The sequence below is a fragment of the Humulus lupulus genome, chromosome 7 (assembly GCF_963169125.1).
Source record: "Humulus lupulus chromosome 7, drHumLupu1.1, whole genome shotgun sequence".
NCBI lineage: Eukaryota > Viridiplantae > Streptophyta > Magnoliopsida > Rosales > Cannabaceae > Humulus > Humulus lupulus.
Genome location: NC_084799.1, coordinates 86,778,530 through 86,922,708, shown reverse-complemented (window position 1 = coordinate 86,922,708; position 144,179 = coordinate 86,778,530). Strand labels below are relative to the sequence as shown.

The window sequence follows — 144,179 nt, the reverse complement described above, 5'->3', positions numbered from 1 at the left end:
GATTAGTGGTGTAATTAGAATTGTAAGCTAAATGACCAAAATTTCCTTGAGGTTAAGCAAATTTGCAAAATGGTCTTTCGACCCTTTAAGTTAAACAAAATGGCTAAGTGTTATTATTCTCTTGGTAATTCACGTTCACCCTTTCTCACCTCTTCAAGTTTCCTTCTTCAAAATCGTTCAAGACTAAAACACTTAGGCCAAGGAATAAGCCCTTAAGATTTTTAAGGATTTTAGGGAGGAGTTGAGTAGCAAGGAAGGAGTTAGAGCTGCCAAGGTCACTTTTAGCACAAGGATTCAGAATTAAAGCTTAAGCAGGGTAAAATTCTTCATTTTCTTTGAGGTGTTCATGATAAAATTTGGCATTTTTTTGTTGGATTTCGAAATTTGGGCATTTGAGGCTATTAGGGTGTGTATATTGATGATCGAAACTACTTGGATTATTGAATTGAGATTAAATCCATGATTTTTTTACTGGAATTTTCGGATTGGGAGCAAAAGTTTGAGTTTCAAACTCACAGTTTCAAATTGTGATTTTAGGTGATAATTGGAAGCTTTTATAGTGTCTTAATATTGTTTATATGTTGTATTAATTGTATTGAGGTTGAATTTTGTGTAAAACAACTAAAAATTTATTTTGGGTCGAGGAATTAAAGTCTGAAATTCGCAGGGGATGATTTGGGGAAGAACACAAAAATCTGGGCTGCGATTTGAGTTTCTAGGGATCTAGCACGGCTCTGCTAGTGTCCCAGAAGCTTGGGAATTTTTTGCATTAACATGACTGTGCCAGGTGCCCAGAAAACATGTTTTATTTTTTATTTTTGGGAATTAGGCTCAGGGTTTCGATGATCTATTTTGGGGGCCCACTTGGGAGCTCCGGGGAAGATTCCATTACCGTGTTGACTGGAATTGGAGGTCCCGAGAGCTAGGGTTTAATTTTGGAGACTGTAATTGAACTTAGTTCCTAATGAATGCATCATTAATGTTATGACTAGGATTTGTGAGGAGCTCGAGGAAAGGATTGAACTCGAGGTCTTTTAGTCTTCAGCACAGACTCGAGGTAAGAAAACTGGCACATGCACCTAGAGTAGGACATCGATCTTGATATTTGAACGCGATTATAACTGTGCATTGAATCTGTTAGGGTTATGTACCCTTGTTTTATAATTGTAATTGTCGCATTTGATTGATTTATAGTTGTCTGTGATTGGTTGGCATGGGTCGTATTCGGCGATAATCATGCAGAATGTAGGTCGTGATGGCAGGGCCACTATAAGAGTGTTGTAAACAACCACTCGACATAAGCCGGGTAAATTGTTTATATGCTTAAATGAGTATGTTTATTATCTTTGAAACATGCTATTTACTGTCTATGTTTAACTGAATATCTATTATGTCTTGTTGAGTTTTCTTGTTGGACCTTGGCTCATGGGTGCTCTGTAGTGCAGGTAAGGGCAAAGGGAGAGTGGACCAGCCATGAGTTGGAGGGCTCTAGAGTGGCGCGTGCATATTCGGCCTGCTCGACCATCAGGGTCGGGACATTTGAGGGACATTAAAGAGTCCATTTTATTTCCTAGGTCGATGATTTTTTGAACATTAATGTAAATTATATTTTGGTTTAAACTCTTTTGGGATCCCTTGTAAATGTTTAAAGTTTTAATGAAAAGTTTAGTCCTTTTGACCAAAAAATTTCAATACCCAAACCTTTAGTAAATTTAATTACATTTTTTAGTCCAAATGACTCGCTTAATGAGTTAAGCACTACTTTAAACACAAAATGTAACGGTCCTAGATTAGTAGGGAGTTACATGATGGTTTACTAGTTCGAGGACAAGCTTTTAAGAAGAAGAACAAAGGCCAGAATAATTCAAGTAAGGGGAAAACAAATTCAAAGTTCAAAAGAAGATGCTTTATCTGTAACAAAACTTCACATCTGAAGAAAGACTATCCTATAATGAAAGATTACAATCACAAGAAGAGTGGAGATGCAGATGTAGTTTCTGAAGATGATGACAGTGATGGTTATAACAGTGCTAGTGTATTGGTTGTAACAAAAGTGTGTTCAAATTATGGATGGGTTATTGATTCAGGATTTTCTTTTCACATATGTCCTGATAAAAATCAATTCTCTGAATATCAAGCAATTAATGGAGGTACTGTGAAACTCAAAGACAATAGAGCATGTCCAATAATCGGAATAGGCATTGTCAAGTTGAAATTAGAATATGGGAATGCTACTGAGTTGAAGCAAGTTCGACATGTTCCTGAATTAAAAAGAAATTTGATTTCTGTTTCTATGCTTGATCAGGATGGCTGTCTAGTTAAGGTGGAGAATGGTCAACTAAAGCCTATCAAAGGATCAATGATAATAAAAAAAAGGAGAAACATTGAATGGAATTTATGTTTAACAAGGAGGCACTTCTAAGCATCAGGTGAATATGGTATCCAAGAATGAAGAACACTCTACCATGGCTTGGCATAGAAGACTCGAGCATATTAGTATTATGGGTCTAAAAATTCTCAGTGATAAATGGGCATTTGGCAAAGATTAGATACAAGACTTGGTTTTCTATGAACAATGTATTCTTGGAAAATCAACCAGAGTTAAATTTGGTGTTGGATTGCACAAGACCAAAGGCATTCTAGACTATTTGCACTCGGATTTATGGGGGCCATCAAGAACATTGTGTGGTACTTTTTATCCTTCATAAATGATTTTTGTAGACATGTATGGGTACATTCTAATGAATAAAAATGATGCATTCAGTAAGTTCAAAGAGGTAAAATTCATGCTTGAAAAATAAACTGGTAGAAAGATTTAAAAGCTTAGAACAAATAACGGGTGGTCGCAGCTAATGATTCTTGGTGGCCGCGGCCATAGGCCTTTTTCTGATCGCGTGCTTTTTCTTCGTAATCTTCAACTTTAAGCTTAAACCTCAAGTGTAGGGACTTCTAAAACACTTCAAACTCGTCTCAAACTTCATTTTCTCGAGTCTTATCGTTGCACATCAATTCACAACCACAAAAATTCATCAGATTCATCAATAATACCTTATAAAATATTTTATGACTTAAAAATAAAGACTCGTAAAACAAAACTAAGAACACCTAAAAACACTAGAAATCAGCATTATCTAAATGCGAAAGGATAACAAATATAATATCCAAAATGCCCTTATCTAATTCCCCCACACTTAGACTTTGCTAGTCCCTTATCAAAATAACTAATAAAAACTAAACAAATAAAAATATAAGCAATGGTTTTGTCAAAAGCATTAGTTGTCTCAAAAATTGATCAAACAAATATGTCATAAGAAAAATTCAAATTCCACATTCCTCATAATTTCAACTCAATGCCTAGTCACCACTTAAACTCGATCTATTTCTGATTATGCACAATTAAACCTACCAAAACACAAACATTCGAATCAATTTATACATGCCAAAGTTTGTTTTAAAGTCTCATATATAATAATATTTTCATGAAAAATATCCACTCCATAAAAATTAACCAATTGTTCTCCACTAATGTAAGCATACATAATCAAGAATTAAAAGGTCTTTAAAATCTTGTAATGTAAGGCTAGGGTTGAAGGTAGATGAAAAAGGAATATTTAAGCTTAAATCACACCATAGCCCTTTTTTTTTCTATTCTCTAGATCTTCCCACAAATTTCCCATACAATTCAAGAAAATATATAATCTTTCCATTTTTTCTTTCCACATTGATCTTACTATTTCCCCCACACTTATATTTTTGCAAAACTTCTTTTTTTTTTAATATTTCTCAATGCAGATTTTTTTTCTATTTTTTTTTCTTTTCAATTCAACTCATTGGAAGAAATAGTAGATCATATACTTTCAAATTATAATCCAATAAACAAATACAACTTCCCCTTCTTACAATCCATAACCCAACCCACCAATTCAAACAATCATATAAAATTATGGTGTAATTGGTCACAAAAAGAGATCAAATTTTCAAGCTACAAAGGTTTAGATATTGGCTTATAAAAGAAAAATATTAGTCATTATGGCTCAAAAATGGGAAACTAGGATATTCAATTTCATAAGTAAGCTTGAAAGGCCCAAACTATCCAAAGAACATGTCTTAATCATCTTTCTAATCATCTCTACTTAGGATTTCGCCTCAAATAATTAATCAACGATTTCTAGAGTGATCGAGACTATATATATAGATAATAGCATGAATAAATATCTCCAAACAATAGTGAAAAAGTAAATATAATTGTACACACATTGTGTTTAAAAATCAAAGATCAAGCTTAAATGACAACCAACACACGAGTTAAGTACACGATTCATGCATAATTCATCAATTTCCTAGAAGTAGTCTCATCTCAATCAGAAGTTTTATCATTGACAGACAACTTTCTGCACAACCATGCTTATGACAACCTAAAACAAACTAAAAATGAAAAAAAAAAAACATAAAATGACATAAAAACAACGCAGCATAATAAAAATAAAAATAAAGCAATTTTGTTTCAGTTTTTCCCTTGCCCCACACTTAAATAGTACATTGTCCTCAATGAAAAATAAAAAGAAAAGATAAAGAAAAGGAAAAGGAAAAACACCCTCAACTGAAGTAATTTCTCATTCATCGGGCATATCTGCCTAATCATCTTCAGCTTCCTCCTTGTTCTCATCATCTTGCATCATGGGAATATGTGGTGTATACGACTAAAACCACTGTGGTGTAGGTGGATAGTTCGCCATCTCCATACCAAGGTGCATGGCATTCATCCTGAAACAGACATCCTGGTACCTGGCCCACTCAATTATGCGCTGCTGGTGTGCTTGGAATTCAGTACGGTGAGCATGCAACTCTTGTGAGGTATTGTATAGAGATTCCTCCACAAGTGTCATACGATCCACCAATGTCATATTTTTGGTTGATGGCGGTGGCCTAGCCTGAGTTCGAGAAGATGAGCTTTCCCCAGCAGTATCAGTGACCTTGAAGCGAGTGATGGATGATCTATTCAGTACATGCATAGGCTGCAGCAACGATTCAGAAGGATCCCATGTCACACCAGCTTAAGCACACATGGCGGTAATGAGATGGGGATGATAAAACTCCTTAGACACATGTCTGAAGTTGTTCTGAATGGATGACTTGATTATGCGCCCCACATCAATTATTTTACCCTTCAAGATGGCATATAGAAGTATGGCAGTATCCACATTCACATCACAGACATGTTTAGTTGGAAAGAACTTCGCATTGATAACATGCTTTTTCAATAACTCCCATTGCCTCTCACTATAACTTAATAGGATGACCTATTTCAATTAAGATCCATTGAGTGTTCGATTTGCACAGAAATTGGATAATCCCATCAAAGTCGGGATTATCCACTATTTGGCTATACTCATCATTTTCTATGCTAGGAAGCCCATAAAACTGATTTATTGTTGCACTTTAAAAATTCACATTGACCCCTCTCACTCTAGCCATAGACGTGACTTAAGAAATTTCATTGGCATAAAACTCTCGTACTATAGGGATCACTCCAGCATCGGGTTGAGAACAAAATTTCTTCCAATTTCTTTTCTCAATATGCTCCAGAATGGATGGGTACCCATGACGAACTTCCATATTAAACCCCCTCTCTTTAATCATTGTTTTCTGCTTTACTACCGCATCTTGATAGCGTTTAAATGCCTCCTCGGAAATAAATTTTTTGGCATCAAATTGAACCCCAGATAAGGAAGCACCTTTGGTATTCTTTCTAAATCTCTTTGGTGTCATTCTTCACTTCAAAACTCAGTAACAATCTTACTTTAAAAAACAATCAAGCGCTAAGAAATCAATTCAAGATACCCCAAAAATATCAACCCAAACTCCTCTTACTACACCAACTAAGTATCCACTATGTAATTAAATACATCTTCTTCAAAAATATTCAACCAATTCCCCAAAAAAACTCAATCACTTTTCACTTCAACCTCTTATCAAACACTTGGTAGGCATAAGCTAAACCAAGAGTTGAAGATTTTTTTCTAGTAATCCAATCTCCCCTAAATTCATATTATCACCAATACAACAACATCAACATTAAATCCAAGCCAATAATCACAATAGATAAGCAATTCATCCACCAAAAATCATAAAATCCAAAATGCCCCAATTTTTGCTCTTCAAAACCCACAAATCAAACAATAAAGAGAAACAACTTACTTGTAATTTATAATAGAGAGTCTTGGAAGCTTGATTGTGCCACCTTGAAACTAATTGGAGAACCTCAATCGTCAAATTAAAAATTATGGGGTTTAAGGTTTTGAAAGGGGAAATGTTACAATTTCAAGCTCCAATAAATTTATATTATTAATTAAATCTCGTTAATATAATAACCTTAATTTTATGGCCACTAGTCTCTGACTCCCAGGCTACGGCTAATGATTCTTGGTGGCTATGGCCACATGCCTTTTTCTGCTCACGTGCTTTTTCTGCATAATCTTCAACTTTAAGCTCGAACCTCGGGTGTAGGGACTTCTAAAACACTTCAAACTCGTCCCAAACTTCATTTTCTCGAGTCCTATCGTTGCACATAAATTTTTAACCACAAAAATACATAAATTCATCAATAATACCTTATAAAATATTTTATGGCTTAAAAATCAAAGAATCGTATAACAAAGCTAAGAACACCTAAAAACACTAGAAATTAACATTATCTAAATGCAAAAGGATAACAAATAGAATATTCAAAATGCCCTTATCAACGAGTTTGAGCTTTGTGCAGATGAGTTTAACCATTTTTGCAGGCAAGCTAGTATACGAAGACACCTTACTGTGCCAAGGACTCCTCATCAAAATGGACTAGCTGAAAGGATGAACAAGACTATACTCGAGAGGGTCAGGTGTATGCTAATATATTCTGGCTTGCCTAAGACTTATTGGGCAGAAGTTGTATTTATAGTTGTTAGGAATTGAGCACTTGAAAGCATATGTGTTGGACAATATTTTATGAAATAAATAATTAAGATGAATTTTTGCATATATTGATTGTTTATTATTATTATTTGAATATTAGAAAATTCTCAAATTTGTTATTGTGGCTACAATCTTGTATTGGTACAAGATGATTAAGATTGTAGGGAACGAATTTAAATAGTTCATAGTAAAACAAAGTTACATGGAATCTTTTGATTAAATATTGTAAGTACGGTTCTCTAGTATAATGAATACATGTAATCTAGATCCGGATTACTGATGTAGTAAGACATTTTAGTGAAGGTAATTTATATAATGTGGTTATACAAGAACTGGAGTCGATATGTTATTAATACTTAACTGAATACGGTTTTATTTTATAAGTATTAATTAAACATATCAATAAGATTATCATATACAAATTGATCTTAATCCTGAAGTTATTATGAACTCATGTTTATTCCATTTGAGTCATTTGATTCACTTGTTATGGTTTGTCAAAATGATCAAGATGAAACTTTTTTTTTTGGGACTCATTGATGTAAATGGCTAAGGCATAATATACAAATATGGAATCTATACCTTTCCGAGAGGAATTGAATAATGGTTCTCTTAAGGGTTAGCTTTTGGAACTAAAAGGTTATTGAGCTCAAATTCATAAATCAGTTTATGAATTAACCTTCACTAGTAAAGTTGATGGTACTTAAGAAAACAAGAAATAATGAAAGAGGTAAAGTAGTGATCTTATCCCTGTTTTAATTATGAATCATTAATAGAGGGTTGAATTGTATGTAATGATTAAATTGACTGATGTTTTTTATCTTTAAGAAGTACTCTGTAAATAAATATCTATAATTGCAAGAGTACGGTCTCATATTTCTAGTGGAATAATTTTAAGATTAATAAATTAAGGTTATTATATTAACGAGATTTAATTAATAATCTAAATTTATTGGAGCTTGAAATTATAAGTCCATAGGTCCCCGAGATGGCTCTATCAACACTATTCAAGATAAGAGTCGAAACTAGAAATAATTAGGTGAAATTGCATATTTGGAAGAAATTTGTTCTTCAAAGGAAAATATGTAATTGAGATTTTAATTTATTTATTTATTACTTTTCAAAAATAACTAAATAATTAATTAAAAAATTTTAAAATAATTATTTAAATATAATTGTAATTTTTGAAATATATATTTAAATAATTAGAATAATTAATTTTGAATTAATTAGTTTTATTTATTTAGGAAATGTGAAAAGATAAATGAGATAATTCAAATTGGATTCGAATTAGTTTAAAATTTATTCAATAATTAAAATATTTATGTGATAAGATTAGTTATCAGATTTTAGATATTTTTATAATTTTTTAATAAATAATTATTGGATAATAAATAAATAAAAGTGGTTAAGACACATGCCCTAAAAAAGCATGTGCCACAACTGTGATTGGCGCACAACTGCGTATTGACTCAGTCTTGGATATTTCTTTTATTTATTTAATATTTAATAAATTTTTTTATAATTTGAATTTTAAATTTTAAATTTATTATTCATTTATAAAACTATATGGTAGAAAAGAGTTTCTAGAGACTTCACGTTTTTACATAGAGAGAAAAAGACATCGTATTATTTTTGCTAAACCTAAAAATCATCTCAGACCTGAAAATTCCAAGATCTCATGTATTGAGAATATCTTGAGAATCACTAAAATTCCCACCATTACTCTACGTGTCCACTCACGTCTTGAGGTGTAGAGATACATCTTGGAATATCTTGTTCTGAGTATTTTGGAGGCTGCTTAGGATTGGATGTTCGTAGGAGATACGAAAAGATAGCGAGGAATCTTGATAGTTCTTCAACTAGTAAAATTCCTTGTCTTTTCTATGTCATTGATTAATGTACGCATGTTAATGGATCCGGTTATTTAAATATTATTTAAATATATTTTTTTGAAATCCCTGGGTCCACCACCCCGTGCATTCTGCTGCGCACATGGTAAACCAGTTACCAACAACAACTTGCTACCTCATCAATATGTGTCCTTCATCAGCCATTGACTTCAAAAATCCTATAGAAGTATGGTCTGGACATACAAAAAACTATGGAAACTTGAGGATTTTTGTTTGAGTCGCAAATGCTCACATTAAGCAAGATAAACTTGAGCATAGAGCGAGAAATTTTATCTTCATTGGGTATCCAAAAGGTGTTAAAGGTTACAAAATGTGGAGCATAGTTACAAGAAATCATCAAAAATTATTTATTAGCCGAGATGTTATCTATGAAGAAGGTAACTTGTACAAAGACACAATTAAGTCTCAAGCTAATAAGTCAAGTTGTGAAGCTGATAGTAAGCTACACTTTGAGGTGGAGATACCAAGCAGTGAGAAGCAAAGGAATATAGTTGAAACAAAAGGAATTTTGGATGAGGAACAAGAATCAATTGATGCTTTAGAAAGTGATGATTCAGAACACGAAGAGGACACTCAAGATTATCAACGTGTATGGGATAGAAAGAGATGAGCAATTAGGCCACCAAATCAATTTGACTTTGCAGATGTGGTACATTATGCAATGTATGTTGCAGAAGTAAGTGATGATGAACTAAATTCTTATGAGGAGGCCATGAGTTCAAGTGATAAACTAGAGTGGGAAAAGGCTATAAAAGAAGAAATGGAGTCTCTAAACAAGAATGAGACTTGGATCTTAGTATAAAAGGGTGCTAGAAAGAAAATGGTTGGTAGCAAATCCTTTTACAAGAATAAAGAGGGAATTCCTAGTATAGAAAAGGCTCAGTACAAGGCAATATTAGTGGCTAGGGGGTTCACTCAAAGAAAGGGTATAGACTACAATGAGATATTCTCACTGGTAGTTAAACACACCTCTATTAGAATGCTACTGAGTTTAGTTGCAACTGAAGATTTAGAGCTTGAACAACTAGATGTTAAGATCGCTTTTCTACATGGGGATTTGGAAGAACAAATTCTTATGAGGCAACCAAAGGGATTTGAGGTGAAAGGAAAATAAGAACATGTTTGTCTATCGAAAAGGTCGTTATATGACCTAAATCAATCACCACGTCAATGGTACAAATGATTTGATAATTTTGTTACCAAATCTAGTTTCAAAAGAAGTTCATATGACAGCTGTGTTTATGTTAGAAATGCAAAAGCATTAGTTTACATATTATTATATGCAGATGACATGCTTATTGCAAGCAAACATATAGGAGAAATAGACAAAGTCAAGATGCTACTGAACAGAGAGTTTGAAATGAAAGATCTTGGACCATCCAAGAGAATTTTGGGGATTGAAATCACTCGTGACAGAAGAAATAGAAGGCTCAAGTTGTCTCAAAGTGGAAACATCACCAAGATATTGGACAATTTTGGATTTGTTGATATAAAGTTAGTTAGTACTCCTATATTTCAGCAATTTAAACTCTATGGTAATCAATCTCCTCTCACAAAAAAAGACAGTAGCAAAATGGAGGAAATATCATATACAAGTATGGTTTGAAGTACAATGTACATTATGGTATGCACACGACCTGATTTGTGTCATGGGGTAAGTGTTGTAAGTAGATTTATGGGAAATCCGGGCATGGACCATTGGAAGGGAGTCACGTGGATTATAAGGTATCTAAAAGGAACTATAAATATAGGATTGGTGTATGGCTCTATGACAAACAGAAGTGGATTTGTTGGTTTTGTAGACTCTGACTATGCAGGGGATATTAACTCAAGAAGATCTCAATCAAGGTATATATTTCAGCTAAATGGTTGCACAATAAGTTGGAAAGCAAATCTTCAATCAATTGTTGCATTATCTACAACAAAAGCTTAATATATTGCATGTACAGAGGTAGTAAAAGAAGCTTTATGGATGAAAGGTATAACAAGAGAACTCGGGTTGGATCAAAAGTCCATTACTATTTACTGTGATGGCCAAAGTGATCTACATCTCAGCAAGAATCAAGTATTTCATGAGTGTACCTAACATATAGATGTAATACTTCATTTTATCATAGATGTGATCTCATAAAGAAAAGTGAAGCTCAATAAGGTTTTGACTGAAGATAATCCAGCTGATATGCTAACTAAAGCCTTGCCAACAGCAAAGTTTAAACATTATTTAAAATTGTTATCAATCACTAAAGAATGAAGCATAATGATCAGGATTCTTCTTTCTTAGTAGCTAGCTAATTTGATATGCTCATTATCAATCAAGGTGGCGAATTGTGATGTATATTGCCTGTTAATGACCACTTAATGTACATATTACTATTTTTACACCAATCGGTTAGGACAACTGAGATTGGTATGCCTATTCAGTTTAGTTAGTTATTAGACCAAGTCTAACAGCCTATCTATATAAAGGCATTAGACTCATTTGTAAACTAACTTGATGTAACATAGTTCTATTCATTAATAAAACTGAGAGAATTAGTTTCCCCAGTGGAGTAGATTAGGATCACATAGATCCTAGTTGAACCACGTAAACACTATGTACTTGAGTGTGTGTGTGTGTCCGATTGTGAGAATAGCGTATGTTCTTGGGTGTTCTTGAAGTTGATTAATGGTGTGTGAGATCTGAATAGTTTGCATAGCATAAACTTTCAGCTTGATGAAAATGCAATTTACTTTCAGAAAAAAAAAATTCAAGCATAATAGTTTCATTACTCTCGACAACCTTGCAACACAAGGTTCACCACTTCATTTTCAACACATAGGGAAGCCAAATCCAAACCAAAATTAGGCTTCCCCAATTCATTAACCTATCGTAAAACTACAACATCATAATTACCTAGAAAAATTCCTTCGCAAAGCCTTTCTGAAGTAACTCCCAAGTTTCTCCCAAAAGCTTTTCAAAATGTCCATGATCTCTGGAAAAAAAAAAGGCCAATTGTTGCATTGTCCTCTTCCATATGTAGAATCTTTATATCCCATCCAAAGGCCTTTTCACATATTCTACCAAAGATAGTTTTAAGAAACTTTCTATTACATCTTCTTTTGGCAATAACTTTTTCCACAGTGGATGTGTTGATGAATTTGGTTAACGTATCCTCGTTCATCTCCCACTCTTCTTCCCCTTCAACATTCAAGCTCTCTATATCAATCAATTTATTGATGAATCATGGCTATGTAGGGGAGACTTTAATGAGATTTTGGATGTTAAAGAGAAAAAGAAGATAGGAAAAAAAAATTAGAGGCAATATGAATAAATTGTTGGTATTAAAATATCAAATCAAAGTGCAGCGAAAGGTTTTAAAAAAAATTATATACTTTACAAATACCTTGTCAAGATCATATATATATATATATTATATAAATTAAATCAAATACAAAAGTAGATGAAATGCCTCTTGAAGCCTATCAAGAATCTTTGCTATCTTTTAATTTCAAAAATGAACTTCCAATCCATGTAATGTAACTTTGAGATCCACAACACGATCTTCCAAGTCTAACCTCAAACACCCTCAGATGTGTGTGGGCACACAGAATATTATGAATAATTTTTTGTCTCTAGATGTACTCAAAACATGAGATCTACAGATGGGGAAAAGAACTTTTTGAGAGAGAATTTGAGAGAACAAGCTTTACCACTTTTTCTTAATTGTAAAAAGATTTTTGTTTAATTATCCTATAACATTATCTATATATAGTCTAGGTCAATCAACATATTTTTTATTTAACAATTAAATAAATAAAAGAGGCAACTGAATATGACAACTTGAAACTAATTATAAGTGAGTCATCAAGTGGGTCCCACCCACCTAGGGGTGCGTGCTAGTCACAGTGACTGATGTGACATTGTATATCTACATGATATTTTTCTTTTATTTATTTTATTTAATAAGATAAAGATTTATGTATTTAAAAATAATATATTATTTCAAATTCCACACAAATATCAGTTAATTCAAAATTAATTTTATCTTGTAAATATTAATTTAATTATTATATTATAATAAATTAATTTACTCTCTCCCAACATATTAATTAATTTAAAATCAATTAATATTATTTTTAACTAACATAAAGTTTTCAAATAAAACATACTAGTTAAATTAATTAATTAATAACTAATTATCTAATAATTATATATTTACCTTGAAAAAATTAATTCTCTTGCAAAGAAGTCATTTCTATTTTATAATTAACACTCACACCCTAGACTGTGTATTATAGAGGTGACTCGGGGATCATGGACCTATAATTCTAAGCTCCCATAAAACAGATTATTAATTACACGCTTTTAATTCAATAATCTTATTTATTAATTACATTATTCCTCCACTATTAGGGGTGTTCATAATTTTTTGCAACTAGCCCAACTCGATTAATCCGCCCAATACAACCCAAAAAACTCAATCATCTTTTTAACCCACCCAATTATTACATTGGGCGGGTTAGAAAGCGATGCCAACCCACCAAATGTAACTCAACCTGCCCAATTAAGCTTTTTTATATAATTTAATTTTTAGTTTTTAATAGATATATAATTTATATTTATAAATAAGTTGGTGAGGATTTTAGAGAGTATTATCATTGAAATTTAGATGTTTAAATTTCAATTCAGATAGTACTTTAGAAAATTGCTCAAATAGATAAATACATAATAGGTTGAATTTTGTCTTCAATTAATTTATGATATTATTTTTTTATAATAAATCTAAACTATTTTATGGAAGAAATATATCTTTTCTTTTTAAATTTATTTCCAAGTCTTTTAATTACTCTTTGATATCTTAAAGGATATATTTGTAGTAAATTTGAACATTGAATTAGAAATTTAGATTTTTTTTTAAGTAAAAAAAAACTAGGCGAGTTAAATGGGTTAACCCGGCCAGACTACCTTAAACATTGGACGGGTTTAATATTATTTTTTGGTTAATTGGACGGGTTAGGTTTTGCATTTACCAACTCCATTTTAAGATTGGACAGGTAAAAAATCCCTCAAAACTGATTAACCCGACCAACGAACACCCGTATCCACAATAATTATAGAACTACACTCTTATTAATCATAGAATTACATGTTTAGAATAATCTTATGTAGTCCATCGATATAGTCACTGCATGTAGTTTTGTTCTCCAATTATTGGTTCGTAAATTCAAAATTATCACTTTACCCTTCTGATTACCTCTTGATCTATAAGTACCATTATTCCACTAGTGAACGGATAATTTATAATTCTATTATAAATTTGAGAACAATAACCATTCAGTTCCAGAATTAACACTTAAGGGAACTAATATTCAATCCGTTGGGAAAGCTTGGATTATAAGTCTTGTAAGATCATGTTCACAGCCATTCATGTCATTGAATCTTCAAAACAAAACTCATTAGCCTTGTTTTCCATAAAAACTTGCGTCATGATGTAGCACAGACAATCGTCACGTGGCAACCAAGAGAAGATGACAACAGTGTAGACTCTAGTCTACCATCGACCAGGTCACAAGAATTAACTAGAGTTTACCACACAATGACTGATTAGAACATGATCAAGAGCTTCATTCAATGCAAGGTTGGTCGGCCCGATGGCACACTTGACCAAACTGATTGAATGATTCGTCAAGAATACAAAGTACAACCAGCTCAAGCAGATATTTATTATATATTTATCATTTGAAATGTAGTATTATTGATTATTTTATTATTTCATTATTACTTGTCATGCAAGTCATGTAAGGCCCCGACCCATTTTGTAAGATCTCTAAGCCTATAAATATAGGGCTTAGTGTATAATGATTTTCTAAGCTGATATTTTGCACATTTTTATACACAGAACCTTATATTCTCTCAGACTTACAAAACTCAGTTGACTCTAGTTTATTTGATCATGAGTTTAAGACTTTCTACAATAACAAAAATTGTCTAACTGAATGTAGGCCATTACCAATACTTAGGACCGAACCACTATAAATTTTTGTGTCGTTTACTATTTCAGTTCAATTCTCTATTTTCTATATCGTTTATTTGACTCAGTGTCGTTGGCAAAATCTGTGGTCAACAAGCCTGTTTTCCAAATAAACCTTAACGAGTGAATCAAAAGATTCGATTGACATGAATAAGAGTTCATGACTACTCAGGATTTAGACTGATCTACGTATGATCATTATATTGATATGAATTAAATCTTTATGGCAAACGACAAGTTTATAAATAAATAAATTCATATCGGCCCAGTCATATATAATGCAATTATATAAATAACATTCATTAAGATGTCTATCCACATCAATAGTCCGGATCTAGATCACATGCATTCTCAAAAATACTTAGCTAACCATACTAGTGACCATTCATTAATGATTGCATACTTTAATATGTTGTTGACTATTTTATTCATTACTAATGATCTTACTCCCCTTGTACTAATACAAGATCATACTTTCATTAATGAATATGGAATTTTATGATATTTAAATATAATTTATTTACTAATAATGCAAGCATCAATTAAAAGAAAAAAAGTACTTTTATTAAATTCCATAAATAAAATGTCTTTATACATGCTTTTAGAGCATCAACCCTAATATAAAAATTCAAAAAGCCTTGGATAATTGTAATGTAATTGATCTTACAAAGGGAGAGGAAATTTTCACATGGTTGGGAACAATGAAGAGTTCATTTTGAAATTTTTGAATCAATGCTTTGGTAATGATGAATGGTTGAACTCTTTCTCAGGTACTATAGTTAACTACTTGGAGTGGTGGTATGCAAATCATTGGGATTTTGTGGCGGATCTTGAGGGCAAACTAAATCAATCTTCTAAGAATAAATAAAAAAATTCAAAAATAAAGATTCCACTTTGAAGATTGACTGTGAATGGGTATTGGGTTGTGTAGGAGCTTTGTATCTTTGATTGGAACCTTAAAAACAAAATTAAAAATTTTGAAACTCTCATCTAAAGGAATGGAATGTGGAGAAAAGGAAAGACATGTATAAAAAATTGAGTAGACTACAAAAATGGGTGGATGATCTTTCAAAGAGGGTGATAAGTGATAATTGGCCTTTGTTGAAAAAAAAGAAGAAAAACAAATCAATGCATTTATGGATAAAAATGAAATGTATTAAAGATACTAAGGTAGAGCTCTTTTTATGACATGTGGGGACAAGAACACTAACTTTATCATAAAGTGTCTACAAGAAAAAAGAAAAAACAAATTGTATAAAAGGGCTTATGGATGAAGATGGAAAATGGTGCCAAGATGATAAGGATGTGGAGACAATCGCTCAAAAATATTTTTGGAATTATTCTCCTTAGCATTTTTTTTTTTCAAAGGGAGACTATTCAGAATGTGGTAAGCAAAATAAAACCAAAAGTGTCAAAGTGGCTAAATTTGTTCTTGTTAGGAGATTTTACTAAAGAAGATGTAAAGTTGCAGTTTTCAAGATGAATCTCCTAAAATATCTAGGCAAGGACGGGCTCTTAACTCTCTTCTTCCAAAAGATTTGGACCAATACAAGTGAGAATATTTAATAGGTTTAAGAGAATAAATAAATTAGATAATTATGGCATTGCATTCTCATTGAATATTGACACATATATATATATAGGTTACAAGAAAATGAGAAACTCTAATTCTACATTAATAAGGAAAACTATTTAAATTAGAAATGCCTTAAGATAATTATAATATCTAAAGATATTAAATTAAAAATAAACTTAAAATAATATATGAAGATATTTTATATCATTTAATCCTTATTATCTTTATCATGCCCTCGCAATATGGATGGCCAAGAGGAGAGTCCAATCTTGATTCTAAGAGATGAAATTGTTGACACGGAAGTGGTTTTGTGAGAGCATCAGCTAATTGATTAGTGGAAGACGCATGGACCACTTGAAGCATGTTTTTCTAAACTTGTTCACGAATAAAATGATAATCTAAAGCAACATGTTTCATGCGAGAATGGAAAACATGATTTGCGCACAAATGTGTGGCACCAACATTGTCACAGTAGAACACAAGTTGTTGAGGAATAAAATTACCAAGTTCAGTATGAAAAGATTATATCCATCTGATTTCAGCAGCAGTAGCAACCACCGAGCGTTACTCAGCTTCTATAGAGGAACGGGCTACAGTATGTTGCTTCTTTGAGCTCCAAAAAATAGGATTACAACCAAGATAAATAAAATATGGGATTGTAGAAGTAAAATCACCATTGTTACGTGCCCAATCAGCATCAGAGAAAGCATGAAGAGCCAAGGAGGAACTTTGATGAAGCACAATACCATGTTCAAGTCCCACGTAGATAATGTAGAAGATGCTTGAGAGCATTCCAGTGGTCACGTGTTGGTTCATGGATAAATTGAGATAATTTATTTAGTGTATAAGCAATATTTGGACGTGTCAATGAAAGATACTGAAGACTACTGACAATAGCTTTATACTCAGTTTTATCAAATAATGTCGTGCCAGAGTGTAAAGTATTAGACTAGTGGCAAGAGGCGTAGCAACAGGTTTTGAATCTGACATGCAGGCTCAAGCAAGCAAGTCGATGATATAATGATGTTGACAAAGAAACAAACCTTGAGAGTGGGGAGTAACTTCAACCCCGAGAAAATATGTTAAGGATCCAAGATCCTTAAGGGAGAATCTTTGAGCATGTAGTTCAATAAATTTTTGTATATTCATATCATCATCACCTGTTACAATGTTATCATCAACATAAACAATGAGATAGATCATTATACCACTATTGTTGAAAAAAATAGATGTGTCTGCATGGAAGTTAATGAAGTCAGATGTGACAAGAAATTGGCGCAAGTCATGATACCAGGCTCCAGGGACTTGTTTGAGACCGTAGATAGCCTTGCGGAGTTTGCAAACATGTGTAGGATGGTCATGATCAATAAAACCTTGCAGTTGTGACGTTACGACATCTTTAGTGAGAGTGTCATGAAAGAAAATGTTATTAACATCAAGTTGTCAAAGAGACCAACCACGACTGACGGCAATGCTAAAAACAAAATGAATAGTGGTTGGCTTGATCACTGGGCTAAATGTATCATAATAATCAACTCCAAGATGCTAGTAAAATCCTTTAACAAGTAAACGAGCCTTATACCTATCAACAGATCCATCAGGTTAGTACTTAATACGAAAAATCCATATGCAACCAACCAACTTTTGTTTGGGATCAGAAAGAACAGTTCCCAAGTGCCATTACGAATAAGAGCATCAAACTCAACAGACATATTAGAGCGTCCCACATCAAATAGATATGAGGATGTGAAGCAACATATAAGACATGGGTTACCCTACTCATCACCAATTGGTTTTGAGATGGAACCCCATGTGTCTTATCGAAACCCCCACTCTACACTTATGTAACCATTCTTCCCCTACAATCTAACTTTTGTTGGGATTATGGCTTATCAGCACAATTAGAATATTGTAATTTAGGATAATTAATCACAATATATTAGTATACATAATGGAAGAATAAAACACGAATTATATAAAAAGAAATAGGTGAGATTTCTTGTGAAAAACCCTAGTTACATAAAATCATAAAGTTATGATTTAATGTAATAAATTTAATGGAGATGATCATGAAAACTTGACATAATAGAAATTTTTGTCAAAAAAACTCTATTCCTAGCCTCCGATAAGAGATTCCTAGAGCTACTACAATGGTGGAATGAGTCTTGGGATTAACAAGCCTTGGTCTTCAAACAAGTCAAGCTTTCTTGATGAAGATCTTGGAAAAAACTAGTAATCTTTGTGAGTTAGAGAGAGAATGTGTTTTACAAAAAGAGAGAGTGGAGAGTGATCAGTTCACCAAAGTCACAAATGAACCCCTTAAATAGTGTAGGAACCGTTATTAGTGTTAACCAGTTAGATTAGAGCATTTTAAACTAAGTTTTGGAGCCAAATCACGTAACTGTACGGGTCCATACAGACGACTCATGTGATGCGTCACCTAGAAGGCAATGCATCGCCCTCATGCAGGCTATGTGTTACATGTCTGGGTTGTTGTAAGTCAGGCGATGCAACGCTTGTTGCACTGACTTTTGACCCCGTACATTGGCCCAAAACACTTCCAAATGCCACCAAACTTTGTGGGTACTTTTATATACTCCAATGAAACACTTTAGACCCAAAAAGATAATTTTAAAAAGTCTACAACAAAAGTCAACCTACTCATGTTGACTTTAGTTAAATCTTTATAATTTCGCACCTCTTTGTGCATAGCTAATTTCACTATGTATTTAACCAATCATAGCAATTTTCATCCATATATCACGGCTTACATGGTATCAGAGCCAAATAGCTCTAACGAGCGCCTATCCAAAACAATAATGAGCCAAAAAGAGCTGCTAGAGATCTAGTTCAAGATTAGTCCTCGAAAAGAGTCGTCATCTTGAGAGGGCATATTAGAGTGTCCCACATGAATAGATGTGAGGATATGAACCAACATATAATACCATGAGTTACTCCACTCATCACCACCTGATTTTGAGATAGAACCTCATGTGTCTTATCAAAACCCCCAATTATATACATATGTAATCATTTCCTTTCCAACTCTCTAAATCTTCCCCTAAAATCTAACTTTCATCTCCTACCAAATCTTACAATAATATCTCTGTTTGATTAAAAATTCTTAACAAAAATGCTCCCATTAGCAATTTAAACTAAACTTTAATTGCCGTCATTTTCAATATAAGCAAATTATCTTGAATTGAAGAATTTAAACCTATCCGTTTATGCAATGTGGTTTACAAAATCGTGTCTAAATGTCTAGCTGACAGATTAAGAAACTTGTTGGATGTTGTGAAACCCAAAATACTTTTGTGGGGGGAAGAATTATCCACGATGATGATATCATTAAATTTGTGAGGGTGCATTGCATGAAAAATAAAATAGATTTGGGAATAGATCAAAGGTGGCTTTGAAACTTGATATATCTAAGGCATGATAGAGTATAGTAGTTCTTTGTTGAGGAAGCTATGATTATATTGGGATATATTCCTAGATGGGTTAAAAAGACCATGAATTGCATCACTGTGGTTTCTTTCTTGGTTTTAACTAATGAAGTCCCTTATAGGAAGTTTACTCCTCAAAGGCTTAGAAAGTGTGATCCTTGTCCCTTTTTTTGTTCTTATTCTATGATTCCACTTTATCTTGTTTGATTAATGATGCAGAAGATAGAGGAAAGATTCACTGTCTTCGTTTTGGAAGGAGCAGTGTTTAGGTATTTCTCCTCTTTTTTTGCTGATAAATGCTTAATTAAAATATATTCTTGATATTTATGAAAAAACCTCTGAATAAACCATCAGCTTTTTTAAATATAAAATGTGTTTTGGCCATGCGATTGATGAGGAGAAAAAGAAAGATTGTGGTGATAGTTTTGGGGTTAAAATGGTTGTTCATTATGAGAAGTATTTAGGATAGTCTATCTTTGTAAGTCAAAAGAAAAAGAAAGGCATTTAAGCTATTTAGAGGAGTGTGGAACAGACTTAGAAGTTGGAAAAGATCTTTATTTTTTCTTATATATATATGGTAAATATATTTTCTTTTTATCAAGGCAATCATCCAAGTTATGACTAGTTATACTAGTTATACTATCTTTGGCGAGGTTTGTTGATAAAAAAAAAAGCCATCTGTGTGCTTATAAAATACTTTGTAGACCAAAAGAGGAAGGATGGTCGGGCTTTAGAGTGAGCTCTTTAATAAAGCGCTCTTAGGGAAGCAAGTTTGGGATTTGTTGAGAAGGCCAAATTCTCTTGTTAGTAAGGGAATGAAGGAGAGTTGTTATTCGAATTTCAATATTTTAGAGCAAAAAAGTGCTCCTATGGTTCCTTCGTTTGGCTAAATCTTTTATTTTGACAGCTACTACCGAATATTTATTACTAGTTGCATTTAAGTACAAATTATTTTTAAAATAATTTTTTTGTTATAAATTAAAGGAAAATTTGCAGCAAAAAATAGTATACAGTGTAAAAGTTGCACATAAATCATTAAGTAGTTTTTTGCAACAAAAATCAGTAAGTAATCTAAAAGATTGCACTTAAGTCACTAAGTAGTTTTTTTTACAACAAAAGTCAGTAAGTAGTCTGAAATGTTGCACTTAAGTCATTAAGTAGTTTGTTTGTTTTAAAAGTCATATTTTACACTAATTTTATCTTAATTTTAATTAATTAATAAAAATCTAAAAAAACAAAATTTCTAACTTTGAAAAATTATTTGAAATTTGTTTCAAAATAATTTAAAAGTTTTAACATGAAAATTTTATTTAATTTCAATTAAACTAACTTTTAATTCAATTTAAGTTGTATAATTTTATAAAACTTGATTTAAGAAAAATTAAATAATTTTTTCATGTCAGAAATTTTAAATTATCTTTTATTTGGAAAATAGCTTTTTAATCATTTTTCAATATTAGAAATATATATTTTTACGTTTTGATTAATTAATTAAAATCAAGACAAAATTAGTGTAAAATGTGGCTTTTGCAACCCAAAAATTATTTAATGATTTAAGTGCAATATGTGTGACTACTTACTAATTTTTGCGGGATAAGTTAAAAAATACCCAGTTTTAGAATTAGTTAACTAAAAATAGTTACTAATAACATTTAGTTGAATATTACCCACTTTTTTAAGCACATTTCTCATATTACCCTTAAAACACTACTAGAAGTCTAATGTAAAAATCTCAATATTTGCCTCTGTCGTGTCATTTACTTCCCCCTTTAAATAATATTCTACTGTCAGCTCTACTGGACCACCACTCCTCCGCCTTTGTTATCAGCACTGCGCCTCCCCACGGCATCACCACCATCGTTCCTTTCTGCCACTGCCACCATTATCATGGTGAGTTTATCTTCATTTTGAAACAAAATGCATTTTTTTCCTACTTCCCAATCTTTTTTTCAAGTATATATATTTGTTAGGATCATATATATATATATATATATATATAAATGAATATAACAATTTATATGTTCTTGCTGTATGAATTTTAACGTAGAAGAGTTTAGAGTTATGTGAAAAAGAGAATCATGTATTTTGGGTATAATGGGTAGAGTCATTAATATTTTGGGTATTAATCTAAGAGTTTTAAAATGAGGGTAAAAATTAAAGAGGTTAACTTAAATTGGGTACTAGGTGTAATTTTCCGTCAAAAAACATACTTAATAACTTCAGTGCAACATTTTTGGATTTCTTACTGATTTTTTACGCAGAAAAACTACTTTGTAATTTATGTGCAACTTTTTAGACTACTTATTAATTTTTGCTACAAATTTCCCTTAAGTAGTGTATACATCTTAAAAAAAACAGTGGAAATAATATTTGTGGCAGTTATACTAAATTTCTACTAATAGTTGTACTTAAATATAAATTCAATTTGTTTTCCTAAAATTCCATTATTATTATTATTATTATATATTAAAATTAGAAAAACTATGTAAGGAATATTTGTGGCAGTAATCTTAATCTCTATTAATAGTTACCTTAAATTTAAATTCAATTTTTTTATTCTCATATTTCTTTTTTTTTTAGATTTTTATAATTAGCTACTAAAATACCTAAGTTGATACCACTGAAGCACTTAAATACTTTATTAGTCTAAATTAATTAATTTTTATTTATTATTTAAAAATTTATAAAAATCTCATAAAAACTAAATACAAAAATTCATACATACCATAAAAAATATTTAATCAAAATACACATTCAATAATCCAAATACACAAGTTCATACGTACCATAATATAAAATAATCCAAATAAACATTATTTTTCAACCCAGATTCAATAATCCTAATAAACATATTCATCAACCCATAATTTTTAATATATGTGATAAAAAAACATACACACAACAATCTCAAACCCAGATATAATTCAAACCCAAAAATTTGTAGGAGTTTTCAAACTTAGATCTCAACATTACCATCACCAACTCTACCATTGTTGTTGAAGCTTGTTGCCCAAATGTCACCGTCGAAGCTTGCTCAGATCAGGCAAATGTCCCAGTCAAATATCCCATTGAACCTCAACCCCGACACTTCAACCTCGACGTCGAATCTCATACGTCTGCTTGAACCCTGACCCTTCAACCATAACCCGGAACCCAAACCCTTTAGCCCTGATGTCCCTGTCAGCTATTCGCCTCCACCTTGTCGTCATTTTTAGGGGTGCACATCGATCAGGTTTTTGGGTTCAGGTGCTTCGGGTTCGGGTTTATCGGGTTTCGGGTAGGAAAAACACTTACTGGACCCGTCCGGAATAGGGTCGGATTTTGGTCGGGTTTGGGTTATTGGATCGGGTTGTTCAGTTTCGCATCGGGTCGAGTTGTGACAGGACATGGTATTGAGCTTGGGTCTTGTTCTTTTTTAAAAATATATATATGTAGTATTGATAAGTACCGAATTTTTCTATGTTTAATTCATTATTCTTCTATGATTATGCACTTGATTATTTATTTATATATGTTTAATTATTTTATTTGTGTTTTTATGATTTTCAAGACATTTGGATGAAAAATAATGAATTTGAGATGTTTTACAAGCAATGGTTAAATTCGGAATTACAAGTCTGAAACTTCACACTTGATTTTGATAATTTTTCAATACTCTTTTGGAAATATTTTACTAAATAAAAGTTTTAGATCTTTTTCTTAGCTTTCCATAGCTTTTTGAATCGTCAAATTCTGAGTTATATCAAGGAAGTTGTGGTTAAAATACTTTCAGTCGCTACAGCAAAAGAAAATCGAAAAACAGGAAAATTTCTACGGCCGCAGCTAGCCTTATTATAGGTCGTAGCCTCGGGGACAGAACGTAGTGCCCGCGGCCAGCAATGTCCCAAGCCGCGGTCGGAGCCTGATTTTCTGGAAAATACATGTTCCAGTGGCCACGGCCGCCAAGAAACATTAGTCACGGCCTGCGATAGCATTTTTCTTAAAATTTCAATTTTAAATGTAACTTTTAGTGGACTATAAAAGGGATTATGGTTAACTTTGGATACAACTTTGGATTGCAAATTTTAGAGGCTAGAGCAGCAGAAGAGGAGAAAAGACATCAGTAATAACATTCTTCAATCTATTTTTTCTTTCTTCTCAAAACTCTTTTATTTTCATTGAATATTTATGTTTATGAATATGAATGTGATTATGGAGTAGTTTTCTTTATAGTTGAGGGTTATTTCAAAACCCTAGACATGAGATCTTGAATGCATTGATGAATTTTATTCCTTTGATTCCCTTATATTAAATTGCTTCTATTTTTCTATTTGAATGTTATGAATCTTGTAAAATCTTGTTTAGATGGCCACTAATTAGGGTTTTGCATTGTTCTACTATCATCTTAGGATTTCTATTCACCTAATAGTTTAGGATTCTAAGTAGAGTGATAAATTGCAATTAGAGTATTGTGACGAGTATTTTGATTGTGATGAAAAATAAAACTTAGGTTAAATAAATTGCATGCTCAATGAATTTGTTGCCTAGATTAACCTGTTTCCATAGAGTGTAATATTTTTACTATGTTAAATAGATGGCATGTTTAATGGATTTATTGCTATGTAAAAATGGTTAATTAAGAGCGCTTAGGTTTAATTAAGTATAATAGGGAAACTGGGATAAATGACTGCTTAAGTGTTATCTGCGGGGTTAATAGTTTAATTGGGAATAAAGAATATTATTCATCATTATTGATAGATTGATTGTCGAAGGTGGAGAGTAATTCTTGACTATTTCTTTAATATCGTTATATCCTTAGTTATTCAATCTTTGATATTTATTTCATTTTATGTTTTCAGTTGTTAAAACTAAAATCCCTTTCTGATTTCAATTTAGTTCTTATTTTGAAAAATAATTGGATCATAGTTCTCGTTGGTTCGACACTTATTTACTGCTATATTGAAGTAGCTGGTGTAAGTGAATAAAAAAATATAATTAAATTTGATACGACATACGACACCCATCAAGTATAATATATAGATCTAAAATTTAAAATATAACTAAAAAAATAACTTATCTTTCTCTTCTCTGTAGTTGTGCACTATGCTGCCGTCTGTGCCACCGAGGGGGACCACGACACCGACGAGGAGGAGGTGGGAGAGAGTGATTGTGTCTGTGTGTGAGGGAGGGAGAGTGGGTGTGTCTCGGTCTCGGAGAAGAGAAGGAGAAGGAGTTGTGGTAGCGGTGGCTGGTGGTCATGGTCTGGTCGGGGATGGGTGTGTCTCGATCTCGGCACGACGACGCCAATGAGGGAGAGAGAGGGAGGGGTATAGATAGCAGCCGGTTAGGGTTAGGGATTTAGGGTTATGTTTTTTTTTTATTATTGTTTTCTAATCTAAAAATTGGAAAAGAAAAAAAACTTTTGGGACCCGAACCCGAAGCGCATGCATTTGCTCACCAGAACCCGTCCTAATAATGTGTTCAGGTTGAGCTCGATCCGACCCGAACACACGAATTTTGTCAATTTTTCAAGTGCGTGTCAAGCGAGTTCTTTGGGTGGGCCTGTTTTCAGGTCCAGATGTGCACCCCTAGTCCTTTGTAGAGCAAAAAGAATAAGAATATGATGAGCAAAGAGAGAACAAAATTTGAATTTTTTTTTATTTTTTTATTTTTGTTGAGGAAATTAGCTTTAGTTTTAATTATTTATTTTAATATTTGAAATTTTAAATATTTTTTAAAAAATTATTTAAAAAATTTGAAACAATTAGACCAATAATAAGTTATCACGTAAGTGCCTTCGCCATACTTAACAGCTAGATTCCAATAGATAAAACAAAATATTGGCATAATGAAATTAGAAATTTTAAACGTCAATATTTTTTTAAAAATTAACAAAAATTTGGCATTATTGTCACAAAGAACAAAGAATTGGTACCTATGTACAATCATTAGCAAAGATTTGTCATGCTTGCCATAAATATTCTTTTTATTTAATTATTTATTTTATTAAGAAAAATTCGAATATATAATTTTTATTTTTTAGTAAACAAGATGCATACTTTTATTTTATTTTAATTATTTTTTAATAAAGTAGTGTACAATTGTATAATTATAGGGCATAAATATAACTGAAATTTTAAATTCAAATATGATTATCTTCAAAAGTAAAAAGTAAGATTATATTTAAGAGGTATTTTAGGGGAACATTTTAAAGAACTATACTATATTCATACCAATAGTGAAAATAAATAACTTTGTAATTTTGTTATTTACTCGAGGATCAAATGTTGTTATTTGCAAAATTTCAGAATATACTAGTGATGTAGCTCCGCTGTCTATATTTGTCTTATTGTAAGGAATTACTTGTTTTTTCTTTCTGCAAATTAATCCCAATGTCGCTTTATTGTTATCTTTAACACACCAAATTCTCCTTTCATCCCATTTATACAAAAACCTCTCACTTAATGTATAAGTTCACGTTTTACTTGGAACCTTTTTCCTATTCTGAAATATCCCAATTAATACAAGCCGGAGCATTAAATACAAGAAAAATAGAATACGAGAACAAAATGAAGATACCCTTAAAATGCAATCACCCATAACAAAAATCAGATAAAACGACAAAAGTAACGAAAATAAAAATAAAAACTGTGCTTCTGGAACTATTGTTAGGGCCTTCTGCTTGTCTTGATGGGTCTACTCTTTGTTTTCTTGTTCTTGTCCACCCTTTCTTTTTTCGGTTTTAAAACGCGGGTGTGTGCTAACAGTTTGATTGGCGAGTATTCAAGTAGAAAATATTCAGATCAATTACCTGTTTTTACGCGCTGACAGGCTTCAACGCATTCTTTGCACCAAAGAACCAATTTGTAACATTATAGTAGCATTGTCAACTAACTTGTCAAGAAAACTAAATAGGGATTAACCTGTCAAACTATAAAATGAGTCTGACAATGAAAAATCCACCAAAATATAAGGTCAACAATACCATAATATTTTTCAAAATGATTGTAAGAAGTTTGTGTTGCTGAATGAAGAATTATTACAGCACAATATCTAAAAGCTGAGCTAAAACATAGATAAACAATCTACTAATAATAGTTCATTAATGGGATAATTAGAACTACCTTTTTTCTGATGTTTTTGAGGTTGATTTATCTTTAGAGCCCACTAAAGAAGGGATTCAAACCGGTGCAAGCCATGGTTATCATAACAGAAGTGTTCCCCGCACGGGATAATATAATTTCTTTTTTAGCACCAACATTGTTTCATGTTACATTTGCTTTCCAATTATGAAACTGCCGCAATGACCCTTTCAACAAATGTACAATGCAAGTTAAAGCTACAACAATCATTTAGACACTAGCAATACTAGTAAGGCATTCACATTCATTATGATACGGGGTAATGTTGTCTAATAGGTTGAATTGAATAAATGTCACAGTACCAAAATAGCAAGAAGGCAGAGCTAAGAGATGTATAGATAATAAATCTTTCTCTTCATAATAAGGATTTTTTCTTAAAAACAACTTCTGACATCAGGGCCAGTGGACTATTCCCCTGACAATATGATTAAATTCATTAACGACTCTGAAGCCCCAAAAAATTTAAGTTTATCACCACACAACGTACAACGGATAGGAAGGGTATCCTCATACTACTACAAAGCAAATAATTATGGAGACGACTCTCTGGAAAGTGCCAAAATGACTTGGTAACGAACCATCATAAGCAACACTTTTAGCTACAACACTTTCTATCAAAACTAAAAACAAAATAAAAAGAGATAGAAAAAATGCAAGACTCCACATCCGCTGTATGTGATAACCCAACAACAGCCATTGGGGATAAACGACTCACCAAAAATAGTAACCCCCTGGCTTTAATCCTTTGTGGCAGATGTTTGTCGTATAGTAAGTCCCCATGCTATAGCTTTGGTCCAGCCATTCTTGAGATTCGACCCACTCTGTAATACAAATCAGACAGTGTCATCAAACATTTGATCAACAATACACAGCACAACCACCTGTGAGATGGCTTGATTAAAAACAAAGTAAAAAAAACTAATCAAATTTGAGGACAAAATCATAAAAAATCCAGAAGAAACTACCCTAGTAAAAACAATTCCGAAAGATGATGTCTATAAACTAACTACCTTCAGCTGAAGTTGAAGCCACCAGAAGGAACAGCAGGAACCTCACTCCCTCCAAAGTTGAATCCAGATTGAGATGAGTCACCAGGTGGCATTGTGTCATCCTCCTCCTCGAGCCAATACGTTTCGAGGATCTTTACTGCCTTCTCATATATCTCGGTATTGTCGTGACTTTGTAGATTCTCAATTTTCTCCAATCCTTCAGCATCATCAATCAGCTGAGCATAAAGATTAACACCTCCAGTATTACCCAAATTCTTTTCGGCTTCTCCAACCTTCAAAATGTTTTCAAGCCCTTCCAAACACACTGTGACAATCCTAGGATCAGGGCAGATTAGAAGATCACACAATGGTTTGATACACCCTTGATTTACTAGGAATCTGCAAAAAACAAGAACAATCAGATCAGCACCTCTGAACATAAAATAATCTACAATACAACATTCAAAAAAGAAAAAATCAACGTACTTTATTTGGTCATGAGAACCACCAGACGTAGCATTTGAGATGGCCCAGGCAGCCTCTTTTTTAATATCAAATTCAGCATTTTGAAGCAGATTAACAAGGGGAGCAATTATACCAGCCTCAACTACACACTGTCATATTCAAATCATACAATACGATCACTCATTAGAACGAGGTCTCACATCACCAGACTGTAGTGTGAAGAGAAGAAAAGAAAAACATCTTTACAAATCAGCAGCTTTACCTGAATCTGATCCTTGTTTCCAGCTGTGATGTTTGAGATAGTCCAGCAGGCTTCTTTCTTGATACTCTTCTTATAATTGTTTGTCAATAAAGTCAGCAAACACGGAAGAGCTTGATGATTAATGATGACCTGAACAACGGGAACAGCTACTTAGCTCAAGATGCAAAGAAAACCCCACAGATCAAAACCTATTGAGAACCAAAAGTCCATAGAGATGCATAACAGGCCAGCATAGCAAAATCATCATGCAAAATCGGACAAAGCAAATAATTACACAAGCTCAAGAAACATTGATACCTGAGTTTGCAAATCATCTCCAGTGACTATATTCCCAACAGTGCGAAGAGCAGGAATGAGCACAGATGGTGATGGGTGACTGTATAATATAATAATAGTTCAGTGCACAAAATAAATATTACAAAAACAAAAAACTCTCAAGGAAAACCTCCAATCAATAACAAACAAAATTAAAAAAATCAGGCATCAAGACTCACAGTAAAAGTTCAACAAGTCGGGGGCACACCCCGGCTTCAATAACTGCTTGAATTTTATCATTTGTCCCATCAGAAAGGTAAGAAAGTGCCCAACAAGCATCTGTCAAAACTTCCTCATCATTTGAATGGATAAGGCGGGCAAGAGCTGGAAGAGCAGGCTTAACCTGTGAGAATGGTCAATCCCTTTAGAATTTATAATTTAAATCAACTGAAAGAATATACAACAAAAACTAAAGTAATGTACCAAGAACACAACACAAATGTTAAAAACCAAAAGGAAGTTAATAAAATTTTAGAATTATTACATAGAGCATATGAAAATCCAACCTGATCAAACGGAGGTTGTGGCTTGCCCCTACAAAAATTTGAAAGAGTCCATGTCGCATTTCTAAGCATAGAGAGCTTAGCATGCTCATTTAACTGTGCCAACAAAGGAAGCAGGGCCCCATTACCAAGTACCAGATCACGACATCTTGGGGAATCACCAGCAACATTTCCCAAGGCCCAAACAGCCTACAAATGAGAAAGGGGGAAGCATGTCAGTCATTACTACCACAATATTACCATATCATTATATTAACTTAACAGTGCAATCACCATCTAAAATACTAGAAAAACCAGCCACATTATTCTCTTTTCTACTTATGTCTGAGAATACTTTAGTCATCATCGAGATTTAGCAAAAAGAACCAAGACATGCCATTCCACATTTGTGAACAAAAGCAATGTAAAAGAAAATTACAAACATTATTCACAATAAGCATAAGTTACAGAAAAAGAAAACAAGAAGCTTCTAAACTACATGCTTAAATTCCATACCTGTTCACGGACGTCATCACTTGGAGAGCCAAGAAGTTTTACAAATATAGGGACAGCTCCATGATCAATTACAACCTTTGTGTTCTCAGAAGTCCCAGAAGCAATATTTGTGAGAGCCCAAGCTGCTTCAAACTGCAGGAAATCACAATTAATAAAAATGGACGCATTAAACAGGTATATAATATTCAGTACAAGAAAGTGCAAACCTGTAGCTGCGGAAAGTCCTCCCTCATCAGAAATTCAACAAAACGAGGAACAACACCAGATTGTATGACTTCCTCGATTGGAGGACTTCGCTCTGTAGTCATAAAAAAAAAATATACATATCACATATTAATAAAGCAATAGGGATCATTAAAAATTAATGCACAGCAGAGATAAAATTCCCCACCAATAGAAAGAAGCTTCCTAAACTGAGTAGTGGACTCAAGCTGCAGATTCCCATCATCTGAGTCTGACCAAACACCCGCTACCATGGAAGGTAGATGTTCTAGCTGCATTTAAGAAATCAAATAAAAAAAATAAGAATAATAAAAATTTCAACCAGTCCTACGATTGAGCTCTCACAAACTGATATCTAGAACTACTGAAGTCAATCCAATAAAAATGTAAAAAAATAATGGTAATAGTATTTCTATGCGTGACAAGTAGTCAAACAAGGTCTCCGACCAATAAATTTCAAGCTGAAACATTGTAACAAAACTTGAAATTGATCAAAAAGAGTTGGCAACAACTTGTGTGCAAAAATCGCAGTTATAAATTCAATTAAACCCATCTTCAAAACCCTAATAGATCAATATCAAGACTAAGTGAGTCAGCTCAGAATGTGAAAGGGGGAATCCCAAATCTTCACAATCCCTCTTAAAACAAATTCAACATAAGCCAAGCAATCAGAGTCTTTCTCACAAACAAAAAAAATCAAGTTTATCGCCAAACTCTGCTAAAATCGATGAGATGAGCATAAAAAACCAATACAGCCATAGTCATCAGATTACTGAACTGAACTGCAATGCTAATGCAAAACATTTCATAAATGAAAACGATTAAAAAAAGACCTTCTTCTCGACAGCTAACGTTGGAATGGAAGTCTGCAATTGCTGAGGCTGAAGTCCCTCACGGCGCTTCTTCTGAAGGCTCTCTTCTCTGCGATTCTTCCTGATCTCCACCATGTTGTCCTCACGGCGCCTTCGACCCTCCTCGGCGTCGACGGCGACCTTATATCGGTTCCGGCGGACCTCAGTCCTCGCGCTCGGCCTCAACGACATGATGAAAGTAGTGGAATTCGAAACCCTAGAGAGAGAAAGTGAAGGTTTTGGGGAGAAAACAAAGAGAGAGACTGAAAAGAGGGTTTGATCTTCGAAGTTTTAAAGAGAGAGAAAGGCGAAGAGAACAGAGTGATTATATAGCGCAGTGTGGGAGTGGGGATGGGATGGTCGGTAACTGGGCTTGGATCGGTTCGAATTTACGAAATTGCCACTCGGTTTGAATTTGAAGATGAGGGAAAAAGCGAGTTTGATTGGTGGGTAAAACACTCCAAATTGAAAAGGCTTAACGAGGCTTGGAACGACGCCGTATTAAGTGGTTTTAAATCAGTGCTTAACAGCTTTCTTTTCTTTAAATTTTTTCTTAAAAACTAATTATATTCTTAATACGACGTCGTAGCCCGTAGATCCCAAACGGCTAGATGGATGCCTACAGTTGGAAAGTACAGCGGTGGTGCGGTGTTCAGCTACCACTGCAGTGATACCTTTTTTAGAATTAGAAATACACAACTTATTAATTATTAGAATAAATAGTATTTTTGCCCCCGAACTATGACATCTGTATGAAAGTGCCCCCGAATGATTCACGATGTTTTAAATTCCCCCAAACTTTTAACGTTAGTAATTTATGGGCATTCCGTTAGTTTTTTTACAATTTATGATGATGTGTCATAACACATAAGATAGGCTACATGATATGGCAATATATGGGCTGACGTGGTAATATAGAGGATTATTTGGCATTACACGTCATTACTGCCATTGAAACTAACAACGAATGAAGGCAGTAAGACTAAGGGTTTTCGTGGATCGATCTGATTAGTTTGGGGGCAATTTTAGGGCTTTTTTTTGTGAAACGTAGTTACAAGAGTGAAGAAAACCGAACCCGAAAGAGTAATCTGAAGCCGAAGGATTGAATCTAAAGTTGAAGGATTGATCTGAAGCCTCTGTCGACGGTGATGGGGAAGAAGAAAACCAGAGCATTAAGAAAAAAGAAAGGACACCCAAAGGAGTGTAGGAATGAGAACGAGATTCCCTTTTACGGTGAGTATTTAATATTTACTTTTTATTCTCTTTGATTTTGATTTTGTATTGAGTCAGTCCAAAAAACTCCCTTTTGATTTTGTATTGGGGTGTGCGTGGGGTCTGTTGTGTATTGGAGCATTAAGAAAAAAACTCCCAAAAAATGAGGTTTTTTTGGTTGTACAAAATGGGTTTGGTCAAAGGAATCTTAGATAGTGTTTTTGGAGTTTTCCATAGTGGTTTGTTAGGTTGATTGGGGTGTGTGGGGTGCGTGGGGTCTGTTGTGTATTGGTGCGTGTGTGTGTTTGATGCTTGATAACAAGTACTAAAAGCAGGTAGCATATTTTGGGACCACCCAAACTTTAGTTATTCAGTAATTGTCACATTAAATGTTTTTTTTTATCTAAAATTGTCACATTAAATGTTGTTGTATTTTGCAGACTCAAATTCAGGAATCTTCACTCTAAAGGTGTGTCACAGTGGACAACTCAAGCATGTAGGTAACATTCCAACCTATCTTGGTGGGGTTACTAATTTAATACATTTCCAAGATGTGGATAACATGAGCATGTTTGAGCTATATGGGATTGCTAGAGATTTAGGTTTCACAAATCCAGAGGAGATTGCTTTTTATTTTAAGTGGGAAGGTAGTGTGTTAATGGAATGTGTAACTAGTGATGTAGTTTTACTTGAGAAGATTGGGGATTGTGTAAAGAGATGCAATGTTGTGGAATGTTTTTTTTGTCAACAAGAAGTGACTGAAACTCAAGCTTCAATAGTAACTGGTGTGAATGAGGATGTTGAAATTGATTTAGGTGCTTAAAATGATGCTAGAAATGGGGTGAATGATGATGTTGAAACTATTTTAGGTGCTGAAAATGATGGAGATGTTGTAACAAATTTAGGTGAGGAAATAACAACACAATCTGGTGGGGTTATATTGAATGAATATGCATGTGGGAGTGTTGATGCTCAAAATCTCATCAAGGGAAAACACGCGGTTTACAAGGTGTGGGTGCTAAGATGTCATGGCCTCGCACGGCCCCGCTCGGATGCCTAGGCCATGCCACCCAAGTGGCCTCGCGAGACGCCTAGGCCATGCCACCCAAGTGGCCTCGCGAGACGCCTAGGCCATGCCACCCAAGTGGCCTCGCGAGACGCCTAGGCCGCGCCACCCAAAGGGCCTCGCGAGATGCCTAGGCCACCCCTCCCAAGTGGCCTCGCGAGATGCCTAGGCCGCACCTCCCAAGTGGCCTCGCGAGATGCCTAGGCCGCACCTCCCAAGTGGCCTCGCGAGACGCCTAGGCCGCACCTCCCAAGTGGCCTCGCGAGACGCCTAGGCCGCGCCTCCCAAGTGGCCTCGCGAGATGCCTAGGCCGCGCCACCCAAGTGGCCTCGCGAGACGCCTAGGCCGCGCCTCCCAAGTGGCCTCGCGAGATGCCTAGGCCGCGCCACCCAAGTGGCCTCGCGAGACGCCTAGGCCGCGCCACCCAAAGGGCCTCGCGAGATGCCTAGGCCGCACCTCCCAAGTGGCCTCGCGAGATGCCTAGGCCGCACCTCCCAAGTGGCCTCGCGAGACGCCTAGGCCGCACCTCCCAAGTGGCCTCGCGAGACGCCTAGGCCGCGCCTCCCAAGTGGCCTCGCGAGATGCCTAGGCCGCGCCACCCAAGTGGCCTCGCGAGACGCCTAGGCCGCGCCTCCCAAGTGGCCTCGCGAGATGCCTAGGCCGCGCCACCCAAGTGGCCTCGCGAGACGCCTAGGCCGCGCCTCCCAAGTGGCCTCGCGAGATGCCTAGGCCGCGCCACCCAAGTGGCCTCGCGAGACGCCTAGGCCGCGCCTCCCAAGTGGCCTCGCGAGATGCCTAGGCCGCGCCACCCAAGTGGCCTCGCGAGACGCCTAGGCCGCGCCTCCCAAGTGGCCTCGCGAGATGCCTAGGCCGCGCCACCCAAGTGGCCTCGCGAGACGCCTAGGCCGCGCCACCCAAAGGGCCTCGCGAGATGCCTAGGCCACGCCACCCAAGTGGCCTCGCGAGACGCCTAGGCCGCGCCACCCAAGTGGCCTCGCGAGACGCCTAGGCCGCGCCACCCAAGTGGCCTCGCGAGACGCCTAGCCGCGCCTCCCAAAGGGCCTCGCGAGATGCCTAGGCCACACCTCGTCCATGGCCTCGCCCATGGCCTCGCCCACGGCCTCGCCCATGGCCCCGCCCACGGCCTCGCCCATGGCCCCGCCCACGGCCTCGCCCATGGCCCCGCCCAGGGCCTCGCCCACGGCCTCGCCCACGGCCTCGCCCACGGCCTCGCCCACGGCCTCGCACGGCCCCGCTCGGATGCCTAGGCCACGCCACCCAAGTGGCCTCGCGAGACGCCTAGGCCGCGCCACCCAAAGGGCCTCGCGAGATGCCTAGGCCACGCCACCCAAGTGGCCTCGCGAGACGCCTAGGCCGCACCACCCAAAGGGCCTCGCGAGATGCCTAGGCCACACCTCCCAAGTGGCCTCGCGAGATGCCTAGGCCGCACCTCCCAAGTGGCCTCGCGAGATGCCTAGGCCGCACCTCCTAAGTGGCCTCGCGAGATGCCTAGGCCGCACCTCCTAAGTGGCCTCGCGAGATGCCTAGGCCACACCTCGTCCATGGCCTCGCCCACGGCCTCGCCCAGGGCCTCGTCCACGGCCTCGCCCACGGCCTCGCCCACGGCCTCGCCCACGGCCTCGCCCACGGCCTCGCCCATGGCCTCGCCTCGCCCATGGCCTCGCCCACGGCCTCGCCCACGGCCTCGCCCACGGCCTCGCCCACGGCCTCGCCCACGGCCTCGCCCATGGCCTCGCCCACGGCCTCGCCCACGGCCTCGTCCACGGCCTCGCACATGGCCTCGCCCACGGCCTCGCACACGGCCTCGCCCACGGCCTCGCCCACGGCCTCGCCCACGGTTCCGTGCCCATGGCCTTGGAGGTGAGAATACTCACAAGGGGCAAGGTACATGCATGAATATGGAATGTGCCTACAAACCTAAAGAAGTCAGAGTACGGATATAGTACCCCTACCAGACAAGTAGTGGGAATGCCAGGAGTGGGTATGCAAGGATAGGAGTTATGGTCCGTACGTCTACGGCCATAGGTCAGAGCCGACACCACTACCTCCTGCGCCACTACGCCTGCCACCACGCATCAAACATGGATACAGACAAGTAGTGGAGACATCCTCCTGTCACCTGCTCATGTACGGGGTGTACGACCACAACCTCTGGAGCCACTCCCCTGACACAGTACGCATGTACCACTTGGTGCCCTGGACCACTATGTACCTAAGGCCATTAGAGCCTACTATAAAATGAACTCTAAAACCACCTGAAAGGGGGTTGAAAATTTGACTGTAGCAGAGGTTTGAGTGTGAATGAAAGACTGAATTCTCCATTACTGTTCTATCATTGTTCTTGAGTTATTGTTCAAGTTTTTACAGTTTTCCGATCAGTGATCTTGATTTGATAATTTTTCCAACTTAACTTCGTTGACGAGTTCTCACCGTCAACAGTTTGGCGCCGTCTGTGGGAACGTTAATTTCAAGCTACTGTTCCACCATTGTTTCTGGCAAGAAGAAGATGCCAAGACGCTCAAAGCGGCTGAGGGAGCCACGAGAGGTAGAGGTTCACCTGAGCGGAGCCCAACTGAAGGCCTCCAAGAAGGACGCTCCTCCACCAAGAGACGTGGAGCCCCCGGAAGACCCTGAGGTTCACGGAGGCGATAGGGTGGCCTCATCACCAGCCGTTCCACCTGGAGGAAGTCCTCCAAGAGCACCACCGGTAAACGCCGACGAGTTCCCTCCTCCAAAACCGCCGCAGGCACCGAACTCTGGCTGGCAAGACCCGGGCCCTTCTGCCCGTAGGCATGATAAGCACCCCCGGGTCCACTCCGTGAGCTCGAGTTCGAAATCCCGGTTCTACGAAGAGGAGATACGTGAGCTCCACCGTAAAAACCAAAGATTAGAAACCACCTTAGAAAACATGCAAGAGGTCCTTAATGGCCTGCTCCAGGGTAAGTCCAGCGTAACCGTGCCTAAGAGGAAGGAGAAGGGCAAGGATGGGGTGGAGACCACCGTACCGGTAGATGATGGGAGAACTCGACATTCAACCAGTAATACCCCCCGAACGAAGCAACGTGATCACCCCGAACCGCCTAAGCAGGCCCAGAAACCAGCGCCGAGGGCCAACGCTGCCCCTCGCAATGAGGACGAGGTCACCTCTAAAAAAGCCCCCTCAGACTTACGAGAGGAGCTCAATAAAAAGAGGGCGGACAAAGGCACCACACCACCTATAGCCTCGAGAGGGCAAGGGAAAGGCAGGTCTTAGCCCGTCCGCTTTGAAGGACTCTCTAAGCAAGAGGAGGCAGGACTTGGACACGGAGATGAAGAGCCTGCGAAGCAAGATCGTCACCGCATCAGGCGGCCCGATCTATGAGGAAGAATTCGACCATGAGTCGCCCTTCATGAGGGAGATTCAGGCCATCCGACTTCCTGCCAACTTTAAGGAGCCCAATATGACCCCCTACGAAGGGAGCACGGATCCAAAGTACCACCTGGATGCGTTTAATGATCTGATGAAACTGAGGGGGATCGGAAGTGGTGCCAGGTGCCATTGTTTCACTGTTACTCTGAGAGGACCCGCCTACAAATGGTTCAAAAGACTAAGGCCGGGGTCCATCAGGTCCTGGCAACAATTCTCTGATGAATTCCTCCAACAGCACCATGTCGTGCGAGACTACACGATGCCAGGTACCAGCCTGGCCAACGTGAAGCAAGGGGAGAATGAGAGCCTGAAGAGCTACATTCACCGGTTCAATATGGAGGCCGCGAAAGTGGGGAGCCTAACACGCCGAGAGTTAAAAATGGCCATTACCGCCGGAGTGCTCCCAAGAAGCAAGTTATGGGACAACATGTTGAAGAGGGAAGTGGCCGACTTAGACGACTTCTATGAGAGAGCGCAGAAGTACATCCGCGTGGAGGATGGCCATGCAAACCTTAAGGCAGGAAAGGAGGAGCCCCCCGCGAAGCCCCCAGCTAACGACGGGTCGAATGTAGCAAAGAAGAAAAGGGCATACGATGGATCAAGAGATGACCACCAGAGGAAAACCCAACATGGGAATGAGCGCAGGCAAGCGGCTTACACTTACTACACAGACCTCACAGACACCAGGGAGCACATTTACCTCACCAATGAAGATCGAGTTCCTTTCAAAAGACCCCCACCAATGAGAAAGGACCGGTCCAAGAGAGACCCTGGTAAATACTGTCAGTACCACAAGGATACCGGTCACACCACGGCAGAGTGTATCCATTTGAAGGAAGAAATTGAGGAACTCATCCGCAGGGGACATTTGGACAAGTATGTGCGCAAGGATAACCAGAGGCCAAAAGGGGGAGTGCCCCCCCGCGGGCACGTGAGATGGCCCCGGAAGTGCAGGGGGAGGTTAGGACCATCTTTGGAGGACCAGGATTCGGAGGCGATTCTAGGAATGGACGAGACAGGTATGCCAGGGAGGCCTGGCAAAGTCCACCACATTGCGTTTTAAGTTTGGAGCAACGCCCCCCGAAGAGCTTCAAGGGCGAGAATGACTCAATAACTTTCACTGAAGAAGAAGCGCAAGGGGTGCACTTTCCTCATAACGACCCCCTGGTGCTAACCGCCCAGCTAGCCAATATGAGGGTACATCGGGTCATGGTGGATAACGGGAGCTCTGTGGACATCTTGTATCGACAGGCGCTGGAAAGGATGGGTTTGAGCCTCCGTCACCTAAAGCCTTGCACCACGACCTTGTATGGGTTTACGGGAGATTCGATGCGACCCCTGGGGACGATCGAATTAACCCTCACCATGGGGGAGCAACCCAGGCAAGCCACCGTAATGGCCAACTTCGTCGTGGTAGATTGCACCTCAGCCTTCAACGTGGTGTTAGGGAGACCCTCTCTGAGAAAATTGAAGGCAATAACTTCCGTATATCACCTGGCCATGAAATTCCCCACCCCTGGGGGAGTAGCATGTGTGAGAGGGGAGCAGAAGGAAGCGAGGGAATGCTATAACATGTCCCTCCGCGCAGCCACCAAACCGTCCGTGCCAATGGCGATGGCTGTACATGAAGGAGCGACCTGCACAAGTTAGACCCACGCAAGATTGGACCCGCAGGTTACGGAGCCTCTCGAGAAGTGCAACCAGCAAGACTTCGGCTCTTAGTGCCAAAAAAACCTATGTTTAGCTCGTTCTTCGTTATTTTAGCTTAAGTAAGAATCAAAGAGACTACCCTAGGTAGCCTCCTAGTTATATGTAACCTTTTTCTTTTTTATTTACAAAGTTCTATGTAAACCGCGTGCTATAAATGAAACCGTTTGCTACTTCCCGTGTTTACTTCCTTCGCCGCACAAGCATCAGCCAAAGTGCCTGCCGAAATAAATTTCACCAAGCGCTTGGGGGGCAAGATAGGAGGCAATAACATGCAGCTAGCAAGGAGAACCTAAAAAGGGCCCTATAACGGAGGATCTTAGAAAGGACCCCTCGCCCTCCTAAAAAGGAGACTTCTAAAAAAGAGGCTCCTAAAAAAGACCCTTTAACAAGGGATCTTAAAAAGGGCCCTCAATTAGGAGTAACCTAAAAATGACCCCCTACCAGGAGGATCCTAAAAAGGGCCCTCCATCAAGAGGAAGTGGCCCGTGGAGACGAAACAAGCAACAAGCAGGAGAATCCAAAGAAGGACCCCTTGCACCAGGATCCTAAAAAGGATCCTATGCACCAGGAGGATCCTAAAAAGTGCCCTCCATCAGGAGGACCCAAGAGGAACCATGGCCCTAGAAAGGACCGTTTAATGAGAGGTCCTAGAAGGACCCCTTATATCGGGGCCCTAGGCGAAGTCCCTAAACACAGGAAACAGTAAAAAGACCTTGCAAGGCGTCCCCTGGGTTTACAAGGATTAGCTACCCTTGCGAACAGCAAGGAGGCCAAAAGGCCTTACCAAAAAAAATATACATATATATAGTGACAACACTAATAAGTCTAGAGCGGCCACCAAGCCGTCTAGCCAAAAAGGGTCCTAAAAGAGACCCTTGCAGAAATAGTACTATGCATAATGACGAGAGGTACGCTTCTTGCAAAGAAATAATAAGCGTGCGCAAGAAAAACATAAAAGGATAACTAAGACCCAAGAGGTCAAAATATCCTTATAAAACCAACCAAGAGGCACCAAAAGAGGTCCCAGTGAACCCTTTCACATGGGCTCCAAAGGACCTCCAGCTTGATAGATAAAAGAGGGGAACCAACTAAACCCTTTCACACAGGCTTAAAAAGGGCCTCAAAAGCAATAGAACAAGAAATAAACAAGCAACATATGTATTTATGCCTTAAAAGAAAAAGGGAGTTCTTGAGGCAATACAAGAGTTACCAAAAGAGAAGTAATACTAATAATGAAGTAAGGTGCAAATATTAAGCCATGCATGAAGGCCTGTTTATAAGAACCAAGATGAATAGTCTACAAGAGAACCTAAAGGTCCTCTCCTAGACTAGGGGGGCAAGTGTTGATGCTCAAAATCTCATCAAGGGAAAACACGCGGTTTACAAGGTGTGGGTGCTAAGATGTCATGGCCTCGCACGGCCTCGCTCGGATGCCTAGGCCACGCCACCCAAGTGGCCTCGCGAGACGCCTAGGCCGCGCCACCCAAAGGGCCTCGCGAGATTCCTAGGCCACGCCACCCAAGTGGACTCGTGAGACGCCTAGGCCGCGCCACCCAAAGGGCCTTGCGAGATGCCTAGGCCACACCTCCCAAGTGGCCTCGCGAGATGCCTAGGCCGCACCTCCCAAGTGGCCTCGCGAGATGCCTAGGCCACGCCACCCAAGTGGCCTCGCGAGACGCCTAGGCCGCGCCACCCAAAGGGCCTCGCGAGATGCCTAGGCCACACCTCCCAAGTGGCCTCGCGAGATGCCTAGGCCGCACCTCCCAAGTGGCCTCGCGAGATGCCTAGGCCACGCCACCCAAGTGGCCTCGCGAGACGCCTAGGCCGCGCCTCCCAAGTGGCCTCGCGAGATGCCTAGGCCACGCCACCCAAAGGGCCTCGCGAGATGCCTAGGCCACACCTCCCAAGTGACCTCGCGAGATGCCGAGGCCACGCCACCCAAGTGGCCTCGCGAGACGCCTAGGCCGCGCCACCCAAGTGGCCTCGCGAGACGCCTAGGCCGCGCCACCCAAGTGGCCTCGCGAGACGCCTAGGCCGCGCCTCCCAAAGGGCCTCGCGAGACGCCTAGGCCACGCCACCCAAGTGGCCTCGCGAGACGCCTAGGCCGCGCCACCCAAGTGGCCTTGCGAGACGCCTAGGCCGCGCCTCCCAAAGGGCCTCGCGAGATGCCTAGGCCACACCTCGTCCATGGCCTCGCCCATGGCTTCGCCCATGGCCTCGCTCACGGCCTCGCCCATGGCCTCGCCCACGGCTTCGCCCATGGCCTCGCCCATGGCCTCGCCCATGGCCTCGTCCATGGCCTCGCCCATGGCCTCGCCCACGGCCTCGCCCACGGCCTCGCCCACGGTTCCGTGCCCATGGCCTTGGAGGTGAGAATACTCACAAGGGGCAAGGTACATGCATGAATATGGAATGTGCCTACAAACCTAAAGAAGTCAGAGTACGGATATAGTACCCCTACCAGACAAGTAGTGGGAATGCCAGGAGTGGGTATGCAAGGATAGGAGTTATGGTCCGTACGTCTACGGCCATAGGTCAGAGCCGACACCACTACCTCCTGCGCCACTACGCCTGCCACCACGCATCAAACATGGATACAGACAAGTAGTGGAGACATCCTCCTGTCACCTGCTCATGTACGGGGTGTACGACCACAACCTCTGGAGCCACTCCCCTGACACAGTACGTATGTACCACTTGGTGCCCTGGACCACTATGTACCTAAGGCCATTAGAGCCTACTATAAAATGAACTCTAAAACCACCTGAAAGGGGGTTGAAAATTTGACTGTAGCAGAGGTTTGAGTGTGAATGAAAGACTGAATTCTCCATTACTGTTCTATCATTGTTCTTGAGTTATTGTTCAAGTTTTTACAGTTTTCCGATCAGTGATCTTGATTTGATAATTTTTCCAACTTAACTTCGTTGACGAGTTCTCACCGTCAATAGGGAGTAAGCCTGGTTTGGATGGGCTTGGTTTGGGAGATGTAAGTGGGCCTGGTTTGGATGAGGGTGTCACTAAATCTAGGCCTATTTTGGATGATGATAAGACTGAACATGGGCCTGTTTTGGATGAGGATGTGACCAAATCTGGGCCTGTTTTGGATGAGAAAAATGCAATTGAAAATGAACCGTCAAGTGAAGACAACAATTATGATGTAGATCCAGAGTATGCACAAAGTGAAGATGACTTAGATGTGGGGGAGGCAGCTGAAAACCACTTGAAAGGATTAGGGAAAAAGCCTATAGACATTGACATAGGAGATGTGGGTATACAAGATTCTGATAGTGACTTTGTTCCACAAGATAGTTCAAGTGAGGATGAAGATGAGAATGATGAGGAGATTGAGGGGATCCACAAACCAAACAAAATGTACAGAAAAACCAAGCTGCCTGAGCTTCCTCAGTTTAGGGCTTCAATTGACATGGAAAAACCAGTGTTCAAGCTCGGGTTATCATTTCCAAATGGGGCAGTTTTTAAGCAAGCAATTAAGGAGTATGCAATCAAAAATGGAAAGGACATTTTTTTTTTAAGAAGAATGACCCTCATAGGATTAGGGCTCAATGTAAAGGTGTTGGCTGTTCATGGGTTTGTTTTGCATCGAAGATTGATGACACCACCACATTTGTCATCAAAACTTATGATGATGAACACAAATGTGCTAGAAAGAATACAAATAGATTTGTAACTTCTACATGGTTGAGTCGGAAGTACATGAATGAGTTCAAGATGAATGACAAGTGGGGAATCTCTTCTTTCATGCACAAGGTTAGTAAGGACAATGTCATTGAGATTACACGGGACAAAGCTTATAGAGCTCGGCTGATGGCAACTAGAGCAATTGAAGGGAGCTATGAATAGCAGTATGCTTCTCTTTGGGATTATGCAGAGGAGATTAAGTGGACCAATAAGGGTTCAACTATTGAGTTTTTGACAGAAGTTGGTGAGAATGGTAAGCCACGTTTTAAGATGATGTATATTTGCTATGCTGGATTAAAAGTAGGTTTCAATGAGGGTTGTAGACCTTTAATTGGGTTGGATGGCTGCCACATTAAAGGTGTACATCCAGGACAACTTTTAACAGCAGTTGGAATAGATGGGAATAACCAAATGTATCCTATAGCATTTGCTGTTGTTGAGATAGAAAATAAGGATTCATGGAGCTGGTTTCTGGACCTATTGAAGGTGGACTTCAAAATTGAAAACTCAAACCATTGGAGCTTTATTACAGACAAGCAAAAAGGTTTAGAGCAAGCCTTGAAGGGTTTGTGGGATGAGGGTGTACCTGAGGTCGAGCACAGGCATTGTGCAAGGCATCTAGAGAAGAATTTCAACAAAGTTTTCAGGGATAAAACCTTGAAAGACCTTTTATGGAAAGCTGCAAGAGAGGTAACTATTAGGAGATTCGAAGCTGTGATGTTGGAGATCAAATCAATTGATGAGGAAGCATACAACTGGTTATTGGCTGCAGGTCCACATCACTAGAGTAGATCACACTTTAGAACTCAACCTAAGTGTGATATACTTGTAAATAACATGTGTGAGGGATTCAATGGTACAAAGTCAATATTGGCAGCCAGAGATAGACCAATATTGTCGATGTTGGAGCGTATTAGGATGTACATGATGCAAAGGCTTACTAAAAATAGGCATTCAGTTATAATGTGGGAGTCTAGCATTGCACCAAGGGTCGCAACTGTTCTTGAAAAGAACAAGGTAGAAGCTGGAAGTCACATTCCCACCAAAGGGAGTGAATTTATGTACCAGGTGATGAACATGTACGGGGGCATGTACTCTGTCGATTTGGCAAATTGGGTCTGCTCTTGTAGAAGATGGGAACTCACTGGTATTCCATGTAGCCATGTTGTTGCTGCTATTTGGCATAAAAGAGAGGATCCAGTGACATATGTCTCGAAATGGTATACCAAGGAATACTACATGAAGGCATACTCTCAGCAAATTTTTCCAATTAGGAATCAAGATGAGTGGCCTAGAAGTGGCAAGGTTGGAATGATTAAGCCAATTGGGAAGACTCAACCTGGTAGGCCTAAGAAAAGCAGAAGAGTTGAACTTGATGAGTTGGCTCCACCAATAGCCAAGAAATTGAAACGAAGATATGTGAGAATGAGATGTTCTGGCTGTGGTGCAATGGGCCACAACTTCAGAACTTGTGCTAGAAACAACCTCAATTCGGTAAGTTACTATTGTATTATTTGCATCTTGTTTGAAGGATAATGTTTGCTTGTTTTTGGATTGATAAAAAAGATTTGTTTTGGTAAGGAAAAGACAACCCCCCAGCTGATCCTATTACTTATGCTAGAAATAGCAGTCAGCCAGAAAATGTTTCAGTGAGTTCAGCAACAAATGTAAGTTCTCTACAAGGAATAATGCCACCACCTCAGGTATCTCCTAACAACTTCAAATAATGCTCACTAATTTCTGTTATATGTTTTTTATCATTTAAGCTACCTAATTTGTCTATCTTATTTTGTAGCAAGTTCCATTCAACCCACCCCGGCAAGGTAGCAACACAGTTGCAACAAGGACCAAACATATTTAGTCAAGGCGGTATCTGATTTTTTGATTGACAAGCAATGTATTGGATAAGTTTGGAGCTGAAAGTCAATTGCTATGTCTGCTTTTGTCTTTGTTTTTTTTATTAGTCCCATGCTCACTGAATACCATTTCAATGTATTTGAGCAAGGTTGTAAATTTGTTTTAGGATCACTAATGTACTTGAGAAAGGTTGTAAATCACCAATGTACTTGAGCAAGGTTGTATATCTGATTTAGGATCACGTTTTGTACACCAGATACTAGTTTACTGAATGAAAATGTTGGCTCACTTTTTATATTATTTTTCTGGTTGTATTATGCTATTGGAAACCTTTTTTCAATCAAATTTCATTACAATTAAGCAACTATATATGCTACTAGATATCTCATAATCAATAAAAATACATCACAAATATATATACTGCCAAATATATAAGATCCAATAAAATACATATACCATAAATGATGTTTTTCTTCATTTCTTCAACACAGTTACATTTTTTCAGTTAAAGCAACAACACAACAATTACATTTCACCATAATGCCAAGTACAAAACAAAAGATAAAAGTACAACAAAAATACAGAGACCAGTTTTGACATCCTCCATCAACATCAAAATTTTTCCAACTTGTTCATCTCTTTTCTCAACCAAAATCTGTTGTTGCAAAAGATTGCCTTCGATCTCCTCTACTCTTTTAAACAACCCATTATCACAATTATGTCTTTCACCACTAGGAGGGTCTATCCAATGAATAAAGCCACAACCATCTCTCTCATTTCTCTGTAAATAAAATACAGAGTTAGAGGAGTTTAAGCCAATCATAATCAAGAAAAATAATTGAAACAACAAACCTTGTATCTTGGGCAGCCATAGAATCTTCTCCCGGAATTGTATACAGTCCACGTTATGCCTAGTATGGCCTCACATCCACAACGACAAAGAGGGGGACTCCCTTGAACTTCTCCATACCTTTTTCTCCTAGAATATGCCATTTATGATGCTTGATGAACACAAGTGCAGAAGGGATAATTAAACCTAGGGTTTGAAGAGAAGAAAATCGTGAAGAAGAGGAAAAAGGAAAGAAAATAATGGTAGGCTTAGGTGTATTGATTTTACTTTCAATTTTTCAACCACTATACACGTATTATGCCACATCACTGAATAAACGGCATAACTGAACGGAATGCAACGGAATGCCCATAAATTACTAACGTTAAAAGTTCGGGGGGAATTTAAAACATCGCGAATCATTCGGGGGGCACTTTCATACAGAGGTCATAGTTCGGGGGGCAAAAATGCTATTTATTCTAATTATTATATACAGATTCAGAAAAAAAGAAAGAAAACTTATTCAATTATATGGGCATAATTATTTAAATACCAATTATATTATTTTACAAAGACGACACCCTAAATTTACTAAAATATATTTTTTTAAATATCTAACATGTGGTCGAATATGTTTAAAATTTTACTTTGCACAAGAAATTAATATGATGTTTTTACCAAGCACGTCTTGGCAAAAATATTAATTACAAATTATCGCTTGGACATTTTATTGATTATGGTGCAATTTGTGGATAGTTTTAAATGTAGAGTCCAAGAATAGCAATAGCAATAGTAATAGTTGTAGTATTTTTATGACTATGGATTTTGGTTCAAACCGCGATTTAGTTGGATACTTGTAGTAGTACTTGTAGATTTTATAAGTTTAATATATAGTTTAAGAATATTAATTATAACCTAAGGTTTTATTAATATGACTGATTATGAAAGTGATATTTATTATAATATAATGTTTAAATAAACCCAATAAGGAAATGACACTTGTCATATGTATGTTTGATGAATAATTAAGTATTTTGAGGAATAAATTTAATAAGAGTAATATTTGAATATCCTAGGGTCTGCAAGCAGCTTTGAAATCGTTAGAGGACTTAGTCAATGTTGTTTACTCAATTCAAATTAGGCTGAAAAAGTGCAATTATGTGTATAATAATTCAGCGTATGTCGATATATCGCAGCACTAGGGGCGATATATCGCCATACAGGGATACGAAAAACACGTAACTTCGCACGGTCACCTTGACGAGCCTCGGGTATATTAGCCCAGGCGATATATCGGCTCATGTGCATGATTTTTGAATGATTTTGAAACTGAGCTTAATTTATTCTTTAATCTCTTGTTAAGTCCAGAATCTTTTTTACCGAGTCTTCAGCCTCTGCTGAACGAGTATTCAAAGATTTTTCAATTAAAAAGCCATTATGTTATTCAAGCTAAATAAATATCTTTTCATTCTTGAACTCTATAAATAGGATCTAGTACCCAACCATTTATTCATTCATCAAGCTAAGTTCAGAGTCTGCAAGCTGCTAGGTTGTTTTAGAGTGATAAACACTTGGGTTGGGGTTATAAGCTTTATCCTTATAAGCTTAATAAACACTCAGGAAGTAAGATTCATAGTATATTTCGGTTCGAGGTGTAGTTTGGTTGTAGAAGCATTCAAGGTATTCCTTCTTCTAGTTCCTTTCTGTGTTATTCTTATAGTTTTTCTACTCAAAATCCTAACTTGTATTCTCTATTCTTGGTTAGGAATCTAAGATCTTGAACGTAAGATTCTTGGTAAGTATCTTTTTGATAGTATAGTTCGTTCATTCTTTTCATCCATTTTTCTTTAGTATACTCACCTTTCTATGATGGTTTTTAGGAGTGTTCCAAAGTCCCGATATTGTTCTCATATCCCGGTATATTGGTAAGGAAAATATGATAGATTTTATGTCCTTATATGTTATGTTATGTTTATGTTATGATATGTTTATTTTATGATATGTATATAGAATATGTTTTCAGTCGCTTGGGCACATGACTTCCTTAGATAAGCAAGCCCGAGAATCTATGATTGGGCATATGACTTGTTAAGATAACAAGCCCCAAGAATGGATGATTGGGGCATATGACTTGTTTAGATAAGGAAGCCCCAAGAAGTTATATTGGGCACATGACTTGCTTAGCTAGCAAGCCCCACAAATTTATTGGCATATGACTTGCTTAGTTAAACGAGCCCCAAGTAATATGATGGCCATTGTAGTAAATATGACATATGTTTATGATACGCTTATGGTATATGTGTTATGACATGTTTTTAGCATATGATATGAATTTTATGTATATGATTTATGTTGTTAGATTTTTCCTTGCTGGGCATTAGGCTCATTCCTTTATGTTTATATGTGCAAGAAATTAGCTATGGCGGCGGGAAAGGTTCTTGGCAGCTTGGGGATGTGTATTGAGGCTGGATGGAATCGATGGACTGAGAGTTCGATTATAGGGTGAAGTCTTTAAGTCTTTAAATCATATTTTCTATGTATTTTTCCGCACTTAGTTTTGTAATTGATTTATTTAGACCATGTTATGTTTTTATTTTTAAAACAATGGGATCTCATATCCTAAACACATTTTTATGTATTCAAACCTTTTTCTCTATCTAATAAAGTTATGATGTTTTCATATGTACGTTTTCTTATGATTAAGTATAGTAGTTATTAATGGTTCAAGGTCTAGAATAGTTGGGTCATTACATTAACATTCTAGTATTAAAATAAGTTCTTTAATAAATATTTAAATTACTATTTTATTATAAATTACAAAGAGAGCTTCTAGAACCTCCGCTAGGGTTTGTGGAACCATCTTTGTCAAGTGTCATTCAAGTATTTGGTATATCCTTCTTATGGTGGTTTACATTAATTATTCCTCCGCAAAGATCCTCAAGCATTAACTTCTCTCCATCTCCTAAGCATTAACTTTTATCTTTTCATTTCTTTTCCCCATTACTCTCTCTGCAGTTTCCTTTCGTGTCTCTCTTTCTCTCTCCTTATTCTTCTTGATCCTTTTCTCAGAGATTTGTTTTTCCCTTTCTCTGGTGGATTTCTCCATGATTAAGTCTAGAATTAGGATTTTAGTCTATGGATTTGCTCTTGAGTTGCAATCATTTCATTTACCTTATTTAGATGTTGGCAACAGGTATGTCTCTTTCCCTTACATTTATGCTTGGTGGTATTGTCTCAAAATCTCAATTATGCACTTGTCTGATTGTTTGCTATTTTTTGTTCTGGGTATATTACTCTATTTGGAAGGTTTATTGTTTGGGTTGACTGGCATGGATAATTCTTGAGTAATCTCACTAACACATTAACCCTTGAAGAAGAGGAAGAAATTGTGCACGCCCATGTTGACAAAAAATGGCGTCAACAGTTTGGTGCTTTCGTTGAGAGCATTAAGAAAATCTATGTATTGTTTAATCAGAAACCTCATGCATAGCTTCAATGCTCGCCACAAACAATCTAGGAACTGGTGGACGACCATTGCCACATATCCCTGAGGAACGAACTCCTTAGACTGAAAACTACCCGCGAAGGCCTGGGAAGCAACCTATGGCAAATCAGGGCCCGGATGAAGGAAGCGCATCATCCGACTCCAGGGAGCCACCTGCTCGAACTCCTAGGCCCGACGAGGATCTTTATTATAATCCCAAGAGGTACGGTCCCATTGTGGAATTGGAAAATTGCCAACTACGCCAAAAACTAGTTGAAGCCACACTACGTAACAAGGAATTGGCTAGGCAAGCCGCCGAGGCATAGGCACCTCCTCGGAGGACCAGAGGGCACCCCAGTGGGAGTACGACTGCTAGAATGGCCGAACAAAAGGCCCAGAAGACCCAGCTGAGGCCTAAGGTTAATACCATTAACGGACGCCCTGGGAGAAATACTCAAAATGTTGATGCTGGCAATCGTACGGTGGGTGTAACTATTGGAACGGGGAATAATCGAGCTCCCTCTATAGCTCGAAACAATAACCCAAGCCTGTCAGGAATAACCTGAAGCCAGTCCGAGCCAATTCTAGACCTTCCAAGCCCAACAACAGAAGGCCCCCGCCATCTCCAATAAGGCATCCTCAGTCGCCAATAAGGCACCCATCTCCAGTTCGAAAGGCACCCCAGCCAGCTCATAATGGGAACCAGACGAGGGAACGAGCGCCTCAAAGACTGTCTTGGAGTGGTAGCCGAGACATGGACCACATGGCTCGACCTGGACACGGGGGTGAGCAAGAAGTTCCCTGAGGACATAGGGCATCCCAGCCAGCAAGAAGTCACATGTCGAGGTCACAAGAGACTGGAGCGAGGGGGCCAGTAGAAGATCCACCTTGCAACCATCGAGCCACACAACCAGAGAGAAATGTTGGTTTCATGAGTGGAAGTTTGGACCTCAGTAGGTCGGTGAGTGTATATAATATTGAGCCCAGGAATAGTGGGAATTATGAGAACAACAACCCTGATCTTCGTGATCATTTGAATCAAAATTGGGGGCAGGCTAACCCTTCAAACCCGGATTTGCAGGCATATTTGAATAGCTGAAAAGAGAACATGCAGCCAGTATACGAGAATCAATATAACCATGTACTGGGGCAGGGGCTGGAGTTTTTACTAACAATAACCAGCTGCCCCAAGTGAAAGCTCAACCTCCGGTGGACTTGGTCCAGGAAAGAATTAACCAGCTCGAAAGAGCATTCCGACTCCTTCAAGATGAAAGGAATAAAGACAAGGCAGACGACTCTGATGATGAGCTCGAGCCTTTTGCTCCGCACATATCGAATACTCCATTTCCTTACAGATTTAAGATACCCCACGTGGCTCCTTTTGACGGGAACTCACACCCGTACAACCATCTGAGCACGTTGAACACAATGATGTGCTCTAGCAACGTCGGTTATGAGCTCAGGTGCATGCTATTCCAAACCACGTTAACAGGACCAGCAAAAAACTAATTCAACAAGTTTTGAAGGCATTCGATCTTGTCTTGGGAACAATTAGCTAAAGAGTTCAAGAAACAATTCAAAGCCATGGTAGGTGTCAAACCCGAAACCTCAGCCTTAACTAATGTTAGACAGCAGCTGGGAGAGTCGTTCAAGAGCTACCTGGCAAGGTTTAACATAGAGGTGGCACGGGCCCATAATTTCGATGACAGTGATCATCTTATGGCAGTTCGAGCTGGGATATTACCAAGAAGTCCCCTTTGGGATGTATGCAAAGGAAACCTATAAGTATAATAACTGAGTTCAATAAAAGGGCTCGGAGATTCGTCAATGTAGAAAAGGCGAGGTCAGCATTAAAACTGACCCTTCAGCCTGTTATAACTACAACGATGAATGTCAACTCAGCCTCGACCTCGGCTACCCCCTCAACGTTGCAGCCCTCAGGAGACAACCCTTCAAAGAGAAAGAAAAATGAAGGGAACAACTCGAAGGTGGACGAGGGGAAGAAGAAAAAAGGGGATAAATATTTCTCCATTTACATGGTTTATATCGAGCTTATGGAAACTCAGGAAAACATATTAATCGCAAATGAAAATCAGGTTCCATTTAGACGACCTGACCCGATGCGAAATAAAAAATAAAAAGAGACACCAGGAAGTACTGCAGATTCCATAGAGCCATTGGGCATACCACCGATGAGTGCATAAAATTGAAGGACGTGATCGAAAGTCTGATCTCGAGAGAATATTTTGGGCAATATGTAAGAAACAGAAATTCGGCCCAAGCATCAATTGGACAGAGGGCAGCTCCTGCACAACCTGTCCAGCAGAACGCGACCACGCAAGCGAGGGAGGATGACTGACCTCCCCCAATAGATGGGGAGGATGTGGTAACCATTTTCAAAGGACCACACCTCGCTGGGTTGGGTAGAAATTCCCAGAAAAGAGATGTCAACGAGCTCAAGACGAGAGACAGATCTCCCTATGAACCTAAACCACAAGCTCCAAAACACCAAAGGGTTAAAACTCAACCCATCACTTTCACAGAAGAGGATGCATCGCACGTCTAGTTTCCCCACAATGACCCTCTGGTCATCACACTTCAACTCGCCAATAAAAGGTTGCGCTGGGTCCTTATTGATAACGAGAGTTCGGTCAACATCCTGTATAAGGCCACTTTAGAAAAGATAGGACTCACGATTCGAGACCTGAAAGCCTATGCAACAATGTTGTATGGATTCTCAAGAGAAGGGACAGCCAGTACGAGTTCCATCAAACTCCCAGTAACCTTGGGAGACTATCTAGTCTCGGTAACCAAGATCATGAAGTTTATAGTGGTGGAAACCCCATCGGCCTAAAATGTACTACTCGAGAGACCAGCCCTGATTGGACTGGGGGTAGTATCATCTGTCAGGTACTTGGCCATCAAGTTCCCGACTTCTAGTGGCATTGGGACACTGAAGAGAGACCAGCTGGGCGCTCAGGAATGTTATAACATTTCCATGAGAGGGAAGGTCCAAACAAGTTCCCAGGCACTTGTTATTATCCAGGCAATAAGTGGGTCTGTCTTCAAAATCGAAGAAGAAATTGACCCTAGAGTAGAAGAGGATAGGGCCGATCTCGGACCAATAGAAGATGTAATGCCCTACTACCCAGAGACAGTTACACTGTGTATTTTAAATAGTGTTAAACTCGCTAAATGAGTCACTTGGCCATAATCGTGTAACTAAACGTGATTAATGGTTTAGGGTTAAAAATTTTGGTCAAAGGTACAAACGTTTATTGTATACATGGGATCCCAAAATATATTTAAAATGTTAATTACAATAAAAGAGTTACAACCTACTAACCTAAGCGACAAAATAGGGTTTGACCCTAGTTCATCTTTAAACCCTTGGCCGTGGTGGTCGAGCAGCCGCATATGTACACATCGTCACCTAAGCTCCCCAACTCAAGGATGATCCAACTTTCTTTTCCCTTTTCCTGCACCACATAGAACCCATGAGCCGAGGCTTATCAAGAAAACTTAAACATGCTCATAAGCAATTAATAACATGTTACCAAATCATAATAAGCATGCCTAGCAGTGATAACCCTACTCATGCATGCATACAGGTACAAATAAATGATTATTGACTCATTCTGGGGCTTGCAACCCTAATTAAATGACCATAGAGCCAACTCGGGGTCCTCTGCCCTGAATAGATGACCATAGAGTCAACATGGGGTCCTTTGCCCTGTCCTTTGTATAACAAGCTTTGGAGCTGATCTAGCGTACTCGTTGCAAAGTTTTCTCCGACCAATAGATCGGTCAAGCGTATGATGCGCTCCTGGTTAGGCTAAAGCATATGGACCAGCGCTCCGCGCTATTGCAATGCTTAACTGATAATTCAATGCCTTATGGCCAGCACTTAGTGTGCTAATGTCATCCTTGACTAATAAGTCAATGCTTTACGACCAACACTCCCCGTGCTAATGTCGTTCTTGACTAATAAGTCAATGCTTTACGACCAGCACTCACCGTGCTAATGTCGTCCTTGAATAATAAGTCAATGCGGATATGGGACTAATAAGCCTGGGTCCCTTAGCCCTATCCTATGTACAAGCGTACCTAGCGCTAACCAACATTCCACGTGCTAATGCCGTCCTTGACTAATAAGTCAATGCTTTACGACCAGCACTCAATGTGCTAAGCCCATCCTTGACTAATAAGTCAATGCTAGAGCCCAGCCCTAGGAAATGGGACTAAGAAATCACCCTGGGGCCCATTGCCCTATCCTCTATATAACCAGCTTTTGAGCTGATCTAGCGTACCTGGCGCTGATTTTTTCTCGACCAATAGGTCGGTAAAGCGTATGATGCGCTCCTAGTTAAGCATAACCATAACGACCAGCACTCAGCGCACTTTTACCGTCCTTGACTAATAAGTCAAGCCTTTCTCAATAAGATAATGCAAACATGCATATATCTTATGTCAAATATCAAGATACAAAGCATTCAACATGCTTAATCAATAATCATAATCATGCACATACTCAGGTGTTCAGGCCCTATTCATGTTCCTGTTCAACAATTCGGAATCACAAGCATAATAATAATCATGCACATTTACAGAGACTCAAGCTTTAATCAATTCTATATTCAACATTTAGGCCATGCCATAATCACATGTATCACATATTGGATGCAGTTTTCTTACCTTTGGTCCAAGCACAGGTTACTAATAGACGATCCTAATTCTGAATCCCTAGCGATAACCTAGTCACAACCATAAATAAAATCCCATAAAAAACGAGTAAACACAGGCTTTCAGACTGATTCCTAGCCTCCGGGACGTCGAATCCTACCAAATCGGGTAGTAGGATCAATCTCGAACCCTTAGGTTTAAGTTCCCATGACTAAAAACCCATTTTGGCCATTTCTGCCCTTTTGGGCCACGACCCCAAAAACCTGAGTCGCGGCCTGCTCAAGAACAGGGACTAACCCCTTCTCTGTCTGCGTCGTGGGCCACGACCTGCCAAAAAGGGGCTGCTACCCAAGGTGCCCCCAACATCCAAAACCACTTTTTTTTTAAGCCTGGGTCGCGGCACACAATAAAAGGGTCGCGACCCAACCACGAACACAACCCAAAAACTCTGATTTTCCCACTTTAAATACTTCCAAAAACTTATCCAAACATACCCAAATCCTAAAAACAAAGTTCCCAATCATCTCAATGGCAAAAAATCTTCAAAACCCAAGCTTTAAATCATTCAAAAAATCTTCAAAACGTAAAATCCAAATTCAAAACTTAAGAAATTTCAAGAAACAGAAACTCAGAAATTCAAAGCTTAAATTACCTCTGATTATGTCGTTTCTCGCTAAATCATCTGGCTAATAAGCTTCTAATCTTTCCTAGAATTGTTATGACTCGATCCTTGCTTGAATTCGAGTCCTAAAAGTTGAGTTTCCTTAAAAAATGCGTCGAATGGTAAAAATGGATAACGAGAGAGAGAGAACGTACTGAATGCTCTTTTTTTTTTTATTTCTGACAGGTTACTTCGAGCTTAAGTAACCTCAAGCTAATCCAAATGCTCGAGGTCTCAAATACGCCCCTAAGGGTAAAATAGTCAAAATTCCTAGAATTTCCTCTTGATCTCACTAACTCCCAATATATCATTAAGTAATCATTCCCATTACCCAATAACATGGTAATATATTAAATACCCAATATACCCCTTGACTTACACTGAGTCAAGTATGGGTCCTGTTTTGACTTTCCCACTAGCTTGCTCCCTAGGATCGTCTCTTGCCATGTAACCTAAATATATCCAAATAATAATGTGGTCCCACACATATATCACATATACACCAAATATACTCATAACGGGTCAAATTACTAAAATTTCCCTTTTAATCAGAAATGGGCCCACATGCATATTTAATACACCAAACACATGCATATCAAGTCATATTATAATATAACTTGCATAATCACATATTAATACACATATATATCACATAATCACATAATTTCCATAAATTTCCATCATGGCCCCCTAATCAAGCCCCTAAGCCTTATTAGGTAATTTGGGACATTACAAAAGAGCTAGAAGAAGTAGAATTCGATGTAAAGGATACCACTAAGGTGGTAAAAATAGGGAAGAACCACCCTGACGACGCGAGATAGCAACTAATTCGCTTCGTGAGGGAAAATCAAGATTTTTTTACATGGTCGAACTCGGATATGGTGGGAATTAGCCCAAATATTATAAGCCATGCACTCAACATAGAAAAAAGCTTCCCTTCAAAGCAACAAAAAAGAAGGCTCCTGGATGATGACAGGAAGAAAGCCCTGAAAGAAGAGGTCGAAAGACTGAAGGTGTATTGGTTTATTTGAGATGCTTTCTACCCTGATTGGATTGCCAATCCCGTGTTAGTTTCGAAGCTCAATGGCAAGTGGCGAACTTGCATTGATTATTTAGACCTCAATAAGGCATGTCCAAAGGATTGCTTTCCCTTGCCTTGAATCGATCAGCTCGTAGATGCCACTACATGTCACGACATCATGTCATTCATGGATGCATACTCTGGATATAACCATATATCCATGCATGCACCTGACCAAGAAAATACGAGTTTCATGACCGATAAAGGTTTGTATTGCTACAATGTAATGCCTTTCGGGCTCAAGAACGCAGGAGCCACATACCAAAGATTGGTGAATAGGATGTTTACTGAACAAATAGGGAATAACATGGAGGTTTATGTGGACGATATGCTAGTCAAATCCAAGCATAACTATAACCATGTGGACGACCTCGATGAATGCTTTGATGTGCTCCGAAAGTACAACATGAGACTGAACCTGCATAAATGCTCATTCGGAGTATCCTAGGGAAAGTTTCTCGGATTCATAGTGAATGCTCGGGGCATGGAGGCAAATCCCGATAAGATTAAGGCGTTAATCGATATGCCCTCATCTCGAAAGCATAAAGATGTCTAGAGCCTAACTAGACAAATGGCGGCCTTAAGTAGGTTCATCTCAAAATCTACAAACCGGTGCCTCCCATTCTTTAACGTTTTGAGAGGGGGCAAGAAAATTGAATGGTCGGACGAGTGTGAACTCGCGTTTTAAAATCTTAAGAAGCACCTTGCCAAGCCACCAATCTTATCCAAGCCAATCATGGGGGAAGTATTGTACTTATACCTTGCCACAACCAAACATGCCATCAGCGCAGTACTTGTTCGAGAGGATAAGAAAGTGCAAAAACTTGTTTACTATGTTAGTAAAAGGTTACTGAGGGCAGAGTTGAGATATCCGTTAATGGAAAAGCTGGCTTTGTGCCTGATACATGCATCTCGAAAGCTTTGACCCTATTTCCAAGCGCATCCTATACATGTATTAACTGATCAGCCATTAAGGCAAGTATTATACAAGCCTAAGGCCTCCAAGAGATTATTAAAAATGAGTTGTCGAACTCGAGCAATTCGAGATCACCTATCATCCAAGAACGACGATCAAAGGGGAAGCCATATTAGATTTCATTTTTGAATGTATGGGAATCACCAACAAGGAAGTCATAACCCCAACCCACGAGCTATGGAGACTTTACGTCGATGGATCTTCTAATGAGAACGGTCGGGGCAGGAATCATTTTGATCACTCCGACGGGAAATCGTTTTCATTCAGTTTTACGATTTGTCTTTAAAGAGTCAAATAACGAGGTTGAGTATGAAGCATTATTGGCAGGTCTCTGGATAGCTTCCGAGCTCAAGGCAAAGGCCATTCACTACTATAGTGATTCCCAATTAGTCGTTAATTAGGTCCTTGGTGAATATCAGGAATGACATCCTATTTGGAGAAAGCTAAGGCGTCGTTCGAGGAATTTGAATTCTATTCCATAAAACAAGTTCCACAGGAGCAAAGCTCAAATGCGGACGCACTGGCTAGGCTCGCCTCGACAAAAGAGGTTGACACACTCAACGTGGTCCTGGTTGAGTTCTTACCGGTCCCAAGTATAACCGAGCCCGAGGAAGAAGTTGTCAACATGATTGACTCACAACCTACCTGGATGACCCCCATAATTGACTACCTCGAAACCGAAAGTCTTCCAGCAGACCAGAATAAGACCATGAAACTTATGTACAGAATACCAAGATACACCATCTTAGAAGGAAGGTTGTACAAAAGAGGGTATTCCATGCCACTACTAAGGTGTGTAACTCCGCCCGAGACAAAGAATATTTTAGAAGAAATCCATGAAGGATTTTGTGGAGATCACACTAGGGGGCATAGCCTGTCGAAAAAGGTGATTAGGCAAGGATACTTCTAGCCTACAATTAAAGCAGACTCGTTCTAATATGTTAAGCGTTGTGACAAATGTCAACAGTTTGCTTTGATACCGCGAGCTCCACCCACAGAGCTTACCATGATGAGCTCTCCGTGGCCATTCACGGTATAGGGAATCGACCTCATAAGTTCCTTGCTAACCAGAAAAGGAGGAGTAAAATATGTTGTAGTCGCAGTTGATTATTTCACAAAGTGGAACGGAGTTGAACCTCTAGCTACTATCACCTCAAAAAAAGTTATGGATTTCGTAGTGAAGAATATAATCTGTAGGTACGAGATGCCCAGAAAGATCGTATCAGATAACAGGACCCAATTCGACAGCGACCTATTCACATATTTTTGTGAAAAGAATGGGATAATTAAAAGTTTTTCCTCTGTGTCCCATCCACAGGCAAATGGCCAAGTCAAAGCAGTGAATAAAACTCTAAAGAGTTCTATCAAGAGAATGCTGGAAGAAGCTAAAGGAAGATGGCCAGAGGAACTACCATAAGTCCTATGGGTGTACAGAACGACAGCACGGATCTCAACGGGACATACCCCGTTCTCCTTGTCTTATGGTTGCGAGGCTATGTTACCTAATGAGGTCAAAATCTCAACCATAAGACGCGAGGCATACAACCAAACCTCGAACCAATACCTGCTCGAAGAAAGCTTAGACCTAATTGAAGAAAGACGAGATGAAGCCCAAATAAGAAATGTTGCATACCAACAGAGGGCTACCAGATATTTCAACAAGAGGGTTTGAGACAGGAAATTTAGATTGGGAGAGTTGGTGCTCAGACTCGTGTTTTTGGCCACACGTCACCCATCTGCAAGGGTGCTTGACCCTAATTGGGAAGGGCCTTACCAAATCGAGTCCATCATTTGACCTGGTGTTTATAAACTAGCGATATTGAATGGATATTTGGTCGCGCGAGCTTGAAATGGTGAACATCTATGACCTTATTATCAGTAATGTAGGAACGATGTTTATTCATTTTAATCCAGCTTGTATTTAATTTTTTCTTTTCATCAATAAAACACTGAATTTTATTCAAATTTTGTATTTTTATTGTTATACTTTTTGCAAGCTCTCAAAATTCAATAACCTAAGATCACAATCATAGGATATTAAGGAAGCATAAGTGGTATACAACCATACCATGAACTCGAAAAAACATAACATCAATAAAAATAAACTCTAATAGTAGTGTATGGATTATTAACCAAACACGGATTAAATGAGTCTGGAACAAACTAGCAAACCCTAATCAACATGATCAAAAGTTGGAATTCTAGATAAACCAACAAAAATCATGAGTCAAGACGACTGGAAATTTTTGTAAATAAGTTTCAATCTTACAACCTTGAGACCATATTTGAGGATGAGGAAAAGTTACTATGGAAAAGCAAAATATAACTAGACTAACGAGGTTACATGCCACTAAGTACTTTTTTTAAAAAAAAAGTGTGTGGTAAAAGTAATATTCGACCTTGATAATAACGAAGTCGAAAAAGGGCAATCGAATGAACCATGTATGAATACGTCGAAGTTTGAGCTTAAGCCCAACAAATATTTGTATAGATAAACAAATATAGCACTTCATGGACAATGTGTAAATATTCAGAGCAAGAAATGTAAGCACGAGATAAAGGAAAAAGCATCCAAGGTAGACAATATGCGTAAATGTTTTGAGTAACTTAGCCCGGTCTGTATCCCAATCCTTCTTGGCCTTGAACTCCTCGAGCATGCGCTTCTTCTCATCCTTGAGGATCTCGAAGGCGGAATTCTTTTCCTTTTTCAGGCGTTCAGTGTCGGCCTTGGTAGCATTCGTCTCCGCCTTTAAGTGATCGATCTTGGCCCTAGCAGCGTCGAAATTTTCCATCTTGGTGTCTTGCTTTGCCTTTAGGTTGTTGACATTAGCCTCAGAGGAGGCGAGTTTGGCCTGGATAACTTTGAGGGCATCCTCGGACTTAGCTTGGGCCTCTTTAACCTCTTGAAGTGATGCCTCAGCTCAGGCTCATGCCTCCTTAGATTTTCCCTGGGCTCCATTGGCCTCCTTCAAATCATCCTCAGCACGGATTCGAGCCTGGTTTGTGTCATAAACTAGTGTCTCAGCCACCACCATTTTCGAGGAGAAGAGAGAGCTTTGGCGTAGGATACCAAGAAGGGTCTGAAACACAAGGTTTTACAATAGTTAGAAAATTAACAGGCAACCAAGAAAGTAAGTCAAATGAAACAAACTTACCGAAACCTCAAGCTCCATAGTCTGGTCAATGAGGCTTGTGGGGTTTCCCCCCCTCAAAAATCACCATACATTGGCGTCGAGGTTGCTACAAGATTGGCCTGCCCGAGAGAATAGGTCTGAGCATAGATCGGCCCCTAGGGTCTCTGCCACGTTTGCCAGAGGATATTCCCACACGTGGGATGAGGCCACAAACTGTCGGACCACGGTCGGGGTGCCCACAGGCTTCGGAACCAAAGGGTCCACAACCTTTTTACCTTTATCCCCAGCAGGTACTAGAGGAGGAGGAGGTGGAGTCTTTTTTCTTTGAGGAGATGACATAGTGGTCGGGGGCTCGTTCGTGGTGGCTTTCGAGGTCATGGGAGTGGTGTCCTCAATCATGCTTGTAGCATCGGGAGTTTGTACCTTGGGCTCATTAGAGATGACCTTCGAGGTCGCCAGGAGAGGGTCCTCAACCATCTTCGCAGCCTTCAGTGGAGGACTGCCCTTCTTTGAGGTGGCACATCCCCGCTTGCTACCTCTAGCCTTAGGAGGCCGCCCTAGAATGTTGTCCAAGTCGGAATCCATCTCACTTGAAAAGAACAAAGGAGAACAGTTAAGCCGAGAAAAGAAAAATTATACACATGTTAAAAATGTCTAAGTATCAGGAACCTAACTGGAGGACTCATTTGAGCTCGAAATCGGGGACCAAGCAATTCCCCTATATTCTGACGAGGCCACTGGAGTCCCCTCCCTAAAAGTAGGGGACATCCTCGAAAGGTCCCTATAGTCATTTGTACCATAATACATAGCTACCCAATCCCAATCTCGTTTAAACTATACATTGTTTGGTATTGTCCTAACCAACTATCAAACCTATGGACTTTAAGGTCTACCCTCGACCAGGCCAGGAAGTTATTCCTGGGGTCTTAAAAAAGAACCATTACATTGGATTCATATTTAAGAAGAGAGGGAGACCACATAAATGGGTAGAGCACAACTTTACCTCCTCCTAACGAGATCGCTGAGGCCTCATCTTGTGCCTCATTACCCGTACCCGAGGATTTGATTAGGCGAGATTTAGGGATACATGAGCTCGGGCCCATGTGTTTGCCTCTCACAGGTAGCTTAGTAGTGGTGGAACACCTTCCTAATCCAGGACTGTTACACTGTGTACTTAAAATTGTGTCAGATCTGCTAATCAAGACATTTGGCTTAAAACGTGTAACTAAGGTTAGTGACAAGGGTTAAGGTTAAAAATTTTGGTCAAGAACCATTGACTTTTATTTCAAAAGTGTTACATAACATGGGATCCCAAAATATTACAATTCAACGGTTAAAAAGAGTAAACACATAACAAAAGTTACATTAGCCGACCTAAGCGGCAATACAGGGTTGTAACCTTAGTTCCTCTGAGATAACCCCGGCCATGATGGTCGAGTAGCCGCATATGTACACACCGCCATCGAAGCTCTCCAACTCATGGCTGGTCAAGCTTTCTCTTTTTCCTTACCTGCACCACAAAGCACCCGTGAGCCGAGGCTCAACAAGAAAAAAAAAACGTATAACAACAAGAATATAACTTTAGATAACCATTCAACAATAGTCAACAACATTAATTCATATCCAATGTCATTTAGTTCAAACACATGATCATTGGATCGACCTGGGTCGTTGCCCTATTTAGTTGGCTTTTAAGCCAACTCTCGGGCCTATGCCTTAGCTATGTGACCATAGAATCACCTGGGGCCTCGACCTTAGCTCTGTCTCACTAGCCATAGAGCTAGCCCAACCCCCATGGTTCATCTTCAACCTTAGAGTCGATCAACGTAATAGTATGTTGCTGATTTAGGCCAATGCCTTGCAACCAGCGCACAGTGCGCTATTGTCGTCCTTGACTCATAAGTCAAGCCATGATCCAGGATTACATACCTTACTTATAAGAAACAGACGTGGATAGGCACATCCCAACAAATTAAGCACATATTCATGCTAGTCATATAATCCCATTGGATAACTATTTTCATAATACTAAGCATATTCATATAATGAGGCCACATGCCCTAACCATAGAATTCATGTAACGGATATAAGCACTTAGACATCTAACAACAAGCATTTAAAACAATAACCTAACATAATCAATCTTGGGGCCCAAGCCCTAATCATATTAATATACAACAGATGAGCCAAGACCTAATTACATACAACACGTCTGGGTACAGTTTTCTTACCTTAGGTCCAAGCAAGCGTAAATAAGAACGACCCTCGAGCACGATCCTGGTTCCGAGCCCTTAGCGATACCCTAAGTCACAACCATAAAATAGGATTCTATTAATATCGAGTGATCAAAGGCTTCCAGACCAAGTCCTAGCCTCCTAGACCTCGGGTTCCACCAAACAGGGTAGTGGAAACAATCCTGATCCCTTAAGGTTGAGTTCCCATGCTCAAAACCTTCTAGGGGTCCAAAACCCCTTAAGAGCTGTAGCCCTATGCTGCGGCCTGGCTCCAACCAGAGGTCCAACCAGCCGACATGCCCCACGGCCCAACCATAGTGGCACCGCGGCCCGCCCTCATCCCTGGCTCCCATCTGTTCTAGAGGGCCATAACATACCAAGAACAGAGTCGCAGCCTGACCCTTTCGAACCCAAAAAACCTCCATTTCAACAACCAAATCTCATCCAATTTGACCCAAAATCATCCCAAAAACACAATTAAATCAACACAACAACTCAAATATGCTCCCAACAACAAAACCCAACAGAAAACTAGTCCCAAAACTCACTAAGCCACCAATTAAATATTTGAACTTTAAGAGCTCAAGAACACTTAAAACCAGCCATGAAAACTCAGAATTTAAATGCTAAAACCATAATTCAAAGCTTACCTCAATCTCTGTTTGAATCCACAAGCTAATATTGAGCTAATCTCCAAGTCTAGAGCTCCAATTCTTGTGAACCTAGACCAAAAATCCCTTGGTTCAATGGTTAGCTTTGAAGAGCTTCTTTAGAGAAAAAGAAGAGAGTAATTGGAGAGGGAGAGTCAGTTTCAGATAGAGCTTCTAAGTGTTTCCTATCTTTTGTCTTACCTAACTTAAGTCACTTAAGTTAATCCCAAGGCTCGGGGTACCAAAAACATCTTCGAGGGCAAAATGATAAATTTCCCCAATATTCCCCCCTAAACACTCTAATTTCAAATATATCTCCAATTATTTATTTCCATAACCCGATAACCAATTAAATATCTAATAACCAAAATACCCCTTGACTCTCCCGAGTCGGGTATTGGGTCCCGTTGTGACTTTCCTGCTAACTTGCTCCCTAGAATTGCCTCGTTCCGAATAGTTCAAATAATCCCACATAATAATGTGGTCTCTCACATATATCACATATATGCACACAGATACACATTTATGCAAGCAACGGGCCAAATTACCAAAGTCGCCTTTCTAATAAGAAGCGACCCACATGCATATTTAATATCCCTAAATATGCGCATTTAATCATAGTATCACATAATTCACATATTTACAACTAATATAACAATTAAACACGTAATTCCATATATTTCCATCCCGGCCCCCTAATCAAGGCCTTGAGCCTTATTAGGAAATTTTGGGACGTTACAACTATCTCCTCCTTACAAAAATTTCATCCTCGAAATTTTACTTGAACAGCTCGGGAAACTGAGCTCGCATATCTGCCTCCAGCTCCTAGGTCGCTTCCTCGACCCTGCTGTTACTCCATAATACCTTAACCAAAGGTATAGTCTTATTCCTCAAGACCTAGTCCTTCCTGTCAAGAATCTGAACTGGTTGCTCCTCATAGGACAAGTCTACCTCCAATTCCAAATCCTCATAACTCAGTACATGAGTTCCATCTGACACATACTTCCTCAACATGGAAATATGGAATACATTATGCACACTAGAAAGTGCAAGGGGTAACGCCAACCTGTAGGCCACCTGCCCGATCCTCTTCAGGATCTCAAACGGTCCTATGAACCTAGGGCTTAGCTTGCCTTTCTTCCCAAACCTCTTCACCCCTCTTAGAGGTGAAACCCTAAGGAAGACATAGTCTCCCACCCGGAACTCTACCTTCATCCGCCTCAGGTCATAATAGCTCTTCTGCCTACTCTGAGAAGCGAACATCCGAGCTCTAATCTTCTCGATAGCCTTAGTGGTCCTCTGAACAACATTCGAACCTAAATATTTCCTCTCACCTATCTCATTCCAGTGAATGGGCGATCTGCACTTCCTACCATATAGCATCTCATAAGGTGCCACTCTGATGGTAGACTGATAACTGTTGTTATAAGAAAATTCTATCAGAGGCAAATACTTATTCCAGGACCCTTCAAAGTCTAAAGTACACGCTCTCAGCATGTCCTCCAATATCTGAATAGTTCTCTCAGACTGGCCATCAGTCTGAGGATGATAAGCTATGCCGAACTTCAACTGTGTACCCATCGACCTCTACAAACTCCCCCAAAACTTGGAAGTAAAAATATGGTCCCTATCAGACATGATAGACCTTGGCGTCCCATGAAGGCAAACTATCTCTCTCACATTGAGATCTGCATACTGGTCAACTGGTAATTCGTCCTCACTGGTAGAAAATGAGCTGACTTCATGTATCGATCCACAATGACCCAAATAGAATTGTGCTGGCCCACTGTCCTAGGCAAGCCTACCACGAAATCCATCGTGATATCTTCTCACTTCCACTCTGGGATCTCCAGAGGTTGTAACAGTCCTGCCAGCCTATGATGCTTAGCCTTGACCTGCTGACAGGTCAGGCACCTCGCTACATACTCTGTCACATCCCTCTTCATCCTAGGCCACCAATATAATACTCTCATGTCCTGGTGCATCTTCGTGGTGCCTGGATGAAGAGAATACGGGTTGGTGTGAGATTCATCCAAAATCTCTCGTCTAATCTCGGTGTCCATCGGAACACAAATCCGACCTTTATACCTCAATTAACCCATACTTGACACCGAATAGTCCTTAGCTACTCCAGCTAAGACGTATTCTTTAACCTGCCCCAACTTTGGATCATCTAATTGTCTCTACTTGATTCTCTCCAAGAGAGTAGAATGTAAAGTGATATTGGCCAACCGACCCACCACTAACTCTATCCCCGCTCGAGTCATCTCATCAGCCAACTTCCTCGATATCTGTCTGGCACTATATAACTGTCCCGGCCCCTTCCGTCTCAAGGCATCTACTACCACGTTGGCCTTCCCAGGGTGATAGAGGATCTCACAATCATAATCCTTTACTAGTTCCAACCACGTCTCTGCCTCATGTTCAGATCCTTCTGAGTGAAAAAGTACTTCAGGCTCTTGTGATCAGTGTAGATCTCACACTTCTCACCATACAGGTAGTGCCGCCACACCTTCAGTGCAAAAACTACCGCATCCAGCTCTAAATCATGTGTGGGATATCTCCACTCATAGTCCTTCAACTGACGTGATGCATAGGAAATCACCTTCCCATTCTGCATAAATACACAACCTAGACCCTGTCTCGAAGTGTCACAATAAACCACAAATTTACCTTGATCTGTAGGAAGGCTCAAAACTGGTGCGGTGATCAAACTCTCCTTGAGCTTTTAAAAACTATCTTCACACTTGTCTAACCAAACAAATTTCTGATTCTTACGTGTCAACTCTGTCAATGATGAAGCAACCTTGGAGAACCCTTCCACAAAACGCTTGTAATAACCTGCCAAACCCAAGAAACTCCTGATCTCTAAAGTGTTCTTCGATCATGGCCAATCTCTGACTGCTTCAATCTTCTCTGGATCCACCTTAATACCATCTTTACTGACTATGTGACCCAAGAAAGTCATATGTGACAACAAAAACTCGCACTTCTTGAATTTCGCATACAACATGTGCTCTCTCAACCTCTGTAATACCAACCTGAGGTGATGCTCATGCTCTGTCTCCGTCTGAGAGTATATCAATATATCGTCGATGAAGACGATCACAAACTGATCCAAGTAATCCTTGAACACTCTGTTCATCAGATCCATAAATGTTGTTGGGGCATTAGTCAATCCAAATGACATCACCAAAAACTCATAATGCCCATACCTGGTGCGAAAAGTTGTCTTCGGTATATCTTCCTCCTTGATCCTCAGTTGGTGATAACCAGATCGAAGATCTATCTTAGAGAATACCGTTCTACCTTGTAACTGGTCAAACAAATCATCAATCCTTGGCAGAGGATATCTGTTCTTAATAGTCAACTTATTCAGTTCCCTGTAATCGATACACATCCTCAGATAACCGTCCTTCTTCTTCACAAAGAGAACCGGTGCGCCCTATGGCGAGAAACTAGGCCTAATAAAACCTAAGTCTAGTAACTCATGTAGTTGAACCTTCAGTTCCTTCAGCTCTGCTAGAGCCATTCTATAAGGTGCCCTAGACACTGGCTCTGCCCCTGGCGCCAATTCAATCACAAACTCAATCTCCCTGTGTGAGGTAACCTTGGCAAGTCCTCTGGAAACACATCCAGAAACTCACAGACTAACCGAGTCTATTCTGGTCCCACTGGCACGACCTGAGTGGTATCCACCACACTAGCTAAGAACCATATGCGTCCTCCTTACAACAGGTCTCTAGCTCTAAGTATTGATATCATAGGTATACGGGTTCCATGCACAGTGCCAACAAAAACAAAGGGGTCCTCACCCTCTGGCTCAAAAGTTACCATCTTCTTCTTACAGTCTATCGATGCCCCATACTTCTCTAGCCAATCCATACCAAGAATTATGTCGAAATCAGTCATCTCCAACTCCACCAAGTCAACTGACAACTCCCTGCCATCCACTGTAACTGGTAAAGACCTAATCCATCTTCTGGATACCACTAACTCTCCAGTAGGCAATATTGTACCAAACCCCACAGAAAAGAAATCACAAGGTTTACACAACCCATCTATAATCCTACTGGCAACAAAGGAGTGCGTAGCACCCAAATCAATAAGAACAATGTAAAAGGTTCCAGCACTAGAAAGTTGACCTGTAACCACCGAGGGACTAGCCTCGGCTCTCTCTGGGTCAAGGTGAACACTCGAGCTGGCTTCAGACTATCCACCTTCTTTGGCTCCTCCTTTCTAGCTCTCGGGCAATCCTTCTCAGGTGCCCCGTGATACCACAAACAAAACAGGCTCCTGCACCTAGGACACTCTGGGAATGCCCTCCATGACTCACCACCACCCTGGCGGCCCATCGGTATACCCTGTGGCCTCCTATCTGGCCTTGGAACTGAAACTGTATCTGGGGTCTTTCTCTTCTAATCACTAGGGCCTCCGCCCCTACCAAAACTTGGAAATGGAGGTCCCGGCCTCCTAGAATCCCTTATGGCTGCATTATCATGCCAGATCTTGTTCTCAGCACTCTCAGCTATAAGCACATTCTCCACAGCCTGTGCATAAGTAGTCACTCCTGGCACAGTAGTAATACGAACGTCCCGGGCTATCATAGGTTGTAGCCCCTGTAGAAATCTCTCTCTTCTGGTCCCATCAGTGGGCACTAGATCCCCAACAAACTTTGCCAATCTATCAAATTTCAGGGCATAATCGCTCATTGACATGTTACCCTGAAATAACCTGCTGAACTCCTCAGCCTTCGCAGCCTTAACTGAGTCATTGTAGTATTTCTCGTTGAACAAAGTTCTAAATTCCTCCCACTCCATTGTGGTAACTGCTCTAGTCTGGGATACCACCTCCCACCATATTCGAACATCCTCCCGAAACATATAAGTGGCGCATGCCACTCTCTTATTACCACCTACCCTCATAAAGTCCAAGATAATGGTTATCATGGTCATCCACTACTCAGCCTTCAGTGGATCAGAACTGCCTTAAAAAGCTGGGGGTGTTGCTTTCTGAATCTCTCATATAAGGGTTCCCACCTATCTCCCCTGTCTGGGGTTGTACAACTACCGATACCTCAGGTTGTACCACTGTTGGTATTACGGTCTGTAGGTTCCCTGCTGGAACCTGTTGCTGTCTCAAGAGGCGTAACTCTTCTTCCTGCCTATCTAACCTAGCTTGCATGTCAGTAAGAACTTGTTGCCAGTTCTCTGGAGCTGGCGGTGGGGCCTGGCCCTGAACATTCCCTTCACTAGCCTGTAACTCTTGGCCAGCCAGTCTCTCTGACCTTCGAGGGTTCATTCTGACACTCTATCCACCCTACAGAGATCAAATTGACCATTAGGTAAGTCATAACTATACCACTTGCTGCCTGACGATCCAAGATCATCAGATAAAATGCATATGCAATGCTAATAAGCATGCCATCACACAATAAATATACTCATTCATAGTGCTAATAAGCACCTCTTGATATCCATCAGCAAATAACAATACACATAGGCATATCCAAGTATTTTTCACAAATCCAACATAGCTAATTGATAACTCTACAAACTAGAGTTATTTTACCATTTTTTATGTGCTAATTGTTGCTTAGTTCTTGAGTTTTTAATTGATTTATTAAGCTTTTAGGTAATTTTGAATTTATTGGGTTTATTTTGATTTTATATATTTTTGTGTGTTTTTATAGTTATTTTGTTGTAAAATGTTGTAGTTAATTATTTGAATTATTGTTGTTTAATTTGAGGTAAAAAAAGGTTGTATTATTGAACTTAAATGTTAAATATAAATTAAGTTATAATTAATATTTTCAAAGAATTAATTTGATTTATTTTATAGTTGAAAATATTTTATTATGATTTATTTTATATTTATTTTGTAGGGAATTTATTTCATTTTTTGGGCTTTGAAAAGTAAGGAAAACAAAGAAAAACAAATGGCAAAATTGAAAAAATGCTCACCAGCTGTACACCACCAGCCCAATTGTTGAGACCTCTGCCTCTGTCCAGCAGCTCCTGGGCCCATCTCCACCAGAAGCCCCATCCAGCCCACCCGCCTCAGCCAAGCTCCTCAGTCTCCTCCAGCCCGCCTGCCTCCCTTCAGCAAACCCAGCAGCCCAGGAGTCCACCAGGCCAGCCCGTCTTCCCCAGCCCAAGGCCCGATTCCATCCTTCCTTCATCTCACATCTGCACCCAGCCGAAGCCCACCTTGGGCCAGTCAGCTCCCAACCGAACCCAACTGCCTCAGCAGCCTCCCAGCCGCCTGAACCACTCTACCCAGCCATCCAACCAGCCACCAATATTCCTCTTGAGCCCACAATATATTTTTGTCCCCCTATGTCCAAAAATGCCAACTTTTTACCCAATTTTCCCACACATTTTACCCCAAAATCATCATTACACCCTATAATTTACCCCTTGTTTAACGCCCAAATCGTGACAACCACTAAGCGGTGGTTGTAGTATAATCGGGCGGTCGACCCACAAGGAGGTAACCTAAAATCAAAAGATTAGTAGAAAATAACACAAAAAGTTAGTAACAAGAAATAAATAAAATTGTAAATGAAAAGAGGTTTGAGATTTTGGTATTGTCTTTTTGAAAAGGTGATAAAATGAGATAAGTGAAATAAATGTAAGATGTAATCAAGAGTTTGAGAAAAGGAAAGGTTTCAAGAATCATCCATATGCTTGTTTAGTTACTTGGTTACTTGATTTACAAAAATGCACAAGTAAATAGTTCACATCCCAACATATACTTGGAAAATCTAACTTTAAAGTCCATATTCTTTTCTAACAAAAGTTCATTTGAGTTATAAAGTTCTCTACTTTAAAAGCACAATGTTAATCTTATGAAAAATCTAAAAATGGCAAAATACCCAAGGGCAATAATGCAATAGAAGATTAGACATAAAATTATGTATCAATATTACTTTTACTAATTAGAAGTACATAGAAAGAGCATGACTAATTCTATATACTATTAGCATAAGTAAATAAAGATAACAAAATAGAGATGGAGATGAAAGAACATAAATAACTCAAATATTTTACATTAAGAACATAGTAAATCAAAGTAGCAAAATAACATCACTAGCATATGGAATCACCCCTAACCTTCCTAGGAAGATTAGGCCATTATGCTCATGATTCTCACAAAATTCTAAGAAGAAAGTGAGTAGAAATTTTACTATAGTTTCTTTACTCGAAAAATTACATACATAATGTGAAGAAGGAGTCCCTATTTATAGATGGAGAAAATGACTAAAAAGAAATTAAACAACAAAATGGGGTTTACAAAATAAATCTAAAATATTAATAATAAAATATGATTTTGAAAAATCAAATCTTATTATTAATATTACCCTAGCTATTTTGGTGTATGGTCATTTTTCCCTTTTTTAAAATACCACAAAAACATGAGCTTTAAAGCTCAAAATAACAATTTTGCAAAGCCCAATACCCACAAAACATGGATTGAAAGTGGCTGGTGACACAAGAGGGTTTTGACCCATTTTCAGCCAATGAAAATGTGACACGTAGGCAGGCTGCTGAGCTATTGGGCAGCTGGGCTCTTTGGGCCGAACTGGGCTTGGGCGTGAGATGCTGCTAGGAAGGGAGTTGGGCTTCAGCTGCTTCAGGCACGTGGGCTGGCTGGGAGAAGCTTGGGTGCTCTGGGGAGTTGGAAGGAAAGAGGCTTCGGTGGGCTTGCTGAAAATGGGCTGGTCACGTTGGAGGAAAGCTACTGAAGGGAGCTGATGGACACGTGGCGCGTTTTGGAGGCAGCAGCTGGGCAGCTAGGCGATGCGTGGCGGCTTCTGGCGATGACACCTGGCGGTTGGGCAAGGAGAAAAAAAAATGGCAGATGTTGCTGGGCTTGGGCCTTCGGATTGGGCTGGCTTTGTCTCAAGAAAAATGTCATTTTTCTCTTCTCTTTTTCAGATTTAATTGTTTTCTTTTATCTTAATTTCAAAGCGCCAAAATACAACTTTAACTCCTACAAAATAACAATAAATTAAATCATAATCAAATATTTTCATTTATAAAATAAATCATATTAATTCTATGAAAATATTAATTAAAACTTAATTTATTTTGACTATTAAAATCAATAAATGTGAATTTTCACCACTAATTTATATCAAGTTTTTGGCGCCGTTGTCAGGGAGTTGTAAGAAAAAAAAATGAAATTTATCTCAAGGTTAGTAAATTCTTCTACTAGTTATTTTAATTTTTGCACTTAAAAGAAAAAAAAACTATATATACAAAAATATAAAAAATATATATTTATATAAAATTAAAAAAAAGATAAAAAGAAAATTTGGGACGGTTCTACCACCCATAAAAAAAAACACTTGCTTATATTTCTATATTTATTATTATTTTTTAGTTGACGGCACTTGTGCCTCCTATCTATCTTTTCAATTTTTATAGTCGATAGCACTTGTGCCTCCTAATTTTGTTATAATTTTCTTTATTTATCTTGTTGTTAGTTTTATTTATTTATTGCAAGTTACTAGTTGATGGCAATTTTGCCTCCTAGTCTTTTATCTTATGTTTTAGTTGATGGCACTTGTGCCTCCTAATTTTTACCTGAATTTTATTATGTTTGATGGCATGCTATGCCTCCCTACTCTTGCCTAATTGTTGATAGTATTATTTAATTTTACCTTATTCTTCGTTGTCTTTTATCATATTATTGTGAAAAAAAATACCTGAAAAGAAAACTTAGAAAAAAATACTTGAAAAAAAACTTAAATCTTGTCCTAGCTCTTGTTTTCATTTCTTAATATTATTTATGTTATCTTAATTTTAATTTATTTTAATATTTTTTTATGTTTAGTACTCTTCTTAATTTCTGTTATAATTGTTTTTCTCTTTTTTTTTTTAAAAAAATCTCTTGAAATGGATCTGTACGCCCTGATTTTCCCACGGGCTGATTAGCGAGCTGAGCTGCGGCCTAATCATGGTTATCTCGTGGACAACCCCAAAACCGGAGCTGCCATCATAAAGATCGTACCTGTTGCGATAATTTTGCTATGCAAGTGCACACAGTCGCAAATTCGTAATAAACTGGTAAAACCAAGTATCGTCCTCAAGGACTGATTTACCAATTACCAGTCAATTAATTTCTTGTTCTATTTGATGAGTTGAAATTCTTGATTTTTGTAAAATACAACACAAGTAACAATAAAGTGCAAAAATAATAATCGACAATTAAATAGAATAATAACTAATAGTAAAACTTTTACTTTAATCACTGAGAAACAATTAGGATATTCAATCTCATCAACTATCCTTCCTATTATTCCCTAATGCAAAATGTGAATTCTTCTTATTTTTTACCTACTTCAATTAACAAGTTGATACAGCAGCCTATAATCATACCATGAATTATAAACTCAACCTAGGTGACAATTTCCTATATTTCTATGGTAAATTGAACCACAAAGGTAGCATTAATTTCCACAACTTAACAACAGTTACACAATTAATTCAGATACTTTCGTTCTAAATCAAAATTATGTCCAATATAACCAAAGCATAATTAAATCTCACTTCTCAGATTTTGACTTAAAAACATATGAATATGACTAAAGATGGCCAATCAATAATCACTCTATAAGAACAGATTATATGGAATTGAAGAAGATTGAAGAAGAGGAAATTAAAATTGCATTAGGTCATAACAGAAATTCAAGAGATTCAATTGAACATCCTAAACAGAAAATTAGCTCATAGTCATGGTGCTAATCACAACAGAAATTAAAGATAACATTAGGAAGAAAAACATGTAAAAATACTCTAAGCTTGAGCCTTCAAAACCAGAACTTCTCCCTTCGTCCGTACGTCCATTTTCCTTCTCCTTTTCGTCATTAAAACCTAGGATCTCAAACTTTAAAGAGGCGGGCCGCGGCTCTACATACACTATGCCGCGGCCCGTGTCCACATTCCTGGGCAAAAAGCCCTTTCCATGCCGCGGCTCTCTGAAGCCATGCCGCGGCCCGCATCATCGTTTTCTGGGCAGAGTGCCCATCCATGCCGCGGCTCTATCTAGCCATGCCGCGGCCCGAAGACTTCCTGAAAAACAATGCTTCTGTTTCCCACCTAGCCGCGGCTCCCCTTTGCTCATGCCGTGGCTCTTAAGGGAATTCTCAATTCTTCAAGTTTTCATCCCAAATTTTCACCAACACTTCCAAATTGTGTTAAAAACCATTCTTGATCGAAATATGATGAAAAACTCAGTTATTTCTTCCCTTTCTTTGGCATTTTCTTCCACATGCTCAATTCTTCCTGACATTCACATAAACAACCAGACAAAGCATAAACCCGCGCTAAATGAAGGAAAAACAAAATAAAAGACTACTAAAAACATCACCAAAACATAATAAAAACTAGACTCAACAAACTTCCCCAAACTTAACCTTTACTCGCCCTCGAGTAAAGACCAAGTTAAACTAACAAAAAGAAACAAACACAAACGAACAAGCTAAACCATCATTACCATCTACACTGCTTTGCCAAAACTCATGAAATCTCAATTGCAATATTTATAACCAGAATTCCAGCTCAATTGCCTTAAAGTCCAACTTAAACAATTCAAATAGGGAAATCAATAATATATCATGAAAATGACTACAACACTTAGATTCTATCATATATGCTCAACTCATTCCAGACAATTCCACAAACCAACTCTACAATATGCTTGCATTACTTGACCTTCTCCACTAATGTCAACAACACATGTTTTGAAATCGAAAGGACTTTCACAGGTTATAGTGTTAGGCTTAGGTAAGGGTAGATGAAATTCTCATTTAGGCTCAGTCGTTACCATAAGCATAAAAACTTTGAAACCCACCAAATTTCTCTTTACCACACCAAAAATCACCCTTTTATACAATTAGAGAGAAAGATTACAACACTTTTCATTATTTTCTTCTTTTTTTTTTTTAGACTTATCCCTTTTTTTTTTCAAATCACACTCCCCCAAACTTATTATTTTCTATATATATATATGATCAAGGAGTGTGACAAAGTGATATTATTATTTTTTTTCAAAGACTTCTCTCTCTTTTTTTTTTTTTTTTTTACAATCATACTATATTCCAATCATACCAATTTCTTACTATTTTTCCTTCTTCTTTCCCACAGATTATGTGCTTATGATAACAAAAGGAAAGGAAAACAAAAATAAAGAAGTTAAGAAATTTAGGCTCAAATAGTATGATCAAGAACAAAAACCAAGTTCAAGGCTCAAAAGGGTAACTAAGGATAATTAACTCAAGGTCGGCTTGAAAGGCACAATCGATCCAATAAAATTGCCTAAATCACTTTTCTAAACACATGTCATCACGAATTTCGCCTCAAAAGCCAAATAATGCAAGTTCTATTAGATTCAAATTGTCATTCCACCAACCCTAGTCAAACACATATAATACAATCCAAAATGTTGTCTTTTCAAAACATATTAAGAATTTCCCACAAAACTTTTTAAATTCAACTCTAAAACAATTGAACCAAGCACACAGTTGAATTCAATTTCCTTTTCACGAGCAAAGACAAAGCAACTACAAACAAGAATGATGGTTTAACATTTACACTAACCACAGAAAATAACACAACAGACTAAAGAAAACTAAACTAAACAACGCAGAAAACAAAAATAAAACAAAATAAGCCCCCCCCCCCCCCCCCCCCCCCAAACTTAAGATGCACATTGTCCCCAATGTGATAAAGAAAAGAACAAGGGAAGAGAACTTACCTGACGCCACATCAGTATGGCGGTGGAGGTGGTGGAGGTGGCCACTGATATGGAGTGTACTGTGGTGGTGGAGTGAAATAATTCTCATCAGCTGAACTCATAGTCCACCTCGTGACCAAAGTATTCAACTCCTCAATGTGAGCCCGCCCATATTCATTTTGTTGCACCATAAAGTCATTATAGTGCTGATTTTCCGCCTGCTGCGATTGGATTAAATACTGATTTTGTTGAATAATGTAATCCAATCGCGCATGCGTACGTTGCGTGTACTCGTCAATCGGTCCTCCAATTGCCAAATTTTCAGGTGGGTTGCTGGGACCCGCTTCTTCTACTTCCTCCTCCTCAGCTTGATCCGGATCCCCTGTTTCATCAGTCCGGCTGCGCTTATTTGGCTGAGTCGAGGCAGGCTGCGTAAGCGAAGCTGGAGGGAAGGCCGTAAACAAGGTCTGATTGATTGCTCCCATTGGCCTCCGGACTAGATCGCTGGGAGAGGTTGGTACCTCATAGGTGTTGCATAAATTCGAGAGGAAGGTACCATGGGCGACACCAGCTGTAGTGTTGAATCTACTGATGTTGCGAATGCTATAGCGAATAATGCGGCCCACATCGACCTTCTTTTGGGTCATGATAGCATACACTAACAAACAACGCTCTCGATCAACAGAAGACAGATGAGACGTCGGCAGTAAACGTGCACTCACAAAATAAACCCACGCCTTTGCAACTGGGTTTAGCTGCCACCTGAACAACTCTTTGGGCCTCCCATTATGATAACTGAAACGTGCCCCTTCCATACTCAAGACCGCAGCCACCGCTTCATAGTCTGGCTCCTCGAAATGGGCCAACTGCCAGTGTTCATCCTCTTGTGCAGAAAAAGAGGGAAGACCCAGTAATTGGTTGAATGCATAGGCTGTTGTAGGCACCAATTTGCCCCTGACAAAATTATTCTGCTCTGCATCTTGATATGAAAAGTTGGCGAAAAATTCATATATAATAGAGCAGTTGGCTGAATCCACATAGGTCGAGTCACAAAACAAATTCCATTTACGTCGCACTATTTCAGCTTTGATAAGTTCATAGCCAGGGTGTTGTACAGCAGGGGCCTCATTAAAGTCAAACCCCCTTTCCCTTACCACCGATCTTTTATAAATCTTTTTAAACAACTCGGCAGCGTCCTTATTAACAAATAAATTAGTGTCATACTCAGCTGGGGTAGATGGTGTTGGTGGTGGCTGAGTGCGTGATGAGGATGCTTTCTTGGAGGAGGTGCCTCTAGGGGGATTTCGCTTAGGACCCATAGTTTCTTTCAAAAATAACCAACTAAATCCCCAAATATGCTCTCAAGAACTTGACTATAATTTCTGTTTGGTGTCACTCCCCCCAAACTTACTAATTAACACAATCAATAGCCCCAAACACTAATTACAACAATCAACAATTGGCAAAACCCTTAATCTTCTCTCAAGAACAACAAAGAACAATCCACAACACCACAATGCAATCTAATCTCCAATCAAAAGCATTAGAATAGAGAAGATACACTTACTTGAATAGCACAGAAATTCTTTTTTTGGTCTCCTTGACTGATGGAAGTCTAAAAAAAATAGAGAGAAAAAGAAGTTTGGAGTGTGATGGAGATTGTGAGAGTGAATGAATGAGACAATGGCTGATTTAGGGCTTTTTATCCCAATTTTCGGACTAGGGCCGCGGCATTACCTTGACTATGCCGCGGCCCGCATCAAATTTCCAGGTTGGAATGCCGCGGCCCTCTCAAACATATGCCGCGGCCCGCCTTGTTATTCTGGGAAAATTGGGGCTTAATGCCGCGGCCCTCCTCAGCCATGCCGCGGCCCGCCCCTATACTGCCAAATCCGTGGGCCTCTGGAACCCCCAATGCCGCGGCATCATATGGCTATGCCGCGGCCCTTAAGGAATTTTTGATTTTTTTGATTTTTTAAAGTTTTTTTTTCATTTTTCACGTTTTTCACGATTCTAAAAGTCTAAAAATAAACCAAATATCCATTGTTTACAAATATAAAAGTAAAATAAATAACAAGTAAAATATAGGGTGCCTCCTACAAGCGCTGTCGTTAACGTCATTTAGCCGGACGCTGAATCCCTCTTCAGAGAGGCTTCAGAAGGAGGATAGACTTCGCTTGATCAAAACTACCACCCAAGTAGGGCTTCAATCTCTGACCATTGACTTTAAAGGAATCACCTGAGTTGCCCCGAACTTCTACAGAACCATATGGAAAAACTTGAACTACAGTGAATGGCCCTGACCATCTTGACTTCAGTTTGCCAGGAAACAGCCGCAGTCTTGAATTGAAAAGAAGTACCTGCTGCCCTGGTTGGAACTCTTTTCTGATTAAGTTCTTGTCATGCCAAGCATTTGTTCTTTCTTTATAGATCTTGGCATTCTCATAAGCCTCATTTCTGAACTCGTCAAGTTCATTCAGTTGCAACAATCTTCTTTCACTAGCGGCACTCCAATCATAATTTAACTTTTTCATAGCCCAAAATGCCCTATGCTCCAATTCGACTGGTAGATGACATGCTTTACCAAACACTAACCTGTAAGGGGACATGCCTATTGGTGTTTTGAATGCAGTTTTGTATGCCCAAATCACATCATCTAACTTTTTCGACCAATTTTTCCTCGAACTGTCAACGGTCTTCTCAAGGATGCTCTTGATTTCTCTGTTCGAAACTTCAGCTTGCCCATTTGATTGAGGATGGTAAGGCAAAGCTTTTCGGTGATAAACTCCATAACGAGCCAACAGTGCATCCAGTTGCTTATTCACAAAGTGTTTCCCTTCATCACTAATCAGAGCTCGGGGAGTGCCAAATCTAGTAAAAATATGTTTATGCAGAAAATTAAGCACAGTTTTACTATCATTGGCTCTAGTTGCTGCAGCCTCCACCCATTTGGATACATAATCCACTGCCAATAGAATATATTCATTGTTGTAAGACGGTGGAAAAGGCCCCATGAAATCGATGCCCCATACGTCAAACAGTTCCACCTCAAGAATCCCTTGTAGAGGCATTTCGTTTCTCCTCGAGATATTGCCAGTTCTCTGACATCTATCACAAGCCTTGACAAAAACATTGGTATCCTTGAATAATGAAGGCCAATAGAAACCGCTTTGTAATACCTTAGCTGCCGTTCTTGATGCTCCAAAATGCCCTCCACATTGTTGAGTATGACAGTGATTAAGAATGGACTGCATCTCTTCTTCAGGAACACACCTTCTGATAATCTGATCAACACAGTGCCTATAGAGAATAGGTTCCTCCCAATAATAGTGTTTCACCTCAGAAAAGAATTTCTTTAATTGCTGCTTTGACATTTCAGAAGGCACAATTTTTGCAACCAAAAAGTTCACTATGTCTGCAAACCACGGGACAGTTAATGTCTTACTTACCCCAAACAACTGCTCATCAGGAAAGTGATCATTGATTTGCACTGCTTTCTTGCTTTCAGTCTCCTCCACCTCAAGTCTAGAGAGATGATCAGCTACCACATTCTCACTGCCCTTCTTGTCACGAATCTCCATGTCAAATTCTTGAAGCAACAGAATCCATCTAATCAGGCGGGGCTTGGCATCTTTCTTTGACATCAAATATTTAATGGCAGAGTGATCAGTGTAGACAATCACCTTGTTGCCAATCAGATATGGTCTAAATTTGTCGCAAGCAAACACAATAGCTAGCAACTCTTTTTCTGTAGTGGCATAATTCAGCTGAGCATCATTTAGAGTCCGACTAGCATAGTAAATAGAACTGAATACCTTGTCAATCCGCTGTCCCAGAACTGCCCCCACTGCGTAATCACTGGCATCACACATCAACTCAAAAGGCAATTCCCAATTCGGAGCTATCACAATTGGAGCAGAAATAAGCTTTTCTTTCAAGAAATTGAACGCCCTCAAACATTCGTCATTAAAATCAAAGACAACTCCATTCATAAGCAGATTCGAGAGAGGCTTAGACACCTTTGAGAAATCTTTGATGAATCTTCGATAGAACCCAGCGTGACCAAGAAAACTTCTAACTCCTTTGACTGAAACTGGTAGAGGCAGCCTTTCAATGGTAGAAATTTTTGCTCTATCTACCTCAATTCCCTCACTTGAAATTTTATGGCCAAGAACGATCCCCTCTTTCACCATAAAATGGCATTTCTCCCAATTCAACACCAGATTAGCCATCTCACAACGACGCAGCACGTTCTCCAAATTACCCAAACAGAGGTCGAATGATGAGCCAAAAACAGAGAAATCATCCATGAAAATCTCAATACACCGGTCTACCATGTCTGAAAATATGGCCATCATGCACCTTTGAAATGTTGCAGGGGCATTGCACAGTCCAAATGGCATTCTCCTGAAAGCAAATGTGCCATAAGGACATGTGAAGGTTGTTTTCTCTTGATCCTCTGGTGCAATAGCGATCTGATGATACCCAGAATACCCATCCAAGAAACAGTAGTAGCTATGGCCTGCCAATCTGTCAAGCATCTGATCAAGGAAAGGCAAAGGAAAATGATCCTTCCTTGTTACCTTATTGAGCTTGCGGTAGTCTATACAAATCCGCCACCCCGTTACAGTTCTTGTTGGAATGAGTTCATTGTTCTCATTTTTCACTACAGTCATTCCACCCTTCTTAGGTACCACTTGCACAGGGCTCACCCATGCACTGTCAGAAATTGGGTAGATCACCCCAACATCCAACCATTTAAGAATTTGCTCAAGTACTAAATCCTTCATGGCTGGATTGAGTCTTCTCTGGGCCTCTATGGATGGCTTGCTATTCTCCTCCAATAAGATTTTATGCATCACTGTCGCTGGGCTTATTCCTCTAATATCTGCCAAGGTCCACCCAATGGCCAATTTATGCTCCCTTAGAACCCTCAACAGTTTCTCCAATTCTACCTTTGACAGGTCAGCTGACACAATGACCGGTAAAGTTTCATTCTCTCCCAAATAAGCATATTGCAAGTGATCTGGGAGGACCTTTAGTTCCAACGGTGGTGGCTGTTGAATGGAGGTTAACGGTTTATCAGTCGCATCCGCTAATTCTTGAAACTTCTTCCAATATGGTTGGAAAGAGTTGATCCAATTTACACATTCTCTGATCTCAGCATCCTCATCATCATCGCCTTCATCACCCAATAATACTGCCTCTAAGGCATCACTGCTCATCCTTCTCTTGGAGACTGCCTTTTCTATCACATCCACACTAAAGCAACTGTCACTAGCCACCGGATACTTCATAGACTTGAAGACATTAAAGACCACCTCATCTCCTTGAACTCTAAGCTTAAGCTCTCCTTTTTGAACATCAATAAGAGCTTGGCCTGTGGCTAGAAATGGCCTACCAAGAATAATAGGGACATCTGTGTCCTCCTCCATGTCCAGAACAATAAAGTCAGCGGGAAATATGAACTCATCCACTTTCACAAGAACATCCTCAATAATACCTCGTGGATGTGTTAACGATCGGTCTGCGAGCTGTAAAGTGACAGTTGTTGGTTTTGCCTCCCCCAAACCAAGTCTTTTAAACACCGATAAGGGCATCAGATTGATACTTGCCCCCAGATCACATAAGGCGTGCTTGCATTCAAACTTGCCAATGGTGCAAGGTATGGTGAAACTCCCCGGATCTCTCAGCTTTTGGGGTAACTTCCTTTGTAAAATAGCGCTGCACTCTTTAGTGAGTGCTACAGTCTCATAGTCCTCCATTCTCCATTTCTTTGACAAAATCTCCTTCATGAACTTAACATAACTGGGCATCTGCTCCAAGGCCTCAGCAAAAGGAATGTTTATGTGCAGCTTTTTAAACACCTCAAGAAACTTAGAAAACTGTTTATCAAGGGTAGTCTTTCTAAGCCTCTGAGGGTATGGAACTCTAACTGGCTGCTCAATGACAACTGGGGGACTCTGTTCTGACTTCTGATGGTCTTCAGTAACCCTTTCTGACTCAGACTGTGCACCCATCTCTTTTTTCTGAACCATTGCCTGTGGAGGTCTAGGCTGCTCTGTTTGCTTCCCACTCCTCAGAGTAATTGCCTGAACTTGCTCCTTGGGGTTGACTTCAGTATTACTAGGCAAGTTTCCCTGGGGTCTGTTATTGAGCATATTGGCCAACTGCCCAACCTGTGTCTCAAGGTTTCGAATGGAGGATCTGGTCTCAGTCATAAATTGAGTCTGTGTATTAGTAAGAGTCAACAAGGCAGCTTGCAGTTCATTAGGTCTCTCAGGTTGAGGCATTGATTGTTGAGGCCTAGGCTGCAGTGATGACGAAGCTTGATTCATAGGTGGCTGAGGCATGTTATTCTGAAACTGGCCCTGAAACGGAGGTTGTTGGCCTTGATTATTCTTCCACGAAAAATTTGGATGATTTCGCCACCCTGGATTGTAGTTGTTGGAGAATGGATTGTTGAGTGGCCTCTGAAAATTTCCCACCGCCTGAACTTGAGCATGATCCATTGGGGTGTTATTCATACAGATAGGGCACTGATCGACAGAATGAGCACCACCACACATTTCACACCTCACTGCCATCTGAACCGCATTAGCAGATACATTGCTCTGTTGCAACTGCTTGGTCAAAGAGGCTACTTGCGCTGTTAAAGCAGTAATTGCATCTAGCTCATGCACCCCAGCTATCTTTCTGACTCCTGATGATCTCTCCTCAGACCACTGATGGTTGTTTGTAGCCATGTCCTCCAGCAGCTCATAAGCACCAGTTGCGCTCTTGCTCATAAAAGTGCCACCCGCTGCAGCATCAATAATGGTTCTGGTTGTCGGACATAAACCATTGTAGAAATTCTGTACTAGCATCCACTGTTCAATGCCATGATGAGGACATCTTCTCAGGAGTTCCTTAAACCTTTCCCACGCCTCATACAATGACTCTCCGTCATTCTGGCAAAAGTTATTTATCTCTCCCCTCAATTTAGCAGCCTTGGACGGAGGGAAGAATTTGGACAAAAATTTCTGAGCTAGATCTTGCCAGGTGACGATAGAGTTTGGCTGCAGAGAGTTCAGCCAAATTTTTGCTCTATCCCTTAGAGAAAATGGGGAAAGCCTGAGCTTGATTGCGTCATCACTCACTCCATTATATCTGAAGGTCCCACATAACTCCAGAAAATTGGACAAATGGGTGTGAGGATCTTCAGAGGGTAACCCATTGAATTGCATAGAAGATTGCACCATTTGTAGAATAGCGGGCTTTATTTCAAAGTTGTTGGCCTCTACAGTTGGTGGGCATATACTATTTTGTACTCCCGTCAGAGAGGGTAGCACATAATCTCGCAGGCTCCTCTCAGCATTGGGTTGAGCCTGAACCCCTCATACAACTCCAGGAGTTTGAACATTCCTGCCATCCCCTTCATTCTGTGCCATCTTTATAGATTTATGGGCCTCTCTCTTCTTCTTTCTGATTTGATTGCAAGACTTCTCAATCTCAAGATTCAGAGGAACAAGTGTGTCCTTTCCTTTTCTGCCACGCATATACCAAAATTCACCTGAGATAGACAAATTAAGTAACTAAACAGATTAGAAACGAGAGAAATTAAAATCAAATTAGAATAAAAATTAATTAGACTGATATTGATAATTTTCAGTCCCCGGCAACGGCGCCAAAAACTTGTTGCGATAATTTTACTATGCAAGTGCACACAGTCGCAAATTCGTAATAAACTGGTAAAACCAAGTATCGTCCTCAAGGACTGATTTACCAATTACCAGTCAATTAATTTCTTGTTCTATTTGATGAGTTGAAATTCTTGATTTTTGTAAAATACAACACAAGTAACAATAAAGTGCAGAAATAATAATCGACAATTAAATAGAATAATAACTAATAGTAAAACTTTTACTTTAATCACTGAGAAACAATTAGGATATTCAATCTCATCAACTATCCTTCCTATTATTCCCTAATGCAAAATGTGAATTCTTCTTATTTTTTACCTACTTCAATTAACAAGTTGATACAGCAGCCTATAATCATACCATGAATTATAAACTCAACCTAGGTGACAATTTCCTATATTTCTATGGTAAATTGAACCACAAAGGTAGCATTAATTTCCACAACTTAACAACAGTTACACAATTAATTCAGATACTTTCGTTCTAAATCAAAATTATGTCCAATATAACCAAAGCATAATTAAATCTCACTTCTCAGATTTTGACTTAAAAACATATGAATATGACTAAAGATGGCCAATCAATAATCACTCTATAAGAACAGATTATATGGAATTGAAGAAGATTGAAGAAGAGGAAATTAAAATTGCATTAGGTCATAACAGAAATTCAAGAGATTCAATTGAACATCCTAAACAGAAAATTAGCTCATAGTCATGGTGCTAATCACAACAGAAATTAAAGATAACATTAGGAAGAAAAACATGTAAAAATACTCTAAGCTTGAGCCTTCAAAACCAGAACTTCTCCCTTCGTCCGTACGTCCATTTTCCTTCTCCTTTTCGTCATTAAAACCTAGGATCTCAAACTTTAAAGAGGCGGGCCGCGGCTCTACATACACTATGCCGCGGCCCGTGTCCACATTCCTGGGCAAAAAGCCCTTTCCATGCCGCGGCTCTCTGAAGCCATGCCGCGGCCCGCATCATCGTTTTCTGGGCAGAGTGCCCATCCATGCCGCGGCTCTATCTAGCCATGCCGCGGCCCGAAGACTTCCTGAAAAACAATGCTTCTGTTTCCCACCTAGCCGCGGCTCCCCTTTGCTCATGCCGTGGCTCTTAAGGGAATTCTCAATTCTTCAAGTTTTCATCCCAAATTTTCACCAACACTTCCAAATTGTGTTAAAAACCATTCTTGATCGAAATATGATGAAAAACTCAGTTATTTCTTCCCTTTCTTTGGCATTTTCTTCCACATGCTCAATTCTTCCTGACATTCACATAAACAACCAGACAAAGCATAAACCCGCGCTAAATGAAGGAAAAACAAAATAAAAGACTACTAAAAACATCACCAAAACATAATAAAAACTAGACTCAACAGTACCTCCTTAGCTCGAGGTAGCCTAAGGGTTCGCCTCTGATAGCTTAAGGACAGGGTCCGGGCTCTGAAGGCCGAAGGTCGAGTTAAGTATCTAGCGCGTGGTACGAGCTCGAGTTGGAGGCTATGACCCTTTGTAAAGTCAACACACGCAAGGTAAACGTGCATATATCAGACATCACGTGTCTGATATGCCCTTGACTTCTTGGACACGCAGCAGGAACGTGCGTATTCAGACACCCACGACTGGGTTGGGCCGTGCGACCCAATATCTCCTTACCTATTGATTTGACCACACTTATGTGTCAGGTTTAGGAATTAATCACGATTGTCACAGAATTGACATGATAGGTAAGAAGGTCACGGGATGACCTTCTTACCAACTCCCAGGTGCCTTCTCCTATAAATATGGAGACCTTGGGAGTTAATGGGGGTTGGAGGCTCTCTTGTAAGAAATATCCTGTAATCGTATACCCAAAAGATAGCAATAACATTGACTAGTGGAGTAGAAGGATTTTAACCTTTGAACCACTTAAAAAACGTGTCTTGAGTCACCATTTTCATTTCCTAAGATCATACATCTGTTTCGGTTCAACTTAAGCACTAATCCCTTTCTCTTATTTTCTTAATTACCTGTTGGCGAAGAACCGCGTCAACAGTTTGGTGCTTTCATTGAGAGCAAGTTCGATTAAGTGCTGTCGCAAACATCCAACTATGGTGACTACTCGATCCAGGCACGGTAATGAGGCAGAACAGCATGATGGGCAGGAGGCTCATCATACTACCATCCCTGGTGAACAAGTTCCTGAAGCCCAGCAGCGGCTAGGAAAGCAGCCGGCGGGCCAAGATGACACCGGAAGTTCGGCGCCCCGGCCACCTAATCCAAACCCGTGTTATTACACGGCGGTGGAGATGGAGAACGCTCAGCTAAGGAGCCAGCTAGCAATAGCTAGCCAGCAGATCAAGGATATGTTGGCCCGACTACCCCCTCTCACAACCGACGCTAACGTCGAAGAGAGGCAAGGCGAGGCTCCTAAGTCTCGCCGGGGTAACCGGTCCAGGCATAGCCGCTCGGACAGATTTCCGACAGCCAACTTCACTCCTTCATCACACCATCGAGAGGCAAACTTCGAAGAAGTGCCTGGAGCCAGGCAACAGCAATACAGCCATTTGGTCAGGACGTCGACTCCTAGCTCCCAACCATCCTCGAGAGCGCCCAGGGGAGCTCGAGGAAATTCCCGAAGGAGATCCGACGAGGGCTCGCAGCATCAGCCCATCCCCAGCCACCGTCCTGCGCCTCGTCCAGATTGCCAGGCACAGGATCAGCAGGTTGGCAGGGCCGAAAGCCCCCCACCAAACTTGATCCGTCCAGAAGGAACTAGGATCGCCTCTCCAGTCAGGCATCCTCCGTCTCCAATCAGATTTCCATCTCCTCCTCGACCCGTCCGAGATATTCCAGCCTACGGAAGTAGCAAGAGAGATCCGCCATCAGCTAGACATTCCCGGCGTAGCAGGGCGCCAAGGGAAAGCCCAGATCCTCAGCACCAAAGGCGAGCTCCAAGCCTCTCTAGCAGGAGCTACTGGAGACTGTCTGGCGGAGACCTGCGTTAGCGCCTAAGTTCGGCGCAAAGCCCACAAGCCACTCGGGGAGGCGATCTGCGGGATCACCTTAACTCCCATAGAGGGGAGCAGGTAGGAGGAGGCAGCCATGCTCGCTTAGGGGGGACCCTGTCCGAAGTACGTAACGGAGGGAATGCCCCAAATAACCTATCTCAAGATAGGAGGGGCAATAACCCACCAAATATGTACAATGGTTCCGGAGCTGTTGAACAGCCCCGGAATAACCAAGGGCATCAAGACCAAACCCTCGAGCGTCTGGCTCAGATGGAGGAGCTGATGAGGAAGCTCCTGTCAGAAAAAGAAAAAGATGAATATGATTTAGGGGACGAGATGGAGATCTTTGCCCCCAGCATAGCAGCAACGACGTACCCACCTGGTTTCCGTATGCCGCACCTGTCTAAATTCAATGGAGATGGAGACCCGTCGGATCACCTAGGGATGTTTAACACCCTAATGATGGCCCACAACATTGGCCCCGAGCTGAGGTGTCTAATCTTTCCTTCCACGCTGACTGGACCTGCCAGGCAGTGGTTCAAGCAAGGTAAAAGACAGTCAATCAGCTCCTGGAAGACTTTCTCGACAGATTTCAAAAGGGCATTCCGAGCCTCCCAGGCTGCCCGCGTTCAGGCCGACTCTTTGGCTAACGTGAGGCAGTAGCCCGGCGAAACTCTGAAGGCCTACCTAAGCAGATTTGCGAACGTCGCTGCTCGGGCCAGAGACGCGGATGATAGCTCCAAGCTCATGGCCATGAGAACTGGAATCCTCGTTGGAGGGGATCTCTGGAAAGACATACAAAGAAAGGGAGTCAACTCGGTTAATGAATTCCTTAACAGGGCCCAAGAATGGATAAACTTGGAGGAAGCTGAAGCCTCAGCAGCAGGAACCAGTCAGGTCCCTGATCAGCCCGCTGGAGTGGGGATGGAGGTTGTGGCAGTGACCCAAAACGTCACACAGAACAACCAGCTCGGTGGAGGCAAAAGAAAGGGGAATGGTGAAGGCGGTCAGCACGACCAAAAGAAGAATAAGTCCGTAGACAAATTCAAGCCCGTCTACGCGACTTATACAGAGCTCCCCCAGTCTAGAGAGAATATCTTCCTAGCTAACTCTGCTCGAGTTCCCTGGAAGAGGCCGGAGCCATTAAAGCACCACAAGGGGAAGAGAGATACCTCCAAGTTTTGCCGCTTTCACAACGATGTTGGCCACAACACCGACGATTGTAGGCATTTAAAAGATGAGATCAAGACCCTCATCTGAGCCGGCCCCTTGGCTCAATACGCATGGAACAGGGTTCTAGCAAGCCGACCTGCTCCAGAAGTCCCGGTCAGTCTGCCCGGGCCTCGAGTAGATCAGGACGTCCCTCATCCCTTGGTTGGAGGGGAGATATCCACCATCTCTGGAGGACCACATTTGGTTGGCACGAGCAGGGGCGCCCATAAGAGATATGTGAACGAATTGAAGGTGCATAACGGAGTAGAGTTTGTCCAGGAGCAGCGCCTACCGAAACAACAGCGATTGGAAAAGCAACCGATCATTTTTACAGAGGAAGATGCGGGCCATGTCCAGTTCCCTCACAATGACCCTTTGGTCGTGGCAGTTTAGCTCGCCAATCGGAGGGTGAGGAGGGTGCTGATCGACAACAGGAGCTCAGTGCACCTCCTATTCCGATCCACGTTAGAGAAGATGGGTTTGACCATTGCCGAGCTGAAGGCGACCTCCATGATGTTATATGGTTTTTCGGGAGAAGGATCAGCGGCCATAAGGACAATCGAGCTGGTGATCACCTTGGGAGAAGGACCTCGAACAGTCTCGAAACTCCTTGAGTTCGTGGTCATTGACTGCACCACTGCGTACAATGCAATCTTGGGATGACCTACGCTCATGGCGTTTAAGGCCATCACTTCCATTCGCCACCTCGCAATGAAATTCCCTACTTCCACTGGAATATGCACTGTCCATGGCGATCAGCTCGCTGCCAGGGAATGCTACAACATTTCCATGAAGGGAAAATCTAAACCCGGGCAGCTGGCAATGGCCATCCAAAGTGGTGAAGAGGAATCTCAAGAACCCTTAGTTGATCCTGAGATTGAAAAATCTCAAAGCAACGAAGGGGAAAATGTCGTCTTAAGTGAGGATATTGACCCCTGAATAGGCGAGGACAGATCCGAGCTCCAGGCTATTGAGGAGCTCGAGGAAGTGAACATTGATCCACATAATCCATCACGGATGGTCAAGCTCGGGAAAAACCTCTGCAGCAAGAGGAAGGCGGAGCTGACTGAGTTTCTGCGAAATAACCTGGACATATTTGCATGGTCCCATGAGGACATGGTGGGAATCAGCCCGAGTGTCATCATGCATACACTTCATCTGGATAAAAAGCATTCTCGCCAAGTCCCAGAAGCAAAGACGCCTAGGAATGACCCGAGCTGAAGCCCTAAAAGAAGAAGTAGCCCGACTCAAAAAATGTGGCTTTATCCGTGAAGCCAAGTTTCCAATATGGGTTGCCAACCCCGTGCTGGTCCCAAAGCCCAACGGAAAGTGGCGGATCTGCATAGACTTCTCTGACTTGAATAAAGTCTGCCCCAAGGATTGTTTTCCACTACCAAGGATTGACCAGTTGGTAGATGCCACGGCGGGGCACGAGCTCATGTCATCTATGGACGCGTACTCGGGCTATAATCAGATCGTCATGAATCCGGCGGATCAGGAGCACACCAGTTTCATGACCTCGACTAACGTTTATTGTTACAAGGTCATGCCGTTCGGGCTGAAGAACGCCGGAGCTACCTACCAAAGGTTAGTAAATAGAATGTTCGCGGACCAGATCGGAAAAAACATGGAAGTGTACGTTGATGACATGCTAGTCAAGTCAAAGACTGCTGATGACCATGTTTCCGACCTGGAAGAATGTTTTAAGATACTGCGGGAATATGGCATGAGGCTTAATCCGCAGAAGTGCACTTTTGGTGTCGCGTCCAGGAAATTCCTGGGGTTCATTGTCAATACCCGAGGAATCGAGGCAAACCCTGACAAGATTAGATCGCTGCTCGAGCTTCCCTCGCCCAGGTCGCGAAAATATGTCCAAGGCCTGACAGGAAGAGTGGCGGCCCTCAATCGGTTTATTTCCAAGTCCACCGATAAGTGTTTTCCATTCTACAACCTGCTCCGAGGAAACAAGAAGTTCGAATGGACAGAAGAGTGCGAAAGCGCATTCCTCGACCTGAAGGCACACCTGGCCGAGCCGCCCGTACTATCCAAACCAAAGGCAGGAGAGCCTCTTTTTCTCTACCTAGCTGTCACGGAGGATGCAGCTAGTGCTGTATTGGTACGAGAAGAAGACCGAGTTCAGAGACCAGTCTACTACATCAGCAAGAGACTTCTCGGGGTTGAATCCCGGTACCCGTTGATGGAGAAATTGGTGTTCTGCCTCATCACGACCTCTCGAAAGCTCAGACCGAACTTCCAGTCCCACTCGATACACGTCATGACCGATCAGCCTTTAAGGCAGGTTTTGCAAAAACCTAAAGCATCGGGACGTTTGTTAAAGTGGGCAATCGAACTCAGCCAGTTCGAGATTCTGTACACTCCTCGATCCGCCATAAAAAGTTAGGCCCTGGCCAATTTTATGGCAGAGTGTACGGGATTCCAGGAGGGTCCCGCAGAAAACTCACCCCAGGTCACCTCGCCCCAAACGTCGTGGAGAATCTTTGTGGATGGCTCATCCAACGAGAACGGCTCCGAAGCTGGAATCATTTTAATATCCCCCGAGGGACATAGATTCCACTCGGCACTGAGATTCGGATTCAAGGCCTCCAACAACGAGGCCGAATACGAAACTTTGCTGGCCGGGCTGAGGGTAGCCCAGGAGTTGAAGGCGAGCTCCGTCTAGTGCTTCAGTGACTCCCAGCTCGTGGTAAATCAGGTTCTGGGCGAATATCAAGCACGGGGACCAAAGATGGCCGCTTATCTGGCAAAGGTAAAAGTTGAGCTGTCTGTGTTTGAGCGAGGCTCGATTGAGTAGATACCTCGGGAGCAGAACGCTAACGCAGACGCTCTTTCCAAGCTCGCCACTTCTGAGGAAACGGAGACCTTGGGGTTAGTGCCAATAGAATTCTTGGAGAAACCAAGCATAGAAGATGTCAGGATGGAGGTCGAGATGATCGATGCCAGACCGACCTGGATGACCCCCATCCTTGAGTATCTCATCGAGGGAAAGCTGCTTGAAGGACGTAATGATGCACGACGAGTCCTGTATCAAGCTCCCAGGTATACAATGGTAGATGGAGTGTTATACTGACGTGGGCACTCCCTACCTCTCCTCCGATGTGTTCCTCCAGGCGAAGCAAAGGCCATCCTGTAGGAAGTGCACGAGGGTTTTTGCGGAGATCATGCTGGGGGGCAGAGCTTGGCCCTAAAGGTCCTAAGGCAAGGATATTATTGGCCCACTCTGTCCAAAGACTCGATATCATACGTGAAGAAATGCGACAAGTGCCAGCGATTCGCTGTAGTTGCCCAAGCTCCTCCAATCGAGCTGAAGATGATCTCGTCCCCATGGCCGTTCGCAGTTTGGGGGATCGATTTGGTAGGCGCCCTCCCTACTGGAAAGGGCGGAGTCCGTTACGCCGTGGTGGCCATCGACTACTTTACGAAGTGGGCTGAAGCAAAACCTCTGGCGACAATAACGTCCAAAAAAGTGCTTGACTTCGTGGTTAAAAGCATTGTTTGCCGATTCGGCCTGCCCAAGAAGATCGTTTCCGATAACGGCACTCAGTTCGACAGCGACCTGTTCACCGAGTTTTTTGAATGGTACGGAATTATGAAAAGTTTCTCCTCCGTGGCCTATCCTCAGGAAAATGGCCAGGTCAAAGCTGTCAACAAGACTCTAAAGGCGAGCCTCAAGAAGAGATTAGATGAAGCAAATGAGGTCTGGCCGGAACAGCTCCCCCAGGTCCTATGGGCATACCGGACCTCGCATCGGACTCCTACGGGTCATACTCCTTTTTCCCTAACCTTTGGGAGTGAGGCAGTCCTCCCCGTGGAGGTTAAGGTGCTTTCGCATAGGGTCCAATCTTACGACCAGGACCGTAACAACGAGCTACTGTTCAATTCCCTCGACTTAGTTGATGAAAGGCGGGAGGATTCGCAACTCCAGCTCGCCCATTATCAACAGAAGGTCACTCGCTATTTCGACTCCAAAGTCAAAAAGCGCGCTTTCAACGTTGGCGACCTGGTCCTAAGAAGAGTCTTCTTAGCCGGTAAGGACCCCAAAGATGGAGTCTTGGGACCGAACTGGGAAGGACCATATCAAATCATCGAGGTCATTAAGGAGGGAACTTATAAGTTAGCTCGGCTTGATGGAGGGGCAGTCCCACGGACTTGGAACGCCATCCATTTAAAGAAATACTGTCAATGATTCACTTGTAAGGCCTAGAAGGCCATTTTTTATGTATTAAGCAATGAGAATCAACTTTTTGTTTATATTTGTACATGTTTTCAAGTGTAATCTAAAGTAACCACGAAAGACCCTTTCCCAGTTACTTGGGGGGCATATGGTACCTGGATATAACCAGGTCTCCTTAATGACTTAGAAGTTGATTCATATCGATTGACCGTTGTTTTTCTTAAAAAACGCGAGATATTGATAAGGATTAACGCTAACTAAGTCCTATCCTGGATATAACCGAGTCATAAAACTTAGAAGTTGATTTAAATCTATTGATCGTTGTTCTTCCTAAAGAGCTCGAGATATGGATAAAAGTTAACGCGAACTAAGTTTTCAAATTAAGTTCCTGGATATAACCGAGTCATAAAACTTAGAAGTTAATTTAAATCTATTGATTGTTGTTCTTCCTAAAGAGCTCGAGATATGGAAAAAAGTTAACGCGAACTAAGTTTTCAAATTAAGTTCCTGGATATAACCGGGTCATAAAACTTAGAAGTTGATTTAAATCTATTGATCGTTGTTCTTCCTAAAGAGCTCGAGATATGGATAAAAGTTAACGCGAACTAAGTTTTTCAAAGATTGTAACCAAAATGCGTAGGGGCAAGAAAGAGGATCAATTAAAAGCAAAATTGAGTCAAATTGTCTCGAGGTGAAACACCTCATGCAAAGGTTACACAAAAAATATTAAAAAATAGTGAAGGAAAGGGCACAAGAGAAGAAAGCCCTAAGCTCCGCCAGATGGCCCCTTGGAGGTCGCCGTCTCGCCTTGCTCAGCTGCGCCAGAGCCTTCCCCAGCCTCGGAGGGCGCTTCTTTATCAAGGCAAGCTTGGAACTTCACCAGCAAGTGCTCCCAAAGGCTCGCTGACAGGAAGGAGTAGTCAGCATCCGGGTTGTAGGCCCAGCAATTGTAGAACAGGTCTTCCAAGGCTTTTTTCGACGCTGTCTGCTCGGCCTCCAGGGCGGCCTTGGCCTCAGTCTTTGCGGCATCTAGATCTGTCCGCGAGGTGGCGAGGGCGATCTCGAGCTCTTGGACCTTCGAGCGGGTTTTTTCCAACTCGGCCTGCGAGGCTGCCAAGGCATCCTTAGCCGCCTGCATAGAGGTCTGGTGCTCGCTCCTCATATCCTCGAGCTGAGTTTTGGTCCTGGCAATGCTCCGGTAAAGAGCAACGACGCCCTGCGAGAGATGAGGGATAATTGTCTTAAAAAAAAAAGAGAGAAAAAATAGGGTAAAGTGTAATAATAAAAAGCCATAAAAGGGTAAGTCAGATTACCGTTAGGGTCATGCCCATTGAAGACTCCATTACGCCCACCGGGCTCATTCTCTCGATGGCCCGAAGCTCCTTCTCGGTGAACTTGTATATGTGGCTGACGGCGTAGTTCGCCGACTCATACACCGTTCCCCGAAAGGCCTCTGGGATCTTCTCCAGGTCCTGGGGATTGATTGGGATGCGTACCTCGGAGGGCACAATCGCCGAAGCCTCGAGCTCCGTTCCTGCGTCCCGGGCGGCGGCCGGAGCTCGTGGAGGGGGAGGGGGCATGTTGCTTCCCCCTGCAGTGGGAGGGACCGCTCCCACAACCTGGGCAGCTGGGGCTTGCTCCCTCTCCTTTGCAGGAGACTTGGTGGAGGTCCCGGCGGCCTGCTTGGACGTTTGGAGCCTTTTCATTCTTGGCCCAGTGGCCCCAGCTGGGGGGTTCCCCCCAGCAAACGCACCTCGCAGGCTCTCTTCGGGTTGAGACATCTCTTCTATCAAAGCAAAGACATGATTAGTACAAGTTAGCAGTCACACAGAAACAAAAACAAGGGGGAAAAAGAGAAATTAAAGTATATGTATATTAAAAGGGATCCTACCCCCCGGGCTAGCAGAACCTATGATTACGACCATCGGCTCCGGAGCTCCCGCAGGAGAATCTAAGTCGATTATCTCCCGAGCTGGTGAGAGTTCTGGATCTGACTCCGGTTCCGGGCTAGATCCTTCTACATATTGCCTAAGCCCCGGAGCTACGGCACCCCTCCGGAGTGATGGCCATGACCGAAGGTTGGTCCCATACTCCTCAAATAGGATCGACCTAAAGGCTAGGGTGTTATCTACTACTACGGTACCCCTAGGCCGGCTATCTTGGTAGTCCAGCACAAGCCGATTGACACAGTGGAGCAGGGTTGTGTTCAGGTCCGGATCACTTCCGTGACGATGGACGAGCCACCTGGGATTGAACCTAGCTAGCTGGGGGTCTACTGTGGCCCTATCTACACTCCTAAACAAGTAAGGGTTACCTTGGCTAGAAGGACCCGCGGCTGCTCCGGACTGGATCCTCTCCTCACTCGTCCTCTGGGCGACCTCCAAAGCCCGCTTCTTGTTCCTCACGAGCGGAACTTCGTTGTCCTCGTCCTCCTCATCTTCATCTCCCGCGACCTCCTCCACGATGATGGGTCTGGTGTCGCGAGTTGGGGGGAGCCCCCGGGGCCTCCTTAGGTTCAAAGTCTGATTTGGGAAAATCAGCTTGCAGGCTACCATCTTCTCGTCTGTTACGAGCACGCGATAATCCTTCTCACTGGGGGGCAAGCCCGCCAATGTCTCGTATTGGGCCCCGAGGGTCACAGATTTCTCTGTCCTCGTGAAGATGGCTGCAGGATTAATTTAAGTCAGAAAGGAATACAGGAGGAGCTAAACGATACTTAACTTACGAGCTAAGGATGAAAAACACTTATGAGGACGATTGAAGTAATGGAGCTCGCAGTTTCTGAACCCCGTCGACATGAAGAATTGATTCTTGAAGTCGTTGGGGTGGCTAGGTAGCTCGATGACCGCAGCCGTATTGGGAAATCAGGTTAGGTAGTAAAACCCGTCGCCTTGCCCCCGCTGATCCGGGCTGGCCTTGAGACAGAAGAAGTACAAAATGTCCGCTGGAGTGGGGACCTCCCACTTGTGTTTCAAAAATAAATATCTCAACCCTGCCAACAACCGATAAGAGTTGGGGGGGGGGGGGAGCTGAAATGGGGCCAACTTCACATATTTTAGGAAGTCAGCAAAATACTGGTCCAGCGAGAGGAATGCCCCCACCTTGAAATGCTCACCGCTCCAGGCCACGAATTCCTCATCGAGCGGCGCGCAGCTCCGCTCGCCTTCTGCGGGAGATCGGGCAATCACTGACGCTCTCCCCAGCCCGATGTTGTGGGAGAGGAATAGCTTGTTGATCTTCGTCTGGTCGGTAATCTTTGAGACGATCCTCTCTGCCTCGAAAAATGCATCATGGAGCCACCTCGAGCTCCTGCTCCACTGCCGGGCCAAAGTTGGGGATCGGGGAGTCCGGCATCACCGCCTTTCCTTTGTCTTGCTGGGAGGCCGAGCTGCCAACGGTCTTCTTTGGAGCATTCCTCTTCGGTGCCATCTGGTCGCCTAGCGAACAAAAGAAAATATTTCAGAAAAGGCGACCTAAGCATAAGGAAGAGTCAAAAAGGAGTGTTCTTTGCACGAGCTGAGATAAGCCCAGCCCGTGGAGAGTGAGACCACGCGGTTTAATGAACACGCGCCTGTACTCCCAACAGATCCCCGATTACTCGGAATTCGTGTGTCAGGAGGGTCAGGTTAAAATTTTTCCTTGGAGGGTGTACGCCCTGGTTTTCCCACGGGCTGATTAGCAGGTCGAGCCTCGGACTAATCATGGTTAGTCCGTAAATTTCCCCAGGCCGGAGCTCCTGTTTTCAAGGTCGTACTCTATTAGCTCGAGGTATCCTCAAGGACTCGCCAAGGTTGCCCAAGACTGGGGGAAGGAGTCTGAAGGCCGAAGGTCAGGTCAAGGGAGCAGCTCGTGGTACGAGCTGCTCATGGATCTTTCACCCTTTGTAAAGTCAACACACGCAAGATAAACGTGCCTATGTCTGACATCACGTGTCCGATATCTCCCTGACTTCTCGGACACGCAGCAGGAACGTGCGTATTCAGACACCCACAACTGGGTTGGGCCGTGCGGCCCATTATCTCCCTATCTATCGACTTGACCATTCTTATGTGTCAGGTTTAGGAATTAATCATGAATGTCACAGAGTTGACATGACAAATAAGAAGGTCACGGGATGACCTCCTTACCAACTTCCAGGTGCCTTCTCCTATAATAAATATGGAGACCCTGGGAGTTGATAAGGGTTGGAAAAAATAATCTCTTGTAAGAAATACTCTGTAATCAAATACTCAGCATAGATCAATAATATTGACTAGTGGAGTAGAAGGATTTTAACCTTCGAACCACTTAAAAAACGTGTCTTGAGTCACCAAACTCATCCTCTAAGATTTCATATCTGTGACGGTTCTACTTTCAGCACTAATCCCTTTCTCTTCTTTTCTTAATTACCTGTTGGCGAAGAACCGCGTCAACAGTTTGGTGCTTTCATTGAGAGCAAGTTCAATTAGTGCTGCAACAAACATCCAACTATGGTGACCACTCGATCCAGGCATGGCAACGAAACAGAGCAGCAGGAGGGGCAGGAGGCCCACCATATTGCCATCCTTGACGAACAAATTCCTGAAGTCCAACAGAGGCCAGGAAAGCAGCCGGCGGGCCAAGACGACACTGGTAGCTCAGCACCCTGGCCACCTAATCCCAACCTGTGTTATTATACTGCGGTGGAGATGGAGAATGCTCAACTGAGGAGCCAGTTAGCAGCAGCCGATTGGCAAATCCAGGATATTCTGGTCCGACTACCCCCTCTCACAACCAACGTTAACGTTGGAGAGAGGCAAGGTGAGGCTCCTAAGTCTCACCGGGGTAATCGGCCCAGGCATAGCCGGTCGGATAGGCCTCATGCAGCCAACTCCACCCCTTCATCGCACCATCAAGAGGCAAACTTCAGGGAAATGCCTGGGGTCGGACAACAGCAATACAACCGTTCGGTCAGGATGTCAACTCCTAGTTCTCAACCTTCCTCGAGAACGCCCAGGAGAGCTCGAGGAAACTCCCGAAGGAGATCCGGGGAAAGCCAACGGCGTCAGCCCGTCCCAGAAGATCGTCCTGCGCCTCGTCCAGCTCGCCCAGGGCGGGACCAGCAAGCTGGCAGGGCCGAAAGGCCCCCACCAAATTTGATCCGTCCAGATGGAACTAGGATCGCCTCCCCAGTCAGGCATCCTCCTTCTCCAATCAGATATCCGTCTCCTCGGCCCGTCCGAGACATCTCGGCTTACGGGAGTAGTAGGAGAGACCCACCATCAGCGGGACCTTCCCGGCGTAGCAGGGCGCTTGAAGAAAGCTCAGGTCCTCACCACCAAAGGCGGACTCCAAGCCTGTCCGACAGGAGTCATTGGACCGGCAGCCGCCGGAATGATCTCTCCGAAGGAGACCTGCGTCAGCGACTAAGTTCGGCACAGAGCCACTAGACCACCCAGGGAGGCGACCTTCGAGATCGCCTCAACTCTCACAGAGAGGATCGAGCTAGAGATGGTAGCCCGGCCCGTTCGACGGGAGTCCGATCCGAAGTACGTAACGGAGGGAATGTCCCAAATAACCTATCTTAAGATAGGAGGGGCAACAACCCACCTAATATGTACAATGGGTCCGGAGCTGTGGAATAGCCCCGGAATAACCCAGGATCTCAGGACCAAACCCTCGAGCGCCTAACTCAGATGGAGGAACTGATGAGAAAGCTCCTATCAGAAAAAGAAAAAGACGAATATGATTCGGGTGACGAAATGGAACTCTTCGCCCCCAATATAGCAGCGACGGCATACCCATCTGGTTTCCGTATGCCCTACTTGTCAAAGTTCAACGGGGACGGGGACCCGTCGGACCATTTAGGGATGTTCAACACCCTAATGATGGCCCATAACATTGGCCCGGAGCTGCGTTGCTTGATCTTCCCTTCCACACTGACCGGACCTGCCAGGCAGTGGTTCAAGCAGAGTAAAAGGCAGTCAATCAGCTCCTGGAAGACTTTCTCAGCTGACTTCAAAAGGGCGTTCCGCGCCTCCCAGGCCGCCCGAGTCCAAGCCGATTCCCTAGCTAACGTGAGACAGCAGCCCGGTGAGACGCTGAAAGCCTACTTGAGCAGATTTGCTAATGTCGCTGCTCGAGCCAGAGACGCAGATGATAGCTCCAAGCTCATGGCCATGAGAACCGGAATCCTGGTCGGGGGAGACCTGTGGAAATATATCCAAAGGAAAGGAGTCAGCTCAGTTAACGAATTCCTTAACAGAGCCCAAGAGTGGATAAACTTAAAAGAAGCTGAAGCTTCAGCCGTGGGGACCAGCCAGGTTCCCGAGAAGCCCGCTGGAACAGGGACAGAGATCGTGGTGACGATCCCCGAGATCACGCAGAACAACCAGCCCAGTGGTGGCAAAAGAAAGGGAAATGGTGAAAACAGCCAGCACGGTCAAAAGAAGAATAAGTCTGTGGATAAATTCAAGCCCGTGTTCACAACATATACCGAGCTCACCCAGTCCAGGGAAAGTATCTTCCTGGCCAACGCTGCTCGGGTCCCCTGGAAGAGGCCGGAGCCATTGAAACACCACAAAGGAAAGAGAGACACTTCAAAATTCTGCCATTTTCATAAAGACGTCGGCCAGAATACCGACGATTGCAGGCATCTAAAAGATGAGATAGAGACTCTCATCCGAGCAGGCCCCTTGGCGTAATATTCGCGAAACAGGGTCCCAGCGGGTCGACCCGCTCCAGAAGTCCCAACCAGTCAGCCCGGGCCTCGGGTAGATCAGGACGTTCCTCCTCCCATGGTCGAGGGAGAGATATCCACCATCTCTGGAGGACCGCACATGGCTGGCACGAGCACAGGCGCCCAGAAGAGGTATGTGAACGAATTAAAGGCCCACAACGGAGCGGAGTTTGTCCCGGAGCAGCGTCAGTCAAAACAGCAGCGGTTAGAGAAGCAACCAATTACTTTTACGGAGGAAGACGCAGGCCATGTCCAATTCCCCCATAATGATCCCTTGGTCGTAGCAGTCCAGCTCGCCAACCGGAAAGTGAGGAGAGTGTTGGTGGACAACGGAAGCTCGGTGAACCTCCTGTTTCGATCCACCTTAGAAAATATGGGTCTAACCGTCGTCGAGCTAAAGGCGACCTCCATGATGCTATATGGTTTTTCGGGAAAAGGATCGGCAGCGATAGGGACGATCGAGCTGGTGATCACCCTAGGAGAAGAATCTCGGACAATCTCCAAGCTACTTGAGTTCGTGGTCATTGACTGCTCCGCTGCCTACAACGCCATTTTGGGCCGACCTACGCTCATAGCTTTTGAGGCCATCACTTCCATTCGACACCTCGCCGTGAAGTTCCCTACTTCAACAGGAATCTGTACCATCAAGGGCGATCAGCTCGCTGCCAGGGAATGCTACAGCATTTCCATGAAGGGAAAGTCTAAACCTGGGCAGCTGGCAATGGCCATTCAGGGTGAGGAGGAATCTCAGGGACCCTTGGCGGCTCCTGAGATTGAAAAACCTCAGAACCCCGAAGAGGAAAAGATCACCTTGAGTGAGGACATTGACCCCTGAGTTGGCGAGGACAGATCTGAGCTCCAGGCTATTGAGGAGCTCGAGGAGGTGAACATTGATAAACAAAATCCATCACGGACGGTTAAGCTTGGGAAGAACCTCTGCAGCAAGAGAAAGGCAGAGCTGATTACGTTTCTGAAGAATAGCTTGGACGTATTCGCATGGTCCCACGAGGACATGGTGGGGATCAGCCCGAGTGTCATCATGCACACGCTCCATCTGGATAAAAGCGTTCCTGCCAAGTCTCAAAAGCAAAGGCGTTTAGGAGCAACCCGAGCTGAAGCCCTAGAAGAAGAAGTGGCCCGGCTCAAAAAGTGTGGCTTTATCCGCGAAGCCAAATTTCTAATTTGGGTCGCCAACCCCGTGCTAGTTCCAAAGCCCAACGGGAAATGGTGGACCTGCATTGACTTTTCCGACCTGAATAAAGCTTGCCCCAAGGATTGCTTTCCATTGCCAAGGACCGATCAGCTGGTGGATGCTATGGCGGGGCACGAGCTCATGTCCTTCATGGACGCGTACTCAGGCTACAATCAGATCACGATGAATCCGGCAGACCAAGAACATACCAGCTTCATGACCCGAACGAATGTCTATTGCTATAAGGTCATGCCATTTGGCCTGAAGAATGCCGGAGCTACCTACCAGAGGCTAGTAAACAGAATGTTCGTGGACCAGATCGGAAAGAACATGGAAGTGTATGTTGATGACATGCTCGTCAAGTCAAAGACTACTGACAACCATGTTTCCGACCTGGAAGAATGTTTTAAAATACTATGGGAATACGGCATGAGGCTTAATCCCCAAAAATGCACGTTCGGTGTCGCATCGGGGAAATTCTTGGGGTTCATAGTCAATACCCGAGGAATCGAGGCGAACCCCGACAAAATCAGGTCACTGCTCGAGCTTCCTTCCCCCAGGTCGCGAAAAGATGTCCAAGGCCTCACAGGAAGAGTGGCAGCACTCAACCGATTCATTTCCAAGTCGATCGACAAGTGTTTGCCCTTCTACAACCTGCTCCGGGGAAACAAGAAGTTTGAGTGGACAGTAGGGTGCGAAAGCGCATTCCTCGGTCTGAAGACGCATCTGGCTGAACCGCCCGTGCTGTCCAAGCCCAGGGCAGGAGAGCCTATTTTCCTCTACTTGGCAGTCACTGAGGATGCAGCTAGCGCCGTGCTGGTACGAGAAGAGGACCAAGTTCAAAAGCCAGTCTACTACATCAGCAAGAGACTCCTCGGAGCAGAATCACGGTACCCACTGATGGAAAAATTGGCGTTTTGCCTAATCACAGCCTCGCGAAAGCTCAGACCGTATTTCCAGTCCCACTCGGTACACGTCATGACCGATCAGCCTCTAAGGTAGGTTTTGCAAAAGCCTGAAGCATCGGGACGTTTGTTAAAGTGGGCGGTCGAACTCAGTCAGTTCAAGATTTTCTATACTCCACGAACTGCCATAAAAAGTCAGGCATTGGCTGACTTCGTGGCGGAGTGCACGGGATTCCAGGAGGATCCATCGGAAGGCCTACTTCAAGTCGCCTCGCCACATTCGTCGTGGAAGATCTTCGTTGATGGTTCATCTAACGAGAACGGCTCCGGGGCCGGAATCATTCTAATATCCCCCGAGGGACATAGATTCCACTCAGCGCTAAGGTTCGGGTTCAAGGCGTCTAACAACGAGCCCGAGTACGAAGCTTTGTTAGCTGGGCTGAGGGTAGCTAAGGAGTTAAAGGCGAGCTCCGTCCAGTGCTTCAGTGACTCCCAGCTCGTGATAAAACCAGGTTCTGGGCGAATATCAGGCGCGGGGACCCAAGATGGCCGCCTATTTGGCAAAGGTAAAATCCGAGCGTCTGCATTCGAGTGAGGATCGATCGAGCAGATACCTCGAGAACAGAACGCCAACGCAGATGCTCTCGCCAAACTCGCCACCTCGGGAGAGACAGAAACCCTGGGGTTAGTGCCAATAGAATTCTTGAAAGAACCAAGTATAGAAGGAGATCGGGTAGAGGTCGAGATGATTGATGCTAGGCCGACCTGGATGACTCCCGTCATTGAGTATCTCACCGAGGGCAAGTTTCCAGAGGGACGTAACGATGCGCGACGAATCTTGTATCAAGCTCCGAGGTATACGCTGGTCGATGGTGTGTTATACCGACGTGGACATTCCCTGTCTCTCCTCCGGTGCGTTCATCCAGGTGAGGCGCAGGCCATCTTGCAGGAAATTCACGAAGGATTCTGCGGAGACCATGCTGGGGGGCAAAGCCTGGCCTTAAAGGTTCTCAGGCAAGGTTATTACTGGCCAACTCTATCCAAAGACTCGATTTCATATTTGAAAAAGTGCGACAAGTGCCAGCGGTTCGCTGTGGTTGCCCGAGCTCCTCCAGTTGAACTGAAAATGATCTCGGCCCCTTGGCCATTCGCCGTTTGGGGGATAGATTTAGTAGGCGCCCTGCCTACCGGAAAGGGCGGGGTCCGCTACGCCGTGGTGGCCATCGACTACTTTACTAAGTGGGCCGAGGCAGAGCCGTTGGCAACAATAACATCGAAGAAGGTACTCGACTTTGTGGTTAAAAGCATCATCTGTCGATTCGGCCTGCTGAAGAAAATTGTCTCCGACAACGGCACTCAGTTCGACAGCGACCTGTTCACCGAATTTTGTGAAAAGCTTCTCCTCTGTGGCCTATCCTCAGGAAAACGGCCAGGTCGAGGCTGTCAACAAGACTCTAAAGGCGAGCCTCAAGAAAAGATTAGATGAGGCAAAGGGGGTCTGGCCAGAGCAGCTCCCCCAGGTCCTTTGGGCATACCGGACCTCGCATCGGACTCCTAGCGGTCACACCCCTTTCTCCCTAAATTTTGGGAGTGAAGCAGTCCTCCCCGTGGAAGTTAAAGTTCTGTCGCATAGAGTCCAGTCCTACGACCAAGATAGGAACCACGAGCTCCTATGCCATTCCCTAGACCTTATCGATGAAAGGCGAGAGGATTCGCAACTCCAGCTTGCCCATTATCAGCAAAAGATCACTCGCTACTTCAACACTAAAGTCAGAAAACGTACCTTTAGCGTTGGCGATTTGGTCCTAAGGAGAGTTTTCCTGGCCGGGAAAGATCCCAAAGATGGAGTCTTGGGATCGAACTGGGAAGGACCATACCAGGTCATTGAGGTCATCAAGGAAGGAACTTATAAGTTAACTCGACTTGATGGAGGGGCAGTCCCGCGGACCTGGAACGCCATCCACTTGAAGAAATATTATCAATGACCCACTTGTAAGGCCTGGAAGGCCACTTTTTATGTATTAATAAAAATCAAGTTTTTCTTTTTGTTTGCAAGTGTAATCTTAAAGTAACTATGAAAGACCTTTTCCCAGTTACTTGGGGGGCATATGGTACCTGGATATAACCAGGTCTCCTTAACGACTTAGGTGTTGATTCTTATCTATGTATAAGGGTTAACGCGAACTAAGTCCTATCCTGGTTTTGACCGCGTCATAAAACTTAGAAGTTAACTTAAATTTATTGATCGTGGTTCTTCTTAAAGAAGCTCGAGATATGGATAAAAGTTGACACGAACTAAGTTTTCAAAATAAGCTCCTGGTTTTAACCGGGTCATAAAACTTAGAAGTTAACTTAAATTTATTGATCGTGGTTCTTCTTAAAGAAGCTCGAGATATGGATAAAAGTTGACACGAACTAAGTTTTCAAAATAAGCTCCTAGTTTTAACCGGGTCATAAAACTTAGAAGTTAACTTAAATTTATTGATCGTGGTTCTTCTTAAAGAAGCTTGAGATATGGATAAAAGTTGACACGAACTAAGTTTTCAAAATAAGCTCCTGGTTTTAACCGGGTCATAAAACTTAGAAGTTAGCTTAAATTTATGGATCGTGGTTCTTCTTAAAAGGGCTCGGGATATAAATAACGGTTAACACAAACTAAGTTTATCAAAAAAATATATATGTGTATTGTAGCCAAAAGCATGAAGAAATACATAAGTTAAAATTGCAAGGCAAATTGTCTCGAGGTAAAAATACCTCATGCTAAGGATTACACAAAATACTTCAAAATAAAAAAGAGAAGAAAAAGCGCCCTAAGCCCCGTCAGTCGGCCCCTTGGAGGTCGCGGTCTCATCCTGCTCTGCCGCGCCAGAGGCTTCCCCAGTCTCCGAGGGCGGCACCTCTTTGTCAAGGCGGGCTTGGAACTTCACCAACAAGCGCGCCCAGAGACTTGGCGGCATGAAAGAGAAGTCAGCCTCCGGGTTGTGGGCCCAGCAACGATAGAACAGTTCCTGCATGGACTGTTCCGAGGTGGTCTGTTCGGCTTCAAGAGTGGCCTGGGCCTCGGTCTTCGCTGCCTCGAGGTCTGTTCGCGAGGTGGCAAGGGATGCCTCAAGCTCTTGGACCTTCGAGCGGGTCCTCTCTAACTCAGCCTTCGAGGCCGCCAACGCATATTTCGCCGCCTGAGCTTCCTAAAGGGCGGCTTGGTGCCCAGCCCTCATCTCCTCGAGCTGAGCTCTGGTCCTGGTGATGCCTCGATGTACGGCAGTGATGCCCTGCGAGAAATGAAAGATAAATTGGCTAAGTAGAAAAATAAGGCGGTGTGTGAGGGGTAAAGCCTTAAAAGAATGGGGCAACTTACCGTTAGGGTCATGTCCATCGAAGACTCTATTACGTGGACCGGGCTCATTGTCTCAATAGCCCGGAGCTCCTTCTCTTTGAACATGTAGAAATGGTTGACGGCGTAGCTCGCCAACTCGTACACCGTCCCCCGGAAGGCTTCTGGGATCTTCTCCAGATCCTGGGGATCGACCGGGATGCGTACGCCGAGGGCCACTATAGCCGGAGTCCCGACCTCCATTCCCACATCCTGGTTGGCTGATGGAGATTGCTGGGGCGGCGGGGGCATGTGTCCTGCTCCGGCAGCAGGAAGAATTGCCCCCTCGACCTGGGATGGTGGGGTTTTTTCCTTCTCCTTTGCCGGAGATTTAGTGGAGCCCCCAACCGTGCTCTTGGACCCCCGGAGCCTTTTCAATCTTGGCCCTGCTGGGGGATTCCCCCCGAAGTCTATGCCCCGCAGGCTATCCTCGGGCTGAGACATCTCTTCTGCCAAAAACAAAAAAACACGGTTATTACAAGTTAGCAATCAGGCAGAAATAAAAGTAAGAGGTTAAAGGCAAAAAGTATGCGAATACTAAGGGAGCCCTACCCCCCGAGCTGGAAGAACCTAAGACGATTATTTCCCGAACAGGCACAAGTTCTGGGTCCGGTTCTGACTCGGGGCTAGACTCTTCTACATACTGCCTAAGCCCCGGAGCATAGATACCTCTCTGGAGTGATGGCCATGTGCGTAAGTTGGTCCCATACTCCTAAAAAATGATCGACCTAAAAGCTAGGGTGTTATCTACTACTACGGTACCCCTAGGCCGGCTATCTTGGTGATCCAGCACGAGCCGGTCAACACAATGGAGTAGGAGTGTGTTCAGGTCTGGGTCGCTTCGGTGATGATGGACGACCTGCCTAGGATTGAACCTAACCAGCCGGGGGTCCACAGTGGCCCTATCTACATTCTTAAGCAAATGAGGGTTACCTTGACCGGAAGGACCCGCGGCTGCTCCAGATTGGATCCTCTCCTCGTCCATCCCCTGGGCGACCTCCAAGGCCCTCTTCCTATTCCTCACGAGTGGAACTTCAGCTGCCTCGTCCTCCTCGTCTTCCTCTGCCGCGACCTCCTCCACGATGATAGGTTTGTTGTCGCGGGCTGGGGGCAGCCCCCGGGGCCTCTTCAGGTTCAGAGTCTGATTTGGGAAAATTAGTTTGCAGAACACCATCGTCTCATCCGTCACGAGCATGCGATAGTCCTTTTCACTGGGGGGCAAGCCCGCCAGTGTTTCATATTGACCCCCGAGGGTCACAGACTTTTCGGTCCTCGCGTAGATGGCTGTAAGATTGGCTGGAATCAGAGTGGAATACAGGAGGAACTAAAATAAAATAACACTTAAAAGGTGAGCTAAGATCAGGGTTCACTTACGAGGACGGTTGAAGTAGTGGTGCTCGCAGTTCTGGAACCCAGTTGACATGAAGAACTGGTCCTTGAAGTCATTTGGATGGCTTGGCAGCTCGATGACCACCGCTGTATTAGGAAAACGGGTTAAATAGTAGAACCCGTCGCCTCGCCCCCGCTGGTCCGGGCTGGCTTTTAGGCAAGAGAAGTATAAAATATCCACAGGAGTGTGGACCTCCCACTCCTGCTTCTTGAATAAGTACCTCAACCCTGCCAGCAGACGGTAGGAGTTGGGGGGGAGCTGAAATGGGGCCAACCCCACATAGTTCAGGAAATCAGCGAAATACTGATCCAGGGGAAGGAAGGCCCCTGCCTTGAAGTGTTCACCGCTCCAGGCCGCGAACGATTCGTCGAGCGGCGTGCAGCTCCGCTCGCCCTCCGCAGCAGGTCAGGCAATAACGGAGGCTTTCCCCAGTGGAATGTTGTGGGTGAGGAAGAGTTTGTTGATCTTCGTCTGGTCGGTTATCTTTGAGACGATTCTCTCCGCCTCAAAAAATGCGTCGGGGGCCACCTCGACCTCCTTCTCCACGGCTGGCCCAAAGTGGGGGATCGGCGAGCTGGACATCACCGCCTTTCCTTTCTGTTGCTGGGAGGCCGATCTTCCAACGTTCTTCTGGGGGAGGTTCTTCTTTGGAGCCATCTGGTCGCCTAGTGAATACCAAGAAAACATTTTAGAAAAGGCGACCCAAGCAGGAGGAAGATTAATTATTATTTGCACGAGCTGAGGTAAGCCCAGCTCGTGGAAGATGGAACCACGCGGCTCAGTGAACACGCGCGTATACTTCCAACAGATCCCAGATTACTCAGAATTCGCGTGTCAGGGGGTTCAGAGTAAAATTTGCCTTGGGAGGAAAGTTTCAGTAGGCAGGAATTGCAAAACCGCCCATGAGGCGTGTTCCCTAAGCTACCCGGTTTTGCACGCAAAATTCCCAAAACTCCTACCGAGAAATTGTTCCAGAAAAAGCATCCTGAAACCCATGCTCTAAGGCGATTTCCTACAACAAGTATGTCCTAACCTAAAAAGGGCTTTCACCCTCCATATCCACGCAACCCAGAAAACCCTTGCATGCGGCTACAGTAAATTGTTTTACCTAAGCTACAGTAGCATGTTTTCAAAGTAAACAAGGTCAGGAAACTTACAGTGTATGGCTGGAAGGTAGACGAGAGTGTTGCGCTGGTAGGAGCTTCGTCGGTGTAGTAGCTTCCAAAGCTTCGGAGAAACTCGTGCGCCTAAGCTTCTTGAACGATGAAAATGGCAGCAACAGAGTTGAGGGTTTCGTTCTTCTGAAAGTTAGAGAGGGAAGAAGAAAAGAGATTTGGGAAATTTTGAATGAAGGGGTGGCCCGTGCGTAGGGTGGCCACCCCCTTTTTATATACGTGAAGAATCACGTGTAGAAGGCTCTTGGATGACCCTAGTGAGGGATCCGAGGCCTTCCACTCGAAATACGAAACGACGGCTGGGCATAGACTAGGCCATTAAATGCGGTTCTCGTAAAACGTACCGTCACCACCCACGCGTTCCACGCATCAGACGCCTGCACAAAAAGTGGAATATGAAGGGTTGTGGGGAAGTCTAAAAGCCCCTACTCTGGTCTTCTATATATGACGTCATATACCACGAGCAGGAGCTTGGGGGGCAGATGTACACCCTGGTTTTCCCACGGGCTGATTAGTAGGTCGAGCCTCGGACTAATCATGGTTAGTCCGTAAATTTCCCTAGGCCGGAGCTCCTGTTTTCAAGGTCGTACTCTATTAGCTCGAGGTATCCTCAAGGACTCGCCAAGGTTGCCCAAGACTGGGGGAAGGAGTCTGAAGGCCGAAGGTCGGGTTAAGGGAGCAGCTTGTGGTACGAGCTGCTCATGGATCTTTGACCCTTTGTAAAGTCAACACACGCAAGATAAACGTGCCTATGTCTGACATCACGTGTCCGATATCTCCCTGACTTCTCGGACACGTAGCAGGAACGTGCGTATTCAGACACCCACAGCTGGGTTGGGCCGTGCGGCCCATTATCTCCTTATCTATCGACTTGACCATTCTTATGTGTCAGGTTTAGGAATTAATCATGAATGTCACAGAGTTGACATGACAAATAAGAAGGTCACGGGATGACCTCCTTACCAACTTCCAGGTGCCTTCTCCTATAAATATGGAGACCCTGGGAGTTGATAAGGGTTGGGAAAAATAATCTCTTGTAAGAAATACTCTGTAATCAAATACTCAGTATAGATCAATAATATTGACTAGTGGAGTAGAAGGATTTTAACCTTCGAACCACTTAAAAAACGTGTCTTGAGTCACCAAGTTCATCCTCTAAGATTTCATATCTGTGATGGTTCTACTTTCAGCACTAATCCCTTTCTCTTCTTTTCTTAATTACCTGTTGGCGAAGAACCGTGTCAACAGAGGGAAAGTTCCAATAGGCATGAAAGGCAAAACCGCCTGTGAAGCGTGTCCCCTAAGCTACCCGGTTTTGCACCCAAAATTCCCAAAACTCCTACCCAGAAATTTTCCCCCGAAAATACATCCTGTAAACCATACTCCTAAAATAATTTCCTACAGCAAAAATATCATAACCTAAAAGGCTTTCACCTTTCATACCCACAAAAACCAGTAAACCCTTGCATGTGGCTACAGTAAATATTTACCTAAGCTACAGTGAAAAATATTTTCAAAACACGCATGGTCAGGGGACTTACAGAGTGTTTGGTTGGGAGGTGGATGAAGGTGTTGCCTAGGTGGGAGCTTCGCCGGAGTGTGTGTTTCCCAAAACTTGGAAGGAGTCCTCACGCCTGGGCTTCTTGAACGCTGAAAATGACAGTCGGCAAGAAGAGGGTTTTTCTTCTAAGATGAAGAGAGAAGAAGGAGAGGAGTTCTGAGAAATTTCAAATGAAAGGGTGGCCCGTGCGTAGGGTGGCCACCCCTTTTATGTACGTGAAGGGTCACGTAAAAAAGGGTCGTTGGATGGCCCTGATGTGGGATCCAAGGCCCTCCACTCGAAATACGAAACGACGGCTGGGCATAGGCTAGGCCATTAAATGCGGTTCTCGGAAGACGTACCATCACCAACCACGATGTTCCACGTATCAGGCGCCTGCGTAAAGTGTGGAATGTGGAGATTTCATGGGAAAGCCTAAAAGTCCCTACTGTAGCCTTGTACGACGTCGTTTTCCACGAGCAGGGGCTTGGGGGGCAGATGTACGCCCTGATTTTCCCACGGGCTGATTATCGACCTGAGCTGTAGCCTAATCATGGTTATCTCGTAGACATCCCCAAAACCGGAGCTGCCATCATAAAGATCGTACCTCCTTAGCTCGAGGTAGCCTAAGGGTTCGCCTCTGATAGCTTAAGGACAGGGTTCGGGCTCTGAAGGCCGAAGGTCGAGTTAAGTATCTAGCTCGTGGTACGAGCTGGAGTTGGAGGCTATGACCCTTTGTCAAGTCAACACACGCAAGGTAAACGTGCATATATCAGACATCACGTGTCTGATATGCCCTTGACTTCTTGGACACGCAGCAGGAACGTGCGTATTCAGATACCCACGACTGGGTTGGGCCGTGCGGCCCAATATCTCCTTACCTATTGATTTGACCACACTTATGTGTCAGGTTTAGGAATTAATCACGATTGTCACAGAATTGACAGGATAGGTAAGAAGGTCACGGGACCTTCTTACCAACTCCCAGGTGCCTTCTCCTATAAATATGGAGACCTTGGGAGTTAATGGGGGTTGTAGGCTCTCTTGTAAGAAATATCCTGTAATCGTATACCCAAAAGATAGCAATAACATTGACTAGTGGAGTAGAAGGATTTTAACCTTTGAACCACTTAAAAAACGTGTCTTGAGTCACCATTTTCATTTCCTAAGATCATACATCTGTTTCGGTTCAACTTAAGCACTAATCCCTTTCTCTTCTTTTCTTAATTACCTGTTGGCGAAGAACCGCGTCAACAGGATCATTTTTAGAATTCTAAGTACAACTATTATGAGCACTCAAATTTAAATTATGGAGAAACTAATAATATGTATGATATGCATGAATCCTTTGATATCCCATTTGCCCCCACCTATAATCCAAATTTTTCATGGAGTCATACCCAATCTCCACTAGGGCATGAATTCAACATGCATAATCAAAGTCATGCCCAATCCGACCTATCATATCCCATCACATCTTTAGAGGATACCCTACAACAGTTCATGCAATCAACCTACCAAATCTTACTAGCCCAGTCTCAGTCAATCTCAAAAATTGAAACAATAGTAGGACAACTTGCAACTGTTATAGAGTCGGAAAAACAAGTTTACCCCAACCAACCCATTCCCAATCCAAATAGTCAAATTGAAAATGAAAAGGAGAATGAAGTTGTTGAAGAACTTGTAATATGCATCCAACCCCCTAATGAAACAAAAGAGTTGGATGAAATAATTTTCGAGGCTCATGAGGAAAATGAAAAAGATATAATTATATCTCAAGAGCCCATAAATGAACAAATTTGTATATTTACTCAAAATAAAAAGGAGTGTAATATAGATACGCAGTTTTCTTATTTTATTGATATTCCCTTAAAATTGCATATTTCTAATTTTCTTGTAGGTGTGATGTTATTAATTATTATTTATGGCATTTGCATCAAAGTCATAACTCACTCTACAAATGAAATTCTACACCATCGATTGGGTGTAGGTTGAAAGAAAAAAATTATAGTCGAGCTAAAGACTATAAACTAAAGCGCTTTGTGGGAGGCAACCCATACTTTTTATGTTTCATTTTATATTTTACTTTTGTTGTGTGTTTTTGTTTCATGTTTTTCAAAAAGCTTGAAGGAAACTTCTTGCCCAAAAAGAAAAGAAGAGAAGAAAACAAAAGAGCCAAATCAAGGAAGCATTCATCAAAGAGAGTAGTTCTTAATTTTTTCCATTTTATTAAACATTGAGGACAATGTTTCATTTAAGTTTTGGAGTATTGTGTATGTGTTTTTCTTGGTGTTTATGTGTTTTTCTTTGTGTTTATGCATGTGTTTTTATTTGTTGTAAAATTCAAAAAAAAATTATTGTCTTTATTTGTTTTTCTTTTTATTTTTATGTAATTTTCATTTGTTATATAATGTTAAAAAAAATATTATTTTCTTTGTTTTGTTTGAAATTTTTTTTTGGTGATTTTCATTTTCTAATGATAAGAATTATGATTGAAATTGTTCTTAGTTCTTAGAAAAATATAAATAATTATTAAGCTTTATTTTTAATTTTTAAGTTAGTTTTGTTTAAATATATTTTTTTCATAATATGTCACTTTTCTACTCTATTTGAACTATTGTGATATTTTGACAAAAATTATTTAAACATTAAATTCATTAAATCTCTAAAAAAAAATTGAAAAATCCTAAAATTTGCTTGATTATCTCTTGAGATTTAATTTATTTTTGCTTGTATAAGCTTGTCTAATATTCACATGATCATTAGATGTTTTTGTGTTTGCATGTTAAATATCTATTTTGAAAACAATTTTAACTTTTTAATTAATTACACAAGTTTTACTTTTATTTATGATTTTCTTTGAACTATTTCCATTATGTAATTTTTGATGAAAACATTTGACATCCCCAATTAAAAAAAATGTGTGTTTTTAATTTTTCTTTTGCTCGAGGACTAGCAAAACTTTAAGTTTGGAGGTGTGATAACTCTACAAAATAGAATTATTTTACTACTTTTTATGTGCTAATTGTTGCTTAGTTCTTGAGTTTTTAATTAATTTATTAAGCTTTTAAGTAATTTTGAATTTATTGGGTTTATTTTGATTTTATATATTTTTGTGTGTTTTTATAGTTATTTTGTTGTAAAATGTTGTAGTTAATTATTTGAATTATTATTGTTTAATTTGAGGTAAAAAAAAGGATGTATTATTGAACTTAAATGTTAAATATAAATTAAGTTATAATTAATATTTTCAAAGAATTAAATTGATTTATTTTATAGTTGAAAATATTTTACTATGATTTATTTCATATTTATTTTGTAGGGAATTTATTTCATTTTTTGGGCTTTGAAAAGTAAGGAAAGAAAGAAAAACAAATGGAAAAATTGAAAAAATGCTCACCAGTCGTACACCACCAGCCCAACCGTTAGGCCCTCTACCTCTGTCCAACAGCTCCTGGACCCGTCTCCACCAGAAGCCTCAGACCCACCCGTTTGCCTCAGCTAAGCTCCTCAGTCTCCTCCAGCCTGCCTGCCTCCCTTTAGCAAACCCAACATCCCAGGAGTCCACCAGGCCAGCCCGTCTGCCCCAGCCCAAGGCCCGATTCCATCATTCCTACACCTCACATCTGCACCCAGCCGAAGCCCACCTTGGGCCAGCCAGCTCCCAACCGAACCCAGCTGCCTCAGCAGCCTCCCAGCCGCCTGAACCACTCTGCCCAGCCACCCAACCACCCACCAAATCTCCTCTTGAGCCCACAATATATTTTTGTCCCCTATGCCCAAAAATACCAATTTTTTACCCAAATTTTCCACACATTTTACCCCAAAATCATCATTACACCCTATAATTTACCCCTATATGCCATATTATTATTCATTTTAAATTTAATTTAATCAATTTAATTAATTTAAATTGATTATTTAAAATATTTTTTTTGGCTATAAATAAGGGAGTTTAGGTGCTTATTTTAGAGGAGGTTACCATACCACAAATTCTACACTTTCAAAACCTCTCAATTCTCTTCATCTTTTTCTTCTTTTTGGTCATTTTTCCTATGAGTTTTTAGAGGAAAAATTTGGGGGTTTCTCCTCTAAATTTTCCTATTTATGTTTGTAATTTTTAGTTTGTATTTGCTATTTTAGTTATGAGTTTATAATCTTTTTAAGATTATTAAGGTGATGATGAAACAATATGTAACTAGATAGTGTTTATTTTGTATGTTGATTTCCCATTTTGTGCAATAAAGTTTATGGAGTTTCTTCTTCAAATATTTTCTTTCATCTTAAATATTATGTATTTTTTATTGTTAGCTCATATTTACACTTTGTTCTTTATTAGTGCAAAAACATAATATTCTTTGTGTAAGATGTGTCATTAAATTTTACACATCCAATGCTTAGAACAAAAATATTATGTTTTGCCTTATAAATAATGTTCATTGATTTATTTGTTATTTCATTAGATAGATTTACACTAAATGCTTTGAAATTATACTTTTTGAAAAGTGAAGATGGATCCTATATTTTATAAAAATTAAATGGAATATCTAATTTGAATAAGTGATGGTTTGATTAATTTCTACTATTACTAAAACTTGGGAGTCAATGTACTTTTAAATATTATTGAACTTATATTTTGTGGATTCTATTATCTTAATAATCTTTCTTTTACCATCTTTATTTCTAATATTAATTTATTTTTATTTATTGTCTTTAATTTCTTTATTATTACCTTTTATTTATTTTCATGATACAACAAATCTCATCAATCTTTGGAACTAGGTTAGAATTTATTAATTTTTGTTTAAAATAATTTTATTTTCGATTTTAGAAACTCCTTTGGGTTCGACATCCTTGCTTACACGATCACTATTCTATATGAACAATTCGTGCACTTGCGATATAAATATTTAAAACATACATGTTTTGGGTCCATCACTAATAAGCATGTTCTTTAATTCCTGCCAGTAATAACAACGCTAGTAAACATTTTCCCGTAGCTTATATACAAATGATAGCGCTAATAAGCAGTTCCCTTGCATCCACAAGTAGTAACAGTGCTAATAAGCACGTTCTTTAACACTCATGCAACATTCAAGGGCCATACCCTATTAGATAATCTCATGCTTCCTAAACAGGCATGCAGATAAGGCATTCATATCATGTTTAAGCATTTAAACATATAAACATATAACAGTTACCGAACCCTAAGTCGAGCTTGTCTTTAGTGGCGAGTGTACATGCTCGGCCAGTATTCAGGAACCCTTAAACCTTGGCGGCTCTGATACTAAGTTGTAACGCCCTCCTAATCCAGGACTGTTACACTATGTACTTAAAATTGTGTCAGACCTGCTAATCAGGTCATTTGGCTTAAAACGTGTAACTAAGGTTAGTGACAAGGGTTAGGGTTAAAATTTTTGGTCAAGAACCATTGACTTTTATTTCAAAAGTGTTACATAACATGGGATCCCAAAATATTACAATTCAATGGTTAAAAAGAGTAAACACAAAACAAAAGTTACATCAGCCGGCCTAAGCGGCAAAACAGGGCTGTGACCCTAGTTCCTCTAAGACAACCCCGGTCGTGATGGTCGAGCAGCCGCATATGTACACGCCACCACTGAAGCTCTCCAACTCATGGCTGGTCAAGCTTTCTCTTTTCCCTTACTTGCACTACAAAGCACCCGTGAGCCGAGGCTCAACAAGAAAACAAAACGTATAACAACAGAGAATATAACTTTAGATAACCATTCAACAATAGTCAACAACATTAATTCATAGCCATGTCATTTAGTTCAAACACATGATCATTGGATCGACTTGGGTCGTTGCCCTATTTAGTTGGCTTTTAAGCCAACTCTAGGGCCTATGTCCTAGCTACGTGACCATAGAGTCACCTAGGGCCTCGCCCTTAGCTCTGTCTCACTAGCCATAGAGCTAGCCCAACCCCCATGGTTCATCTTTGACATTAAAGTCGATCAACGTAATAGTACGTTGCTGATTTAGGCCAATGCCTTGTGACCAGCGCACAATGCGCTATTGCCGTCCTTGACTCATAAGTCAAGCCGTGATCCAGGATTACATACCTTACTTATAAGAAACAGATGTGGATAGGCACATCCCAACAAATTAACTATTGGGTCATATAATCCCATTGGATAACTATTTTCATAATACTAAGCATATTCATATAACATGGCCACATGCCCTAACCATAGAATTCACGTAACAGATATAAGCACTTAGGCATCTAACAACAAGAATTTAAAACAATAACCTAACATAACCAATCCTAGGGGCCAAGCCCTAATCATATTAATATAAAATAGACAGGCCAAGCCCTAATCACATACAACACGTTTTGGGTGCAGTTTTCTTACCTTAGGTCCAAGCAAGCGTGAATAAGAATGACCCTCGAGCACGATCCCGGTTCTGAGCCCTTAGTGATACCCTTAGTCACAACCATAAAATAGGATTCTATTAATATCGAGTAATCAAAGGCTTTTAGACCAAGTCCTAGCCTTCGAGACCTCGGGTTCCACCAAACTGGGTAGTGGAAACAATCCCGAGCCCTAAGGTTAAGTTCTCGCGCTCAAAACCTTCTAGGGGTCCAAAAACCCCTTAAGAGCCGCGACCCTATCCCGCGGCCTGCCTCCAACCAGAGGCCCAACCTCCCCAACTAGCAGACACGTGCTGCGACCCAGTCATAGTGGCGCCGCGGCCTGCCCTCATCCCTGGTTCCCATTTGTTATAGAGGGCCGCGGCATACCAAGAACAGAGTCGCGGCTTGACCCCTTTGAACCCAAAAAAACCTCCATTTCAACAGCCAAATCTCATCCAATTTAACCCAAAATCATCCCAACAACACAATTAAATCAACACAACAGCTCAAATATGCTCCTAGCAACAAAACCCAACAGAAAACTAGTCCCAAAACTCACTAAGCCACCAATTAATTATTTGAACTTTAAGAGCTCAAGAACACTTAAAACCAGCCATGAAAACTTAGAATTTAAATGCTAAAACCATAATTTAAAGCTTACCTCAATCTCTGTTTGAATCCACAAGCTAATACTGAGCTAATCTCCAAGTCTAGAGCTCCAATTCTTGTGAACCTAGCCCAAAAATCCCTTGGTTCAATGGTTAGCTTCGAAGAGCTTCTTGAGAGAAAAAGAAGAGAGTAATTGGAGAGGGAGAGTCAGTTTCAGACAGAGCTTCTAAGTGTTTCCTACCTTTTGTCTTACCTAACTTAAGCCACTTAAGTTAATCCCAAGGCTCGGGGTACCAAAAACGTCCCCGAGGGCAAAATGATAAATTTCCCAAATATTCCCCCCTAAACACTCGAACTTCAAATATATCTCCAATTATTTATTTCCATAACCCGATAACCAATTAAATATCTAATACCCAAATACCCCTTGACTCTCCCGAGTCGGGTATTGGGTCCTTTTGTGACTTTCTTGCTAACTTGCTCCCTAGGATCGCCTCGTGCCGAATAGTTCAAATAAACCCACATAATAATGTGGTCTCTCACATATATCACATATATGCACACATATGCACATTTATGCTCGCAATGTCAAATTACCATAATCTCCCTTCTAATAAGAAGCAGCCCACATATCCTTGAATATGCGCATTTAATTATATTATCACATAATTCACATATTTACAACTAATATAGCAATTAAACACATAATTCCATATATTACCATCTCAACCCCCTAATCAAGGCCCTAAGCCTTATTAGGAAATTTTGGGATGTTACAAGTGGGCACTGGGACGTCCTCCCACCTCAAGTATTTACAATTGCCTGAGTCATAAGAGGACTCACCCTTTCTAATAAGGTTGCAAAGCCTGAGCTTGTCTTCGTGGAGAAGGTAGGAGAGGGATCGTCGACCGTAGGGGAGTTTGAGGATAGCTTCCCTATGTTCCTTCATGGCCGCTGTAGGTTGGGGATGGTTATAATTGGTTGTATGAAAGATCTGAGTGAGTCAATCGAGCTCGAAAATGAAAGGGAGTCAAATCAGTGAAGACCATAGCAAAATACTTACGAGTTCACTGGAAATAGTAGAAGCTAGAGGGAGAGAGACCGTTCATCCAGAAAAATGGGGTCTTGAAATTGGTAGGATGATTGGGGATATCCTCGAATAGTCATTTCTCCTTGGGATAGTTTGAAAGGTAGTAGAACCCGTCTCCGCCGTGAGCTTGGGAAGGGTTTCTTTTGAGGCTAAAGAGGTAAAGGATCTCATGTGTCGTGGGTTCCTCCCACTTCATCTCCTGGTATAGTGATCTCAACTCGGTCAAAACCCTATACGGGTTTGTCTGGAGTTGGAATGGGGCTATGCCATCGTAGTCCAAGAAGCTCCAAAAGTAGTCCTTTAGATGCAGTGAAGCCCTTGCTCGCAATTGTTCACGACTCTAGGACACTAGCTTAACCTTTCTGTCGGGATTGCCAGGGACGAAATAACTCCGCTCGTCGGAGCTGGTGGGTCGACATAGTAATGGGCCGGAGAGCTTCAACCCATGGCAAGAGAGAAGCTTAGAAATTTGTCGGGTCGAGGTTATGGAGCTTTGGTAGTGTTCAACCTTGAAAAAAGAACTCTCTGAGACGGGGATGGAAAGAGATTTGGGGGCTTTGGATGGCTGGTTAGATGAACCCTCCATAAGGCTGAGTGAGAGTTCACCGGGAGAATAGGCTACGGTGACTTTGAGTTTGGGGTCTAAAGGAATTGGTTGGATCTCGGGGTCCGGTTTGGGATACACCGCAACTCGGAGCTTCTATCTTTTCCTCTCTTCAACCTAGTCAATCTGATGACGAAAATGGGCTTGTATATCTTCTTTCTCGCACCGCTCCTTATGCTCGCGAATTAGTCATTGATTTCACGTAAAAGGCGATTTAGGTCTAGGAGATGACGGATGGAAAGCTTGGGCCCCCACCGATTCTCAGAAGACTGTGACATCTAACAAGGAAGAAAAAGGAGAGGGCCCATTATAAAAAAGAAAAGGAGAAGAGGAAAGGGTTAAGATCTTGATAACTCGAGCTCGTAAGCTTGAGATAATGAGATCGCATTAATCGAGCCTGAAGGCTCGAATTGCGATGGAAGCTCAAATGCCAACACCGAACTGTTATTAAGTTGGGGCATCAAGAGTGTTCCCAGGCGGGAGTGAGACAGTTATTATCAGTATTAAAAGAATCCCAAATTTCTAGGGAAAAAGTAGGCAATTACCCGAAAAGGCTTTATTATCAGGATATGTGCATTAAAGCCCTAATCCAATACCATATTTCTTAAGCTACACAAAATCCGTAAAGTAAAACCCTTAATCTTAAAAGGCTCCATTTTTATCTGTTTTTACCGAAAATTTTTGGCCTAAATTATTTTTTTGATCAAAACAAACCTACCCAAATAAAAAACGTATCTAGTACAAAAGAGACCTTAAAAATCTGGTAGAAACCTGAAAAGATTTTTCTTATGCATAGAAGAAACACATAAAAAAACTATACAGTGGTAAAGACCAGAAAACTTACATAAGATTGTTTGTGGAAACGAGGAGATTGTCGATTGAAGATGGGGAAGCAGAAATATGCTCACAAAACCGAAGGTGGTGAAGTTGCTTTGTTTCTTTGGTTTGGAAAACATGCAAAGAGAAGAGCTCTAGTTTGTGTTTCTTTTTCTGAAAGCTAAAATGCAAAAGTGAATGAAGTGGTGAAGAAGAAAGGGTATATATAGGCAAAAGGAATGGTAAAATTCGAATGGATCTGGACCGTTGCACGATGGATTGAAAAGATCTGATGGATCCTATTCAATCTTGAAAATGGCAGCAAAAAGGGAATAGGAGAAGAAGTGCGTAGGTAAAAGGGTACTCAAGTACTCTCGGCAAACAATCCCCCAGCGACACGTGTTCACACTCGAGTGTGGTAGATAGCCACGTTTTACGAAAGTGAAGTTCAAAAGTTTCCTTCTCAAAGGATTCGAACCAACACTTTTGAGGGGGCAAAATGTTACACCTAAATTTTGAGAATGAATAAATAACCTCGAAATGAGTAATCTCAAAAATAACAAGTGTTGGTTGTACACTTGTATAACTTGACGTGATTCCAGGTCTGGTCAATGATTAACACTCGAGCATGGGTGACATTGTTCGAGCTTAGGTTGCAGGCTCGAAGGAGTTGATCTTCTCCGAAGAGTGAGGTCAGAAAAACCACTAGATGAGGAGGAGGTTGACTGGAATGATGAGCTCGAAGTCTGGACCAGTCTCGAAAGCGCGTCAACCTTACAATTGAGCTCAGGGACGCGTTTTCCATGCTGCAACTGTTAGGAAATCCCTATTCCTTAGGGATTTGTTGTTATCAGATATTAAATCCCAATTATCATGAGATATTATGTAATTAATATGTTTATTTGTATTTATTTCAAATTTGAATAATTGATTGTAACTTCCTGAAATAAGGGGAATATATTCTGTCAACCAGGCCTATAAATAGCCTGGGGAATTTCATTTGTAGTCAGGCATAAATTGGACTGAGGATACTCTACCAAATTGCTTTTTGAAAAAGCTTTGAGAGAGTATTAAGATCAATAATATTGACTCGTGGACTAGGCAGATTTTAATTGCTGAACCACGTAAAAAGCCTAAGATTTCTTCTGCTTTTTCTGTAACGTTGTTTAGTGCTATTCATAATTAAGTTGACAAAAAACGGCGTCAACAACTACTTTATTCCTTTAAATTATATATTTGTCATTCATAAAATTTATTACAAAAAATTAATTTACTAAAATAATTCTTTTGCTTTAATTATATAAAATAATAATCTCATTTATTATTTAATAACAATTAAAAAAAGTGACAAAATTTTGTAGTTACTTATAAAATAATTAATTTGTCATGATTAATTTATTTCACATAAGTCCTTTTTATCTTGGCAAATAAAATAAATAATAAGATGTGACATATTAATTTCTTTTAAAAAAATAATATTTCTAGATCACAAAATTTTACATCTATGTCATAAATATATAAAAGTTGGAAAAGTTCAACTACATTCCCATTTATTAAATAAATTCTTTGGTCACCTTTTAAAAAATAATTTTACTTAATTATTTTGTAAATAAAAAATGAATAAATATAAATGAGAAAAATACTCATTTAAAGTATGAAAAAATCACATTCATCATATATAAATATTTAGGCATAAATTATTAAGACATGTATTTGATATCTTTGTCATCACATAAATTTTTAAGGCATGAATTTTTAAAACATGTTTTTACTATCTTTTTCTAAAAAAAAAAACAATTTTCCATAAAACTAAACAAAATTTAAGCAAGCAAAAACCCACCTAGAATGCTAACAAATACTTAGTTACTTTTACAATAATTCAAAAAATTAACTTAACATTGATTTTACACTTTATGCATTTCAATATGACAATTAGCATGCAAATCAAATCAATGACAAAATCAAACTACTTCAATCACACTATACCTAGATAGCCGAAACCCACATAACTCAATACCCAAATATATTACAAATAGACATATCATACAAAATGACTTCGAAAATTAACAACAAAGAGCAACAAAATTTCATACTCAATTCTTTAAGCACACCTAGGTCGAATATTCCATGAGGCATAACCATGAAAATTTACCAATGCTCATAACTAATAGGTTTTTAAAAGAAATAATAAGAACACACAAACACAAATACAACCCTAGTATGCATTCTATTTCCAACATTTGCATTTTGATTTCCCAAAATATCAAGATCTAAGAATAACAATATTCCAATATGAACATTTATCACCAAGACATCAACTTTTAACATATATATACATAGTAACACATAACCCTATATCTTACATACCTTACTCATACATCATGCATATCCAAAATTCCTTCTGCTTGCCTAAACACCCATACACACCCGAACACACACAAACCCAACCATAGAGCCACACATGCTAAGGCCACTTACAAGAATACATATTTTCATAGCAAATCATTTATAGAAAACTATTCATACATAATCCACACGTATATCTCTTTTCATGTTCCTATGGATTACAAGATAGAGAACAATTTACAAACATATAAAAGAACATAAACCAATCAACCAATAAAACAATACACCAAGAATCAAATCATCAAAACAAACATAGATTAGGAGAAGAATCCATTACCTCCTTTGATTGTGTTCCAAAAACACAAAATCTAAAGAATACTTTTGGCACCTAAGATTTTCGAACACCACCACAAAGAAAAGAAAGAAAATATTCTTAGAATTAAGAAGATGAGAGGATAACTTGGAGGATTAAAAGTACCAATACAAGAACACATACCCTAAATTCGAAACCTTCCTCTTCTTCTTCTCCTTCTTTCTCTTCCTCTTTCTTACTTTCTTCTTCTCCTTCTCTCTCTAGCCTCAAGCCTCCCCTTCTCTCTCTACAGTCGGCAACAACCACAAAATGAGTAAGGGAATTTCCGCTCTTCCCTTTTATCTCTCAAAGCCTAAAACCCTAAGAGGCACTCACCCATAATGGCCTCAATCCCTTCCTTGATACTCTCTTCCACAATCAAGTAAATGATTCAAAATAAAAAGGGAAACAATTCCCCTAGGTTGACCGACACCCTTAGCCCCTCTCCCTCTCATCAATACTCGACCACCCAAGGCCTTTAACACTTCATTTCCCAATTTCTACCTTTCCAAAATTGATACAAATCCTTACCACTTAATTTTCTTATTTCTTTTTTTTAATAAAATAAATAGATAAATAAAATGGGAAAATACATGGTAGTCTATTGCATGCTCACTATTTACCCAAAAAAGATTCATCTGATGATGTAGCAAGATTAGTATGCACGTGGGATGCACGTGACTATTTAAGTGGTTACGTTCTGGTCGACCATCGACTAAAAGAGAATTCACTCGGCAAAAGACATATTTCGTAGGATAGCCTACACCTGCCTCCCAACCGGATCAGTCACCTAGTACTCATTCGAAACAAAATCCACATTCAGAGCATCCCCAGCATCACCACAATCCTCCGCAACCAGTGCATCCTCAGATGCCAGGGCAACCCCCTACTGCTCAACAGGAGAGGCCTTTCCAGGATCCTGAGCAGCAACAACCCTCTTGCGCTGGTCGAGAAAACACCCAGCAGCAAAGGCAGAATAGGGCCAGACAGCATCCTAGAAGCCCTAGATGCCAGACAACTGAGGAACAAAACCCTCCGAACAGAGGACAATTGTCCTCCAGGGAGCAGAAGGCAGGTGGAGTCAGGCTCTGCAGTCAGGAGTCGCTCACGTCATAACAATGCCAAAGGACCTACCGACCAACGCAGGCCTCCACCTATCTATTAGGATGTTCCGGCAGGGAGAGAGGGAAATAGTGCGAACAGCAGGTCGCACCATCATCGGTCACAATTTAGAGATGGCTATGATTATAATGAGGCAGATTCTGGCAGGAGGAATGCTAGTCGGAGGCAAGAAGAGAGGGGTGAAGAGAAGAACCCTCCACCAAGGGAGAACCGACCAATAAGCCAAAATGCTGGGGGCAACTCAAACAGCCCAACATCTTTGATCGACTGGGCGCGAGTGAGCAAAGGCGTAGGGAGGAAGATCTGAGGGACGTTCTCAATGATAGAAGGGAAAGACACGACGAGTACTTCCCCCCAGCACCGGTCGCTCCGATAGTACCAGATGCTGTACAGGCCCAGCTCGATGCTTTAAATTAGGCTATCCAACAACTGGTTAGGAACCGGACATCCGATATAGAATTTGATCGGAGAAAGGGCACTCCATTTGTGCAGAGAATCGTTGTGGCAGAGACTCTAAGAAAATTTAAAATGTCGATCTTGCCCAACTTCACTGGATTAGAAGATCATGTATCTCATGTTAACAAATTTGAGATACAAATGGACATCCAAAAGGAGTCAGACGATGCTCGGTGCAGAATTTTTCCGGCAACTTTATCCGAAACTGCTTAGGAGTGGTTTTTCAAATTCCCTCCGGCTAGTATAGTTTCGTGGGAAATGTTCGTAAATGAGTTTTATGGACAGTTCTATGCTGGTTGAGTACATCCGACCGAGGCCAATCAGCTGGTCAAAATACGCCAAAAGGAAGGAGAGACCCTAAAGGGGTATATTCAACGATTCATGCGAGCAGCTGCTGGGGCCAAGACGGTTGGGGATGAGGGAAAGATGATGGCTCTCACTGCTGGGGTACGACGCCACTCATCTCTTTGGAACAGTTTGCGAAAGAATGAAGTCAAGAGCACTTAAGAGTTTCTAGACCGAGCTGGCAGGTATATCAAGCTTGAGGAGGCCATTGCCAATGAAGGAAAGTCTCGTACAGATGACCAGGGCCGGAAAGAAGATCCAACCAAATCCGCCAGTGGGTCCTGGAAAACCAATGGCAACGGTAAAAATAATGGGAAGAATGGGGGGAAAAGGGCGAACCACAAGCCGACAACGTCTGATAACAAACGCCTGAAACAGAATAGATACGAGATGAGGTTCACCAATTACACAGCCCTAGTCGATAGCAGAGTAGAGGTATACCAGGCCAGTGACACTACTGTTCCCTTTAGGCGACCAACCCCAATCAAGAAAGATATATCCAAGAGAGACACAACCAAGTTTTGTCGTTTTCATAACGACTATGGCCATGACACCAACGAGTGTAACCAGCTCAAGGATGAGATTGAGTTCCTTATTAGACAAGGACATCTGAGAAGGTATGTGAGAGCAACTAGAGGTTCTCAGCAAGGGGTTCAAGGAAGCAATGAGCAGGCACCTCTACGGCAACACTCGCCTCCTTTACAGCCAGCTCCAGGTGCTGGTACATTGCTGACCATCTACGGAGGACCACACATAGCAGGTGACAGTGGGAAGGCAAGAGAAAGATATGCTCGAACCTTACGTCATGACCAGGATATTGAAATACTGAACGTAGAGGAGAGAACTCCCAAAAAAGCTCGAACAGAGGAAGAATTGATAACTTTCTCCGAGCTAGACGCTCAGCATGTTCGATTCCCACATTCAGATCCTCAGGTTGTGAATGTCCAGATCGCCAATATGATGGTCAAGCGAGTGTTAGTGGATACATGAAGCTCAGTCAACATTTTGTATAAATCTTCACTAGAGAGAATGAAATTGTTAGTGCAAGATTTGGAACCATGCAACCAAACCATTTATGGTTTTTCCAGGGAAGGGCTCGCCCCAACTGGGTCGATCAGGCTTCCAGTCACAGCAGAGGCTGCACCTGTGAACAAGACATTACTCGCTACTTTAATAGTAGTTGATTGTCCTTCTGCATATAATGCTGTGATTGGAAGGCCTATTCTAGTCGATCTGCGAGCAGTGACCCCGGTCTGACACTTGGCCATGAAGTTTCCAACCGACGCAAGCATGGGATGGGTGTTGGGAAACCAACGAGAAGCACGGGAATGTTATAATTCCTCGATCACCAAGGCAAGAAGAGGTGGATTGGGAGAAAAAGCCGAGAAAAGGTTGTTGTTGGCAAATGAAGTACAAGCCCAATCAGGTGAATAGGTCACCAAATAGGGTGTTTCCTAAATTGAGGATAGAGACTTAGATCCTCGCTTTGGGGATTTTGAAGAAAATGTTGGACCCATGGAGGACCTCGAGGGTCTAATTAGAAGAAGCAGATCTGACTAGGGTTGTGAAAGTCGGTAAAATCTTAGAGACAACAACAAAAAACAAACTGGTGGAATTTTTGAAGGAAAACCAGGAGGTGTTTGCCTGGTCACATAAAGATATGGTTAGGATAGACCCAGCGGTGAACAGCCATGTCTTAAATATAGACAAAAAATTTCCACCTGTACAACAAAAAAGAAGGTTGCTCGACAAAGACAAATCGAAGGCCCTAAAAGATGAAGTTCAAAAGTTGAAGGAAAACGAATTCATCAGGGTAGCGTTTTATCCGTCTTGGGTCTCCAATCCTGTGCTAGTCTCCAAGCCAAACGACAAGTGGAGGATGTGCGTGGATTTTACAGACCTTAATAAAGCCTGCCCTAAGGATTGTTTCCCACTACCAAGGATCGACCAGTTGGTCGATGCTACATTAGAGCATGAAATTTTATCATTCATGGACGCATACTCTAAGTATAATCAAATTAGTATGAATCCACCTGATGAGGATCACACTAGCTTTTGAACAAATATATGACTTTAATGTTACAAAGTAATGCCCTTCGGTTTGAAAAACGTTGGTGCGACTTACCAATGACTGGTCAACCATATGTTCAAAGAGCTGATCGGCGTTAACATGGAGGTATATGTCAATGCCATGCTGGTTAAGTCAAAGAAGGCGGAAGAGAAAATTAAGGACCTACGAGAATGCTTCAACATCTTGAACAAATATCAGATGAAGCTGAACCCCCTAATGTGTTCCTTTGGCGTTGGATCAGGGAAATTTTTGGGATTCATAGTAAACTCACGAGGAATCGAAGCTAATCCTGAAAAGATTCAGGCACTGATTGAGATGCAGTCTCCTGCCAAGATTAAAGATGTTCAAAGCCTAACTGGGAGGATCGCCGCCCTAAGTAGATTCATATCCAAGTCAACGGACAAGTGTGTTTCATTTTTTAATCTACTCAGGGGCAACAAGAAGTTCGAATGGACAAAAGAATGCGAGCAGGCTTTTCAGGCGCTAAAATCCCACATGTCACAACCACCAATCTTGTCCAAACTAGTTGAAAAAGAAACTTTTCATCTATTTGGCAGTCACAGAGTATGCTGCTAATGCTGTTTTAATCAGAAAATAAGACCACATACAAAAAGCAGTGTATTATGTAAGCAAGAGGTTAGTGGAAGCAGAATTATGATATCCACCCATAGAAAAGTTAGCCTATTGCTTGATTCTGGCCTCTAGAAAGCTACGACCCTACTTTCAAGCTCACCCCATCGTGGTACTCATCGACCAACAATTACAGCAAGTCTTGCAGAAACCAGAAGTCGCTGGACGGTTATTAAAATTGATAGTCGAACTTAGGCAGTTTGACATTTCTTATTCTCCACGAGTAACTGTGAAAGGACAAGATCTAGCTGACTTTGTCGCAGAATTCACCTGAATCCCAAATAGTGAATCGATGGAAGAAACTAAAAATAAAAATCAAACTACTTCCTAGAAGTTGTTCGTAGACGGCTCTTCCAATGAGCACAATTGCAATGCCCCAAAATCCCTAATGTGGTTTAATGGCTGGATTAGTAGGCCGGGAGGGCCATAATTGTTTAATTATACCATTAACTGATAATATGCATGTTTATGTGAATTATATTATAATATGATGTTACATGCATGCATGTGGGTCCATATTTGATTATTAGGGTGTTTTGGTAATTTGGCCCGTTGATGGCATATTTGTATATTTGGGTGCATATTGTGATTTGTGAATGAGATCTCATTATTATGGAGATATATTCGAGCTATTCGGCATGAGACGGTCTTATATTATTGATTAGCGGTTTTGTCATAACAGGGGTTTTTTTATTGGGATATTGAGTTATGAGGATGTTATTTGATGATAAATTGGGAGTTATTGAGATCAGGAGGAAATTCTGGGAGTTTTGACTATAATGTCCCTGGGGGTGTTTTTGGGACCCCTAGCACTAGGTTTTATTTGAGGTTACTTAAGCTTTAAGTAGCTTGTTAGATAGAATCGTACGTTAGAAAACCTCTCGTTCTCTTTCCGTTAGTTTGTTTTACCGCTTGAAGCATTTTCGAAGAAATATCGAGTTCTAGGAGTCGGAATCAAGCAAGGATCGAGGCATAGCGATCCTAGGGAAGATTAGAAGCTTATTAGTGGAAGGATTTAGTTGGAAACAACTCAATTGGAGGTAATTCAAGTTTTAAGTTTTTAAAGTTTTTAAGCTTAGAATTGGACTTTGTGAATCGTTGAGTTTTTGGTTAGTTTGAGCCTTGGGATTTGATGGTTTTGGATCATTAGGAAGCTTGGGAACTTTGATTTGATGATTTGGAAGTGTTTAGGTATGTTTTTGGAGGGTTTGGGATGAAGGAAAACGAGTTTGGGGAAGGTTCTGGGTTGGGGGCCGCGACCCTAGGTGTAGGGCACCGCGACCCTTGCTCCTGGAGTGGCTGGGGGCCGCAACCCAAGGTGTTAGGGCCGCAGGCCTTGGACAGGGTTGAGCCCGTTTGAGTGTTTTGGCCCCTGGGACTTGGTTTTAGGCCTCAGGATTGTTCCTACTACCCGGATTAGTGGGGATTGATGTCCCGGAGGCTAGATCTTGGTTTGTGAACCTTTGATGTTTATTTTATTGATGGTGTCCCATATTTGGTTATGACTAGGTGACCGCTAAAGGCTTAAAGGTTGATCCTTCTCAAGGGTCGTTCTTTTATTCATTCTCGCTCGAATCAGAGGTAAGAAAACTGCACCCTGTGTATATATATGACATGCATGGTTATTCTTGATGCATGTTGGATGGTTAAATGTGACATGCATGGTTATTGTTGAGGCATGCAAGTGATTAAATGTGATGCATGTGATGCACGAGAAACATGTGATTAGGGCATGCTATGAATATTGATTATGAGATTGATTAGAGCTTGAGTCTCTGTAATTGTGCATGATTATAAATATGCTTTTGATTACTGAGTGAGCATGCCAAATGCCTTATATTTGAATATTTGATATATGATATATGTCTGTTTGTATTACCTAAATGAGGAAGCACTGACTTATTAGTCAGGGATTGACAATGGTGTCGGTATCAACTGTGAAGCTGTGACTCATTAGTCAAGTTCGGCAGTGGTATTGAGCACTGGTCACATCGGATTTACTTATAAGTCAAGTATGGCCTTAGCGTGTTTAGCGCAAGCCGATAAAAGATTAGATCTAATCGACATCTACATTGAATGACTCAAATGAGCATTAATGCTGGACCGACCCTAAGGTCGATGAAACTTATAAGCGTTTGTCTAGTCTATGGGCTAGTTAATTAGAGCCAGAGCCAGAATGGCTAAGGTGACCTACATGTCACATGGCTAGGAGGGTATGGGACCTCCAAAGCGTGACTCATTAGTCACCTATACAGGGTATGACTCATTATTCATCCACACCGAGGTTGACTTATTAGTCATCTATACCAAGTGTGACTTATTAGTCACCAATACAGAGTGTGACTCATTAGCACCTATACAGGGTATGACTCATTAGTCATCCACATAGAGATAGACTTATTAGTCATCTATACAGAGTGTGGCTTATAAGTCACCTATACAGAGTGTGACTCATTAGTCACCTAGACAAAGATGGACTCATTAGTCATCTACACAGGGTATGGATTATTAGTCATCTATAAAGAGTGTGACTCATTAGTCACCTATGCAGGGTGTGACTCATTTGTCACCCACTCTGAGATCGACTTATTAGTCATCTATCCAAGAAGCAGGTCCTCAGGGAATGACTCATTAGTCTTCTATTCAGATGCAGGACCCCATAATAATTTGTTTGAACTTATTTGCATGCATGATGGAAGCTATTATTGCTAGGCATGCACATTATGATTCAATGACATGTTATTACTGTCCATGAGCATGTTGAGTTTTCTTGCTGGGCTTCGGCTCACGGGTGTTATGTGGTGCAGGTAAAGGCAAAAGAAAGCTGGACCATCCTTGAGTTGGAGAGCTTAGGTGACGACGTGTACATATGCGGCTGCTCGACCGCCATGGCCGAGGGTTGAAAGAGGAACTAGGGTTAAACCTTTTTTTGCCGCTTAGATCGGCCTATTGTAAATATTTTCTTGTAATAGACCTTTAAATTATATTTTTGGGATCCCAATGTATATAGTAAACGTTCTAATAAAACGTTATATCTTAACCAAAATTTTTAATCCCTAAACCGCTAATCATACTTAGTTACATTATTTTTGCCAAATGACTCGATTAGCGAGTTTAGCACTGTTTACAAGGCACACTGTAACGGTCCCTGGAGTTTAGGGCGTTACAGCAATGTAGGATCAGGTTTGATCTTAATCACACCCGAAGGACATCGATTCCATTGTGCAATCATATTCGACTTTACAACATCCAACAATGAAGTTGAGTACGAAGCCCTGCTCGCAGGATTAAGACTAGCTAAGGACATGGATATAAAGTCACTAGAAATTTAGAACGATTCCCAGCTAGTGATTAATCAAATTATGGGAGAGTATCAGGCTAAGGGTCTCAAGATGGTTGCTTATTTGAACAAAGCAAAGGACTTATTGGCATAGTTTGAAAAGTATATCCTCCAACAAGTGCCTCGCGATTAGAATTCAAATGTTGATGCCTTGGCCAAGTTAGCAAGTGCGAAAGATGCCGACACCTTGAGCATAGTACCAGTTAAACATTTGTTGGCACCGAGCATTCAAATATAAGAATCCTCACTAGTTATTTAGTCTACAGACATGTGGATGGCGCCCATTATCGAATATCTTGAATAGGGATTGCTACTAGTAGAAAGAAACAAAGTGGGGACACTTCAAAGACAATCGACTCGATTCATTCTGGTCGGAGACATTTTGTATAGAAGAGGATACTCGATGCCTTTGTTACGGTGTGTTTCTAAGGAGAAAGTTAAGGAACTGATGTAAGAGGCCCATGAAGGTTTCTGTGGAGATCACACTGGGGGGCAGAGTTTGTTGAAAAATATCTTAAGGCAAGGGTATTTTTCTGGCCTACCATGAATGATGACTCAATGGATTTCATTCAAAAATGTGACAAGTGTCAAAGATTCTCCAAGATACCGCGAGCAGCCCCAAATGAGCTTACATAGATGCAAAGCTCGTGGCCATTCGCAGTATAGGGAATTGATCTGATCGGGTCTTTACCTGCAGGAAAAGGGAATGTCAAGTATGCAGTAGTCACTATTGAATACTTTACAAAGTGGGCCGAAGCTGAGCCACTAGCAACAATAACTACCAAGAAAGTTTTGGACTTTGTTGTCAAAAACATAATATGCCGGTACAGGTTGCCCAGGAAAATTGTCTCAGATAATGGCACACAATTTGATAGCTGTCTTTTCATTGATTTATGCAAAAGGCATGGAATTATAAAGAGTTTTTCATCGGTAGCTCATCCACAGGAAAATGGACAGGTCGAGGCCGTTAACAAGACTCTGAAGGACACGCTGAAGAAAAGGCTCGAAGAAGCAAAATGGGCATGGCCAGAACAATTACCATAAGTACTTTGGTCGTATAGAACATCCCATCGAACAACAACAGGCCATACTCCATTTTCCTTGGCCTATGGGTATGAAGTCATGTTGCTTGTTGAGCTAAACCCACCATCACATAGAAGGCTGACATACGATCAAAGCACTAATGATCAATTATTGATAGAGTCCTTTGACTTGGTCGATGAAAGGTGCGAGCAAGCCCAACTTCGAGTAGCAGCTTACCAGCAAAAGGTCGCTCGATATTTTAACTCTAAAGTACGTGGAAGAAAGTTTAACGTAGGGGATTTGGTACTTAGAAGAGTTTTTCTCAACACTCGCGACCAAGCTGCCGGAGTACTCAGACTAAACTGGGAAGGACCGTATAAGATTGAAGAAATCCTTCAACCTGACACATATAAACTTGCTCGCTTAAATGGAGATCTCATTCCTTTCTATTGGAATGGAGAACACCTGCACAAGTATTATCAATAATTTTTTTTTTTTTAAAGAATTGACTTGTATTTGTTGACACTGATTTTGGTCAACTGGCACGGAGTCAGAATATGCTTGATGTGAATGAATACGTTGAAAAGAATCGAATGACAAAAATGATAAGAACACGATGTTTTATAGTGGTTCGGCCCCAGGATCTGGTAATAACCTACGTCCACTTAGATTGTTATTGACGTGAGAATCAAAGGAGTGATCAAAGAACTTGGGTCCAATGAGTTTCACTAACCTCTGAAGAACAATACAATATTCCAAGTAGAATTACTCTAGTATCAAATAATTCAAAAGCCAAAAGTCCATTCCTTGAGCTATCTTTCTATATTTATAGGCTCAAGGGGGATTACACGAGATTGTTACAGATATTCTCTCCTGAATAATCGGATACTCAAGAGATTGTGTGAGTTAATTTCGGGATTTACAAAGATCTTTATTGTAACACCATGTTGTACGCGAAACCATCGACCAGACTGGTCGCAGGAAAGACTGGGCCGCTTACTGCCTATAATGTATCTTCTGGTCAATACACTAGCATAGTTCCTCCAGATGTCAGCCACGTGTCCAGGGATCATTTGCCACGTCATCAATGCCAGTTTTTTTGGATAACATTTGCCCCCAAGTTTATTTATTACGAGCAATAAATAAACTTTTGAGTGAACGACCCTTCGGTGACCCCGCCATACGTGTCAGAACCCTTCGTGTGTTCTTGGAAAAAGCAACCTACTCTTGTCTAATCATGACTTTTCGGTTCCCCAGTAATAATTCGACGACTATCTCGATTCCCCATACTTCGAAAAAGTGGAAACTGATGATTACACCTTTTTAATGCCACAGACAAACTTATATAACATCTCCGAAGTTCTTCTTTTTCTTTTTACGCACACCATTACTCATTCCAGAAACCCTAAAACCAGAGCTTTCATCTTCTCCCAGAGACCGTTCTTCTGCACTCTCAAGATTCAGCCCGAGAGCTCCTCGATTTCCGAAGACTCTTTATCATTCTCCACGATCTTCTTTCTGGTAAGTCTTCGAATCTTTATGCTTCAAATTTTCGTAATGCATGCTTCTGTATGTTGACTGTTGAGTTTATCTTCTGGGTTGAGATGTTTGTCAATAGGATGTCTTGTGGGTGAAAAAAGTTACGAGTCAGTTTGATAGCTAGGATCATACTTTTAGGACGTAAAACCGAAGTAAAAATTCGATTTTTAGACCAGCCGAAAAATGAGTTTTTCCCGCCCTAAGGGGAGTTGAAAAAGCTTTTACGAAAAACTTTTTGTTTTCACCCTTTGATCCGTTTTTCAAACTGCTCGTGTGAAATTTTTTTTAACTCTCGTTAGAATGCTGTTGTATAAAAGCTTGACTTTTATACTCGACCAGCGATATTCTGAAAAGCCTTTAAAAATTCTCTATCCTCACCTCCCCATTCTTCTGTTTGCAGACTTTGATGCCAGATTTGTGGGGAGGTGAACGGCCCATTGACAACGATCTTCTCGCCCAGCTGCTCGAAGGCGAAGAACAACCGGCTGGCCGAATTCACGAGATTCCTTTTTCACGATCTTCCTCCAGACCTCGTCCTTCTCCTCCTCAAATGGCACGCTCTAAATCCTTAGGCAAGAAAAGACCTGAATCCGACGATAGTCCAAACCCTCCTGCCCGGCCTGATTCACAGGCCAGGGTTCCTTCGACCAGTGGCCGAGAAAATCCTGCTCCTGACCCTAACATCCAAACTAGAGCTCGCCCTCACCATCAGAATCTGCCTGATGTCGAGTGGTATTTCTCCCCGACTAGCCTAGTGACTCCTCAGATGCTTGCTAACTATCTTAGGAAGTATCCTCTCACAGGGGTCACTCTAAAAATTCCTACTGCAGACCAAAGGGCTAACCTCCCCGGAGGTGTATACAGTGCTTGGTCTCGGTACCACATAGAGGCGGGGGCTACCCTCCCTCTACATCCTTTTTATCAGGGGGTGGCCAATTATTTCGATGTCGCCCCCTTTCAAATCACTCCAAATGGATATAGAATGTTGGCCGCACTCTATATCCTGTACAATCTTAAAAAGTGGCCAGAACCTACCCCACATGAGGTCAACTATCTCTTCGACCTCAAGTCCAACCCCCAGCAGTATGGGACGGGCTTCTTCCATCTTTGTCACCAGGAGACAAACCAGACGTTCCTGAGTGACACCACGCACATTTCCAACATGGGGAAGTATAGCAAGGAGTTCTTCCTTACTCCGGACATAACCAGCAACAACTTGGCCTTCGCTCGAGGAGGTAAGTGCTGCTTTTACTGGTGGATACTTTTCAATAAGTGATATTTCCTTCATCTTTCTTAAAGTACTCTTTATCTTTCAGGCCCATGGTTACGTCCGACCCCAACACCAGACATGGTGTTGAGGTCCAATGCACTGGCCAGGATGACAAACGCAGAAAAAAGCGTCAAGTCCCTGGTCACTGATGAAAATCTGAGGCTAGCTGGCCTCCTGGCTCCTCGCCATGAAACAAGAGGACCCATGGTAGCCGATGCCACTGCCGAGGGGGTTCCCGAGCAGCAACCTCCTGCGTCCCCTCCACGAAGGAGGCCGACGGGGGTTACAATCAGGGAACCCACGGGCAATCCTTCTGCAGAAGGGCCTTCTGCTCCCCAAGGCAAGGGGAAACAAAAGGCAAAAGAGCCGATTGTGGACTTGGGGGAATCCTCCGATGAAAACGGTACAATAATTTTGCTTTTAAATAGCTTGCCAATTCCCTGTCACTTGTTTGACGGGGAGGGCAACTTTACATATACTCCTAATCTAGGGCCAGACTTCTTCATGCTAGATAGTGAGTATGTGACTAATAGAGTCAATAGTGTAGCGACCAGTAGTCGTAGCTCGGGTATTAACTTTGTGACCTCTTTTCTGCTTTATAAAGAGTTTTTATCTGCCTTTATCTTATCATTTGCATGTGTTTACTTGTATGCAGATATGGCCACTCCCAACGTTTTTGACTTATACCAGGCTGAGGAGGAAGTAGAAGTTCCTCTGGTCCGGCGGAAGTCGTCCAGGAGACACAACGGCGAAACAAGCCAGGGACCTCCTGCCAAGAAGGGTCGAACAGAAGATCCTTCCAAGGACGTGCCAACTAGGCAAACTTCTGCTCAGCCTTCGGCTCCTGCTGAAAAGGAAACTCCGCCTGCGACGACGACCCCTCAACCTGCAGCTGCCAAGGAACAGACTCAACGGGACGAAGCCCTCGGGGCCAAACTCTCGAACCGCGCCCTGCGAGCGACCAAGGACCGCCTTGCACACACCATGAGGTACGACCATAGCAAGGAGGCGATGGCTGAGGCAGAGACTATGGGGGTCGACCAGATTCTGAACAGGGCCCTAAATGAAATGGCCAGCGTAAGCACCTCGTATCTCTTTGGCCTTAGCCTTTCACTCTTTGCAATAGATTCTAACTTTATCCTTTGTCTACAGGCTTTGCTGACTGCAACTGCCGCTCATACCCGCGCCCAAGCCACCATCGACCAGGCTTGGGCAAAGGCCATCGAGAGGTACCAGGTGAAAGCAGCCGAGGATCTTTCGGCTGCAGAGGCCAAGCATGTGAAGGAGTTGGAGACGGTCATTCAGCAGAGGGATGCTGCGGTGACAAATCTATCGGAGGCTGAAGCTTTAAAGGCAGTTATGAGGAAGCAGAGGGAGGAGTATCAGGAGGCCAGCCGAGTCCAGTATCGCGAATGCAAGAGACTAGGCGAGGAGCTCAAGTCCAAGGACGAGGCCATCACTACTCTTGAGAACCAAGTAGAGCAGCTGAAGCTTTCCAATGCCAAAGATCTGGAAAGGTACAAGAATGCGACGCTCCGGTGTTTTTATAACTTATGGAAAAACAATCAGGGTGCCAACTTCGGTTATCTTTCAAAAGATGTTAGAAATGCTGAGCTGGCCCGCTGCACTGCTCAACTGGCCGAAGAGGAGGCAAGAGCAAGGATCCCTGCTTCCCCAAGCATCGCTGGCGCAGAGGAAGAAGGAGTTGTTGAGGATGCGACCAATCAGAATGCTGATAAAGACCCTCCTGCTCCTAATGCCTCTTGAGCTTTTATCATTATTTTTTCTTTCTTTTGATTACACGACCCACGGGTCGTGATGTAAAGACAATATCTTTTTTGAATTTTCTGCATGGGCATCAAACTTTTCCTTTTATTTGAACAGTTACATCCAAGCAGTGATGCTTGCGGTGTAAAAGATTGCTTTATAATGTTATAATATTTTCATCTACTACAACATATGTCCGTATGACCGAACTTAGCATAGTACTTTGGCTTGATTTAACAAAATGTAAATTTTGAAAAATACTCTAAGTACCTTAGCATGCTTTCACTCATTTTGTTCATGTGCTTACATACCTCATGGTACGCTTTGCTATCAATGTGCCTTATATGCCTCCCAAGTGATCGAGGAGCTTTAGGTTCTTGGTCACTTGCCTTGACCATGACCTGTTCGAACATTTCTGCTCGGGTGGAAAAGTAATACTTTTAATACAGCAAAACAACACACGTAATGAACAAATACTTGTAAATATAAATTTACAAAGGTTGGCAAGAATGACTGGCTGCGCACAGTCCCTTATAATCTCGTATTAAAAATGGACTAAACATGTCTTTACGAGTGATTCTAAAGTAGAGTCTTACATATACGAGAGATTAGCCATACAGCGTGGCTAACCCTCTTTGCTAAACTTGTAAAAAAAAAATAATTAATACAAGCCAGTCCTTTAAAAAGGACTGTTCACTGATAGTACTTGCACAGGTGTTCTCCATTCCAATAACGTGGAACGAGATCTCCGTTTAGGCGTGCAAGTTTGTAGGTGCCCGGATGAAGGAATTCTTCAATCTGGTAAGGTCCTTCCCAATTAGGTCCGAGTACTCCAGCAGTGGGGTCGCAGGTGTTTAAGAAAACTCGTCGTAGCACCAAGTCACCGACGTTGAATTTTCTTTCTTTATCTTTGGAGTTAAAGTACCGGGGGACTTTTTGCTGGTACGCAGCAACTCGGAGTTGGGCCTTCTCCCGTATCTCGTCAATTGAGTCTAGGGACTCCATCATTAGTTGGTTGTTCTGGTCCTGGTCGTATGTTACACGTCGATGTGAGGGGGGATCTAACTAGACAGGTAACATAGCCTCATATCCGTAAGCTAGGGAAAATGAGGTGTGACCTATCGCTGTTCGGTGAGACGTTCTATACGACCAGAGGACTTCAGGCAGCTGCTCCGACCATGCTCCTTTAGCATCTTCAAGCCTCGTTTTCAGGGTGTCCTTAAGAGTTTTATTCATGGCCTCGACCTGCCCGTTTGCTTGGGGATGCGCAACTGATGAAAAGCTTTTAACAACTCCATGCCTTTCGCAGAATTCGGTGAATAAGTCGCTGTCAAATTGGGTTCCGTTATCTAACACGATCTTTCGGGGCAAACCATACCGGCAAACAATGTTCTTGATGACAAAGTCAAGAACTTTCTTGGTCGTGATGGTAGCGAGCGGTTCAGCTTCGGCCCATTTGGTGAAGTAGTCGACTGTCACAACGGCATATTTTACTCCACCCTTTCCTGTGGGTAGGGACCAAATCAAATCTATCCCCCACACCGCAAAAGGCCACAGACTTTGCATCTGTTTCAATTCATTTGGAGCTGCTCGTGGAATCTTGGAGAACCTTTGACATTTATCGCATCTTCGTACAAACTCCATCGAATCCTCGTTCATGATTGGCCAGAAGTAGCCTTGCCTTAGAATTTTCTTTGCCAAACTCTGCCCCCCAGCGTGATCCCCGCAGAAGCCTTCATGCACCTCTTTCATGAGTTCCTTAGCTTTTTCTGGTGTAACGCATCTGAGTAGCGGCATTGAATACCCTCTTCGGTACATAACACCATCGACCAGTATGTACCTAGCGGCCTGTCTTTGTAGAGTTCTGGCTTTGTTTCTATCTGTTGGTAGCACACCGTTCGTCAGATACTCCAAGTAAGGTGCCATCCATGTATCCTCCATTCGAATCTCCATATTGGTTTCAACCGCTTGTATGCTTGGCTCACTCAGTCTTTCTACTGGCACAATGTTCAAAGTGTCAGCATCCTTCGCGCTCGCGAGTTTGGCTAAGGCGTCTGCGTTTGAATTATGATCCTGCGGAATTTGCTGGAGGGTGTACTCTGTGAAATGGGCTAGCAGGTCTTTTGTTTTATTCAAGTAGGCCACCATTGTTAAGCCTCGTGCTTGATATTCTCCTAGAACTTGATTCACCACCAGCTGTGAATCACTGTAAATATCAAGCGTCTTTATGCTCATGTCTTTCGCCATTCACAATCCAGCGAGGAGTGCTTCATATTCGGCTTCATTGTTTGACGCAGTGAAGTCAAACCTAATAGTGCAGTGAAATCGATGCCCCTCCAGCGTTATCAATATCACTCCCGCTCCTGCGTGGGATTCGTTGGACGACCCATCCGTGAATAACTTCCACGAAGGAGCTTTCTCTTGAGGCTCAGGCGCACTAGGCTGTTTGCACTGCTCGCTATCTGGGAGTTCGGTGAACTCTGCAATAAGATCGGCCAAGACTTGTCCTTTTACTGCTGCTCGCGGTGAGTAAGTTATATCGAACTGCCCTAGTTCGACTGCCCATTTTAATAATTGCCCAGCCGCCTCTGGTTTTTGAAGGACTTGCTGAAGGGGCTGGTCAGTTAAAACTGTGATGGGATGGGCTTGGAAGTAAGGACGTAGTTTCCTTGAGGCCAGGATTAAGCAATATGCTAATCTCTCGATGGGTGGATATCTCAATTCTGCCCCGATCAGTCTCTTGCTAACATAGTAGACCGCTTTTTGTACGCCTTCTTCTTCTCGCACTAGTACCGCGCTAGCAGCAACTTCAGTAATCACCAGGTAAATAAACAAAGTTTCTCCTTCGATTGGCTTTGATAAGATGGGAGGCTATGCCATATGAGCTTTCAAGGCCTGAAAAGCTTGCTCGCAGTCTCCTGTCCATTCAAACTTCTTATTTCCCCTGAGCAGATTGAAGAAAGGGACGCATTTGTCTGTTGACTTCGAAATAAATCTGCTTAGGGCTGCGATTCTCCTGGTTAAACTTTGTACATCTTTGATTCTTTCTGGCGATTTCATGTCGATTAGGGCCTTTATTTTGTCGGGGTTGGCTTCAATTACTCTTGAATTTACAATGAACCCCAAAAACTTCCCTGATCCAACTCTGAAGGAACATTTGAGGGGATTTAACTTCATCTAGTATTTGTTCAATACATCGAAGCACTCTTGTAAATCCTTCACATGTCCTTCTGCCTTTTTAGACTTTACCAGCATGTCTTCCACGTATACCTCCATGTTTACTCCGATCAGCTCCTTAAACATGTGGTTGACTAGCCGTTGGTAAGTCGCACCTGCATTTTTCAGTCCGAAGGGCATTACTTTGTAACAGTATAAGCCTGTATCGGTCCAAAAACTGGTGTGATCCTCGTCAGGGGGATGCATGCTAATCTGGTTGTAGCCCGAATATGCATCCATGAACGAAAGGATCTCGTGTCCTGCAGTAGCATCGACCAGCTGGTCGATTCTTGGGAGTGGGAAGCAATCCTTTGGGCAGGCTTTGTTGAGGTCTGTAAAATCCACACAAGTTCGCCATTTGCCGTTAGGCTTGGGAACAAGCACCGGATTGGAGACCCACGATGGATAAAATGCCACCCTGATGAACCCATTCTCCTTTAATCTTTCAACTTCTTCCTTTAAGGCTCTCGATCTATCCTTATCGAGCAGCCTTCTCTTTTGTTGCACGGGTGGAAAAGTCTTGTCTATATTCAGGACATGGCTGATAACTGCAGGGTCTATCCCAGCCATGTCTTTGTGAGAACAGGCAAAAACCTCCTGGTTCTTCCGCAAAAATTCCACCAGTGCATGCTTCGTGGTTGGTTCCAGGTTTTTCCCGACCTTTACGACTCTGGTCGGGTCTTTTTCGTCGAGTTGGACCTCTTCCAGGTCCTCGACGGGTCCAACGTTCTCTTCAAAATCCCCAAAGCGAGGATCTAGATCTCTATCCTCACTTTGGGCAACACCCTATTTGGTGACTCCATCACCGGATTGGGCTTGTGTATCAACTGCCATCTGCAACCCATCTGAGGTAGTGATCTTTGGTGTTCCCTTTTTCGCCTTCGTGACTGAGGCGTTATAGCACTCACTGGCTTCCCTCTGGTTCCCCAACACGCATCCTACCCCTACGTCCGTTGGGAACTTCATGGCCAAGTGCCACATAGAGATGACGGCCCGTAGATCAACTAGTACAGGCCTCCCAATGACGGCATTGTACGCCGAAGGACAATCGACTACTACAAAAGTAGCGAGTAATGTCCTGGTAGCAGGCGTTGTACCTGTCGTCACTGGTAGTCTGATCAATCCAGCGGGGGCGAGTCCTTCTCCAGAGAAGCCATATATCATTTGGTTGCAAGGCTCCAGGTCCTTAACGGACAACTTCATGCGTTCCAGCGAAGACTTATACAGGATATTCACCGAACTTCCTGTATTGACCAACACTCTTTTTACCATCATGTTAGCCATCTGGATATCCACGACCAGTGGATCGGAGTGTGGGAACTGGACGTGTTGGGCATCGCTATCGGAGAAGGTTATTTTGCCTTCCTCTGATCGAGCCTTTTTTGGTGCGGTCCTCCACAGTCATCATCTCGATGTCCTAGTCATGGCGCAGAGTCCGAGCGTATCGTTCCCTGGCCTTTCCGCTATTTCCCGCGAGGTGCGGGCCTCCACAAATGGTCAATAATGTGCCAGTCACGGGGGCAGGCTGTAAGGGTGGCGAGCGTTGGCGCGTGGGCGCCTGCTCGTTGCTACCCGGAGCTTCTCGTTGGGAACTTCCCGAGGCCCGTACGTATCTTCTCAAGTGTCCTTGTCTAATAAGGAACTCGATTTCGTCTTTCAGTTGGTTGCATTCGTTGGTGTCATGTCCGTAGTCGTTATGATAACGACAGAACTTGGTAGTGTCTCTCTTCGAAATATCTTTTCGAATGGGGCCAGGTTTCTTAGAAGGCACACTAGAACTTGTGGCCTGATAAACCTCTCCCCGAGACTCAACGAGGGCAGTGTAGTTAGTGAACCGAGGTTCATAACGGTTACCCTTCGCTCGTTTATTGTCGGAGGTGGAAGGCTCATTGTGCGGCCGTTTTCCACCATTCTTGCCATTGCCTTTGCCGTTCCCGTTGCCTTTGCCGTTGCTGTTAGGTTTAGACCCATTGGCGGCTTTGGCGGGCCCAGCAGCCTTCTTATCCTTGCCAGAAGGCTTTCCATCATCGGCAATGGCATCTTCGAGCTTGATGTAACGATCAGCCCGGTCCAAGAATTCCTGGGTAGTTCTAACTCCTGCGGTTATGGCCATCATTTTGCCTTCGTGCCCCACCGTTTTTGCTCCAGCTGCTGCTCGCATAAAATGCTGGATGTAATCCTTCAGCGACTCTCCATCCTGCTGGCGAATTTCAACCAGCTGGTTTGCTTCGGTCGAATGCACACGACCCGCATAGAACTGTCCGTAGAAATCCCTTCCGAACATTTCCCAGGAAACTATGCTTGCGGGAGGGAACTTAAAAAACCACTCCTGCGCAGCCTCAGAAAGTGTTGCAGGGAAGATCCTGCACCGAGCGTCTTCGGACACTTTCTGAATGTCCATTTGTATCTCAAACTTATTGACATGAGATACTGGGTCTTCGTACCCGTCAAATTTTGGAAGCGTTGGCATTTTGAACTTGCTTAGAGTTTCTGGCATAGCTATTCTCTGGACGAAAGGAGTGTCTTTCCTCCTATCGTGGTCGATATAAGACGTTCTTCCCCCGACCAGCTGTTGCACTGCCTGGTTGAGGGCATCTATCTGAGCCTGTACAGCGACAGGAATCGCTGTGGCCTCTGTTGCTGGGGGGACGTTCTCGCCATGCCGCTCGCGGCGATCATTGAGTACGTCTCACAAATCCTCGTCTCTTCTCCGCTGCTCGCTACCCCCGAGCCGGTTGAAGACATTATTTTGCCTGGGCTGCCCCCCAGCATCCCGTCTATTGGGTTGGTCATCTTGAGGTACCTGGCTCCCGCCTCTACCTCTTTCTTCATTCCTTCGGCCAGCGTTTCCCTTGCCTGATTCGGCCTCATTATACCCATGGCCATCTCTGAACCTCGATTGGCTATGGTGGGATTGACTGTTCCCTCAATTCCCATCCCTGGCTGAAACGTCCCGAGCGTTAGAGGGTGGCCTGCGCTGGTCGTTGTGTCCCCGTGCATTATCATGCCGTGGGGGACCCCGGACCGCAGAGCCTAACTCTGAGTTCCTCCTGTTACCAGGAGGGTACTGACCTCTGTTCGGTAGGTTTGGCTCATCACCCCTATGGCATCTAGGACTGCGAGGCTGATGCTCGGTCCTATTCTGCCTCTGTTGCGGGGGATTGCCGCGACCAGCCTGGGATGGAGGCTGTGCCTTAGGGTCCAGCGGGACATCGTCATGGGGCACCTGAGGCTGCTTGGGCCTTTGTGGACTCGAGGGCTGGGTTGGGGGGCTAGGATTAGGACCCCTTTGGGGTGGCCCATTTGTAGGATGTTCAGGCTGCGAGGCAGGTGCAGCCTGATTCCTAGCCAACTGCAAGGCTGCCATGGCCTTGCTCTAGCGGCGGTCCATCTCCGCCTGCCTCTCACTTAGCTCTGCGCGCAGCCGTTCAATCTCTTGCTGCTGCCGCGCCATGACTTCGGCAGCACTTTCCTGACTGGCCTTCAGATTGGCCAACTCTTCATGCAACGCCCCCAGAGTACTTTTCAGCGTCGCGTCATCCATTTCTTCCTCCTCAAAGTCCAAATGTGGCTCATCCTCAGCTACGCTTGCAGGAGGAGGAGGAGGTGGGTTTGACGGTGCAGCGGCAGCCGCCTGTCCAGTTTTCCTTGCAGTTTTCGCCATTGATTTTCTCAACGGTGACCAATCAAGCTCTCAATGAAAGCACCAGAATGTTGACCCTGATTTTGGTCAACTGACACGGAGTCAGAATATGCTTGATGTGAATGAATACGTTGAAAAGAATCGAATGACAAAAATGATAAGAACACGATGTTTTATAATGGTTCGGCCCCAGGATCTGGTAATAACCTACGTCCACTTAGATTGTTATTGACGTGAGAATAAAAGGAGTGATCAAAGAACTAGGGTCCAATGAGTTTCACTAACCTCTGAAGAACAATACAATATTCCAAGTAGAATTACTCTAGTATCAAATAATTCAAAAGCCAAAAGTCCCTTCCTTGAGATATCTTTCTATATTTATAGGCTCAAGGGGGATTACACGAGATTGTTACAGATATTCTCTCCTGAATAATCGGATACTCAGGAGATTGTGTGAGTTAATTTCAGGATTTACAAAGATCTTTATTGTAACACCATGTTGTATGCGGAACCATCGACCAGACTGGTCGCAGGAAAGACTGGGCCGCCTACTGCCTATAATGTATCTTCTGGTCGATACACTAGCAGAGTTCCTCCAGATGTCAGCCACGTGTCCAGAGATCATTTGCCACATCATCAATGCCAGTTTTTTGGATAACAAAACTTTTTAGGACGATTATTGTTTTAGCGGTATTTTGATTTTGAATTGGCATTTACTAACTTGAAGATTAATTTGAAGGTGAGTAAGTACTTTAGTTTTATTTATTACTATTGCACAATTTATAGAATTATAGTTAAATCATATTGAATTTAGTAGAAATTAAGTTTGAAAACTAGTGAAGTAGGTTTTGAAAATTTTGTGTGTTGCTGTGGTATAATGATGGAATTATGCATGTTGATTGTTATCATGCCTCTTGACTGGATAAGATTACTTTGAACTACGTGGCTTATGGATAACGTAAAATTCAAGAAAAGCATTCAAGATGGAAAATGGATTAACATGAGTTTAACTGTAATTGGAGGCTAAGCTTTGCCTTTTGGTATAAGATATCCCTTCAATTTCTGATAAACTTTACATGATTATGCTCATCTGCTCTGTGAACTTTTGCAAATTTTAGTTGTAAATTGAATGTCAACAGGTTTAGGTAGTCCTATTTATAGGAAAAATTCTTCTAATTGAAAAATATTTAATACTTAAGAAATTTCAATATTTTAAATAATTACTTAGGTGAACTTCACATGTTTAGTTGTATGAACACTAGATGTTTATGTGGTACTTAACTTTTATTTATGTATGAATGTGTATATACTTAACTTAATATGCACATTAAGTCTATATAGTTTGTGAATTTTATTTAATTTTAAGTTTATTGGAATGTTCAAATAATTTTATTAATATTAAAATAATTACAAATTAGAATTAAAAAATAATTATTAAAATATTTTATAAAAAACCAAAATAATAATACAAATAAAATAAATATATTTTTTTTAGGAAGAAATACATATAACTTCGGTTATTATGTAATAACCGAAGTTAAATGATACCATTTAACTTCGGTTTTTACATAATAACCGAAGTTAAAGATGTTTCGTCAGCATCACTTATGCATGTTTTAAAAGCATTTAAGTTTAGTTTTTATGTAAAAACTGAAGTTAAAGGCCTCTGCTTTTAACTTCACCCAAATTAACTTTTGTTGATATTTCCGTGAGATCCGAAGAATAACAAGCGAAAAAACAGAACTTAAAGCCTATTTTTTGTAGTAGTGATCTCATTCTCTCCTTAGTGTTATGTTCTAATTATAGAACGACTAAAAAGAAGACGTAGCCCCAATCTCATTGGGCATATGCGTGGACCGCAACTATTTGGATTGTGGTTGGTGGGAATTGCAAGGGTTTGGACCCTGTGGTATTTTATTTTTATAATTATTTTATGTAGTATATGTTACACCCAAATTTTGAGATTAACTAGACAGCCTCGAAAAGGTTAAGGTCAAGACCGACAAGTGTTAGCAGTACACTTATACGAATTGTCAAATGTATCTAGATCTATTATTAGCGTTCGAGCATGAGTTGTAGGCTCGAAGAAATCGACCTTCTCCGAGGAACGTATTCGACCAAATTAGTGGATGAGGAGACTACAACTGGAACGATGAGCTTGAAGCTTGGCCAGTCTTGAAAGCGCGTCAGCACAATGATCAAGCTCAATGACGTGTTTATCACACAGAAAGGTTGTTAAGAAATCCCTATTTTGTAGGGATTCCTTATTGTCGTATATTAAATCCCTATTATCATGGGATATTATGTAATTAACGCATTTATTGTATTTATTTCAAATTTGAATGCTTGATTGTAACTTCCCTGATTTGGGGGAAGATATTCCTACAACCAGGTCTATAAATAGCCTGGACTGATTCATTTGTATTCACGCAAAAATTGTACTAGAGAAAACTCTGCCAAATTGCTTTCATTCAAAGCTTTGAGAGAGTAGTGATAATGACAGTGACTCGTGGACTATGCAGATTTTAACTGCTGAATCATGAAAAAAACCTTGGAATTCTTCTATTTTTTCTAAATTCTTGTTTAGTGCTCTTCATAATTAAGTTGATGAAAAACGACGTCAACATTGTACAATTATACCACAAAATTAAATATGATTAAAATAATTTTTAATAAAAATCAATTTCATAAAATTATCAATATAATTTTATCTACCATTAAATATTATTTCATAAATAATATTTCAAATATTATTCCTAAAATAATAATTTTTTATGAGATTACTTATTTCTTTTTAATATCAAAATCCTACATCTGTGTTATCAAGCTAGTGTGGGGACAGTATGGACCCATAGTTCTAAGCTCCAATAATTTAATTAATTTCACTATCTCTTAGTTCCATCAATTAATTTATTAACTATGAATTATTTTACTAGAAATTCATAGTTGAATTCTCAAAACTACAGTATTATATTATAAGAAGTTATAATTATAAAGTTGTCCATTGATTTAGTCATTACATAAGTTATGATCCACCCGCTAGTTGTTAATAATTAGAGTTAGGTCTTTATGTCCATTAACCTATCTAATTATGTCTTTATCAATTAGTTCCATTGATCCTCTAATGGAACTAATTGGAAACAATATATATATATATAGAAGATTTATGAATGGTCACTACTCATAGATGGGTACTAACAATTATGATGATATGGCAACATAGTGACTTGGTATAGCAAGTCACCAACAGATAAATATTTTTTTTCTATATTAATTTCGAATTTAGTTATTTTTTTTACCATAATTAATGTTGTTTCCAACCAATGACAGACACTAGCTATATTTAGAAATTGACATGCATTTGAAAAATGAAAAGTTTACAATATTTTATTTTCATAATAAATATACGTTTTTCATCAAGTAACTCTTCAAAAAATTTGAAAAAATCAAAATTTATTTTTAGAAATATTAATTAACAACTATAAATATGGATCATTGATCTTAATCCAATAGTTAATATTAAAGTAACTATCTATGGGTAGTAACCATTAAGAATGCACCATGTTATCCAAAAAATTAGCATTGATGACGTGGCAAGTGATCTCTGGACACGTGGCTGACACCTGGAAAAGGCTCTGCTAGAGTATCGACCAGAAGACGCATTAGAAGCAGTAAGCAGCCCAGTCTTACCTGCGACCAGTCTGGTCGATGGTTCTGCATACAAAGCAACATTACTGTGAAGATCTTTGTAAATCCCGAATTTAACTAACACAATCTCCTGAGTATCCGATTATTCAGGAAAGAATATCTGTAACAATCTTTTGTAATCCCCCTTGAGCCTATAAATAGCAAAAGATAGCTCAAGGAAGGGACTTTTGGCTTTTGAATTATTTGAGACTATAGTAATTCTCCTAGTGATATTATATTGTTCTTCAGAAGTTAGTGAAACTCATTGAACCCTTGTTCTTTGATCACTCCTTTGATTCTATATCAATAATAGTCTAAGTGGACGTAGGTTATTACCAGATCCTGGGGCCGAACCACTATAAAAATATCGTGTTGTTATTACTTTTTGTCATTACGTTCTTCTCTACACATTCATTCATATCAAGCATATTCTGACTCCGTGTCAGTTGGCCAAATCCCGGGTCAACACACCCATATATATATTTTAAAAAAAATTATATTTGTTTAATAATATTTGAGAATAATATAATATAATTGTAGGATAAATAATTAGTATCTTATTTTGTACTTTATAAAAACTTAGCAGATTATTTTTTTTCCTTGTAATTTTTAATAAAACTGCCTTATAAAAGTAGTATTATTTATCCAAAGTAGGATTTTTTTATTAAATTAATTTATTTTTATAATTTGTGTACGAAATTTATACTTTTGTAGTTGTTGTATATTTTTACTAAATGAGTGACATAAAGGAAACCATGACCTTATGCCTTCTAGAATAGACTTGTGTTCTTGCAAGTTTGCATGTGTCAAGTTTAGTACCACCACAAACTTTTATTATAAAAAACATTGTCATTATTATAACACATTTGAAGACCATTCCCTTCCATAACAAAGATTAAGTTTACTCACAAAACACTCTTTATTTTCTCAAACATAGAGCTTATAATCTTGGCAACAACACAATATTAAAAGGAACATGTATAAACTTATAGTATTGACCAAAAGGTTTAAGAACACAAAAAAAAAAAAGAAGAAAAAACAACAATTATAATAAAATCAAAATAAATGAAACAATCTTATAAATAAATTGAGAATAAGTAAATATCACACAGTCTTGTGAAATGGTTATTGACATAAGCATTTACACTTTAAGAAAATGGATCACATGACTAAGAGAATAAATGAAATGAAATGAATAATAAAAAATGATGCCTATTATTTTCTATTTTCAAATTTTGAAGAAACAAAAAAACATTTAAAGGCTCTTATATCGAACATCTCATCATTTACTATTTCTATTTAAAGGAGAATATTTTTTTTTCACCGTCGACTGGTCTCACTCGCACCCTCTCATATGTAATATATGTGTGAGACCACATTATTATGTGGATATATTTTAATTACTCAGTACGAGACAATCCTAGGGAGCAAGTTAGCGGGAAAGTCACAACGGAACCTAATACCCGACTCGTGGTGAGCCAAGGGGTATTTCGGGTATCTAGTACATTACCGGGTTATTGGGTAATCAGAATGAATATTCGAAGATATATTTGGTATTAGTGAGATTATGAGGGAATTCAGGAAGTTTTTGACCATTTTGCCCTCGGGGACGTTTTTAGTACCCCGAGCCTCGGGATTCGCTTAAGGTTACTTAGAGTCTAAGTAAACCACACAAAACACCAAAAACAGAGGAAAACGTTCAACACTCTCTCTCTCTCTCATTTAGAGACTTTCTTAAAATTCCTTAGGAATTCTTGCGGTTTAAGGAGAATCGAGGCTAGCTTAGGCTTGGAATTGCTTGGGGAAAGACTCACCATCGATTGGGGCAACCGAGGTAATGATTTCTAGTCCTAAATCATTGTGTTTCTCTGGTTTTTAGTTAAGTTTTTGGAGTTTTAGAAACTCAGTTCTGAGTTGGGAATTTGATGGGGTTTTGGCCAAGCTTTTGCTT

General features: G+C 41.4%; 3 protein-coding genes and 1 non-coding gene across 4 annotated transcripts; 2 read left to right on the top strand and 2 right to left on the bottom strand.

Annotated features, from left to right (window-relative positions):
- Positions 1–27,354: 27,354 nt before the first annotated feature.
- On the bottom strand, positions 27,355–31,422 carry LOC133788418 (importin subunit alpha-2-like). Its single transcript, XM_062225895.1, has 11 exons — positions 31,106–31,422; positions 30,442–30,544; positions 30,257–30,348; positions 30,051–30,182; positions 29,559–29,744; positions 29,232–29,395; positions 29,035–29,113; positions 28,738–28,866; positions 28,497–28,624; positions 28,032–28,409; positions 27,355–27,840 (listed from the first exon to the last, which is right to left on the bottom strand). Exons 1-10 carry the CDS (start codon positions 31,313–31,315, stop codon positions 28,034–28,036), a joined length of 1,599 nt encoding a protein of 532 aa, XP_062081879.1. The 5' UTR covers positions 31,316–31,422; the 3' UTR covers positions 27,355–27,840; positions 28,032–28,033.
- An 11,655-nt stretch (positions 31,423–43,077) lies between these two features.
- Positions 43,078–44,101, top strand: LOC133791949 (uncharacterized). Its single transcript, XM_062229857.1, has 3 exons — positions 43,078–43,684; positions 43,822–43,943; positions 44,036–44,101. Exons 1-3 carry the CDS (start codon positions 43,078–43,080, stop codon positions 44,099–44,101), a joined length of 795 nt encoding a protein of 264 aa, XP_062085841.1.
- Positions 44,102–44,629: 528 nt separating this feature from the next.
- LOC133791948 (uncharacterized) lies at positions 44,630–45,090 on the bottom strand. The gene is made up of 2 exons (XM_062229856.1): positions 44,950–45,090; positions 44,630–44,878 (listed from the first exon to the last, which is right to left on the bottom strand). Exons 1-2 carry the CDS (start codon positions 45,088–45,090, stop codon positions 44,630–44,632), a joined length of 390 nt encoding a protein of 129 aa, XP_062085840.1.
- A 35,357-nt stretch (positions 45,091–80,447) lies between these two features.
- On the top strand, positions 80,448–80,554 carry LOC133793185 (small nucleolar RNA R71). Its single transcript, XR_009874642.1, has one exon. It is a non-coding gene; the product is annotated as a small nucleolar RNA R71 (small nucleolar RNA).
- The last annotated feature ends 63,625 nt before the right edge of the window (positions 80,555–144,179 follow it).

Excerpts from the sequence above, each read along its gene's own strand:
- LOC133788418 (XM_062225895.1), bottom strand. The coding sequence starts at position 31,315 with ATGTCGTTGAGGCCGAGCGCGAGGACTGAGGTCCGCCGGAACCGATAT. Across the intron at positions 29,114-29,231 it reads CGACTTGTTGAACTTTTACT|TCACCCATCACCATCTGTGC; the intron begins GTGAGTCTTGAT and ends TATATTATACAG. Across the intron at positions 28,867-29,034 it reads GAGATGATTTGCAAACTCAG|GTCATCATTAATCATCAAGC; the intron begins GTATCAATGTTT and ends CCCGTTGTTCAG.
- LOC133791949 (XM_062229857.1), top strand. The coding sequence starts at position 43,078 with ATGTGTGAGGGATTCAATGGTACAAAGTCAATATTGGCAGCCAGAGAT. Across the intron at positions 43,685-43,821 it reads AATGAGATGTTCTGGCTGTG|GAAAAGACAACCCCCCAGCT; the intron begins GTGCAATGGGCC and ends TGTTTTGGTAAG. Across the intron at positions 43,944-44,035 it reads GAATAATGCCACCACCTCAG|CAAGTTCCATTCAACCCACC; the intron begins GTATCTCCTAAC and ends CTTATTTTGTAG.
- LOC133791948 (XM_062229856.1), bottom strand. The coding sequence starts at position 45,090 with ATGGCATATTCTAGGAGAAAAAGGTATGGAGAAGTTCAAGGGAGTCCC. Across the intron at positions 44,879-44,949 it reads ATGGCTGCCCAAGATACAAG|AGAAATGAGAGAGATGGTTG; the intron begins GTTTGTTGTTTC and ends TTTTATTTACAG.